The sequence below is a fragment of the Megalobrama amblycephala genome, linkage group LG14, assembly GCF_018812025.1.
Source record: "Megalobrama amblycephala isolate DHTTF-2021 linkage group LG14, ASM1881202v1, whole genome shotgun sequence".
In the NCBI taxonomy this organism is placed as follows: domain Eukaryota; kingdom Metazoa; phylum Chordata; class Actinopteri; order Cypriniformes; family Xenocyprididae; genus Megalobrama; species Megalobrama amblycephala.
This window is the reverse complement of record NC_063057.1, coordinates 8,981,671-9,125,849: the sequence shown is the minus strand read 5'-3', so window position 1 is coordinate 9,125,849 and position 144,179 is coordinate 8,981,671. Positions and strand designations below refer to the sequence as shown.

The 144,179-nt window shown below is 38.6% G+C and overlaps 5 protein-coding genes, 1 long non-coding RNA gene and 1 pseudogene across 9 annotated transcripts; all 7 read left to right on the top strand.

Annotated features, from left to right (window-relative positions):
• The first annotated feature begins 19,657 nt into the window (after positions 1-19,657).
• On the top strand, positions 19,658-50,893 carry LOC125245584 (annotated as a pseudogene).
• LOC125245477 lies at positions 33,070-34,003 on the top strand. Its single transcript, XR_007179552.1, has 3 exons — positions 33,070-33,134; positions 33,320-33,381; positions 33,509-34,003. It is a non-coding gene; the product is annotated as an uncharacterized LOC125245477 (long non-coding RNA).
• A 15,650-nt stretch (positions 50,894-66,543) lies between the features above and the next one.
• LOC125245583 (scavenger receptor cysteine-rich type 1 protein M130-like) lies at positions 66,544-103,119 on the top strand. The gene is made up of 31 exons (XM_048156246.1): positions 66,544-66,558; positions 71,997-72,033; positions 72,418-72,732; positions 73,153-73,266; positions 75,288-75,602; positions 75,731-76,045; positions 76,156-76,470; positions 76,561-77,100; positions 77,177-77,494; positions 77,715-78,017; positions 78,102-78,173; positions 78,313-78,669; positions 78,756-78,950; positions 79,031-79,123; positions 79,436-79,495; positions 80,208-80,258; positions 82,447-82,509; positions 82,840-82,914; positions 83,027-83,080; positions 83,207-83,269; positions 83,433-83,489; positions 87,169-87,447; positions 87,639-87,779; positions 87,885-87,959; positions 88,069-88,251; positions 91,921-92,031; positions 95,687-96,001; positions 96,482-96,784; positions 100,571-100,942; positions 102,127-102,429; positions 102,583-103,119. The coding sequence occupies exons 1-31, from the start codon at positions 66,544-66,546 to the stop codon at positions 102,927-102,929; spliced, it is 6,156 nt and encodes a 2,051-aa protein (XP_048012203.1). The 3' UTR covers positions 102,930-103,119.
• Positions 103,120-106,021: 2,902 nt separating this feature from the next.
• Positions 106,022-120,332, top strand: LOC125245422 (scavenger receptor cysteine-rich type 1 protein M130-like). Of its 4 annotated transcripts, XR_007179526.1 has the most exons (17): positions 106,025-106,386; positions 106,497-106,802; positions 108,481-108,795; positions 108,905-109,219; positions 109,431-109,754; positions 109,831-110,148; positions 114,773-115,069; positions 115,200-115,277; positions 115,405-115,719; positions 115,819-116,025; positions 116,124-116,219; positions 117,827-117,901; positions 118,010-118,060; positions 118,215-118,277; positions 118,462-118,524; positions 118,609-119,794; positions 120,184-120,332. XR_007179526.1 is itself a non-coding variant. In XM_048156005.1 (16 exons), exons 1-16 carry the CDS (start codon positions 106,149-106,151, stop codon positions 118,656-118,658), a joined length of 3,111 nt encoding a protein of 1,036 aa, XP_048011962.1. In that variant the 5' UTR covers positions 106,025-106,148; the 3' UTR covers positions 118,659-120,332. The 4 variants fall into 4 exon arrangements, 3 of the variants coding, with proteins under 3 accessions (XP_048011964.1, XP_048011962.1, XP_048011963.1); XM_048156005.1 differs by having other exon boundaries at positions 118,609-120,332; XM_048156006.1 differs by having other exon boundaries at positions 106,035-106,386; positions 115,828-116,025; positions 118,609-120,332.
• A 5,127-nt stretch (positions 120,333-125,459) lies between these two features.
• Positions 125,460-133,191, top strand: LOC125245582 (deleted in malignant brain tumors 1 protein-like). The gene is made up of 9 exons (XM_048156245.1): positions 125,460-125,493; positions 126,891-127,205; positions 127,485-127,787; positions 127,870-128,184; positions 128,652-128,954; positions 129,115-129,130; positions 131,867-132,165; positions 132,309-132,623; positions 132,726-133,191. The coding sequence occupies exons 1-9, from the start codon at positions 125,460-125,462 to the stop codon at positions 133,052-133,054; spliced, it is 2,229 nt and encodes a 742-aa protein (XP_048012202.1). The 3' UTR covers positions 133,055-133,191.
• On the top strand, positions 133,149-134,384 carry LOC125245580 (antigen WC1.1-like; the record flags this gene model as incomplete). The annotated part of the gene is made up of 3 exons (XM_048156239.1): positions 133,149-133,491; positions 133,568-133,885; positions 134,026-134,384. Coding segments are annotated over 3 exons (1,005 nt in total), but the record flags the coding sequence as incomplete, so codon positions are not given.
• A 3,716-nt stretch (positions 134,385-138,100) lies between these two features.
• Positions 138,101-142,209, top strand: LOC125245578 (antigen WC1.1-like). The gene is made up of 10 exons (XM_048156237.1): positions 138,101-138,155; positions 138,251-138,322; positions 138,511-138,825; positions 138,896-139,093; positions 139,193-139,288; positions 139,519-139,578; positions 139,916-139,981; positions 141,078-141,140; positions 141,268-141,345; positions 141,522-142,209. Exons 1-10 carry the CDS (start codon positions 138,101-138,103, stop codon positions 141,569-141,571), a joined length of 1,053 nt encoding a protein of 350 aa, XP_048012194.1. The 3' UTR covers positions 141,572-142,209.
• Positions 142,210-144,179: the final 1,970 nt, after the last annotated feature.

The window sequence follows — 144,179 nt, the reverse complement described above, 5'->3', positions numbered from 1 at the left end:
CTCTCTCTCTACAGACAGTGGGAATATGAGGTTGGTTAATGGTCACAGTCGCTGTGCTGGTAGAGTGGAGGTTTTTCATAGAGGTCAGTGGGGAACAGTGTGTGATGCTAATTGGGATTTAAATGATGCTGCAGTGGTGTGTAGAGAGCTGGACTGTGGAGAACCTGTAGATCAGGGGTCATCAACTATATTTGTCCAAGGGCCAGAATTTTTCTCTGCAGACACTGTAAGGGCCAGATACTCGTAATATAAAATAAAATTCGAATTGTATCCTAATATGTTATTATTTGATATACTAATTCTAATTCCAAATGTATTTTATTTTTTACATATTACCTGTACTGCAGCAAGCCACCAGGGGGCGATAGCGATATTTTAGGCTTCATTTTTGTGAGGCTGTCAAGCTGTCCATCACTGTCACGCAATTGTGCGCTAATCCCAGGCAAGGAAAATTTTGACATTTGTGAAAAAATGAGCACGTGAAACAATAAAAGATGTTCAATGAGAGAACGCGTTTATCGTCATTCTTGCCTGAAGGCAGGCTATGGCACAAGCTACTTTTCAGAAGGGTTTTTTTTCCCGTTAGATTTAAAAATAAACAAATATGGAACGGACCCGAATATTCAAATATTCGTTCGGTGGGTTGGTATTCGATTTGAAAATTTGACATTCGAATATTTTTTATTTTTTATTTTTTGCACACCTGGGATCCCCCGCGAAACGATTCTCATTCCCCCTTGAATAAGGCTGGCGACACACTGGCTGCGTGAGCGTCTCAGCTGCGTGGCGTGTCCGTTTTTATTTCGGCTCCCATATTTAACAGGTTGGAGTTTGCACACTGAGACACGCGTCTCAGGCGCGCTCGAGCCACGCGGAAAACGCGTGCATGCTAGAAATAGAACTTTGAGAATTGAATTGTTCCAGCAACGGGAGTGTTCAGAACAGCGGAGTTTGTATGGACCGAAGTGCATGTCTGAGCTTGTGTTTTGTTGCTTTGACACTGTGGAAAATACAATAATAGAAACAAAATGTATTAGCATTTTTACCCGTTATTATCAATCTAAATTAATCTCGTTTTTAATTTAACTTAATTTCGTTTTTCTTTACTTAAATTTCATTTTTCTTTATTTAAATTTCGTTTTTTCTTTATTTAAATTTCGTTTTTGTTTATATAAATTTCGTTTTTCTTTATTTAAATTTCGTTTTTTCTTTATTTAAATTTCGTTTTTCTTTATTTAAATCTACCCTTACTGTGCCAATTTGTTAGTCAGAAAAATATTAGACTACCTTAAAAGTATTGCTTAATTTAACAGACCTGTGTGTGTGCGTTTTATATCACTAGTGCAGTGTCCGTTCTCGGTAGATCATGCAACGTCAACTGGCGGCCCGCGGGCCAAATCCGGCCCGCCAGAGATTTCCATCCGGCCCCCAGAATAATACTGAATTCAGGAATAGCCTTGTAAGAGGAAAAAAGTTTAGGGCTGGTCCGAATACCATTTTTTGAGCTTCGAAGCTTCGGTAGTAATGAACATCGACTCTTCGGAGAGAGGGGCTGAACATATTTTTCTCTCTAATAAAGGCAGGAATCTGTGTCTGTATGTCCGTTTGCATTTTTATTATTTCGAGAACCGTTCATCCAATCGACTTCACAAGGCAGTGCAGTGTCGCATTTGGTGCAAGATGGACACGCGAGACGCGACACATTCAGAATTAATAAACTTTTAGTAAACTACAGTCAGAACAGCGCGAGCGGGAAGCGGCGCACCTCACGCGGGCAGGGCTTATGCTCCGAGAACGGACACTGCACTAGTGATATAAAACGCACACACACACAGGTCTGTTAAATTAAGCAATACTTTTAAGGTAGTCTAATATTTTTCTGACTAACAAATTGGCACAGTAAGGGTAGATTTAAATAAAGAAAAACGAAATTTAAATAAAGAAAAAACGAAATTTAAATAAAGAAAAAACGAAATTTATATAAACAAAAACGAAATTTAAATAAAGAAAAAACGAAATTTAAATAAAGAAAAATGAAATTTAAGTAAAGAAAAACGAAATTAAGTTAAATTAAAAACGAGATTAATTTAGATTGATAATAACGGGTAAAAATGCTAATACATTTTGTTTCTATTATTGTATTTTCCACAGTGTCAAAGCAACAAAACACAAGCTCAGACATGCACTTCGGTCCATACAAACTCCGCTGTTCTGAACACTCCCGTTGCTGGAACAATTCAATTCTCAAAGTTCTATTTCTAGCATGCACGCGTTTTCCGCGTGGCTCGAGCGCGCCTGAGACGCGTGTCTCAGTGTGCAAACTCCAACCTGTTAAATATGGGAGCCGAAATAAAAACGGACACGCCACGCAGCTGAGACGCTCACGCAGCCAGTGTGTCGCCGGCCTTATTCAAGGGGGAATGAGAATCGTTTTGCGGGGGATCCCAGGTGTGCAAAAAATAAAAATAAAAAAATATTCGAATGTCAAATTTTCAAATCGAATACCAACCCACCGAACGAATATTTGAATATTCGGGTCCGTTCCATATTTGTTTATTTTTAAAGTTTTAAAAAAAACCCTTCTGAAAAGTAGCTTGTGCCATAGCCTGCCTTCAGTCAAGAATGACGATAAACGCGTTCTCTCATTGAACATCTTTTATTGTTTCACGTGCTCATTTTTTCACAAATGTCAAAATTTTCCTTGCCTGGGATTAGCGCACAATTGCGTGACAGTGATGGACAGCTTGACAGCCTCACAAATATGAAGCCTAAAATATCGCTATCGCCCCCTGGTGGCTTGCTGCAGTACAGGTAATATGTAAAAAATAAAATACATTTGGAATTAGAATTAGTATATCAAATAATAACATATTAGGATACAATTCGAATTTTATTTTATATTACGAGTATCTGGCCCTTACAGTGTCTGCAGAGAAAAATTCTGGCCCTTGGACAAATATAGTTGATGACCCCTGCTGTAGATGCTCTTTCTAATGCACACTTTGGACAAGGATCAGGACGAATCTGGAGGAGTTATGTCAGATGTGTTGGTTCAGAATCCTCCCTGAAGGACTGTGAGTCAGCAGGATGGGGTAAAGCTTACTGTGATCATACTAAAGATGCTGGGGTCATCTGCTCAGGTATACTTTCCCAAACCCTGTCACACAGAACATGTTTCTCTGTACCAAAAACAATGTGTTTCATTGAATCCTCTTACCTATTTTTTTTTTTTTTTTAATTATACTTAATTATGACTAATAATAGGCTTAACTGCAGGTATTGTATACGCTTCAAGTTAGTAAAAATAAAAGTGGTGGGTTGAAGTTGAACAATATTTATTCTTATGCTATTAAAAGCCCTACATGCCTTGTTGGTCAGATCTTTTAACGCCATGTCAGATTGTCCAGATGCCGAGATTGTCAGACCCAAATAATTATAACAGATGACATGATTAATTTAGTGGTTCTTAATTCCGATCCTAGCACATATACATTGCCACACAGTGGCTCTAGGAAAAAAAATTACGTTGCGCACGTGCATTGGGTAAATATAAGAAGACGATTTCAAAGTTTGTTGCACAGTATGTTCTACACTTCCCGTAGCGCTATGACTGTGACCCACAATAGCACCCATAATCTTTCGACTTTTAGGAACACATGAGCTTGCATTATAAAGCGTTCCCAGATGATTTATTTTTTGTCCTAAAATCCTTTTTGTGTTCATCTTAAGAAGGAAAGTCGTATACATCTCAGATGGCATGAGGGTAAAAGATGAGTAAACGGTGAGCACATTTCCGGGTGTACTGTATTTTCTTATAATACAGAATAGCAAATGGGATTCCCTCTTAAGATTCATCAGTGGAAAGAAAGAAAAAGAGGAACAAGAGGAGGAGGAAGCCAAGCAAGAGAAACAAATAAGAAGTGTTGCAACTTTAAATCTGTTTTGAAATAAGTTGTTTTTTCAAATAAAGTTTTCCAAGTGATATGACTGTTTGCGTTTTATTTATTTATTATTAATTACTTACCCTGTAACTACATGAAATAAGAGGGTAACAAGCTCCACTTTAATTTACGGCCTGTAATGTCATATTTACCCTGTAACTACATGAAATAAGAGGGTAACAAAGTCCACTTTAATTTACGGCCCGTAATGTCATATTTACCCTGTAACTAAATGAAATAAGAGGGTAACAAACTCCACTTTAATTTACGGCTTGTAATGTCATACTTACCCCTTAGTTATAAAATATTTACAGTATAAATAATTTGTTATTTTTCTGGTTGTTACCCCTTTATTCCCAATACTTTACATATTGTTCCCCTATACTTACACATACTTACTGTATAGTTACACTATAATTATTGAAAGTTATGCTGTAAATTTGTTGTAATTACGCAGTACTTTCCGGGCTGTAATCTAAAGTGTTACCAAAAATCACAATAGTGTATTACTGATGTATTTATCATTGAATAAAACGTGAAAATATCTTGAGCTTGTGTTAACCACAGAGCATATTTCAAACATTTAATCAAAAACCCATTCAAAAACCCTACAGGGCAAGAGAACCGGAAGTGCTAAAGTGCTAACATTCTTCCGGGTTTTGGCCTACAAAAATGCATCATCCCTGCACCCCTCTACACAAGCGAGCTTTAGCAGAAATGCAGCACACCCGCTCAGTTTCATTTAGCCAATTATGGTTTTTGTGGGCCATTTGAAACTAAGCACTTTTGTGCAAAATAAGTACATTTCACATTAGTCACATGAATTATTAAGAGACAGTGTTGAAATGTTTCACAAAATTAAATTTACGTTATAACTTTTTTAAAATTGCTATTTTGCAGAAGTGTTTATTTTAAAGAGTTTATTATGTGTCATGCTAACACATTTGTAAATAAACTGGAGAGTTTCCTGTCTGTGAGGTAAAGACGACATCTCCCATAATTCTGCTCCATCTCGGCGTCATCAAGCTACTACCCTTTGTTTTGAATAGGCGACCTCTAGTGGTGAAAATGTACATATTGTTCCTTTAAATCTGTTCATCATGTAAAGTGATCGAGTCTCTTCAGAAAATTTGGACCAAACCACTCAATTTATATGGATTAGTTTTACAATCTCTTTATGAACTTTTTGAAGTGTCAAAGTGTCAGTTGCGTAGCTGTTCATGGAGGGACAAAAAGCTCTCAGATTTCATCCAAAAGATCTTTATTTGTGTTCTGAAAATGAATGAAAATTTGGAATGACATGAGGGTGAGTAATTAATGACAGAATTTTACTTTTTGGGTGAACTATGCCTTCAAGTGAAAATTGCCCATTACTGCCATATATTTTCAGTTGAAAGTCTTGTAATATGGCCTTGTAATATTTTATTTTATTTTTTATTTTATTTATGTGACCTGAAAGTAAGGTAGGAGGGACATTTTTTACTTACCATTTTAAGAAAATTCACTTAAAAAGCTCTCGTCCACACTGTAAAATACTCAAAGTGTGAAGGTGCAGTATAGGTTGCTTTGGCAGATACTGAAGGACTGGCTCTCTCTGCTGGTCACAAGGTGAACAACATGCTTATCTTCACTGAATGAGGGTTATGGCTTTTGTGGGCCACCTGAAACCAGTTAGGTCAGTTTTACATTAGTCAAAGCAATTATTTGACACACATGAAAGGAATAATTTTGTGATGTTTTCCACCCCATGGTGTAATTAGGGCTAATTTGGGCACTGTGCTCTTGCAAACGTTTATTAACTTAATTTTTAAACGCCATTTTACAATAGCATTCATTTTACAGAGTTGATTTTATTGCATGATATTGTCATGCTAACATATGTGTACACTAATACACAGTGTAGGACATTTACAGTTAGTTATCAGTGCTTTTTTCTCTTCTCTGCAGGTGTTGGGCTTTGATGCTGTAAATAAACTGGAGAGTTTCCTGTCTCCTGTAAGTCAAATATATGTGTGTGTGTGTGTGTGTGTGTCTTGATGTGTGTAGAGGAGGAGTTCATCAACGCTGACAGTTAGATATATATGGAGAAAGTCATAAAAGCCTCCTCTGATTTGTCACTGAAGTTGTTTGATGATTTCCTCTGTTGTGTCTAATAAGGTAACAGCGAGTGTGATTGGAGGGTGTTGGACCTCTTTCTCTCTCATTAAGGGGTGTGAGAGGATGCCTGTACTTCTGTATCATCAGTGCGGAGAAGCTTCACTGGATGTTGAATTAATCAAGCAGAGAGAGATGGAGAGATGCCTGACACTCATTTTACTGACTACAGTTGTAAAACTCATCACAGCTGGTAAGTACACATGAAACTAAAGATATTAAGTTATTTTTAGGAATGAAGGTGTCAGACTGTTATTTAATCACTTAAAATTAAAAAATACTGTAATGTGTTTTTTGTGTCTGTGTAATCACATTGTCACAATATTTTAAATGTGCTCCTGTGTTTAACAGGCAATTTTTTTCTTTCTTTCTCTTTCGCTCTGTCTTTCTCTCTCTGTTTCTCCCATTTATAAAGAGCTATTAATAAGTTTTACATGATGGTCTTCTTTTTATTAATTATAATATATCATTATCAAAATAATGTTATTATTTGTTATTTACAGAAACCCTAAAGGCCATTTGTTATTATTGTGTTTTTGCCTTGTTGTCTTGTGATCGCAATAATTTTGTACGTGATATCAACATCGTAAATTTTGTCTCAATCTTCTGTTATCTCAAAAAAAAGAAAAAAGAAAAAAAAAAAGAATCATGTCATGTCATGTTTCAAACATCATTCTATAATCATAAAATAAAATACCAATAAGAAAAATAAAATAGAGGACTCAACATGGCGGCGCGTTGATCACACCCGTTTACTCACGCTCCTACAACATTCGACAATTTCTCTGTCTAACAGCCTTAGTATCGTTCTATAACTTAACAAATATATAAATCACTGTAAACAATATAACAACACAATGACTTCGCGTACTACAAAGAAAAAACATGGAAACCAAGACGACTCCAACGCTGAGGCTAATCATCAAGCTAGCATGACAATCGAGGGTAATGTTAAAGAAGCCCACGCAAATACAGACAAAAACCAAGACAGCAACATTATGAGCGCAATCGCAAGCATGAGAGAAGACTTTTCAGTCAAATTCACAGGAATCCTCTCAGCCATACAGGAGGTTAAACAAGACGTCAAAGAATTTTCTAACAGATTGTCTACGGCGGAACAACGTATTAGCGACACAGAGGATCAAGTATCCGAACTGCAAAACACCGTAGATACCCTTCAGCAACAGGTGAAACTTCTTGGCGTTAAACTGGAAGACCAGGAAAATCGAAGTCGGCGCAATAATGTGCGCCTCGTCGGCCTACCTGAAGGCGCCGAGGGCTCGGATACGGTGGGTTTCCTTGAGAGATGGCTGCCTGAGGTACTGGGACCGGAATCTTTTACCAACCCGATAACCATCGAACGAGCTCATCGTTTACAGGAACGTCGAGATCGAAACACTCCCAGAACACTTATATACAGAGAAACACATCTGAAAAGACGGAAATACTACGAAGTGAAGCAACAGCTCAAGGCCATGGACATTCGTTACGGAGTAATATTTCCAGCGAAATTGCGCATCACTCACGCAGGACGAGACCGCACATTTGAGAGCCCAGTTGAGGTGGAGAATTTTATTCGCAACCTTAAGGATGCACACTGATAATCCTTCAGGCAGGAAGGCCGAATACAGAAGAATGGAGCCGTCTCTCTTTTCTTACGAGACTGGTAACGTATTTAGAGTAAAATAGGATTGATTGACTTTTCAAAGACACCTGACGGATGATATTTAGTACAGTTGTGATCAGTGACTTCTACAACTATCTATATTGTTTTTCAGTTATTTTCATTATAATTTGTTGTATATTCAGAAGTTGATTGATTGTGGTTACTTCAGTTGTTATTATAGGCTGTTGTTCAGTTTCTAATATGACCAGCCGTTTGTTGATGGGAGCGTGTAATGAACGAACATGCTCTTGATCCGCGTTATGCTGCTCCTAGCAATAGGATCGGTGACACAAAGTGTTGATTCTTTAGATTTTGTGTTAGGGGTAAAGTGCTGGCGAGTTCAGGGTGCCAGTACTAGTAAAAGCATCCTGTGTATGTTTTACTTTTTTTCAGTCATGGGGCAAATTGCATTTTATTGTAAACAAGCTAAGGGACAAGATTGTAATATTATGCAATTCTCAATCTATGCACTAATACTGTAATGGGTTCCATTTCAGAGTTAAAAATAACATATTGGAATGTGAGAGGCTTGGGGAAATTAACTAAAATTAAGCAAGTAATGACCAGAATTAAACAACTTAATCCATCAATTGTATTTTTGCAAGAATGCCATATTTCTTCAAATAACATAACACCAATACAAAGGCGGTGGAAAGGCCAAATTTACTCAGCTTTATTTTCTCCTAATTCTAGGGGGGTAATGATTTTAATACACAAGTCAGTTCCATTTCAAATATCCAAGGTTTTACAGGACACAGCAGGTCGTTACATAATTATACAAGGCTCTATTCTAAATGAAAACATTATTTTGGCAAATGTATATGGCCCTAATACAGATTGTCCGATTTTTTTTGAAAAATTATTTCTTTTACTGTCTTCTTTACCAGGAAAATTGCTAATTGCTGGAGACTTTAATTGCACAATATCTCCTAGTCTTGACCGCTCAACAGGTTTAGATACAACACACACACAGTCTAGGAAAAAGATATGGGACTACATAAAAGAACTCAATCTGTGTGACCCATGGCGTAGGTTATACCCCAGTAAAAGAACATATTCTTGTTGTTCTACTGTGACGAAGGGTCATTCTCGTATTGACTATTTTTTAATCTCCAATAACCTTTTTCCAAGAGTAACATTGTGTCAGTATGATTCTATTGTTATCTCAGATCATGGTCCAGTTTCTTTAGTTTACAAACCAGTAAGTGATATGAATGAAACTCGTCGCTGGCGCCTTCATCCAAAATGGTTACATGATCCGGATTTTATAAAATTTATTGGAGTACAGATAGATATTTTTTTTAAAGAGAATAAAAATGAAACTTCAGCTGCTATAAGGTGGGAAGCATTCAAGGCATATATTTGAGGTCAGATAATTTGTTATACAAGCTCAAAAACTAATAAAGTTAAATTGGAATTAGATTTATTGGAAAAAGAAATTAAACTTGCAGAGGAAAAAGCTTATTTAGACACTTCAAATACTATAGATCACAAACTTCTTAAACTTAGGGCTCAATACAACACCCTTTCCATAACAAAAGCTGAAAATAGCTTAATAAGACTGAAACAATCTTTCTATGAGCATGGAGAAAAGGCAGGAAAATTATTAGCATGGCAGATAAAAAAAATGGACACAGAAAAAGCCATTAATAGTATTGAAACTCTGAATGGGGAAACAACATCTAATCATTTAGAGATAAATAATGCTTTTGTTTCGTTTTATAAAGATTTATATAATTCTGAGTCAGCCCATTTTATTGAAGATCAAGCTCGATTTCTCAATGATCTTCAGTTCCCACTCATATCAGAAGAAGATAAAACATATTTAGATCGTACATTAGAAGAAAGTGAAATCTTGGAATCTATATCAAAGCTGAAGAATGGTAAATCTGCTGGCCCTGATGGTCTACCAATCGACATATATAAGCTTTTTAAAAACAAACTGATTGGTCCTCTAAAGGAAATGTACGCAGAATCATTTCAAAATGGCTATCTACCACCTACGCTGAGGAGTGCCTTAATTACTTTAATTTTGAAACCTGATAAGTCTGCTACTAAATGTGAGTCGTACAGACCTATCTCTCTACTTAATACAGATGTAAAGATCATTGCCAAAATCTTGGCATCAAGATTAGAAAAATGCCTACCATCTGTAATAGGTATAGACCAAAATGGATTCATCAAGAATGGTCAGGCTAGTCATAATATTAGGCGGGTCTTAAACATTTTGTATGAAAAAAGAGAAGCCTCAGACACATGTATTCTATCACTTGACGCAGAAAAAGCGTTTGATAGAGTGGAGTGGCTGTATATGAACGATGTATTAACTCGTTTTGGTTTTGGAGACTCATTTCTACGTTGGGTCAAAATTTTATACTTTAAACCAATAGCTGAAGTTAGGACTAATAATACGACGTCAAAACCTTTTAATATATATAGAGGAACACGGCAAGGATGTCCTCTGTCACCATTGCTCTTTATTTTAGCACTGGAGCCCTTAGCAATTGCAATTAGAAGCAACTCTATCATTAAGGGCATTAAAATTAAAGATCGTGATCATCGAATAGCGTTATATGCAGATGACACCATTCTTTTTCTGACAAGGCTTGAAAGATCCGTTCCAGCGTTGCTCGAACTGATTGACAGATTTGGAAAGTTCTCCGGCTATAAAATTAATAATACCAAATCATCAATACTCTTTTTAAATACCCATGAAAGACGTCAACCACCAATTGGGCATCCATTTATAAATGCAGTCGATGGCTTCAGATATTTAGGCATAATCATAACACCTACAGTTGACAGGTTAGTCCCTGCCAATTATAATCCAGTCATAGCCAAAGTCAATGAATCTGTTGACCGATGGTCCTCCCTACCAGTCTCATTGATTGGCCGTATAAACATTATTAAGATGAATATTCTACCAAAATTTCTGTATTTATTTCGCTCTATTCCACTTTCCCCTCCATTGGGTTTTTTCTCTAGTATGAAAAAAAAAATAACCAAATTCATTTGGAATAATAGACGTGCAAGGCTTCGCCTAACATTGCTATATCTTCCTTATGACAGAGGAGGCTTACGTTTACCCAATTTGCAGTGGTACTACTGGTCTGCCCAGATGGCTAATGCCACCTATTGGTTTTCCTCAAAGCCACAGTTACCCTGGGTAGAGATAGAATCGAAAGTTGTAAACGAAATGAGTATGGACCTGTATTTATACTCTGACTTGTATAAGAATCTAAAAAAGGCTACCAAAAATCCATTTGTTAAAAATACTTTAATAGTATGGAATGATGTTCAGCACATACTAGGAGAAGTTCCAACTCTCTCTTACTTTTCTCCTATTTGGGGAAACAGGGACTTCAGACCAGGGAATAATGACTCTGGCTTCAAACAGTGGGCATTAAAGGGTATCCGTAAGGTTGGAGATTTATTTGAGGGAGACACATTGATGACCTTTAGAGATCTTAATGAAAAATTTTGAATCCCAGTGACACACTTTTTTAAATATTTACAAATTCGCAGCTATATCAGTGTTAAGCAAAATTATTCCCTATCTAGACCATTACCAACAGAACTAGAAAAAGCTATGTTTTTTGAGGATCTTAGTACAAACCAAATTTCACAGTTTTATTGCAAATTTGTTAATAGCTCTAAAGAATCATCTGAATCCAAGAGAGTTGCTTGGGGTACAGATCTACAGTATGACCTTTCAGATTTAGAATGGAGCCAGATATGTATCAGAGCCCAAAATTTGTCAATTAATACTAGATTTAAGCTGATTCAATTTAATTGGGTAATGCGTACTTATGTAACCCCTGAAAAGTTAAATAAGTATAACCCAAATATTCCAGACATCTGTTTTAAATGCCAAAAACATAAGGGAACATTCTTTCATTGTATCTGGGAATGTGAGGTGATTAAGACGTTCTGGCAAAAAGTGACAACAGTGATTTCCTCAATAATCTCAAAACCATTTCCAGTGACTCCTGAAATATGTGCTTTGGGTTTAATTCCTGTAAATTTATCACTATCAGGTTATCATACTAAAATGATTGACATTTGTCTAGTTCTTGCAAGACGTTTGGTAGCATTTTACTGGAAGAACATAGAAGGTCCATCTATTGATCATTGGTTGAAGGATCTGGCACATTTTATTGCAATTGAAAGAATAACTTACAATATAAAGGGCAAACTAAAGGATTACCATAAAATTTGGGATCTTTTTATAAATTTCCTGGAAAATAACCAAATATCAACACAGGCAAGGTTAGATACCTCTCACTCTACTGATTGATACATGTTGTGCTTTTGTATTTGAGATATGTGGATATGTCTGTCTTAGCCTTTGTATAATAACTTTACCCATGTAATTGAATTTTTGGATGCTTTGGGGGTTGGGGGTTGGGGTGGGGGGTGGGGGTTGGGTGGTGGGGAGGGGGGTTGTGGGAAGGTGGTTAAAATATTTTAAAATGTATTTTCTTGGCTTATTTTCTTGTCATTTTACATGCTTAATGTTCAATAAAAATATGTTTAAAAAAATAAATAAATAAATAAAAATAAAATAAAAAAACATTTACAATGGAAGATAATGTGTGAATCTGTGAACTTACTCATCATCTCAATAATTTAGAAACAAGACGTAAACAATATATGTGTGTTAACATGATTTTAGTGTGGAAAAAATTACTAACCTTTTCTGTCAAATGTATCCACTTTTTTTCCATGACAATGTAATGGTATAAACCCTATAACAATGTTTTACAAAATTTTAGGATAAGTGATTTAAGTGCTATTATAAAATTATAAGCTTCACATTTCTCTCTTTAAACCCTAATTTTTTTAATAAAAAAGAGGGAGTATTGAAGTCTGAATATTCTTTTAAATATTCAGACATATGTGTCCCTTTTACAGTTGTCCCACTTAGTAATACTATGAATTAAACTCTTATCCCTTCATCTCTCTCATTGTTACTGATTAATATTTAGACGGTGTGAATGTGAGGTTGGTTGGTGGTAACAGTCGCTGTGCTGGTAGAGTGGAGGTTCTTCATAGAGGTCAGTGGGGAACAGTGTGTGGTGTTGGCTGGGATTTGGCTGATGCTGCAGTGGTGTGTAGAGAGCTGGACTGTGGAGAACCTGTAGATGTTCTGAGTGATGCTCATTTTGAACCAGGATCAGGACCAATCTGGATGAGTTTTGTTTTATGTGCTGGATCAGAGTCAACACTGAAGAACTGTGGGTCATTAGGATGGGCTAATGTGATCAACTGTGATCATAATAATGATGCTGGAGTCATATGCTCAGGTAAAGTATTTTACATATTCAAATTCATATCTTTGTAAGAGTTTTTTGTGCTTCCATATTGGCTTCTAATTTTTAAAGAATTTGATTTTAAAATGTTGACTTCAATAACAGATTTCATATTTATATTAGTTATGTGTGTGTGTGTGTGTGTGTGTATTTTACATCATTTATTAATTAAAAGACAAACAATGTAATGGCTTTTATGTACAAATCATTATCCTGAAGCCCCATAAATAAGCCGTGATTTTGTTGATCTATGTTGTCTTATTCAGAAGTCAGGCTGGTTGGAGGTTCTCGCTGCTCTGGGAGGTTGGAAATACTTGATAATCAGTCGTGGGTTTCAGTGTGTGCTGCTGCCTTTGACCAGCAGGATGCAGAGGTTGTGTGTAGAGAGCTGGACTGTGGGGCTCCTGTACAGGTGCTGGGAGAAGATGCTTTTGGAAAAGGAGACGCTCAGATGTGGACACAAGAGATTCAGTGCAGAGGAAATGAGTCTCAGATTCACCTCTGTTCAAATTCACCATCACTTAAAAAGAACTGTTCACATAAGCACAACACTGGTTTGCTGTGTACTGGTAAGAGTTTAAACAAAGCACATTAATTTCATTTATTATAACATTTTAAGTTCAAACTTGCTTTTTCTCGTACTTTCACAGACACATTGAATGTGAGGTTGGTTGGTGGTCACAGTCGCTGTGCTGGTAGAGTGGAGGTTCATCATAGAGGTCAGTGGGGAACAGTGTGTGGTGTTGGCTGGGATATGGCTGATGCTGCAGTGGTGTGTAGAGAGCTGGACTGTGGAGAACCTGTAGATGCTCTGGGTGATGTTCATTTTGGACTGGGATCAAAACTGTTTTGGATGAATAATGCAATGTGTACTGGTTCAGAGTCTACACTTAAGAAATGTGGATTCATGCAATCAATTGATCCTGATGTGTGTCTTGATAAGAGCGCTCAAGTCATTTGTTCAGGTAAGCTAAAGCTAAAAATTCAGTCCTAATGTACAAAACAATTGAACCAAAAGCAGTCATAATTTCATTTTTTGTGAGCATTTTCCATCTTCTTTTTACCACACAAACTGTTAAATTAGGCTGTAATAATCAGGAAACTTGTTAAAAATAAACTTTAGAAGCTTGTTTCTAACTCTACATTTTAATGTAATGATCTGTAAGGATTCATTCATAGACACTGTTGACATGAAAATGTGGGCAGATTTTACAGTAACTATAATAACTATTATAACTTTTTTTCTATATGAGCCATTTTTATATCTTACTATGAATGGCTTTTTGGACTGGAAAAAGTTTTGTTGACATGTAATATGTTTTCAAGTAAATATCTTTTATTTCAGAAGTTAAAGGAAAATATGATTTCTCATTATATTACTAATATATTGATTATATGACTGACTCATTATTGAAGTTCTATAACTAGAAATTTTGTTCTTTCCTGTGTTGTTCTTTCAGAAGTCAGGCTGGTTGGAGGTTCTCGCTGCTTTGGGAGGTTAGAGATACTTGATGATCAGACGTGGGTTTCAGTGTGTGCTGCTGCCTTTGACCAGCAGGATGCAGAGGTTGTGTGTAGAGAGCTGGACTGTGGGGCTCCTGTACAGGTGCTGGGAGAAGATGCTTTTGGAAAAGGAGATGCTCAGATGTGGACACAAGAGATTCAGTGCAGAGGAGATGAGTCTCAGATTCACCTCTGCCCAACATCACCATCTCATAAAAACAATGGTTCACATGTAAATTATGTTGGCTTGGTTTGTGCAGGTTTGAGCATTTTTCTAATAAACTGAAATCAGTTAATGTTCCCAGAAACTACACTAAATATTCATTAATTTCATTCTCTTTGTGTGATACTTTTCCCTCATTCTTGCCCTTTGTCCATATGTCTTTACTCCCTCTTTATTCATTATATAGACAACATGAGAGTGAGATTGATTGGTGGTCACAGTCGCTGTGCTGGTAGAGTGGAGGTTCATCATAGAGGTCAGTGGGGAACAGTGTGTGATGTTGGTTGGGATATGACTGATGCTGCAGTGGTGTGTAGAGAGCTGGACTGTGGAGAACCTGTAGATGCTGTAGGAGGTGCTCACTTTGGACCAGGATCAGGACCAATCTGGACAAATCAAAAGTTATGTTTTGGATCAGAATCTACACTGAAGGACTGTAGATCAATAAATTGGGGTGATTATGACTGTGATCATAAAAACGATGCAGGAGTCATCTGCTCAGGTAAACTGCTCTAAACCCTGCCCTGTTTTTATATCACTGATAAACCACCTGCTGCACAGGGATAGTTCACCAAAAAAATGAAAATTCAGGCATCATTTAGTGTGTTTTCAAACCTATATAACGTTGTTCTGTGGAGCACAACATTTATTTATTTATTTATTTATTATTTTACTTTCGTAATATTGAATTCTGTAAAATTCCCTTTTATGTTCCATGAAAGAATGAAAGCTAAAGATGATTAAATACAACAAATAATTTGATTATTTTACTTCTTTCACATTAACAAGTGGTGCTTTGTGGGAGACCAATAATGACAAGAATTACACAGATAGCAAACAGAACTGAAACGTTTCTTATCTCTTGCTACTTCAGGTGTCAGGCTTATTGGAAACTCCAGTTGTTCTGGGAGAATTGAAGTTCTTCACGATCAGTCGTGGGTTTCAGTGTGTGCTGCTGCCTTTGACCAGCAGGATGCAGAGGTTGTGTGTAGAGAGCTGGACTGTGGGGCTCCTGTACAGGTGCTGGGAGAAGATGCTTTTGGAAAAGGAGATGCTCAGATGTGGACACAAGAGATTCAGTGCAGAGGAAATGAGTCTCAGATTCACCTCTGTCCAACATCCTTACACAAAAACAGATGTTCACATGATAATTACCAGAGGCTGTTCTGTGCTGGTGAGTTAAAATAATATGAGAGTAATATCATACCTTTTACTCATAGGGTGTGTCTCAGTCAGCTCCCTAGTTCAGTAGTCAGAGCACTGAGCAGGGCGCCAGCCTTTTTAAGGGCTGTCTCATTCACAAAAACGTTTGAGTAAACTGGAATGTTCGCTCCCTAAAAATCCCACAATGCACTCCAAAAACAAGATGCTCACTATGTTCCCTTAATGGAAATTCTTAAGTGCAAAACAAATTGCAGGAGCCAACACAATGTCAGCACAATATCATGACATGTGATGGAAGATTTGAAAAGACCATTATTTAACTGTCAGCATAAACATCAGTAGATAGGTAGTGATCAGTCTAGTTAATATTTATAACAAAAAAATGGCTAAAATGTTGCATACATATAACAACCATCAAAGTGTATTTCATGACATACTTTAAACAGCATAAAAAATGTCATAAACATATTGGTCCTGTGTGTTTTTAAGAAATACCAGGGGTGAAGACACAAGCACCCAGTCATGTCACCAGAAACTGAGCATTCAGTGTCTGAATGTGTAGTGACCCAGTGTGCTTTACCAGTGCCCAAATTCGTGTTCACAATTATACGTGAACTAGTGTGCTTATGGAGATGTGCCCATAGTCTTTATCTGTATTTTTCTGTCACTTAGATAAAAAGAATGTGAGGTTGGTTGGTGGTCACAGTCGCTGTGCTGGTAGAGTGGAGGTTCATCATAGAGGTCAGTGGGGAACAGTGTGTGGTGAATCCTGGGATTCGGCTGATGCTGCAGTGGTGTGTAGAGAGCTGGACTGTGGAGAACCTGTAGATGCTCTGAGTTATGCTCAGTTTGGACCAGGATCAGGACCAATCTGGATGAGTGGTTTGTTATGTATTGGATCAGAGTCAACACTGAAGAACTGTAGGTTTGCAGGATGGAGCATACATGCCTGTACTCACAGTTATGATGCCAGTGTCATCTGTTCAGGTGAGTATTTAACTGATTGTCCATGAATTTGTTATGGGATGTAACGATATTATCAATATCGTGGTATAGGATTAGGGTTAGGGTGATAGCAAAATTGTATCAGTATTATCGTGGTCACATGACTGTATGAAACAATATGTCTTCCGTGCAAAAAGTGTAATTTTTTTCAGCCCGGTTGCGAAAACCATTCTAGGGTGCATTTCCTAAAGCGAACTATGGTCATTAGTTCCGTCGTTACCAATAAACTTCAATGGGACTTACGACCATAGTTGGCTAACAATGCTTTCTATAATGACCTGAGGACACAATAAGAATGAGAATCAGTAACACGGGTGGCCATTAAAGCAACACAAACCTTCCCAACTTCAAAAGTATTTTTCTCCACCATTCTACCCAGATCAGACTTCCATCCTCACGCCATACAAAGAGACAGTGTTCATAAAGACAGTGTTCATATGTTTGCTAAAACCCTCAAAGATGTGGCCCTGGGCTGAACCCCTGGCAGCGTCCCAAAGAACGCCAGAGCAGCCACTACCCCTCAGCACAACGAGACACTTTCTTCATGCAGCGCCACAAAACATTGTCTCTTCACATTCACCTGAGCCTCACTCTACAGCCCTTTCCCAGAGGCCTGCACCCTATCGCCAATTCACTGTACCCCCACCACCCCGCCACCCACATCCTGCCCCCTTGCATCTGTATCCTGGACCCCACCGCCCATGGCCTGGACCTCCACACCCTGCTGTCTACCATCAGCCTACATCACAGCAGTAACACCCTGCACCACAGGACCAGCAGCATCTCAGCAGAACAGCGGCCCGGTCCACAACCACACCAGCCTGAGCAACAGGAGCACCCCTGAAAGGACCGAGCCACACCGACCTTGTAGAAATTAAGGACCTTCTCAAACGTATATGCACATGCTGGAACAGAAGTCGTGAGTAAAAGAGATAAATACAATATATTAAAAAAAATAATAAAAATTACACGTATATATTGATACTATGTTATACTAGGTTTGTATTACTGTAGAACAGTGGTTCCCAAAGTTGGGGTCGCGAGAAATAGCATATTTTATGAATAACTGTAACTAAAAATATTAGTTAAATTAAAAACAAAAACCATGCAAAACAAAAACAAACAAACAAAAACAATCAACCTTTCTATTTTCCTTCCCCTCGATCATAACTCCTGAGGTGATTATGACAGATAACGACATATTAGCAACAGCATCAGTTGCAGCAGGTCAGTTTACAGCACCATGTTAAACATTCAGACATGCACGTAGGTAATTCTTTAGGTTTTAAGCTTTGGGTATTATTTTTGTCAAAATGAAACGTTGGTTAATATCGTCCAAAGACAATGCAGGGAGGCCAGCAGAGGAGAGCAGAGAAGAACCACCGTCAGGAGACATAATGGATAGCACTTGTCTCTTCATGAAGGTGGAAAAACACAAGTTCTTTAAGACCTGAAGGGTTTCTTGTAAGAAGATTTAAAAGGAAATATGACGAGAGTCGCCTGTTTTTTGTCTATTTTAAGTAAAAATGTTTGTGATTTTAACATAAAGCTTATGTTTAAATGTTTTGCCACTTGTGTGAGCAAGTATATAAAATATATAAATCAAAAGTATTACTTAATATAAATATAAAGGAATGAATTGAATAAAACAAATGTAGTGAGTTTAAACGTGACATCTATGAAATCCAATGTATACAAAGCGAATCGCAATGCTGACAAGCCATGTTCAGCAACAACTTGGATTTGAAATAAAAATAAGTAAATGTTGTGTTTGTGATAAACAGCCACAGATCAGTTGCGCGCTGCAAACGCAGCATATGCGAAAGTACAAAAGCACGTGCTGCATATGTACTGCAAAGGCATGTTCACCTAAATGCCAGGTAAGGTGCCATTTTCCTTGCTTTACCCGAGGCAGAAAAGCCATGTGTTGTCTGTGTAACAGAGACTTTAAATTATATGCATCTATGGTGAAATTACTAGTTCTCTTTCTAACAATCGCTCGGTATCTCACAACGGGAAACGCCACCAGGCGTGTTAGCCTATGGAAGCACCAATTACACCATGTCTGTCCGAAGGACGGACCAATCACAGCTCATTACAAGGAGCCCACCCCCTTCCTATATACATGGCAGTGATCAACGAAAACGGCATTCTTGTTCTCTTCCCTGTGAAGACTTTCCTTCAGCACCTGTTCTGCTTCAGTTCACAAACGTACCATCAAGGTTGATGTTGCCGAACGCAGTGCAGTTAAAATCTGTTGTGGATTCTCTGTTCGTTACTGAGTTTTTCTACTCTGCTTTTGTTAGCAGTGTCCCTTATTCTAGCTAACGTGTTAAGGCGAGCTAAGATTACAGGATATTCTACTCATCATGTCGAGGTACAAGGTCACGGTGGAGAAAAGGAAAGAAGCTTCTTCGCGCTCGTGTCCGGCAGCTTGTGGATTTATGATGTCGGGCAGGGATTCGCATCCGATGTGTATCGTGTGCATGGGTGTTAAGCACGCTCAGGCCACGCTGGCGGATGTGGAGAGTTGCGCGCACTGTTGTGTAATGCCGGCCAGGATCTTAGAAAGAAGACTTCGGGTAGCTGCTTCTTCTAGAGAGGATCCGGTTCTCTCTTCTGTCCCTCCTTCGACAAAGGGGGTCCAGCCCTCTCCCCCACGAGATCTTTCTTTGTGGGTTGGGATATTATGGATTCAGAGTCACCTGAGTTTACCCCGCTTTTTGACCAGCAGCTACTTGCGGAAGGTGACGAGGTGGAGGGAGATGAGGAGGAGGATGAGGAGATGTTAACTCGCCTCCTCCGAGATGAGCCAGATGATGAGGAGAATGACGCTATCCTGTCTGCAGCACCAGGCTCAATGCACGGAGAAAATGACAACAAACTCCCAAGCACAAGGGAGAAATGCGAAAGAATATTTAATAGGGCTAATAATAGGCTACTTTGATTATGTTTATGAGCACTGCACTCAAAATCAGTCTTTTGTCTATTAGAAAAATCGTGCCGTCACGTTTAGATAGGCTACACCACTGTATCAGTGTCCAGTTTGCACATATAATTCATTTGAAGAAGACTTGATGAAATATGTGTGCATAACTACACCGTGCTGGTTAATGTTTGGTGCAGGAGAATGTGTGAAATAAAAACTTTAAACACGGATACTTTATTCTGTATGAGCTATGATCCACGTGGCTAGTGTTATTAAACTCATCGCGGAGCTCCGCGCTGAAACCGATCATATGTGCGCTCCGCATGTACAGTCGTATTTTTCATGTGTTCGTATTCAAACTCCAGTTCTGACCGCATCGCGAGTAAAATACAAACAACACACGTGCTGCTGTGCTGAAGGAAACAGCCTACGGCTCGCGTGTTTGAACGCAGCTAGAACAGGCAGAGGTGAATGAGCCGCACTTTTGTGACATTTGAATTCTCCGCTGTAATGCGATCTCATGCAAACATATTTTCCATTTGTGCTGGTAGATTACAGCAAAACAATCCACATGCACACAAACCTCTGCTCTGGTCGCGTCTCAGGAAAACACATTGTGTTATGGCACTGAGGAAACAAACACCAAAGATATGTCTCTGAATGACAACAGACCGAGGCGAGAGAAGTAAGACTTCCTCATGCATAATACCGCAATTATAATCTTATGCATACTACAGCGCAGTGATTGGATTAAATGAGCTTTATTTCATGAATGTATGTTGAGAATTGCTTGAAACGGTCTACGTCAGCATGTTCGACCATGCCCATACTTGGGCCAAAGTACACGATTACGTCAGATTTTGTGACGCTGCTCCGGCTTTTCAAACCGGAAGACAGAAATCGATCTGAAAAACAAAAACAAAACTATTTTTCACTTATGAATAACATTAATGAGTACCTTTAGTGTTTTCAATGATGTGCAACCTATACATATCTGTTTACATCTCAAAAAAAGTGTTTTGGGGTTTCATGACACTTTAAAGCTGCAAGCAGCATTTACCGGAGTTCAATCCTTTAAGGCCTTTAATAAACACATATGCATAAAAAGATATTAAGCTTTATTTAGCAAGCATGTCACCACTTAAATCACAGATGAACAGCTATGATATATGCTAAATGCTAAACCAAACACAGAGGAAGAGAAAGAAAAGGCTTAAACAATAATACGCATGCTTACACACACACACACACACACACACCACTTATTGGCTCACTTTCATTCTGTGTCAAAACAGTATCTGTTTTGTGTTTCAAGTACATTTTCCATGTTCACTACATTAATTAAACGTGCTTACACACACATTTTGTTGCAGATGTGGATATTTGAAATCATCGATGAGATAAGAAAATGCTTATTCCAGGTTTCCCCTTTAAAAATCATCATTTTCAGGTCTCAGTGTAATTGTAATGTTATATTATTGCAAAAAACATACGTCAAATGAACAAATGAAGAGGTAAACCTTGACAAAATGTGATCTGTAATGATATTATAAGGATTTATATAGTTTAAAAGGGATATTAAATTACAAAACATTGACGACCTTGAAAACTTGAACTATATTAGTGGCCTTCTACTGCCATCTGGTGGCAAATGACAAGTTTTAAGAGAATTGCCTTTACAAACATAAGAACATTGTCATTCAACACATTTTTAACTGTTAGAGGTAGCTATTGTCCCAATCCCCATGAAATTGCTTGTTTAGAGTCATGTCACACTTCCTTGCTTATTTTCAGAAAGATCTGAGCATTCCTTGGAGAGATATATGGCTTTCAGGGACACTTGGTGAGAAATAATTGTACTCCAGAGAATTGTACTGCAGTCCAGAGAATTGTACTGCATTGGTTTTATTCAGATTGAGCAAAAAAACCTAGGACTAGTATGCAGTAGGTTTTTAATATATTCTTCAATGAACGATTTGATTGACAAAATAAATGATGGGTAAGGAAATGTTTACTGCAAGTCTCCTTAAAGTTTCACATTACTCATACTATGGCACAATTGTCATTAATACTTCAACAGAAATTAAGTGATGCATTTTGACAAAATGTGATTGTAATCATTATAATAGTGATTTTATCAAGTCTAAATATGCATTATAGAACAATATGACAAAATGACTACTTTAACCAGCAGGTGGCAGCAAAGGACCAGTCATTAGCCTACTTTCATTTTAAAAATGGTCTGTTTTTGGTTTTGTACATTTTCCATGACTGAATTAAACATGCTTACACACAATGTAATACAGAAAGAAAATGCTTAGTGCAAGTCTCGTCTTTCTAACACCAGAATAATGAATGAATGAATGAATAATGAATGGGAATTTGGTTTTTCACTTATATCTCGGGAAAAGGACATCAAGAACGCCCTGGCCAAATCGCACCAATCTCAAATCGAGATTGTCGGGAAAAAAGGCCTTTCCAACGAGCCCTTCCCCGAGGTCCTAGGAGGTAGGGCTCGGGATTTCGGCCGTTTAACTAGCAACTAGCAATCTGTGGGGGAGCGTTCTCGAGGCCTGTGACGGATATGGCCGCTCAAGGGCCCAGAGGGGACCTTGTCATCCGAGTTTCAGCTTGCGGGGACTTTCGGTTCCTGAGTTAGAAGCAAATATGTAACGAGACCGAGATTGTGACATTCAGAATATGTGTGCTACCCAAATAATGACTAAAAGTAATCCGCCATTTTGTCCGACAAAGCAGTCAGGAGTTAGAAGATTAACCTCGGTGGAGTTAAACTTGAAAAATTGTGTATATTGACATCTTTCCGCGTTTGAAACAACATTGATTCTCATGTTCATTCATGTTTATTTGATGCTATAAATGGACTGGTAGTAAGAGATGATCGGTTTACGAGCCTTTTGAGCTGAGGCGCTACAGCAATCTGTCACGACCATGGTCACGACACATTAAAGAGCAACAAAAACGTTTTTATTGTTTGAATTTCTTAAAAAAAAACTACACAGCTGGGACTTTGTTTAATATCATAAGTAACCTGCTCTGTCTTGTCTGTCGACGTGTTGTCAGTATCCTCTTTGCTCCGCGATGTATTGTTCCCTCTGTGTGGCGTGACAGCGCCATGGCTTGTCGGATAAAGCAACAGTAACTAAGGGGGGCGGGTCTTTGCGAAGGGTCAATTCGGCTAGGTATACCATCCGCGCTAAAATATCAAGGTGAAAGTCATCATAGCTTGCGTAGTATAGACCCAGCTCCCAACCCAACTTTGAGAATAGATTAAAGGCGATATTTTTTTTATCGCCCGATAAGAGTCGCACGTTAACGCCGATAACGGCCTACCATTTACATATATATGTGTATGATACACACACACACACACACTATAATAAACAGATCTTGCCATAGGCTACTAGTAGGTGGTGTTATTATAGTTTTCATTAATATTTTTAATTCAATCTGATTTCATTTTAATTTTAAAAGTTTTAGTAATTTTGTTGTTATGCCATTTTTATTTTATTTTTTTGTTTTTGTTTTTAAACATCTGTTTAGTTCTTTATAATAACGACTGTGTCAATTACACTGTTACACCACTAGGTGGCAACAAATTACTGTTAAAAATGTATTTATCATTGAATCATTCTTTTAGAAACAAGTGAAGTCTTTATGAATCTTACAAAAATATTCTGCTTCACCTGTCTGGATCTTACATGTGTGTTCAAGCATCTTATTTGTGGTAACACTTTACAATAAGGTTCATTTGTTAACATTAGTTAATGCATTAACTAACATGAACTAACCATGAGCAATACATTTGTTACTGTATTTATTCATCTTTGTTAACCTTAATTAATAAAAATACAGCTGTTCATAGTTTGTTCATTTTACTTCACAAGTGCATTCATTAATGTTAACAAGTTCAACTCTTGAGAATGTTAGAAAAAATAATAGATGTTACCTTTGTCAAGGTCCATCTGGTGCAATTATTTTATTTTATAAAGGGGAGCTTTAGGTCATTTGACCCATCTCATACTATACCTCATACCTCTAAGCGTCAGTTATGATTAGAGGATAAAGAAAAAAGGACAGAATATGACATGGTTAATTTGTACATCATTGTAATGTTCAATCATTGTTTAACACTCATGGTACTTTTTTCTGTAAGAAATGATGAGGACATTGAAGATCTCGATGAAGAAGTTTATTGCAGCGTAGCAGTGACAAAGTACACGTAGCACCTTGGGTTCATCAGAGTCGGAATGAACCCAGAACATCCAAATCTCAAACCTTTTATCCTGTTTACAGTTCACCACTCTTCATGTAAATGTAGTTTCTCATGTTTTACCTGTTGTGGTCTGTATGTTAATGAAGTTGTGACACCTCATTGTCTGAGATGGTTCTCTGTGTCCCACACCCATTCCCATTCTACAATTGATTACCATTTGCTCAGGACTTGATCAACCAAATGGTACATAAACAATATATCAGTTGACTTTCTTCTTCTCTATGATAATTAAGCCATTTTGGGGATAAGCTGATTCTAAAATATACTTTGGAGTGGAATCTGGGTCGAGGCAGACTACAATTTCTTACATTTCCAAGACCTAATATCTTTTCTTTCTTTTTTAATATCACAATAAATATCGTATTGTGGACTTATATCGAGGTATTATCGTATTGTGAGATTTTGATATCGTTACATCCCTAGTTGTGACAAAAAGAATATTTTGTTTGGAAAACTCTAAATGTTTGTATGGTTATTGTATGTAACTATTAAGCATGTTTGTATTTGTCTACTGTGCACTGTCATTAATGTAATATGAACAGGTCATAAAGCTTCCAGACTGGTTAATGGATCTCACCTCTGCTCTGGGAGGTTAGAGATACTTCATAATCAGACGTGGGTGTCAGTGTGTGCTGCTGCCTTTGACCAGCAGGATGCAGAGGTTGTGTGTAGAGAGCTGGACTGTGGGGCTCCTGTACAGGTGCTGGGAGAAGATGCTTTTGGCAAAGGAGACGCTCAGATGTGGACACAAGAGATTCAGTGCAGAGGAAATGAATCTTATATTTCATTTTGCTCAACGTCATCACACAAACACCGCTGCATCAGTGACAATAATGTGGGCCTGTTATGCTCTGGTAAAGTATAAAGATTCAGTGTCTCTTCATTTGCCTTTGATACAGTATATCTTCTCTGTCAGCTGCATTATACTTTATTTTAACTTCTCTGTTCTTTATTCAGGTTACACAGAAGCCAAACTGATGAACGGTTCAGACTCTTGTTCTGGAAGAGCGAAGCTTCGGTTTCTCAATGAGTGGGGCACAGTGTGTGATGCATGCTGGGATATGAGAGCTGCCAGTGTCCTCTGTAGACAGCTGAATTGTGGGATTGCTGTGTCTGTTGTGGGATCAGACTGGTTTGGTGAGGGAAGTGGTGAAATCTGGGCTGATGTGTTTGATTGTGACGGGAATGAAACAAAACTCTCAGAATGTTCCATCTCTTCATGGAGTCGAGCTGAATGTTCTCATAGACGAGATGTTGGAGTCATCTGCTCTGGTAAACTTATTTGACACACAGAGCATTATGCTGCTGAAAAACTCTATAATATATTAACATTTTTTCACTGTGTTCTAACACAATTCGTACTTTAGTAAAATAAGAATTGCTCCTCAGATTCCTCTCTGGCTGTTCATGATGGTCTGGTGCGGTTGTCTGGAGAGAGACAGCGTGAGGGGGAGGTGGAAGTTTCCATCCATCAGGTCTGGAGGAGAGTTCTGCTGGACTCCTGGAGTCTCACTGAATCCTCTGTGGTCTGCAGACAGCTGGGCTGTGGCTCTGTGCTGAACTTCTCCGGCTCCTCTTCATCCAGTCCTGAACACAGTCATGAGTGTGTGACGGGCTTCCAGTGCTCTGGGAGTGAAGCTCATCTGGGGAACTGCAGCTCTCCACAAACTCTCAACTGCAGCTCCACACAACAGCTGTCAATCTCCTGCCTTGGTGAGAAGAGCAACATCTGGGCAGATTCTTCAGTTGTTAGTGATCACTAATGTGTTTCTCTTTCTCTGAATATCAGGTCGCGGGTCCATCAGGCTGGTGGGTTCTGGGGGAGACTGTGCAGGGAGGCTGGAGGTTTTTCACAGCGGCTCATGGGGGACGGTGTGTGATGACTCCTGGGATATTAAAGATGCCCATGTGGTGTGCAGACAGCTGCAGTGTGGAGTGGCCCTCAGTAACCAGCAGGTACCAGCCTGGTTTGGTCCTGGTTCTGGACCCATATGGCTGGATGAGGTGGAGTGTGAGGGGAATGAGACGTCCCTGTGGAGCTGCTCTTCTCCAGGCTGGGGAAAACATGACTGTCAACACAAGGAGGATGTAGGAGTCGTGTGCTCAGGTAAATGGTAGGCTACTCAAAAAACTGTTATTCAGTAACATTAATTTTTTATTATTATTATTTAATTTAATCTTTGTTGGTTATTTTATTTCATTTGTACAGTATATATGTACCATCCAGTGGTTGAAATCAATGGGGTTGGATGAGAGCTGATATATCATTCATGTTTCCATCTAGAGTTTAAAGAGATCAGGTTAACTGAGGGCTGTGAAGGGAATGTGGAGGTTTTCTACAATGGATCCTGGGGTAATGTGTGCTGGAACCAGATGGACAGAGACACAGTGAGTCTGATCTGTCAAGAGCTGAACTGTGGAAGATCTGGTGTTTTGTCTGCTTCTATACCAAGACTGGAATCAGCTTGTAACTGGCTGGATAAAGTGAAATGTCGACCACATGATTCAAATCTGTGGCAGTGTCCATCTTCACCCTGGGAACAGAATGACTGTGGTGAAGATGAAGTGGCCAAAATTACCTGCTTGGGTAAGACTGATGTATTTTCCATCTGTTACGGACCATGACCAAAATAACAGCTAATGAACTTGAGTAAATCAAATAATGGACATGGACCGAACACATGAAAGAGTCACAGACACTTGTTGCAGGTTTTTAAGACGCCAGTCGCCTTCATTTACTTATAGCAAACAAAACTCAAACAATCAAACAATAGAACTAAAGAACTAATCACAAATAAAAGCACATTTAAAATAGATCAACGAAAGCACCAAAAAGACAAATTAAACTGATAACAAAATAAGGACTAAATTGCTCCAGAGAAGCAACGAGAGCGGCGGGCGAACGAACAAAGGGAGACGAGGAGAGAGATCCATTGTTGCCGCCAATGCCTATTTATGCGGAAATCCCCGATGACGTCTCTCTGCTTCCACAGATTGAGGATTCCCCACAACGCCACCTAAAGGCTTAAAAAAAAAAAGTACGCAGATATACGTAACACCCTCACCCTTAAGTGAATAAATTGTAGAAATGCAAATAATCTCACCTTCTTTATTTAAAAGGAAAAATACAATTTATTCCACTCAAATGCAGGATAAAGCGTCAGCAATGATGTTATCCTTACCGCAAATGTGTTGAATGTCCAACTCAAGAGTCTGTAAGAACAAACTCCGGCGCATCAGACGCTGGTTGTTATTCTTCATTCGATTTAAAAAGACTAAGGGATTATAATCTGCGTAAACAATCAAAGGATATGAAACAGAACCAATATAAACATCGAAATGTCAGACATCCCAACCTGCAAAAAGTCATTTCAGGGAGGTATCACCCCCCCTGAAGGAGCTATAAGCTATAGGCATATCCAATTATTTGTTAATTATGTTTAAATATGTAGATTACTTTTACTATTTATATAAGCTGCTTATACTATTTATGTAAACTGCTTTTATTTATTTTCCATTGCAACTTTAAACAGGTCTAAGGAGTTTGTTGTTTTCATGTAGCCTTGGCAACTAGCCTGAATAATATGCACATGAAATGAAACTTGTCAACTCACCTCACTGATAATTGATTGGTTGATTTGCCGAAAAAGGCCATTCGGGATGCTCTCTGTCTTACATGCGCTTCGCACACTAGCACACACACACACACACACACACACACACACGCAAGGTCTCTTTCGCTCCCTCTCCCTCTCTGCCGTGCGCGTGCTGGTTTGAAACACTCCCTGCATCCCAATGTGCATACTATCCACCCTATCCGCCCTAAATAGTATTGAATATTACTAGTGTTACATACTATTTAGGATGGATAGTATGCACATTGAGATGCAGGCACAGTCTCTATGCGCGCTCTTGCTCGCTCGCTCTAGATTCCGGGAGATTTTAACTAATTTGCGGGCATCAGGGAGCCGCTATCAATATGCGGGAGACTCCCGGAACTTCCGGGAGACTTGGGATGTCTGAAATGTTGAAGTGCAAGGATAAGCGCGAGCGCCTCCTTCTCAATGGTGGAGTAGGCTAATTCTGTTGATGTCTGTTAAATTTACGTGAAAAATAACAAACGGGATGCTCAACACCAACTTGATCACGTTGAAGGAGAACAGCTCCTGCACATCACTTGCATCAACAGCAAGTAGAAACTGGGACGAAAAATCAGGAGCAGCAAGAACAGGAAAATTAGTCAAAAGCGCTTTGATTTTCTCGAAACTCGTTTGACACGTTTCAGTCCACTTGTATGGTACTTTGGGACTAAGAAGATCCGTTAATGGAGAGGCCACAGCAGAAAAGTTTTTGCAAAAACTCCTGTAATACCTAACCATACCAATGAATCGACGAAGCTCTTGGCGCAGAATAGCCTCAACCTTAGACTCGACAGGACGAACTTCTCCGCCACCAACAATCTTTCCCAAATACGTTACCTTTGCTCGCCCAAATTCGCACTTGGCTAAATTAACCGTGAGGTTAGCAAGAGACAGACGACGGAACAATAAATCAAGTTGTTCTAAATGCTCTGACCAAGACGCGCTGTAAACAACCAAATCATCCAAATACTCTTCAACATTATGCATGCCATCAATAACACGATTTACTAATCGTTGGAAGGTTGCCGGTGCGTTTCGTAAACCGAAAGCCATTACGGTGTAATGTAGGAAATGGTCTGGTGTTACGAATGCACTGATCTCTTTCGCATGATCTGACAAAGAGCTCTCCTCAGACAATGGCAATATTCCTTCCAGAATAAAGCTTTGAGCAGCTCCTGTATCACGAAGTATCTTAACTGGTTTACGCGAGCTAACATTACCTGTTAGTGACACAAATCCGTCCATTGTGAACGGCGCATACCCCTGATCTTACACACGTCAGCTTGAGAAGCTAACAACTCCAGTCCTTCAAACTGTGGCGAGGACGTCATCAATAAACCCAATGGTTTAGGGACACTATTTTTCTTTTTAAGTACTGGGCACTCAGAAATAATGTGTCCACGTTTCCTACAATAGAAACAAACGGGTGAGGAGACTTAACAAAACTCTCATTGACTTTGACATCAGACGGAGCGCGATCAGAATTACGCTTAGAACGCTGACTATTGCCAACAGATGGAAATTTCTGTGCAATGTTGAACACATGCATGTGTAAGCATATATTCATCAGCCAGAACAGCTGCAGCAGAACATTTCAGAACTTTTTGCTCATTTAAATATGTTGCGACACGTTCAGGCAGGCAGTTTTTGAATTCTTCTAATAAAATCAGTTCACGGAGCTCTTCAAAAGATTGCACTTTCATAGAAGCACACCACCGAACAAACATCGATTCCTTCTCTCGAATAAATTCAACGTAAGTCTCATCAGTTTTTCGATGGTTACGGAATTTTTTGCGATACGCCTAAGGAACCAGTTCATAAACTATAAGAACGTCTGTTTTCACTTGATCATAATCAAGAGACTCTTCCACTGACAACGAAGAATATGCCTCCAGGGAATTAACTACCAAAAAAACACACTGCAGCAACATAGGTCAAAATGTTTTCGGCCACTTAAGATTGGTAGCAACACGTTCGAAAAGCGCAAAAAAAATGTTTACCTCCTGCTCTCGAAAAGGAGGGACAATGCGAATGTTACGACTCACATCAAACTCAGAGCTATCTGTTACACCTCTTTCACGAGCTTTCAACTCCATTTCTTTGAGGCGGCACGCTTGTTCCATTTCAAGCTTTTTCAACTAAAGTTCATGTCTCTCTCTCTCTCTCTCTCTCTCTCTCTCTCTCTCTCTCTCACTTTCCCATTCCTCCCTTTCTCTTAACAAACCTCTTTCGTGCTCGTTAGCTTGCAACTCCAACTTTTTAACTTGCAGCGCAAGATCCTCTGAACTACCCTCAACTGATTCGGGATAGTCTACCAGCCTTTCCTCATCACCAAAGACGCCTTGTTTATGTAACGAATCAACAAGCAAAATCTGCAGTTCGCGTTTAGATGCAGTATTGCGAAAATACATGTAATTGTATTTTATATAATATATATACATGTAATTGTCACAGTTCCCTTGTCTCCCGGACTCCATTTCCCAAGATCCTCCTGTCTCCACACCTGCACTCACTTCCCTCGTCATCTCCCCATCAGCACTCATCACCTGCACCTGGACTTCATCATCAGCACTCCCTTTATAATGGACTCACTCCCTTCACTCCCTGTCCAATCTTGTTGTTGTTTTGTATGTGTAATGCTTGTTTCTCCTGCGCTAATCATTAAATACCCTTTATGTGGATCTCTGTTTACGTCTCATCTCTACAGCACTAGCACACGTAACAGTAATATAATTAGGGCTGATAAATGTAACACGTTAACTCATGCTATTAATTTTAACATGTTTAAGTTTAACATGTTAAAAATATTTAATGCAGCATAAATATTTTACCATCATCTATTAGCTAGCATTACATTATATGATCACACTCTCATGCAAATGCTTTTAAACCATTCAAGTGTGACAAAAGAGAACTCAGTGCGGTACTGGCACGCTGTCTGTGAATCTCCTGTCTGTGTGACACACACGTGACTCACAAGACAGAAATTTACTGAATTTACTTCTTTACTACTTTTGCACTTGAATGGATAAAAACACAAAATTATGCCAAATGCCTGATAAACCTGCTGCTGTTTGTCATTAATGTTAATCAAAGAACTGCTCTTGACTGAATAACTTTTATTCCTTTAATAAGGATTAATCTATATTTAATTTATAATTTATTCAGTGAAGAATGTGACGTTTTTGATAGAACTTCAATTTCTGTATATTTCCTACCTATTAGATCAAATGTTTAAAATATACTGTTTATGTAAAAACTTTAATGTTAGGTGCGCTTAATCATGATTAATTACAAAAAAATATATATATAGATTTAATCGATTGACAGCACTAAATATAATATAGAATTAATTTGCGATTACAGAACAGGAGAGTCAAGAGTCCCCTAGAAGCTCTTTGTCATGCTCCACATCTCCACATTAGAGACAGTGTTCAGGTAAATTCATTTGATGTAGAAGAACATAAAAATCAGTCATTTGTCATGTGTGCATGTAATTTTGTTCTGGAGAAGTAAGAGGATTTAATCTCACACACCACTTTAGGTGTCGCTGTTCTGACAGAACTGTGTTGGCCAATAATGTGTCTACTTGTCTGTGGATTTCAGAGCATGTTCCTCTCAGACTGAGTGGAGGGGAGGGCCGGTGCTCTGGGAGGCTGGAGGTGTATCATAACGCTGTGTGGGGCTCAGTCTGTGATGATCTGTGGGACATCAGCGATGCTCAGGTGGTCTGCAGACAGCTGGGTTGTGGAGCAGCACTGAGGGCTGATGGGAATTCAGTCTTTGGTGCTGGTGAAGGTGTTGTGTGGCTGAACAGAGTCGAGTGCAGAGGGAATGAGATTCACCTGTGGGACTGTCCTCTCTCCCTGAAGAACCACACTGACTGCTCCAACAAAGATCACGCTGGACTCACCTGTGCAGGTCTCAGCAATAAACTGATGAATAGTGTATATATATATATATTTTTTTTTAAATAATTTTAGTTCTAGTAGTATTTGTGTATTAGCATATTGAATATGTTTGTGTCTGTTTTGTCAGATTTGTCAGTGTCCTCTACTCCTGCCACAACAACATCATCTTCTCCTCCAGTTTCTCAGACAGTGAGCTCAACATCAGTCACTCGTTCACAAACTCCTCCGTCTCTCTCTGTGCTTGTGATTGTACTGGGAGTTGTGCTCTTACTGCTCTTAGTGCCACTGCTTATACTGATTCAGCAGAACAGAGTGATGAGGAGAGGTAGGAGAGATCCAGAGACTGTCATATTGTGTCTTATTCAGTGTGTGATCAGTCATGTGTTGTGAACTGACAGCAGGTTTGTCTCTCTACACTCACAGCTCTCTCTAAGAACACTGAGGCCGTTTATGAGGAGATTCACAGACCCACTAATAGACACCATCTCTTCACTCATAGGGGTGAGTAAGTGTCTGAGTGTCTGATTTAGGAGATCAACAGGGTAATCACTGTACTCAGGGGAGTGAGTGGAGTAAATTGCATAGATTTATATGTGGGACCTTTTTTGTGTCATTTGATGTCAAATGATGTAATGTTAGTGCTAAATGATCCAAAAGAAGTTGGGATTTTAGCTGGTTTGTGATTGTAAACATATTTTTTATGGTTCTACTCCTTTATAACAGGAAGTGTCCTTTCTGAAGAACAGTATTCTGGGTATGGAGATGCTGATAATTTTCTTTCAGGTTAGAGGACTGAAATATAATAATATTACATGCTACATAGAAACATGTGAAATGAATCAAAATCTTCCACTTACCAAGTTAACATTACTGAATGTTAAATATCTTAAATAAATAAAAATCCGATATAACATAATCCATATTTAATTTTTACACAAAGTAATTATTTAAAATTCACTGTAAAACAGACTGGAGCACAGTGTTAATTATTTTTTTATGAAAATGATTATTGCACATTTTTAATATCAGAATCTGCAGTAGGAGTCACACCTGACTACTATAATGATGTCACCACCATTATAGGTCCAACAGGTCAGTGATTGATTACAAAATTTCACTTCAAGTTAAACTTATTGGGCCTGTAAACTGTGAAATCAGTTTGTTTTTCCTCTTTCTTTTAACTTATTTAGAAGAACAACAATTTAAAACAGAGAATTATGATGATGTGATCAGTGTTGGATTGAGACATCGTACTACAGGTTTATTTCTTTAATTATTAATATTATTTGAATATGCATGGTCATTTGATTAGGCCTATCACATTTAATTTTTCATTATTTTATTGCAGATGCCATATCAGAAAGCTATGATGATGTTGTCATCATAAGACGGTGGGTTTCATTTTACTCTTTTAGAATATAAATAGTCTGATACAGTGATTTTTCTTTCCAAATTATATTATTATATAAATTATACTTTATACTTATTTTATTATAATTTTTATATATTGTAGTGTGTTTTCAAGTGCAGTGTGAAATTGTGTTAATGTATTTAATGATTGATACATTTATATCAGTATGCAGTCTGAAGGAGTAGATGATGAGAGAAATATCAGTGAAGATGCGAGAGACTTGTTAGGTAAGATATTGTGACCCGTTTATCTCACACAATATGTTTAGATTTTATAACTAGAAATTGCAATGCAAATGTTGATTTGCACATTAAGCGTGTACTGATACAAGAATTTGTTCTTGTTTTCTAACAGCAGGCTATGATTATTTGAAGGAGGAGCCAAGAAAACAGGGAGGGGCTATGTTCAGTTTGTGACCACACCCACCACCACCACAGTCTTATACAGCTTTTAATTGTCTCAACAATGATTTTAAATGATACATACTATTAAGCTTTAGTTTCAGTCCACCATTGTTACAGTTGAAGCATTAATAGAAAACATGGACTTCAATTCAAAACATGCAGCAAACAAACTGGAAATATAGAACAGATAAATAGACGGTATTTTATTATCTTGTATTTTATTATCTTGTATTATTATTGTATTATGATTATTTAAAAAAAGCTCTATCATATCATCATCAGTAATGTTTCAAGCTCTGCACATGCATCAAGTTTCTGAGGGTCAGAAGCCCATACAAGACAAAATGACCAACATGTACTTCTGCTCAATGAAAACATTTATTTTATTGAAAGGAAAGATTATTGCACATGTTTTTTTTGTAAATGTATTCTGAACTTATAAGTGTTTTTAGCAAATAAATGAATAAAAGTGATTTTATCTTTTCTGAAGTTAGGAGTTCAATTATTTAACATTTTATTTAGAAAAAAATAATATGAAGGGTAAAAAGCATTTATCAGTCTTAGCTGTTAATTTTGACATTTATTTATAAATTTTCAAATTTAAAATTTGTATGTTATTTAGTATGATCTATTATTATAACTATGATATCCATTATTTAATGGACCTGAGCTAACATGAATTAAACAAACAGTTGTATTGTTATGAACTAAAATTAACAAAGATGAATAAATACTGTAATGTATTTTGTGTAATTTTGTAATTGTGTAATTAATGCATTAATGTTAACTAATGGGAAGTGTTACCAAAATATTTAATATTAGTAGTGTAATATTTAACAAAAGGAGATTCCTGTGTGTGCCATAAATGATTTTATATTTATATAATTTTATTTTCTTCCATCTTATTTTTGATTATATTTCTCCACTGATATTTATTTGTTTGTTTTGTTTTTTTCTGAAAATCTAAAAAATTATGCAAAAAAAGTGCAACATTTTAGTCCTATGATTTGTCACCATTTTATTTCACCAGCAAAACTTTTTAATATTATTTTCTTTCTTTCGCTCTTTCTTTTTCAAAAGACTTGGCTTAAGCCTCTCAATTCATATTGATTCATTTTGTGTTGCATTTATGACCTTTTTGATTGTTTTGTTTATGTGTACTTTTAATTGAGGAACAGACAGTTTCTAAGATGAATCAAAGATTTATGGGTATTCCAATAATAAAGCAATATAATGTTACAAAAATTATATAGACATTTTTACTACTTTTTACTACTACATTTTTACTATTGCACACAGTTCATTTTTGTATATGTATTTTAAAAAGATAATATTACTCTCTGGATTTGACATTCTTTTAAAGATCTTCATTGACATAGTCCAAGTAAATTCATGCGTCTTCTTTGAAACACAATAATAATCTTAAAGTTAATCCTGTCTCCTGGTGGTTTGGTTTAAACCTCAATTTAGTCGTGGAGTAGTTCGGATCTTCCTCCAGGAAATCAGTTTATTAAACTCTGGCCTGTGTAACCCGTGCGGCTCACTTATGCCCAGCGTGATGTGCGGCCAGCGACACCGGGTATTAAAACTTGGTCTGCGTTGTGTTACGTTGTGTGATGCAAAGACAGACACGGGACAGCAGGCAGCCGATTCACTGGATCTTTTTACTGAATAAAACAGAGACAAATAAACAGCCTCAGATTGAGTGGCCCTTATAATACTCTCTTCCATTGAATCACATTTCAAAAGGGAAGAAAACCTGAACATAAGAAAATATACAGAAAACATACCTGAATAAAAGAGACAAATAAGCAGCCTCAGATTGAGTGGCCCTTATAACACTCTATAAAACAAATGATGCACCTCCATGTGCTGGTCTCACATAAAAGACAGAAATATACCTCAAAGAATGTAAAATAACAAAAATAATCCAAAGGATAGATAAAATAGTACTTTACACATAAGTTTGGGTGGAAATATAGATATAAAAGATATAATTAAAATAAGGATTAAATAAAATTAACAGGATGACAAAAGAAACCTACCTCTTCCATTGAATCACATTTCAAAAGGGAAGAGGAGGAGACAGGACAGGAAATTAGGTCATACTGTGACCACGCAACACTTAAAGGAGAAGCACACCTTTAGATCAGGTATCATAAAAGATATAAGAGAACAATTTTGTGTGAATTATAACAATATTTAGCCGTATACTTTGTATACCTGTTACACCTGGACTAAGTCACTTGGGTAAAGTTGGTTTTATATTCGCACATTCGGACATCCGTATTCAATAGCCTTGTTAATCACACTACATTGGACATTCGGTGGACATTCACAAGTAAATATGCCATTAAAACAATACTTGCCTATTTTGATCGACTGTGAAAAATGTTGTAAGTTGACAATCGTTGGTTGTCAATATCATATCACTGCTTAAAATTCGCAAAAATTAATTTATTGCACATTTATTGGAAAGTCTGAATTTATCAGAAGTCTGTGCGAATATAAAACCAACTTTACCTAAGTGACTAAGTCTAGTACTATTTAAAACCATGACAGAGAAAGCATGTAAAAGGCCATTTTAGTCTAGGACTAGGCTTAATCTCTGTCCAGGAAACTGCCCTATAATGTAAGTTTGTCAAACATTGTATTTGTACTTTATTCTCTCAAGTAGACAGGTTAAAGGGCAAAAGATCTGTTCCACATTGCCAAACATTTTGGACAAGAACCACTAAAATGTAGACAGAAATATACCGTAAACCAACAACCATCTTCATGCCGTTATGTTTCACTGCTCACTGTTATCAATGTGTGAAATAACTAATGTTATCAAAAATCAAGATTTATCTCATATTCAAATCTGCAGAGGTATTGAGTATTGTTCAACTTTACAGTGTTACTTTGTCAGTACTCTTGAAGAAGTAATGGGCAACTCTTGAAGAAGTATTAATGGGCAATAGAGTGCAATAATGAATAATCATTTTGTATGCCAACCCGGAAGTTAGTATCACCCTGGTTCCCTCAACAAAAACCCAATAGGATTTTTCCGTTGGATTTTAGTAGATAATTCCAGAAAATAGGGTCTGTGACTAACAACATTTTTTTATGCGTGATGTCACCATCACTAAGCTTTTAACAACTCTTTCAGTCTTTGTTTTTGCTTGAGTGCAATTATAAACACAACAAGGCCGTGAAAGCCATCTAGTGAGTAGAGGAGTTTACCTGTTCGCTGATGATGTTTAATGTCCCCGACAACCTCTGTAGTCCTATATAGACACTTGTTAGCAACAAGACAAGACAAGTAAAAGGTTTTTAAAAAATCACAATAGCGTATTACTGATGTATTTATCATTGAATAAAACGTGAAAATATCTTGAGCTTGTGTTAACCACAGAGCTTATTTCAAACATTTAATCAAAAACCCCACTGATTACAGGGCGATAGAACCGGAAGTGCTAAAGTGCTAACATGTTTCCGGGTTTTGGCCTACAAAAATGCATCATCCCTGCATCCCTCTACACAAGGGAGCTTTAGCAGAAATGTAGCACACCGGCTCTCTCTGCTGGACACAAGGTGAACAACAAGCTCAGTTTCACTTTGACAATTATGGTTTTTGTGGGCCATTTGAAACAAACCACTTTTGTGCAAAATGAGTATATTTCACATTAGTCACATGAATTATTAAGAGACAGTGTTGAAATGTTTCACTAAATTAAATTTACTTTATAACTTTTTTAAAATTTGCTATTTTGCAGTAGTATTTATTTTTAAAGAGTTTATTATGTGTCATGCTAACAAATATGTAAATAAACTGGAGAGTTTCCTGTCTGTGAGGTAAAGACGACATCTCCCATGATTCTGCTCAATCTCGGCGTCATCAAGCTACTACGCTTTGTTTTGAATAGGCGACCTCTAGCGGCAAAAAATTACATATTGTGCCCTTAAATCTGTTCATCATGTCAAGTGATCGAGTCTCTTCAGAAAATTTGGACCAAACCACTCAATTTATATGAATTAGTTTTACAATCTCTTTATGAACTTTTTGAAGTGTCAAAGTGTCAATTGCGTAGCTGTTCATGGAGGGAGAAAAAGCTCTCAGATTTCATCCAAAAGATCTTCATTTGTGTTCCGAAAATGAACGAAAGTCTTATGGATTTGGAATGACATGAGGGTGAGTAATTAATGACAGAATTTTAATTTTTGGGTGAACTATCCCTTCAAGTGAAAATTGCCCATTACTGCCACATATTTTCAGTTGAAAGTCTTGTAATATGGCCTTGTAATATTTTATTTTATTTTTTATTTTATTTATGTGACCTGAAAGTAAGGTAGAGGGACATTTTTTTACTTGCCATTTTTAGAAAAATCACTTAAAAAGCTCTCGTCCACACTGTAAAATACTCAAAGTGTGAAGGTGCAGTATAGGTTGCTTTGGTAGATACTGAAGGACTGGCTCTCTCTGCTGGTCACAAGGTGAACAACATGCTTATCTTCACTGAATGAGGGTTATGGCTTTTGTGGGCCACCTGAAACCAGTTAGGTCAGTTTTACATTAGTCAAAGCAATGATCTGACACACATGAAAGGAATAATTTTGTTATGTTTTCCACCCCTTGGTGTAAATAGGGCTAATTTGATCACTGTGCTCTTGCAAACGTTTACTAACGTAATTTTTTAAACACCATTTTACAATAGCATTCATTTTACAGAGTTGATTTTATTGCATGATATTGTCATGCTAACATATGTGTACACTAATACACAGTGTAGGACATTTACAGTTAGTTATCAATGCTTTTATCTCTTCTCTGCATGTGTTGGGCTTTGATGCTGTAAATAAACTGGAGAGTTTCCTGTCTCCTGTAAGTCAAATGTGTGTGTGTGTGTGTGTGTGTGTGTGTGTTTGTGTCTTGATGGGTGTGGAGGAGGAGTTCATCAGCGCTGACAGTTAGATATATATGGATAAAGTCATAAAAGCCATCTCTGATTTGTCACTGAAGCTGTTTGATGGTTTCCTCTGTTGTGTCTAATAAGGTAACAGCGAGTGTGATTGGAGGGAGTTGGACCTCTTTCTCTCTCATTAAGGGGTGTGAGAGGATGCCTGTACTTCTGTATCATCAGTGCGGAGAAGCTTGAACTGGATGTTGAATTAATCAAGCAGAGAGAGATGGAGAGATGCCTGACACTCATTTTACTGACTACAGTTGTAAAACTCATCACAGCTGGTAAGAAATGAAGCATTGATCTTTTCAGCAATTATTTAAAAAGGTTTATGACATATCATGACAGTATAGTCATTTACTGTATTAAGTCATATATGCCTCCCTGTGATTTTCTTTGTTTAATATTTAGACGGTGTGAATGTGAGGTTGGTTGGTGGTCACAGTCGCTGTGCTGGTACAGTGGAGGTTCTTCATAGAGGTCAGTGGGGAACAGTGTGTGATATTTTCTGGGATTTGGCTGATGCTGCAGTGGTGTGTAGAGAGCTGGACTGTGGAGAACCTATAGATGCTCTTTCTAAGGCACACTTTGGACCAGGTTCAGGAAAAATCTGGAGGAGTCATGTCAAATGTGTTGGTTCAGAATCCACTCTGAAGGATTGTGCATCAGCAGGATGGGGTAAAGTTTACTGTGATCATACTAGCGATGCTGGAGTCATCTGTTCAGGTAAACTGTCCCAAACCCTGTCATTACTAAAATTATGTTTGTCTTTACTAAATACATAGAGGCAGTTTCCCGGACAGGGTTTAAATTAAGCCAGGAGTAGGCCTTAATCTAGAATAGTTAATTGTGGCTTAAAAAATGGCTTTCTGAAACACAAATTAAGTACAGATTACTAAAACCTGGACTATTATTTTAAAACCAACTATGCTAATCTGAATAAGCATGAGAGAGGTTGCATATAAAACATGGAATGAACCAAGAAAAACTTAAAATTGCATGGAACTGAGAAGCAAATCCAAGGAAAACAATGGCAGCAGAAAAAGACTGCTATCAAAAAAAAATAAATAAATAAATACAAATGAATAAATAAAATAAATAAAAGAAACAGTTATTTTAAAGCAAAAGCAAAATACATCAGCTGTGAAAAGAGAAAAATGCCTGTAAATCTGTCTGTAATGAATTCTATATAAATAGATAAATGAATATATATACAGCTATGGAAAAAATTAAGAGACCACTTAACATTGATTTAACACTTAACATGAGTGGTCTCTTATTTTTTTCCATAGCTGTATATATACAGTATAATAAAATCCTATGATTATTAATGTTTCTTGTTTTGTCCTGTTGTCCTGTGATTTACATAGCAACAAACTAAACATTACTTTTTTACACATGTGATGTTCAGTGTTGGCAGTCTAGAATGACTGGGGATGTCAGGAGAGAACAGTAACAGAAACTTTTAAATGCCAACATAATGGAACATTATACAATAAGAAGTCTCTCCATTTTCTCATCTTGCTAAAAATGCATGAAATAGCACTTTATTTCAACATTTACTCTCCCATTTCAGCCCGGTGCAAAACATGATGGGAAGTAAAAGTCCTGTTTGATTGGGTTACTTGATTGAAACATGTTATTTCAAAATGAAAACATCAAGTGAAGTTAAATAGTAACCATTTCAAGTCAATTTAATATGAAGGAATCGCATCTGAACCAGAAACAATGGTGTTAAATCAAAATGAATTGTTTAAATAAAGTGAACAGCATCAAAAAAAAAAAAAAAAATAATAATACATTCCTCCTGGTAGGTTTAATTTAAGGCTCAGTTTAGTGCTGGAGTAGCTCTAGTCTACTAGCTCTAACTCTAGACAGTTGTTCACATGACAATGATGTTGGACTAGTGTGTGCAGGTGATTTTAGAGTGATAGAGTGGATTTCTTTTACTTTTATAAAATCTAATGTCAAAACTTTTGACTCTATGTTTTTTTTTTGTCTCTCTTTTCATGTGATTCTTTTAACTGTTCATTATTTTCTCTCCCTCCTTTATTTATTTTTTTAAATATACAGTCACTGTGAATGTGAGGTTGGTAAATGGTCACAGTCGCTGTGCTGGTAGAGTGGAGGTTCTTCATAGAGGTCAGTGGGGAACAGTGTGTGATGTTGGCTGGGATATGACTGATGCTGCAGTGGTGTGTAGAGAGCTGGACTGTGGAGAACCTGTAGATGCTGTGGGTGATGCTTATTTTGGACCAGGAACAGGACCCATCTGGACAAATTTTGTCATGTGTAAGGGATCAGAGTCTACACTGAAAGACTGTGGGTCAATGAAAGGGATTGATTATGACTGTGATCATAATACAGATGCTGGCGTCATCTGCTCAGGTGAGCTGCTACAAAACTGAACATATTGCATTAGTAATGATCCACATGTCTCATATTTACTTTTATCATCAATAAGTGGTAATTTAATTTTTACCATTGAACTCTGGACAGCACGACTTTTGTCTCCTGGCATAAATATTTGTGCTTTTTGACTTCTGGAAGTTTCTTAAAGCCTGTCAATCAGATATGAGCTTGCCGTTTTGGCCATTTATTTGTATTAAAAATGTCAGTAAGTGGACCATTGGCAGTCCGTGGATGGCATTTAAGACTAAGACCACCTATACGGCACTGTTACTATATGCTTCATTATGTCTGTAAAAAACATTTTACAATGTTTAACACCGAACAGTAGTAGTGCATTGTTAATCCTTTTGATCTTTAATTCATAAAATCAGCAAAAATCGAACCTTTCATTTAAGTAAAAGAATTGAAAGTGGGGGGAAATCACATTGAAATGTTTTTCTCCAAAACGCATTGGCCACAATTATTGGCACCCTTTTCTTACAAGACTTTTTGCAACCTCCTTTTCCCAAGATAACAGCTCTGAGTCTTCTTCTATAATGCCTGATGAGTTTGGAGAACACCTGACAAGAGATCAGAGACCATTCCTTCATGCAGAATCTCTCCAGATCCTTCAGATTCCCAGCTCCATGTTGGTGCTTCTTCTCTTCAGTTCACTCCACTCATTTTCTTTAGGGTTGAGGTCAGGGGACTGGGATGGCCATAGCAGAAGCTTCATTTTGTGCTCAGTTACACATTTTTGTGTTGATTTTGATGTTTGTTTTGGATCATTGTTCTGATAGAAGATCCAACCACAACCAACTATTGGATTTCTAGCAGAAGCGGTCAGGTTTTGATTTTTTTATCTGTTGGTATTTTATAGAATCCATCATACCATGTATCTGAACAAGATGTCCCAGGACCTTCAGCAGAAAAAATAGGCCCACAACATTAAAGATCCAGCAGTATATTTAACTGTGGGCATGGGGTACTTTTTATCCATGTGTGCACCAAACCCATCTGGTGGGTTTGCTGCCAAAAAGCTCATTTTTTAGTTTCATCTGACCATAGAAGCCGGTCCCGTTTGAAGTTCCAGTCTTGTCTGACAACTGAATATGCTGGAGATTGTTTCTGGATGAGAGCGGAGGATTTTTCTTGTTCTTGTTTTCTAGGTGCTGTTTGATCTTTTTTTTTAGGCTTTCTGAGACTCAACTAATCTCTGCAATTCTCCAGCTGTGATCCTTGGAGAGTCTTTGGCCACTCAAACTTTCCTCCTCACTTCACATTAGGACGATTTAGACACACGTCCTCTTCCAGGCAGATTTGTAACATGTTTAGTTGATTGGAACTTCTTAATTATTGCCCTGATAGTAAAATTGGGGATTTTCAATGCTTTAGCTATTTTCTTACAGCCACTTTCTATGTTGTGAAGCTTCAATGATCTTTTGCTGCACATCAGAATGATTTTCTTTGGTTTTACTCATTGTGATGAATGATTAAGAGAATTTGGCCTTTGTGTTTCCTCATGTTTATACTCCGGTGGAACAGGAAGTCATGGCTGGACAATTTCATGTTCATGATCACCCTGGTGTGCTAAAATAAATGTAAATATGAATAGGAATATACTTCAGAGATATTTTACTCATAAAAAACTCTAGGGATGTTAATAATTGTGGCCAACGTATTTTGGGGAAAAACATTTATTTCTTAATGTGATTTTCCCTACACTTTCAATTATTTTCCTTCAATGAAAGGTTAGATTTTTGCTAATTTTATGAATTAAAGATCAAAAGGATTAACAATGCAGATTTATTTTTATAGTCATCTTTGATCATATTTACCAATGGTGCAAATAATTCTGACCACAACTGTATGTGTATGTGTATATATCGATGTTTCATAACATTTCTAATACTTTACAATAAGGTTCATTTGTTAACATTAGTTAATGTGTTATTAACTAACATGAGCATTAACTAGCATGAGCAATACATTTGTTACGTTAGTTAATACAAAAACAGCTGTTCATAGTTTGTTGATGTTACTTCACAGTGCATTAACTAATGTTAACAAATACAACTAATGAACCTTGATATAAAGTGTTGCCAAATAATTATCTGTCATTATATGATGCAATAATTTTTTGTAAATGTGGAAAAAAGCGAAAGTGACATGTGAAAGCCAAGTATGGTAACCCATACTCGGAATTTGTCATCTGCATTTAACCCATCCAAGTTAGTATACAAACATTAGGAGTAAACGTGCACTGCAAACCGTTGACACACACACCCAGAGAGGTAGGCAGCCATTTTGCTGTGGCTTCCGGGGAGTGATTGGGGGTTATGTGCCTTGCTCAAGGGCACCTCAGTCATTCCAGTATTGAGAATTGAACCTACAACCTTCGGGTTACCAGTCTGACTCTATAACCATGACTACCCCCAATAAATATTGCTCATCGAAAGGCTTATAAAGGCTTTATGGGCAACATTTATAAAGTCTTCTCTTTTGTTTTATTCTGGATAGCTGCAGCAGTTTAGAAGTTTATGATGACATTTATTTAATTATTATTATTATTATTTTTTTTTTTTGTAATTTCTTACATTTATTTTCTCTTGTTACTGCAGGTGCCAGGCTGGTTGGAGGTTCTCGCTGCTCTGGGAAGTTAGAGATACTTGATGATCAGACGTGGGTTTCAGTGTGTGCTGCTGCCTTTGACCAGCAGGATGCAGAGGTTGTGTGTAGAGAGCTGGACTGTGGGGCTCCTGTACAGGTGTTGGGAGAAGATGCTTTTGGAAAAGGAGACACTCAGATGTGGACACAAGAGATTCAGTGCAGAGGAAATGAGTCTCAGATTCAACTCTGTGCAAAATCATCACAGGAACACAACTGCTCCCATGATGATCACCAGGGGCTTCAGTGTGCTGGTAAGAGTTAGATATATAAGAGAGCATCCAGCAGTATAACTACGATCATATGAGGCCCATTGCAAAAACATTTGGTGTTTTTGTCTTGTTTTTCTGTTGCTGCTGTAACACCTTATTTTCCCCTCGGGATCAGTAAAGGAATTCTAAGTCTAAGTTGATGGGTCACCCCCACAATTTAAATGAATTAACTAAAATACTTGAAAATATAACACCGTAATTCTGCGTTAACAGTTAAGTTGTTTCTTTCAAAGCATCTTTTCACAAACTGTGAATTGTTCATGTGTGTGTTTAGTATTATCATTAAGGGAATTTGACAAAATAATAGTATTTATTTATTTACTCCAAAAACTTTTGTGTTGGGTTTATCATTATTAAGTATTTACCATTATTTAGTGGTCCATATACTCACATAGCCCATTGTTAGACTAACAGTAAAAACTTGTAAATGTATGATGTTATTTTTATGCTTTTTCTTTTCATTTATTATCTCTTTCTATGTATTCCTTTCCCTCTTAGATGTTATGAATGTGAGGTTGGTTGATGGTCCCAGTCGCTGTGCTGGTAGAGTGGAGGTTCTTCATAGAGGTCAGTGGGGAACAGTGTGTGATGATTTCTGGGATATGACTGATGCTGCAGTGGTGTGTAGAGAGCTGGACTGTGGAGAACCTGTAGATGTTCTGGTTGATGCTCATTTTGGACAAGGATCAGGACCAGTCTGGATGAGTGTTGTATTATGTAATGGAACAGAATCTACATTGAAAAACTGTGGATCAGCAGGGTGGAAAAAACCTGTCTGTTCTCATATTAATGATGCTGGAATAATTTGCTCAGGTGAATAATACTAAACCTCAAAGCATTTCACACTTTCTAAACCTTAATTCATGATATGCATGTATGTATGTGTATATGTGTATAAAATGATATATATATATATATATATAATTTTTTTATTTATTTATTTTAATAATGTGAAGAAGTACATCTTGGACATTCTGCAAAATATCTCCTTTTGTGTTCAGCAGAAGAAAAAAATCATACTGGTTTCATTTTCAGGGTTTTTAATTAACAGTCATTTCAAACAACAGTAATACTTTAAAGATGTAAATATAAAAGAAAACACTTTGATGAGTGTCAAATGTAATCATATGTAAAAGTACTACTTTTATGCAATACAAACAGGTCATAAACGCTCCAGGCTTGCTGCTGGATCTCACCTCTGCTCTGGAAGGTTAGAGATACTTAATGGTCAGACTTGGGTTTCAGTGTGTGCTGCTGCCTTTGACCAGCAGGATGCAGAGGTTGTGTGTAGATAGCTGGACTGTGGGGCTCCTGTACAGGTGCTGGGAGAAGATGCTTTTGGAAAAGGAGAAGCTCAGATGTGGACACAAGAGATTCAGTGCAGAGGAGATGAGTCTCAGATTTCATTCTGTTCAATATCATCATCGTACAAACACAACTGCACCAGTGACAATAATGTGGGACTGATCTGTTCTGGTAAATTATAAATATTCAGTGTCTCATCATTGATTTTCTGTCATATCATATGCAAGATATACAGTAATCTTAAATGTATTACAAAACTTTCTTTTCCTAAGTTTTCTTTTTTTTTTTTTTTTTTTTTTTTTTGCACTGCATTGTTACTGAGTGGCTAAGTATCACGATATGTTGTCTGATAGATGTTGTTCATAATGAGCCTCATAATGACAAAAGTTCTTTGCACAGGTTACACAGATCTTAGACTGGTCAATGGTTCAGACTCTTGTTCTGGAAGAGTGGAGCTTCGGTTCCTCAATGATTGGGGCACAGTGTGTGATGCATGCTGGGATATGAGAGCTGCCAGTGTCCTCTGTAGACACTGTAGACACTGTAGACATTGCTGTGTCTGTTGTGGGATCAGACTGGTTTGGAGAGGGAAGTGGTGAAATCTGGGCTGATGTGTTTGATTGTGACGGGAATGAAACAAAACTCTCAGAATGTTCCATCTCTTCATGGAGTCGAGCTGAATGTTCTCATAGACGAGATGTTGGAGTCATCTGCTCTGGTAAACTTATTTGACTCACTGCTGAAAAACTTTATGAATGTATAAACACTATTTCATCATGTTTTAACACAATTCTTATTTTAGTAAAACATAACATCTTCTCCACAGATTCCTCTCTAGCTGTTCATGATGGTCTGGTGCGGTTGTCTGGAGAGAGACAGTGTGAGGGGGAGGTGGAAGTTTCCATCCATCTGGTCTGGAGGAGAGTTCTGCTGGACTCCTGGAGTCTCACTGAATCCTCTGTGGTCTGCAGACAGCTGGGCTGTGGCTCTGTGCTGAACTTCTCCGGCTCCTCTTCATCCAGTCCTGAACACAGTCATGAGTGTGTGACGGGCTTCCAGTGCTCTGGGAGTGAAGCTCATCTGGGGAACTGCAGCTCTCCACAAACTCTCAACTGCAGCTCCACACAACAGCTGTCAATCACCTGCCTTGGTGAGAAGAGCAACATCTGGGCAGATTCTTCAGTTGTTAGTGATCACTAATGTGTTTCTCTTTCTCTGAATATCAGGTCGCGGGTCCATCAGGCTGGTGGGTTCTGGGGGAGACTGTGCAGGGAGGCTGGAGGTTTTTCACAGAGGCTCATGGGGTACAGTGTGTGATGACTCCTGGGATATTAAAGATGCCCATGTGGTGTGCAGACAGCTGCAGTGTGGAGTGGCCCTCAGTAACCAGCAGGTACCAGCCTGGTTTGGTCCTGGTTCTGGACCCATATGGCTGGATGAGGTGGAGTGTGAGGGGAATGAGACATCCCTGTGGAGCTGCTCTTCTCCAGGCTGGGGAAAACATGACTGTCAACACAAGGAGGATGTAGGAGTAATGTGCTCAGGTAAACAGTTCAGTGTTGTGGAAAACTGTTATTCACATTGATAAACTAAATCTAAAATATTTTTAGAAAATCTAAGATATATTTTCATATGTACACAGTTATATATATTATATTATACAGTGTTGAAATGAATGTAGTTGGATGAAAGCTGAGGTTGTGCTTATGTTTCCATCTAGAGTTTAAAGAGATCAGGTTAACTGAGGGTTGTGAAGGGAATGTGGAGGTTTTCTACAATGGATCCTGGGGTAATGCGTGCTGGAACCAGATGGACAGAGATACAGCGAGTCTTATCTGTCAAGAGCTGAACTGTGGAAGATCTGGTGCTTTTTCCAATTCTATACCAAGACTAGAATCAGCTCCTAACTGGCTGGATGAAGTGAAATGTCGACCACATGATTCAAATCTGTGGCAGTGTCCATCGTTACCCTGGGGACAGAATGACTGCAATAGAGATGAAGTGGCCAAAGTCACCTGCTCAGGTAAAACTGATGCATTTTCCTACACCAATTAATATGAGTAGGAATGCTTTGAATATATGCATAAAATGTATATAATATTATACAAAATAATGTAATATAATTAACTTGTGATTAGAACTGGAGAGTCATGAGTCCTCATCTCCCCACCAGAGATATTCAGGTAAGTTTATTTGATGGAGAAGAACATAAAGACCATTAACATTAACATTTAAAGGATTTAAAGGGGTCATGAATCGAAAATTTGAATTTTACTTAATCTTTTGACATAAGAGTTCAGTGTTAAAAAAAATCCTTTCAATTTCAGAACTCAAAATTTTCTTGTTAGTCCAAAAACAGTTTTATTGAAACCAAGCTGCCGAAATCACTCTTTTGGATTTTGTCACATTATTACATCACAGTGCGAGGAAAGACTGCCACTGCAGAAGAAAATCAAAATCTTCTGAAGAGAGAGTGCTGGATGTCATGGGTGAGGGCAGAGAAAAGGCCGAGCACATCTCTGGTCCCTTCATGACATTTATTTGCAAGCCCTGTGATTTTTGTGAACCACTACACTGCCTCGGCAGCCGCAGGGCCAGAACTGCAGGGAATGCGAACCTGATCACCCTCTTAGAAGACAGGCGGGAGCGAAGCATGCAATTCAGCGGTGCTTAGCTCCCAAACAAACAACAAATAGGTCGCATGTATCCCCACCCATAAGTTTATCGAGGGCGGAGAGTAGCACGTGATTCAAATTGCTGTTTGCTTGCCATATCTCCTGTCTAAAATGTATATGCTTTTGACAAACAAACAATAAATAGACAGAAACAATTTCACATAGAAAACACATTGTTTGGTCTCAGGGTGCTTTGTACCCTCCTGGTCATGATGTCACCAATCTATGACATTCCATCACGCCATTAGAATGATTTCACATGTGCCTCGCAACGCAATCACACAGAGGCATTAGGCCAGCGATTGTATATTATAGGGAGATGAGAGGGTCTGTATCTCTTACCATTGGAGAAAGCGTAATGGCTAACTTAATCATGTGTAGCACCTCTCAGCATATTGTGTAATGGCAGTGACATCAGTGCCCGCCGTTCAAAACTTAGCCTTAGCATTAGCCATTATGCTCTTTTGGCTAAAGGTTGCAAGCTTGCCTTCTAGTGGCTTTGATTATGTTTGTTTGAGATGTATCAGTGCTGTGCAGACTGATCATCGTATGACATCAAAGTACTGTGAGATCGATTCAAAAGCATAAGCATTCAGTGTCATACGTCGATCGGTCTGCGCAGTGCCGATGCATCTCGAACAAGCCTACTCCCACAGTGTCGAAGACTCTGACGCAGAGTGAGGTCCCTCAAAAGGGAAATACAGTTTTGTATTTTAAAAAAAATGTACAAATTTTGATTATAGTGTAAGGGGACCTCATAGAATATTATAAAATGAGAAAAAAAATGCAGTTCATGACCCCTTTAACATTGCACCACGCACATACTCCACTGTAGGTAACATTGTGCTTATAGCACTGTGCATTGTTTGCAATTGTCTATATCTCTGTGATTGTGTGATTTAGATCATGTTTCTCTCAGACTGAGTGGAGGGGAGGGTCGGTGCTCTGGGAGGCTGGGGGTGTATCATAACGCTGTGTGGGGCTCAGTCTGTGATGACCTGTGGGACATCAGCGATGCTCAGGTGGTCTGCAGGCAGCTGGGTTGTGGAGCAGCACTGAGGGCTGATGGGAATTCAGTCTTTGGTGCTGGTGAAGGTGTTGTGTGGCTGAACAGAGTCGAGTGCAGAGGGAATGAGATTCACCTGTGGGACTGTCCTCTCTCCCTGAAGAACCACACTGACTGCTCCAACAAAGAGCACGCTGGACTCACAGGTCACAGCAAAACTCTGACCAATATTAGTCATTTTATTGCTAATAATATATTTTTTTAAATGGTTGTGTCTGTTTTGACAGATTTGTCAGTGTCCTCTACTCCTGCCACAACAACATCATCTTCTCCTCCAGTTTCTCAGACAGTGAGCTCAACATCAGTCTCTCGTCCACAAACTCCTCCGTCTCTCTCTGTGCTTGTGATTGTACTGGGAGTTGTGCTCTTACTGCTCTTAGTGCCACTGCTTATACTGATTCAGCAGAACAGAGTGATGAGGAGAGGTAGGAGAGATCCAGAGACTGTCATATTGTGTCTTATTCAGTGTGTGATCAGTCATGTGTTGTGAACTGACAGCAGGTTTGTCTCTCTACACTCACAGCTCTAAGAGGAGACACAGGAGCACGACTGAAGCTGTTTATGAGGAGCTTCATCACAGACACGATCACTTCACTCAGAGGGGTGAGTAAATGTCATAGTGCCTTATGTGGAGATCAAAAGGGTACAAGGGGGGTACAAGACGGGTGAGTGGATTAAATTGCATGTTTTTTTTTTTATTCAGTTAAAATCCAGCCTCGCAGCCAATTTCTTTGGATAATGAGTGTGGGGTAGGATTAGGGTTAGAATTTGTTGAAGCATTGTGTAGACAATCAGCACTCTGATTGACACAATCAATAAAATCTTTAGTATTGATTGCCAGGAGGAGTTTCCGCTGTTTGGGATCAATCATGAGAGTAAAGTAAATTGATTCATTTGTGGGACCTTTTGTGTCAAATGATAAAGGATTAGTGTTACATGAACTAAAGGAAGTGGGGATTTTGACTGGTTTGACTGTTTTTTTTCCCGATACATGAAGTGTCCTAGAATGAAGTACAATGTTCATTGTTTTTTTGTTTTGTTTTGTTTTTTGCGTTTTTTTTAAATATCAGAATCTGCAGTAAGATCCAAACCTGACTACTATAATGATGTCACCACCACTAAAGACTCAACAGGTCAGTAACTGATCACAGGATTTCACTTAAACTTAAACCTATTGGGCCTGTAAACAGTAAAATCAGTTTGTTTTTCCTCTTTGCTTTCAACTCCTTTAGAAGAGCAACAACTTAATACAGAGCAATTATGATGATGTAATCACTGTTGGATTGAGACAGCATGCTATAGGTTTGTTTCTTCAATTATTAATATTATTTGAATATGCATGTATATTTTATGTGTATTTTAATTCTATTTTAATTTGTGTATATTATGTGTATTTAAATTATAAGTAATTTGATTGTCGCATTTCAATTTTTTTTTATTTTGTTGCAGAAGACAAATCAGAAAGCTATGATGATGTTGTCATTTTAAGACAGTTCTCCAAAAATAAAGCAGGTGTGGGTTTCTTTTAGATAGTCTTGCACATTTTTTTTTTTTTTTTTTTTTTTTTTTGATTTAAACTGTAATGTAACTGCCGTAGCCAAAAGTATTGGCAGTGACATACATTTTGTGCTTCACAAAGTTTGCTGCTTCAGTTGTTGTGATGTTGACTTTGGATCAGTGGCCAGGTAACTCTTAATCCCATAGAGAACCTGTGGTCAATCCTCAAAAGGCGAGTGGACAAGCAGAAGTCCACAAATTGTAATCAACTCTGGGCACTAATAAGGCAATAATAGTTCACCATCAGTCAAGATTTGGCATAGAAGCTAATATTCATGCCAGAGCTTATGAGGAATAAGGGTCAACACTGTAAATATTGACACTTTGCATAGGCCTATATTTAATGTTTTTGCCAATAAAAGCCCTCATAAATGTAAGACATACTTATCATTTTGTTTATGTGATTAATGATTGACACATTTATGTCAGAGGGAGGCCTGGAGGAGTATGATGATGTGGAAAATGTCAGTGAAGACGTGAGAGACCTTGGTAGGTTATTGTCTTATTTCACACTGAATATGCCTAGTTTTTATTACTAGAAATTATAATGCATTGCAAATAATGTGCTTATTGTGTTACTTTTTTAAGCATGAAAACAGAAGAGAAAACAGTTTCTGAGGGCCAGAAGCTACAGGGGGAAAAAGACCAACATCCTGTTCTGCTGAAAATGCATTTTGAAATTATAAGAGTATTTGAGGGTTTTTTTTTTTTTTTTAAATCAAAATGTTTAACATTTTTTATATATACAACAATAATGTATGAAGACAAACTTCCTGAAAATGTATCTTATTAATGAAGTTTGATGTATGATGTATTAAATAATAAAATAAATCTGGTATAATGTTTAAGATCAGTGATATTCCCTCATCTAAACTTCCTAGTTGTGAGAAACCACTTAAATAACCGTTTTGTCTTTTAAAATGTTTCCATATTTTATCTATTCATATATTATCACTTTTATTAAATGTATTGTAACAACATTAATGTTTAGAATTCACAATTGGTTGATTTAATTTAATTCCAAATGCATCAATATATTCTGTTTTTTTTTTTTTATGGTTGCATCAAAGTGAGGAAACCAGAAAATTCTCATCTGGATTTGACGGCCTTTTATTGCAATCTTGTGGATAAAGATGAGTTGCAGTCAGAAATTTCCACTTGAGGAACCTCCATATCCCGACTGGCTATTTGCCATACCAAGTGTTTAATTGTCTACTACTGCCTGTAAACTGTTAGTGTCTTAATAACTGTTCCACAGGTGCATGTGCAAATATTGCATTGAAAAAGAGACTGAGAGAGAGCACTTAAGCATTTGAAGTTCCAATTATTTGACTGACAGACGGCAGCGGTTGGAGTTAAAAATCATCATTTGTGTTCTACTGAAGAAACAAAGTCACCTACATCTTGGATGCGCTGGGGGTAAGCAGTTAAACATCAAATTTTCATTTTTGGGTGAACTATCCCTTTAAGGACTACAACAATGGGCTGGTAGGAACTACAACAAGCTTCTTCCTGGGTTCAATAACCCTAAAATTTACATAAACCCTGCCCACGAGAACAGGCAACAAAGGGAACAAGGCCATGTTGGGCCGCTTTAGAGAAGAGGAAGAGTTGTTCTAGTAGAGTGTTGTTGCCATGCCGTCATTTTACATCGGACTGCTTCACAAACAAGGGTCAATTCAACACTGGATTTGCACAAAAGCTTAACATGACAGCACATGCTAGTCAATGAGTTGAATCAACTCCACAGCAACTACATCAATTTATCCAAAATTCAAATTCAAAATTGCTTTATTGGCATGACTGTAAATCATACAATATTGCCAAAGCATACATAAAACAATAATAAAAACATCTTTATAACAATTTATCCACTAACCATTCAGAAATGTCCAGTTGCATTCTAAAACGTGTAACACTTTGGAAAAAGGTCATTGACTCCATTACAATCAAACTACCCATATATAATATTTCCCCTGTGTTTCATGTTGTTACGGTACACAGGAGGCAGACACAGATGTAAACAGGTATTGGTAGTTTTATTGACCACAGTAGAGCAAGAGATATCAACAGGTGAGTAGAATGGATGCAGATGGTGTTCAGAAGGTGATATATGGAATAGTTACTGTCCTTTTCGTTGCAGGGAGATATACATTGGAGCTTGGAGATCGCTGGAGACACCCACACAGTAGACGAGGCACACAGAGGGAAGGAGACACGCTGGAGACAGGTGAGTATACGAAGAGGAGTCCTTGAGGTAAGCATAACAGGAAGTATATGCGAACGAGACCGGACATAGAGTGCTGTGTGCGTGTGCTATGGGGAAGCTGATGAGTGAGGTGATGAGGTGCAGGTGGTGGTGATCAGTACTCTGGAGATGGTGCGCGCTGTGATTGGGTGAGGTTGGAACCTGACGTGTCTGTGACACATGTGTGTCTTTGTTATATTGATCTAATTATGATTCTTTAGTTATGTCAGGGTAACTTCAAGTTGCGAAGCCGTCCTAAACATGGGCCCCTGGTTGCAATGTGTTCATTGTCAAACTCCAAAATAATTCTAAACACCATTATTTTATTTGAAAAAGTGAATAATTTTATTTTATAGTCAAAATATTTTAGTTTGTCTTGTATATATTTTTTCTTTAGATCCGATTCTTTAGAACATTTTAAGCTGTCATATGCTCATGTTACAATGTGCCCCTCAGATGTTACAATGTGCTCCACCTATGGGACATGTTGTCACATTTCTCTTCCATTCTTTTGGGGTAAAAACATTAATTATGAAACAAAACCACATATTTGTACTAGACATGTGATTTTTTTTTTTTTTTTTTTTTAAGGGCTTACTTGTGCACTGTGCTCTTGGTAAATGCTTTTAAAATTATTAATTTTACAAAGTTCAGTTTATTAAATGTTAATATCATGCTAACATATGTATACACTAATAGACAGTGTTTAGGACATTCACAGTTAGTTATCAGTGCTTTTATCTCTTCTCTGCAGGTGTTGGGCTTTGATTCTGTAAATAAACTGGAGAATTTCCTGTTTCTTGTAAATCAAATGTGTGTGTGTGTGTGTGTGTGTGTGTGTGTGTGTGTGTGTGTGTGTGTGTGTGTGTGTGTGTTTCTGCATCCCCTCAGTGAGGCGTCTTGATGGGTGGGGAGGAGGAGTTCATCAGCACTGACAGTTTTGATATTTATGGAGAAAATCAAAAAAGCCTCTTCTGATTTGTCACTGAAGTTGTTTGATGGTTTCCTCTGTTGTGTCTAATAAGGTAACAGCGAGTGTGATTGGAGGGTGTTGGACCTCTTTCTCTCTCATTAAGGGGTGTGAGAGGATGCCTTTACTTCTGTATCATCAGTGCGGAGAAGCTTGAACTGGATGTTGAATTAATCAAGCAGAGAGAGATGGAGAGATGCCTGATGCTCATTTTACTGTCTTCAGTTATACTCATCACAGCTGGTAAGTACATAGGAAATGGAAGAGATTAAGTTATTTTCAGAAATGAAGGGGTCAGAATATGTTCTGTTTTTTCGCTTACATTTTATGTCTCACTGTAACCAAGATTTTTATTTGTAAATAATGATATTATTATTATTTTTTTTCAAAACAACATTACTACTGTTGATTGAGTATTGATTTACAATGTACAATTTTGAATAGTTTTCCTTGAATCATGTTTGTTTATTATACAAGGCAATGATGACATCAGCACAGAACTGCTTTAATTTTTCTTCAGGTAGAGTAAAGGTATATTTAACTACGGAAGAGTAATAAAATAAGAACAGTGTTAAGAATTAGATGCTTGAAGTTTTTCAGGTCTAACCGTAGAGCCTAATTCAGGTACAGAAATTGAATAATCAAATGTAAAATACCATTACATAATCTTCGCTGTATTCTTTAAATATAGATTAATCCTTAAAGCTACAAAAGTTATTCAGTCAAGATCAGTGAGTGATTTTCTTTTTCCTTTTGTTCTTTGATTAATGGCACAGGTTGCAGCAGGTAGGCTGCTATCACTTTAAAGTCCAAATTCCATAAGCACAGACTTAAATACACAGAAAGAAAAATATTGAAAAATGTCTATATACACTCTTCCAGCCAAGGGTGAAGTCATTTTGTAGATGTGTGAAGCACTGTGGCACGGCAGGATTTTGAACAGCTCGTGCACCCTCCTTTATTCATAATCATATGTGTTTTGCAACTAACCTTAATGTTATTTTAATATTCAATGTTAATACATTAACAATGTTTTGGGCTGCTGCATGTCAACTTTAACGATGTTGATCTCAAAATTGTTCATTCTCAAAACATAATGTGTTTATTCTCAGCAAATTATTTAGCCTTTAATATTAATTACAATCCGTTGTAATCAATTCACAATATATGTGCATAATTCCCTCTTTGGGCGATCTATATTATAATTAGTCATAACGTGTTATGATTTATTATATTCATATATTTCACCCATGATTTGAGCTAATTGATTAAATATCTGTAAATTCATTACAAAAGCCTAAAATATAGCTTGACTAAGTGATCTAACTCTGTCATGTCTTCTATCAGCAATGAACACTGATCGAATGCGTGTTTTTTCTCAACATTTTATTTAGACTTTTTTTTCTCAAAATTGAATACGTTTTTTTTTTTGTTCTCAAAACTACAGAAGAGGATTGTAGTTAGGCCAGGTAATAATTAAAAAAATAAAACCATCTCTAGATTAAAGTCATTATAATGCAAGATTAAACACATTAAATTTCTAGAAAAAAAGTAGAATTAAAATTTTGAGAAAAGAGTTGTGTTTTGTGAAAAAAAAAGTCTAAATAAAATATTGAGAATAAACACGCATTCGATCAGTGTTCATTGCTGATAGAAGACATGACAGAGTTAGATCACTTAGTCAAGCTATATTTTAGGCTTTTGTAATGAATTTACAGATATTTAATCAATTAGCTCAAATCATGGGTGAAATATATGAATATAATAAATCATAACACGTTATGACTAATTATAATATAGATCGCCCAAAGAGGGAATTATGCACATATATTGTGAATTGATTACAACGGATTGTAATTAATATGATTAGTTCTAGTTTAATAGTTGTTTAGAAAAACTATCCTAGCTTGTACAGCAAACTATGGGTTTTAGACTATTATGAAAGAAATTTTGTTCTCTGGACATGAGAATAAATTCCTATTATAGCATCAAAGCGTAAAGCAATGTTGCAGAAACGAAACGTAGAAGTGACTTGGATTTCTGAATGAGCAGCAGAACAATCGAGCACGAATAATGTAGCCTATTTCATATATGAAACTACTAATACAGAGGTTATACATCTAAATATGCACAGAGGATATACATAGGCTATATACAAAAGCAAAAGTAAAGACAGGAAAAGAGAAAAGACAATTAGCAAAACTTTCAGACAGTCCTTGAGAGCCAGCAAAGAATCAGTATCACTTTGTTAGGTCGTATGACTTATCGCATCTAAGATAGAAAGAAGCGGTAGGCCTACTTGCAACCCAATCTCATGGCAATTCGTACATATTTTACGAGGTGGCTAATTTGTATGAATTCATATGACCTCACTCGTACGAATTCATACATTTTTTGCTAAATAATACGTATTTTACGAGTTGACAAATTCAAATGAATTCAAATGACCTACTCCAAACCCCGCCCCTAAACCTAGTTAGCTAACCGTCACTGGGGTTTAGACAAATGTGTGAATGAGTCGTATAAATTCATAGGAATCAGCCACCTCGTGAAATAAGTAAGATTTGGTCATGAGATAGTGTTGGTACTTGCGTGCTGAGTTTCAAAAGATACACGTGACGGCTGCAGTTCGTTGGCTTCTTCCTTTTCCGCAGGAATATTTGAACTGAGAGGAGCGCGTGATGGAAGCGCTGTCGCCGAGACGTCCGGGAGAGACGTGCCCGAGATGAAAACTAACACAACTACAGTCATAGCTAAACTTATACACTAGGGGTACATACATGCAATTTGAAAGACGATGACGGGTATGCTTTGGCACAGTCATATTTTGAGAATAACTGTACATACATCTAAGCGTGTTTGTGTGTGTCTCTGTTGTCTGTGTGTGTGTGTGTGTGTGTGTGTGTGTGTGTGTGTGTGTATTGGGTTTTGGCTAGTCTGGAATGTGGCCGCATGGCCCTTAACCCACATGGGGTGATTCTTTTGATGTCCCCAGAGCTGAGGACAGGGGCCTTCTGCGTAGCTTTCAGATGGGCCACAAATCACGATTCGTGATTTACATGCACAGTTCAAGAGGCTAAAAGCATTCTGAAAATTCTAAAGTTGGTAGGCTAGCACTGATCTTATCCAGACATTACACTTTCCTTCAATAACGATTCTCGATTCTAACTTTTGCCATACTTTTATATTTTTTCACTTTCTGTGTGTGCGCTAGCCGAAGCTCCAGGGTGGCAGTGCAAAACAGTGAATCTAATCACCATACAAACAAAAAGGACACTTCTATGGAGTCAAATTAATGCCTTAAAGTTTTGCACAAAAATAAAGTTTTGCAAAACAAAACAAAAAAAAGAATTGAGCAATAAAAAAAATGTTTTGCAAACAAAAATAAAGAATTGCAAAGGGAAAATAAAGTATTGAGCAGAAAAAAATAAGTTTTGCAAACAAAAATAATAAATTGCAAAATAAAATAACGTAGTGCAAAAATAAAAATATAATCAATTACAAAAATCAATGAAAGCTGTTATTTAAATAACATATGCTTATGTTGAACTTTATTCTTGTAAAAACAGACGCTGTAAGCAGTACATAAAGTTTTTAATGAAAAGGTCTCTGAAACATCAGTGTATTAGTCAAATATTGCATTTATTTCACTTCAGCTGTGATAAAGTATGCAAACCGATGCAAACGCAGCGCGAGCGTCACTACGGGAAGCAGAAAGTGTCCGACTTCACGTCTCCGTTTTCAGCTCCTCCCCGCCTGCACGCGGCTAATCTCGCCGATCGGTTACATCCAGCCGCAGCCGATGTCGAACACACCTTTTCTTGACTCCACCCCCACGTCAAACCAGTGCCATAAAGAGAACCGCACAGAAAAGTGCAGCGCAAAGAATAAAAGAATATGTGGCAAAGATAAAATATGATTACAGCTGTCATTGATTTTTATAATTGATTATATTTTTATTTTTGCACTACTTTTATTTTGCAATGTATTATTTTTGTTTGCAAAACTTATTTTTTTCCTGCTCAATACTTTATTTATCCTTTGCAATTCTTTATTTTTATTTTATTTTATTTTTTATTGATCAATTCTTTTTTTTGTTTTGTTTTGCAAAACTTTATTTTTGTGCAAAACATTAAGGCATTAATATGACATACACTTCAGGAATGCAAAAAGTGGCGTCTGTGTTTTACTGTAAATGTGCAAACGGAAACAGAAAGGACAATCTATAAATATATCTCTATAAGCACTAGGGATGGGTACCGAAACCCGGTATTAAATTGACCCCGGGGTTAAATTAAAGACCGGTGTATCGATAAGCTCTGACGTTAACGGTTCTGCTATTGGTACTGGAGAAATTATGAAGAGAATACACGTGCATTTATTATTGCTATATAGACATTATCTTGCAGATTCTATCTCGCCAGAGTCGCCAGCTGTTTCTATATGCAATAATATTACGACATTTGTCTATGATGCATTTCGCAAGAAGAGAGATCGCGCTCACGCAGAGGAGCTACAGCGCGCGCAGCCGCTCACATGGAAGCCTGTTTAAAGGGATAGTTCACCCAAAAATGAAAATTTGATGTTTATCTGCTTACCCCCAGCGCATCCAAGATGTAGGTGTCTTTGTTTCCTCAGTAGAACACAAATGATGATTTTTAACTGCAACCGCTACCGTCTGTCAGTGGTATAATGCATGTCAGCGGGAACTTGGACTATAAGAGTAAATAAAACACGACAGACAAATCCAAATTAAACCCTGCGGCTCGTGACGACACTTTGATGTCTTAAGACACGAAACGATCGTTTTTTGCGAGAAACCGAACAGTATTTATATCATTTTTTACCTCTAATACACCACTATGTCCAACTGCATTCATCACTCGATTCGTTTGGTCTGATCGCGCTCTGACAGCGGCAGTGATGTCTCGCTCTCATTGAAGTATATGCGCGAGACATCACTGCCGTTGTCAGAGCGCGATCAGACCAAACGAATCGAGTGATGAATGCCGTTGGACATAGTGGTGTATTAGAGGTAAAAAATTATATAAATTAAAATTATATAATTATATTTCTCACACAAACCGATCGTTTCTTGTCTTAGGACATCAATGTGTCATCATGAGCTGCAGGGTTTAATTTGGACTTGTCTAAGCAAGTTTTATTTACTCTTATTGTAGAAGTTCCCATCCACTAGCATTATTTGACTGACAGACGGCAACGGTTGGAGTTAAAAATCATCATTTGTGTTCTACTGAAGAAACAAAGTCACCTACATCTTGGATGCGCTGGGGGTAAGCAGATAAACATCAAATTTTCATTTTTGGGTGAACTATCCCTTTAATGGTGACGATTGAGGAGAGAACTAAAAAAAACTAAACGTCTGCATACAATTTAGGCCTGTGCTTTGATATTAAGCTAATTTTATTTTTGATTTTGATGTTGGCTTTCAAGGATCATCAGAAAGAAGATATCTGAGGTAAAACTATTAAAAACTAGCCGCGTTTCGTCTAGCACGCCTTCATTCTCTTCACAGTTGCGCGAGTTCGTTCCTCCCTAAACTCAAACTTAACGTAAGAATGAACACAGTCGGTGATTGTTGTAAAATGCAGTCTTTACTGTTGCTAAATTGCAGTAAATGTTTGAAAATTATTATCAACGTTTAAAACGTTGAAAGCACTATAATCCGCGCAAGAGACGCTGTTCCTCAGGCTGAATTGCGGCGCGCGCTTCAAAACGGATCGCAAACAAATTACACATTGGGCTTCAGGTGCACGTCCAAAATATCAAATACACACAATAGTATGTTTAAATGACCGGATTGGAGTGTGTTTAGCTACTTAAATGCAGTTTATATCGTAAGTGTACATGAACAGCTGGGAGAAAATCCGATGTGTGTTAATATCTATTGTCTTAAAGTGACAGCAGTCACCTTCTGACGATTATGCCATCAGTGTTAATCAAACAACAAAATGCAAAGAGAAAATCACTCACAGCACTTCTTCTGAATATAGTTAGCTTTAATAAGAGTTAATCTATTAATTTATACTGTGAAAACCATGCAGTGTTATTTTACATTTCGTTACTTAGATTTCTTTTATAGGCTAGGCCTATATTACTTACATGAACACAAGAACAAATGAAAGCACTTTATTTCATTTGTGTTTTTGTTTTATTGTATTTGGCAGTTTGTTTCTTTGTTCATGTTCTTACTGTATCTTATATAAAACACCAAAAATGCCAGACACTATATAACATAAAGCAAAGTTAATTCAGCTATATATATAAAAACAAAAAGTACCGATAAGAATACCGTTAAAGTACCGGATCGATAAGCAGTATCAGTAAGAGTAGTAATACCGTTAAATCCTTAACGATACCCATCCCTAATAAGCACAGACTTTATTAAATAGCCTACACAGAAAGATAAATGTCTATACACACTTGCCCAGCCTAGGGTGAAGTTATCATGCTTATCTGCACATAGTATGCTTTATTAATAAGGTTTGTAGAGAATTTGATCTTTTAATAGCATTTTTGAATCTCCCGTTTTCTTGCGAGTACATTGCGCCAATTGTAGCCTACTGTTTTTTTCTTCTAAAAAGACCTAGCTGCTTACAAATTCTCTTTAAAGTTCATATGCTACTTATTATTCGGTTATAAGCTGTATTTATTAAAAAAAGCTTAAAATATAGGCATAGCTTGACACCTGTCATGTACTCTATCAGTATGCAATAAATATGACACTGATTGAATGTGTTTATTCTCAAATTTTTCTCTATATTCTCTATATCCAGTTTTACAACTTTGTTTTCATTACAATATAACAGTATCCTTTAATGCCACAAAAATTATGATTTATAACTACTTTACAGCTAATAAATAATACATGCATTTTAAGATAATTGATTTAAGTGCTTTTATAAAATTAGAAACTTCACATCTCTGTCCTTAAACCTTCACTTTTAATAAAAAAGGGTGGAGTCAACTTACAAAATAAGTTTATTGAGCCCAACTTGTACTGAACTCTGAATATTCCAATAAATATTCAGATGTATGTGCACCACATTGCCACTTGTCCCACTTTGTTATGCCGAATTAAATTCTCTCTCATTCCTTCATTTCTCTCATTGTTACTTAATATTTAGACCGTTTTAATGTGAGGCTGGTTGGTGGTCACAGTCGCTGTGCTGGTAGAGTGGAGGTTCTTCATAGAGGTCAGTGGGGAAGAGTCTGTAATCGTTACTGGGATTTGGCTGAAGCTGCAGTGGTGTGTAGAGAGCTGGACTGTGGAGAACCTGTAGATGCTCTGTATGATGCTGATTTTGGAACAGGATCAGGACCAGTCTGGATTACTTATGTCTTATGTACTGGATCTGAATCTACACTGAAGAACTGTGGGTCATCAGGATGGGGTAAAGGCAATTGTGATCATAGTAAAGATGCTGGAGTCATCTGCTCAGGTAAAGTATATTACATATAAAAGTATATTACATATTCAAATTCACAACTTTGCAATATTGACTTTAAATATTGTAATATTGACTTGTACATTTTAAAGAAGTTGATTCAATGTTGACCTTATTAATAAATAAATTGCATATTTATGTTTTTTTTTTTTTTGTTCTTTTCTTTTTTGTTTACATTATTTATTCGTTATATGACTAAAATAAATTGGCTTCTATGCATACATATTTATCTTGAAGCCCCATAAATGTTTAATGTTTTATTTCTTCTTCTTCTTCTTCTTCTTCTTCTTCTTCTTCTTCTCATCATTATTTATGTAAGCCATGATTTTGATGATCTGTGTTGTTTTATTTAGAAGTCAGGCTGGTTGGAGGTTCTCGCTGCTCTGGGAGGTTAGAGATACTTCACGATCAGTCGTGGGTTTCAGTGTGTGCTGCTGCCTTTGACCAGCAGGATGCAGAGGTTGTGTGTAGAGAGCTGGACTGTGGGGCTCCTGTACAGGTGCTGGGAGAAGATGCTTTTGGTAAAGGAGATGCTCAGATGTGGACACAAGAGATTCAGTGCAGAGGAAATGAGTCTCAGATTCACCTCTGTCCAACATCACCATTAGATGAAAACAGCTGTTCACAAGAACACAACATTGGTTTGCTGTGTACTGGTAGGAGTTCAAAGTATACCAAAGCTGTCATGATTATGTTCTGTTCAGTTCTGTTTTTGTATTCCCTGAATTCCCACCTGTGTTCCCTTATTCATTAGTTTCCATGGTTTGTTAATTAGCCCTGCACGAGCTCCCTTTCAGTTAATTAGTTCCTGTGTATTTATAGCCCTGTGTTCCCTTAGTTCATTGTCTGTTATTGTCAAAGTCCTATACACTATTGTGGGTTCTATTAAAAGTCTGTTTTTAAACTTACACTTAAACTTAAACTTGCTTTTTCTATTGTTCTCTTATATTCACAGACAGTGTGAATGTGAGGTTGGTTAATGGTACCAGTCGCTGTGCTGGTAGAGTGGAGGTTCTTCATAGAGGTCAGTGGGGAACAGTGTGTGGTGCTGGTTGGGATTTGGCTGATGCTGCAGTGGTGTGTAGAGAGCTGGACTGTGGAGAACCTGTAGATGCTCTGACTGATATTCAGTTTGAACTGGGATCAAAACCGATTTGGATGAATAATGCAATGTGTACCGGCTCAGAATCTTCACTGAAGAAATGTGGATTCTTGCAATTAATGGATAATGAAGTGTGTCTTGATAAGAGCGCTCAAGTCATTTGTTCAGGTAAGCTAAAGCTAAAAAAAATGTCTTATTGTACTAAACAATTCCACCAAAAGCAGTTATAAGTTCATATTCCTTCACCATTTCCCACCTTCTCCACTTTCTTTGCTAAAAATAAACCCTTAGAAACTTGTTTATAACTCTACTTTCTAATGTAATGCCCTCAAATGATTAATTCATAGACAATGTTGACATGAAAATCGTCTCGGGTTACTGATGTAACCCTTGTTCCCTGAGTAAGGGAACGAGACGCTACGACAATGACGTGATGGGAACCCTCTGTATGATGTGTTCGTGAAGCACCTCTGTATCCAACCAATGAGGAAACGAGACGTCAGGGGCGTGTGACGTCACGGACCAGGAAACTATAAAGCATACCCAGAACAAAGAACGCTAGCTTCTGGAATATGTCTGAAGCAAGACGCTCACAGGTATGCAGGGGGTATGGCAACGTGACGTAGTGTCTTACTCAGTGAACAAGGGTTACATCAGTAACCCGAGACGTTCCCTTTCGTGGGAACTATCAACGCTACGTCAGTGACGTGATGGGAACGCTATCCCAACTACACCATATCACCAAGTACCTGTCTGTTATCTTGAAGACAGAACTGAGGACCCCGGAGAGGAGCCTACATCCAGGTTGTAAAACCTAATAAATGTGTGCTGGGATGACCATCCAGCAGAACCACATATGTCATTAATGGATACTCCTGACATTAAGGCCTTTGAGGCTGCCATACCCCTAGTAGAGTGAACACGGACAGCTAATGGAGATGGCTGTCCGGCCACCTCATAAACAAGTGAGATAGCCTCGACCACCCACTTGCTCATTCTCTGCTTAGATGCTAGGCCTCCTTTCTTATGAGACCCGTAACACACAAACAATTGATCCATTTTGTTCCCCAGGGCAGCTCTGTGGACATATGCATCTAAAGCCCTCACTGGGCAGAGCAGATTGAGTTTCTCCTGATCCGAAGTTGTAAATGGAGGAAGATAGAAGGCCTGAAGTACGATGGGACCTGGGACGTTGGTGGGGGCCTTAGGTATATAGCCTGGTCTAGTGTGCAGGAACGCTTTGACCATTCCAGGTGCGAATTCCAAACACAAAGAAGCAACTGAAAGTGCTTGAAGATCTCCTATTCTTTTAGGAGATGAAATAGCCAGTAGAAATATGGTCTTTAAGGGTGAGGAATTTCTCTGAAACTTCCTCTAGTGGTTCGAAGGGAGCCTCAGCTAACCCTTCTAATACCACGGCCAAGTCCCAGGCCGGAGTCCTTGTACGTACTGAAGGCCTCAGCCTCAGAGTACCACGGAGGAAGCGTATAAAAGGGGGTCTCGATCTACCGAGGAATCCCACAGAGGAGCATGGCCGAAATGGCCGCATACACTTTCTCGTGGAGGGAGATCTGGAGTGGAGTATGGTCTCCACAACCTCAGTTGGGAGAGCAGCATCTATGAGCCTGGCCCCCTCAGAGGCCAGGCCCACAGTCTCCGTAGTTCTGGGCGTGGATGAATTATCATGCCGCCCGCTTGCGACAGGAGGTCCTGCCTGAGAGGAAGTTCCATCAGGGAGCCATCTAGAAGTGACACTAAGTCTGAGAACCATATTTTGGTTGGCCAGTACAGGGCTATCAATATTAGACTGACCCCTTCCTGGCGTACTTTCTCCAGAACTCCCGGGAGCAGAGTGAACGGGGAAAGGCATACAGACGCAGCCTCGGCCACGTCTGTACCATGGCATCCAGACCCAATGGTGCTGAATGAGATAGGGAAAACCACAGTGGACACTGGGTTGATTCCCCTGAAGCAAATAGGTCGACCGAAGTTTTCCAAAGTGAGCTCCACACCTCGGAGCGGAGACTCCATTCCCCGGGCCTCTGCCCCTGCCTCGACAGGGCGTCTGCTCCCACATTTTAATGCCCTCAGGTCTGGGAGGAAGTATTTTACTGCAAGAAATACCGCCATCATTTCCAGCTGATTTATGTGCCAGGAACTCTGATGGTCCTCCCAGAGACCCTGGGCTGAGCGACCACGCATGATCGCCCCCCAGCCTGTGAGGGAAGCATCCGTCGTAAGCATTACGTGACAACGAGAAATCCCCAACATGGGTCCTGGGACAGGAACCAAGGTTTTTTCCACATGACCAGAGCACGAAGGCATCGCCGCTTGACTTTGATCATGCGAAAAGGATTTCCCCTCGGAGAAAACCCCTTGGTCCTGAGCCACCACTATAAGGGTCTCATGTGCAGAAGGCCAAAAGTTATCACATTGGACGCAGCTGCCATAAGACCCAACAGTCTCTGAAACTGTTTTACAGTGAGTGACTGGCCTAACTTCACCCCTTTCACGGCCCCGAGAATGGAACTCACACGAGCAGGGGATAAATATGCATGGTGGAGTCCCAAACTACCCCTAAGTAGTTGGTAATTTGACTCGGAACCAGCCCACTTTTCTTGGCATTGAGCCTCAGCCCAAGCTTCTTCATGTGCGACAGAACAACATCTCAGTGTTGAACTGCCAACTGTTCTGTTTGAGCTAGTATCAACCAGTCATCGATATAGTTCAGTACGGAGCCAGAGCTGCATCCACGCACTTTGTGAACATGTGGGGTGATAGAGATAGGCCGAAGGGAAGAACCCTGTACAGGTAAGCTTTGCCCCGAAAGCAAACCTGAGGAACTTCCTGTGTTTAGGATGGATGGATACATGAAAGTAAGCATCTTTCAGGTCTATCACAACAAACCAGTCCCCGGACCTAATCTGTGGGATAACCCTCCATCCTTCTTTGGAACAATGAAGCATTGGTTGTAAAACCCTGACAGCTTGCAGGGAGGAGAACCCCTTCTATAGCTCCTTTTTGCAAGAGCGTCATAACCTCCTGTTCCATTACCAGAGACTGCTCGGTGGCCACCACTGTGGGAAGGACCCCATTAAACTGGGGCGGGCGAGACCCGAATTTGTAACCCTTTTCTATTGTGAGCAGCACCCATTTTGAAATATTTGGGAGAAGTTTCCATTCTGCTTTATTTACTAAGGGAACCAGTCTCTCGAGACTGGCTTCTGGCATTTTTTGAGCACTTGACTCGGCGCCCTGAAGCGCGAACCGCCAAGGAATAGCCGAATCAAGTGATGACCGGCCCTCCTCGGAGGGTCGGTGGAGACCGCTGCGCCCTGAAGCACACTGGGTGGCAGGGTTAGCAGAACGGCCCCCTGAGGGCGCCAAAGAGGGATGGGTACCAAGTATTTTAATACCCAACCCTCTCTGGAGAGGGGCTGCCCTCCAATGCTGAAGACAACAGAAGCTAGTGTTCTTTGTTCTGGGTATGCTTTATAGTTTCCTGGTCCGTGACGTCACCCGCCTCTGACATCTCGTTTCCTCATTGGTTGGATACAGAGGTGCTTCACGAACACATCATACAGAGGGTTCCCATCACGTCATTGATGTAGCATCGATAGTTCCCATGAAAGGGAACTGGGTGGTCATGTAACAATGTAGCGGTTCGTACAGTTATTAATCAATTTATGGGTGGAATATGAATATAATAATTCATAAAGCTTTATGAATAATTATTATGCACATACCGACCCAAGGGGGAATTAAACATATATGGTTAATTAATTACAATGAATTATAATCAATTATATATATGATTAGTTCTGGTTTAATAATTATTTAGAGAAACTGTTCGTTTGTCCAGCAAACTAAGCCCCTCACAGAATATTATAAACGGATTTATTCTTTGGCCACAAGAATAAATTCCTATTATAGCATCAACGCATAAAGTGATCGAAAAACGTTAAAGTGACTTGGTCTTCGGTTGAAAGAACAAACAGAACAATCGAGCATGAATAACGTGTTTAATATATACAACCTGCGACTACAGAGATTATACGTCTAAAATATATACAGAAGGTATACACATATGTACAAGAGTGGAAGTAGAGAAGGAAAGAGAGAAGGCAAGTAGCAAAACTTACAAAACAGTCCTTGGAGCCAGCATGGAAATCAGTTTCATTATCTAAGATTGAGAAACGGCAGTATACTTGCATTGGTTGTGCATGTCGAATTTCAGTTTAGCGCTGGTGCAGTTCGTTGGCTTCTTCCGTTCCGCGGAAAGGTTTGAACTGAGGACTTGAAAGTTAGTTTTGCTGGAAGATGGTGGTCCCGAAGGTGAGCGCGATGGCAGCGCGGTCGCCGTGACGTCCGGGAGAGACGTGCGTGAGTGATTCAGGGCCGTCGGGAGAACACACAGAAGAATCCTGGTGCCCCTTTTTATGATAGTCAAGTCAAGTCAAGTCAAATTTATTTATATAGCGCTTTTACAATTGGTAATTGTTTCAAAGCAGCTTTACATATTAGAAGCACAGAAAAAAGGGAAGTGGTTAAAAATAAGCTGTACAAACAAGCGTGGTAATATGTAACATATACAAGATGGTGCTACATTAAGCCAATGTCGGCTGACTCCCAGGGGTGGAAAAAACCCCCTAGGAGAAAAACCCAGCGTGCTAACACTGGGAAAAAAGTCCTAGGAGGGAAAAAAACCCTTGGAAGATATATATAATATATGTAAATGGATATGGAGATCAAAATCTGAATTATACATTTGTATTATAGAGATTAAAAATAGATTATATATAAATATATGTAAGCGGATACGGGGATTAAAAATCTGAATTATAGATGCAGCCAGAACTGGATCTGTAGGCCCATTGTCTCCTGGGCTACGTTGTAGTCAGGTCCAGACACAGGTTCTCCATCTGATCTGGATACGGCCTGGATCCAGCACCCGGAAAACCTCAGGATAAGCAGAGACAGATATTAGCGTAGATGCCATTCTTATTCTGATGTACAGGTATATCTAGAGTTATAGGAAATGTTCTCAGTTCCGGCCGACCTAATTATAGCAGCGTAACAATCCTTTAACAGATTTGAAAAATGTTAATGTATTGATAATGTGTTATGTGTATGCAAGAGCAAAGAGATGTGTTTTTAGTCTAGATTTAAACTGACAGAGTGTGTCTGCTTCCCGAACAATGCTAGGAAGATTGTTCCAGAGTTTAGGTGCTAAATAGGAAAAGGATCTGCCGCCTTCAGTTGATTTTGATATTCTGGGTATTATCAACTGGCCTGAATTCTGAGATCGCAATAAACGTGAAGGACTATAATGCATTAAGAGCTCACTTAGGTACTGGGGAGCTAAACCATTTAGAGCTTTATAAGTAAGTAGCAAGATTTTAAAATCTATACGATGTTTAATAGGGAGCCAATGTAATGTTGACAGAACTGGGCTAATATGGTCATACTTTCTGGTTCTAGTAAGAACTCTAGCTGCCGCATTTTGGACCAACTGTAGTCTGTTTAAAAGCCGAGCAGAACAACCACCCAGTAGAGCGTTACAATAATCTAGTCTTGAGGTCATGAATGCATGAACCAACTGTTCCGCATTTGTCATTGAGAGCATATGTCGTAATTTAGATATATTTTTTAGATGGAAGAAGGCGGTTTTACAGATACTAGAAACATGACTTTCAAATGAAAGATTGGTATCGAAGAGCACACCCAAGTTTTTAACTGAGGACGAAGGTTTAATGGAGCACCCGTCAAGTGTTAGAGAGTATTCAAGGTTTTTTCGTGAGGAAGTTTTTGGTCTAAAGATTAGGATATCAGTTTTTTCTGAATTTAAAAATAAGAAATTTCTTGTCATCCAGTTTTTAATGTCAGCTATGCATTCTGTTAGTTTTGTGAATTTGTAGGTTTCGTCAGGGCGCGAGGAAATATAGAGCTGAGTATCGTCAGCGTAGCAGTGAAAACTAACACCATGCTTCCTAATTATCTCTCCTAAGGGCAGCATGTACAGAGTGAAAAGCAACGGTCCTAGTACTGAGCCTTGTGGTACTCCATATTGAACCTGTGATCGATACGACATCTCTTCATTAACTACTACAGACTGATAACGGTCAGATAAGTACGATTTGAACCATGCCAAAGCAATTCCACTAATGCCAATATAGTTTTCAAGTCTTTTTAAAAGAATGTTGTGATCGATAGTGTCAAAAGCAGCACTGAGATCTAATAACACTAATAGAGAAATACAGCCACGATCGGATGATAGGAGTAGATCGTTTGTAACTCTAACGAGAGCAGTCTCAGTACTATGGTATGGTCTAAATCCTGACTGGAAATCCTCACAGATTCCATTTCTTTCTAAAAAGGAGCACAGTTGTGTTGAAACTGCCTTTTCTAGTATCTTTGACAGAAAAGGTAGATTCGAGATTGGCCTGTAATTTACTAAATCTCTCTGATCTAGTTGAGGTTTTTTAATAAGAGGTTTAATAATAGCCTGCTTAAAGGTTTTTGGCACGTATCCTAGTGTTAAGGATGAATTAATTATATCAAGTAGTGGACCTACGACCTCTGGAAGCATTTCTTTCAGTAGTTTAGTCGGCATTGGGTCTAACATACATGTTGTTGATTTTGATGATTTGATAAGTTTAGATAATTCTTCCTCTCCTATAGCGGCAAATGATTCTAGTTTTACCTCAGGGACACTACAGTGCACTGTCTGAAGCGAAACTGTAGACGGTTGCATGTTTTTAATTTTCTCTCTAATATTATCAATCTTGCAAGTAAAGAAGTTCATAAAGTCATTACTGCTGTGCTCTATGGAAACGTCAGCAGTTGAATCTCTGTTTCTAGTTAATTTAGCCACTGTGTCAAATAAATACCTAGGATTATGTTTGTTTTCTATTAAGAGATTTGAAAAATAAGTAGATCTAGCATTTCTTATAGCCGTTCTGTACTCAATCATTTTTTCTCTCCACGAAAGGCGAAAAACTTCTAGTTTTGTTTTCTTCCAACTACGTTCAGCTTTTCTAACAGCTCGTTTTAGAGCCCGAGTGTGCTCATCATACCACAGCGTTGGATTAGTTTCCTTAATCTTCTTTAGACATAAAGGAGCGACTGCATCTAATGTGCTGGAAAAGAGAGAGCCAATAGTTTCTGTTGCAGCATCGAGTTCTTCTAAGTTGTCAGGTATACTAAGGCGATGAAACTGCTCGGGGAGATTATTTATAAAGCAATCTTTAGTGGTAGACGTGATGGTTCTACAATATTTATGGCTGGGTGGTGGTTTTGTAGCCTTGGCTAATTGTATTATACACAAGACTAAATAATGATCTGATATATCATCGCTCTGCTGTAGAATTTCAACAGCATCAATATCAATTCCATGCGACAGTATTAGATCTAGGGTATGATTACGACAATGAGTGGGTCCTGACACGTGTTGTCTAACTCCAATAGAGTTTCAAATGTCTGCAAATGCCAATCCAAATGCATCTTTATTATTATCTACATGGATATTAAAATCACCAACAACAAGGACTTTATCTGCAGCCAGTACTAACTTTGATAGAAAATCAGCAAATTCTTTGATAAAGTCATTATGGTGCCCTGGTGGCCTGTATACAGTAGCCAGCACAAATGTCAACTTACATAATGTTACATAAAGCACCATCACTTCAAAGGAATTATATTTGAAATTCTTTTGAATGATTCTGAATATATTACTATAAATTACAGCAACACCTCCCCCTTTGCCTTTCTGTCGAGGATTGTGTCGATAATCATAACCTTGAGGACTAGATTCATTTAAAGTAATGTAATCGTCTGGTTTTAGTCAGGTTTCTGTCAAACACAGCAAGTCTAGTTTATTGTCTGTGATAATTTCATTTACAATAAGTGCTTTTGAAGAAATAGATCTAATATTCAGTAACCCAAGCTTTATCATTTGTTTATCTGATTTATCTGTGATTTTCATTTTTTGAACATCAATTAAATTTTTACCCTTAAAAGGTTTCGGAAGTTTTTTGTATTTACTAGTTCGAGGTACAGACACAGTCTCTATGTGATAATATCTAGGTGAAAGAGTTTCTATGTGCTGTGAATTATTTGAGTTCTGTGACGTGAGGCGGCTAGCAGACGGTCGGTTTAGCCAGTTTGTCTGCGTCCTGATCTGGGCCCTGGTTTGTCATGTTTCAGCTCTAAGACTATTTGCCAAATTTCTAGATAGAAGAGCAGCACCATCCCAGGAGGGATGAATACCATCTCTTTTCAACAGATCAGGTCTGCCCCAAAAGCTTTTCCAATTGTCTATGAAACCTATATTATTCTGCGGACACCACTTAGACAGCCAGCCATTGAGTGATGATAACCTGCTAACTATCTCATCACTCCGACGAACAGGAAGAGGGCCAGAACAAATTACTTCTGCTGACATTGAATTTGCGAGTTCACACACCTCTTTAATGTTAATTTTAGTGATCTCCGACTGGCGAAGTCGAACATCATTTGTGCCGACGTGGATAATGATTTTAGAATATTTACGTTTAGCATTAGCCAGTACTTTTAAATTTGCTGATGATAGATAAGCCAACACACCTCCTTGAGGTGGAATAGCCAATGACATTGCTGCAAAGTTGGCGGGCAAGTTATTTCTTTGATTTCGAGATGGAGTGCTTTCTTCACAGTATCATTAAACACATAGAAAAATGCATTTGTCAGCTATGTGACATATCTCAGTGAATAGCTCGAGTCCGGAGCTTTACGGAGAGATCAAACTCGATAGATCAGAAATGCATATAACAGAAGTTATGGTTTACAGACAAAATTCCATCATTAAAATGCACACTAGCACAAATACCCTCATTTAAACACTAGGAAACATGCATACGCTTCAGAATACAGGATGGGTATATTTTGGCATAGTTGTATTTTACATATACAGTCAAAAATGTATGTTTGTGTGTTTCTGTATGTGTCTTTGTGTGTGCCTGTGTGTGTGGGTGTTGGAATGTGGATCTGGCCCGTAGTCCACATGAGGGGCCCCTTTGATGTCCTCAGAGCAAGGAAATTGGGCCTCCTGTTTTACCTCGGAGGGTAACAAAGGTGTCAAGTGGGCTCATCTTTTGCAGACCGGTCGGAGCCGATTTAGTGATTTACAAACACAGTTCATCAGGTTAAAAGCGTTCTGAAAACTCCAAAGTTTATTGATTATCCTGATACGTGTGCATATGCTACAGTCATGTAATGTAGTTTTACAGTAGCAATACACTGTAATTCCCACTTTTGGACACTTTTGCTTTAAAGGACATTAGACAGCACTGCAAAATCAAGCTGTTACACAAACACACACACACACACACACAATCAATCTCTTCACAGAGGGTGCGAGTTCTCTTTCGTATCAATGCCCGGGTGATGACGGCGTAAATGACACATACATCGACTGAAATATACATTAGTCGAATCAGTCTGTTTGATTTGCACATTTTTTTTCAGCCAACCATATTATAGATGTGTCGTCAGATTTGCCATGAACTGCGGTGCAAGCGCAGACCGAACCGTCTGTGAAGAACCAAACGTTTCGGTTTTTTTACAGTGAACCGTCCCACCCCTACTATCTATCTGTCTGTCTGTCTAAACTAAAATAAACTTTCATGATTATAAAACTACTTAACGTTTTGGACCGGCTTTTTCAAGCCAATTTAAAATTTGTCTGGACTAACTTTTTTGTTTAAATTTTGTTCTTTCCTGTGTTGTTCTTTCAGGAGTCAGGCTGGTTGGAGGTTCTCGCTGCTCTGGGAGGTTAGAGATACTTGATAATCAGACGTGGGTTTCAGTGTGTGCTGCTGCCTTTGACCAGCAGGATGCAGAGGTTGTGTGTAGAGAGCTGGACTGTGGGGCTCCTGTACAGGTGCTGGGAGAAGATGCTTTTGGAAAAGGAGACACTCAGATGTGGACACAAGAGATTCAGTGCAGAGGAAATGAGTCTCAGATTCACCTCTGTCCAACATCACCATCACATGAAAACACCTGTTTACATGAAAATGTTGTTGGACTTGTGTGTGCAGGTTTGACCCTTTAAAAAAATTAATGTTAAGTTTAGAATGATCTTTTTATGTGATAGTTTCCCCCTCATTCTTTCCCTTTGTCCATATGTTTTTTACTCTCTCTTTATTTATTATATAGACATTATGAGAGTGAGGTTGGTTGGTGGTCACAGTCGCTGTGCTGGTAGAGTGGAGGTTCTTCATAGAGGTCAGTGGGGAACAATGTGTGGTGTTGGCTGGGATATGGCTGAAGCAGCAGTGGTGTGTAGAGAGCTGGACTGTGGAGAACCTGTAGATGCTCTGTTTAATGCTCATTTTGGACTGGGATCAGGACCAATCTGGACAAAACGCAAGTTATGTACTGGATCAGAATCTACATTGAAGAACTGTGGAATGATAGATTGGTATGTTTATAACTGTGATCATGCAAAAGATGCAGGAGTCATCTGCTCAGGTAAACTGCTCCATCCCTGCTCAATTTTTACATTACTGATAAACCACCTGCTTAAAAGGGATGGTTCACCAAAAAAAAAGAAAAAAAAAAAAAAGAAAAAAAAATTATCATTTACTTAATGTATTTTCAAACCTCTATGACTTTGTTCTGTAGAGTACTTTTTTACATATTATTTTATTTTCATTATATTGAAAAGAGTACTTGGATGTTCTGTAACATTCTCCTTTTGTGTTCCATGAAAGAAAGAAATTCAAAAGTGTTTGAAATGACATGAGATTGAGTAATTTGGATATTCTTTGGATATTCTTGGATATTCTTTGCTATATTTACCAATGATGATAAGAATTACACATTTAGATAACAAACAACGTTATCAACATTTTTTGTTTGTTTGTTTCTTTCTTTCTTTTGCTACTTCAGATGTCAGGCTTATCGGAAACTCCAGTTGTTCTGGGAGGTTAGAGATACTTGATAACCAGACGTGGGTTTCAGTGAGTGCTGCTGCCTTTGATCAGCAGGATGCAGAGGTTGTGTGTAGAGAGCTGGACTGTGGGGCTCCTGTACAGGTGCTGGGAGAAGATGCTTTTGGAAAAGGAGATGCTCAGATGTGGACACAAGAGATTCAGTGCAGAGGAAATGAGTCTCAGATTCACCTCTGTCCAACATCCTCAATCAAAAACAGCTCTTCACATGATAATTACCAGGGGCTGTTCTGTGCTGGTGAGTTAAAATAATATGAGAGTAATATCATACCTTTTACTCATACACAATATCAACACAATATCATGATATGTGATTGAAGATTTGAAAAGAAGGACTGTTATTTAATTGTGTCAACATAAACACATCATTATAGGTAGTGAAAATAATCTAGTTAATATTTGCATAAAATGTTGCAGTGATATGTAACAACAATCAAAGTATATTTAATAACATACTTTAAACAGCATATGAAAATGTCAGAAAAATATCAGTCCTGTGTTTTGTTGTAAAATACCAGTGGTGACATTTTACAACACAAGAACATAGTCATGTCACCAGAAATTGTGTAAACAGTTGAGGCAGTTTAACTTACCTCACACAAGGCACGAATTATGTAGTTTCTCACATGTAGCACCAAATATGTTTTGTGTTTTGGTCACACGTTGCCTAAGGCAGTGGTTCTCAACTCAGTCAAAGATTGTTAAACAAGTCAAAATCATGTATATTGAAACGAGTTTGTCATCTGACCACTCAAAGGATTTGTGAGATATCTGTTATCTTGTAGAGCCTGTTTTATCAGCGCAAGGATCACACAAGTGTAATAAAAAAAATTCTTATTAACAAAAAGATACACAAGAGTAAATCAACACAACTACTAAATGAATGATAAATGAATAAAGTACATTTGATGCATAAAATACAAGTGATTAAGTTGGATGTGGCTATGGCAGAGTTACATCATCTTATGTAAAGAGAAATTGTTGTTTCTCTGAAGCTAATTAGGTAAAGAAACCTATTATGCATCAAACAAATTAATGAAAGATTGTTTGTTATTAACTGGTAATAACTATAAAACATATAATGGTCCTAATAATCTGGAACACTCAGACAAATGTACCTTGAAGTGAAGGTTTGCTCTCCTGAGCTTAACCTTGTTGCAAATGTGCCTGTATGTCTTCTTCCTCTCTGGGCCAGAGACTTTGGTCAATCTGCTTTTGTCTCTCTGGCATAAAGACTTGGAACGAGCTGCATCTGTTGTTGTTTTGCTGGATGAAGACTGTGAACGTAGTGTGTCTGTTAATGCCTTCTACCTTTGCCGCCTGGAGACTCAGAATTTGTATTTGTTACTGTCTCGCCAGACAGGAAACTCAGAACTCAGAACTAACTCTGTTTGCCAGACAAAGACTTAACGCGTGTTCACACCGCCGCTGGCAAGAGCGCCAAAGTGACAGGAAGTCATTCATTTTCAATGTGAGCCGAAGTCAGGTCAACTTTATGGCTATGACACGGTTCGGCGGCAACCAATTGGAATGTAGAGGTCCTCACTTGAGAGGATTCGGATTGGTTGCCACAACTTGTCATTTACTTTTTACCGCAGCGGTTTGAACACACAGTACAGCATTGTTGTCAGGTTTTAATGAATGTATGGACTTGGATGAATTCTTGTGGCCTCTCTTACTTTCACCCACCACTGCCATAACCAAAAGGTCCTAAAGAATTTTTATGGCAGTCCAGATGTGAGAAAAGCAGAAACCGCATGTGGACCAATGGTATTATGGGTCTTCTTCCCTCTAAGAGGTGTCTTGCAGTTGTCCTAGCATCCTTATCTAATGGTGTTAGACAGCTGTTTGTGCTAGTCCACCAAGATCCAATCAAAATGTAGCAAACCAGAGAGTGGGCCCCACCATAAAGCTGGGCCCTGGAATGTGCTGTTCACTACACAGTGTCTTGATGTGTAGTGAGCCAGTGTGCTTTACCAGTGCCAGAATTTGTGTACACAATATACCGATCCATGAGCTAGAGAACTTGTGAAGACAACCCACAGTCTTTCTTTCTATTCTTCTGCCACTTAGATAAAAAGAATGTAAGGTTGGTTGGTGGTAAGAGTCGCTGTGCTGGTAGAGTGGAGGTTCTTCATAGAGGTCGTTGGGGAACAGTGTGTGGTGTTGGCTGGGATTCGGCTGATGCTGCAGTGGTGTGTAGAGAGCTGGACTGTGGAGAACCTGTAGATGCTCTGGGTGGTGCTCATTTTGGACCAGGATCAGGACCAATCTGGATGTATATTGTGTTGTGTACTGGATCAGAGTCTACACTGAAGAACTGTGGGTCAGCAGGATGGGGTATTCATGCATGTACTCACAATTCTGATGCCAGTGTCATCTGCTCGGGTGAGTAATTTGGTTGCCCATGGATTTGTTGTGACAAAGAATATTTTGTATAGGAAAACTTTAAATGTTTGTATGGTTATACATTTGTTTTTGTCTACTGTGCACTGTCATTCATGTAACATAAACAGGTCATAAAGCTTCTAGACTCGTTAATGGATCACACCTCTGCTCTGGGAGGTTAGAGGTGGTTCATGGGAACACCTGGGGTTCAGTGTGTGCTGCTGACTTTGACCAGCAGGATGCAGAGGTTGTGTGTAGAGAGCTGGACTGTGGGGCTCCTGTACAGGTGCTGGGAGAAGCTGCTTTTGGCAAAGGAGATGGTCAGATGTGGACACAAGAGATTCAGTGCAGAGGAAATGAGTCTCAGATTTCAGGTTGCTCAATATCATCTTCACACAAACACAACTGCACTAGTGACAATAATGTGGGTCTGATCTGTTCAGGTAAATTATAAATATTCAGTGTCCCTTCATTTGTATCTGAAACAGTATGTGTTCTCTGTCAGCTGCATTTGACTTTTCACTTTATTTTAACTTCTCTGCTCTTTATTCAGGTTACACAGAGGCCAAACTCATGAATGGTTCAGACTCTTGTTCTGGAAGAGTGGAGCTTAGGTTTCTCAATGATTGGGGCACAGTGTGTGATGCATGCTGGGATATGAGAGCTGCCAGTGTCCTCTGTAGACAGCTGAATTGTGGGATTGCTGTGTCTGTTGTGGGATCAGACTGGTTTGGAGAGGGAAGTGGAGAAATCTGGGCTGATGTGTTTGATTGTGACGGGAATGAAACAAAACTCTCAGAATGTTCTATCTCTTCATGGAGTCGAGCTGAATGTTCTCATAGACGAGATGTTGGAGTCATCTGCTCTGGTAAACTTGTTTGACATTATGCTACTGAAAAACTGTCTTTAATATATAACAAAATTCTTATTTTAGTACAACATAAGATCTTTTCCTCAGATTCCTCTCTGGCTGTTCATGATGGTTTGGTGCGGTTGTCTGGAAAGAGACAGTGTGAGGGGGAGATGGAAGCTTCCATCCATCAGGTCTGGAGGAGAGTTCTGCTGGACTCCTGGAGTCTCACTGAATCCTCTGTGGTCTGCAGACAGCTGGGCTGTGGCTCTGTGCTGAACTTCTCCGGCTCCTCTTCATCCAGTCCTGAACACAGTCATGAGGGTGTGACAGGCTTCCAGTGCTCTGGGAGTGAAGCTCATCTGGGGAACTGCAGCTCTCCACAAACTCTCAACTGCAGCTCTCCACAAACTCTCAACTGCAGTTCTCCACCAACTCTCAAATGCACCTCTCCACAAACTCTCAACTGCAGCTCTCCACAAACTCTCAACTGCAGTTCTCCACAAACTCTCAACTGCAGTTCTCCACAAACTCTCAACTGCAGCTCTCCACAAACTCTCAACTGCAGTTCTCCACAAACTCTCAACTGCAGCTCTCCACAAACTCTCAACTGCAGCTCCACGCAACAGCTGTCAATCACCTGCCTTGGTGAGAAGAGCAACATCTGGGCAGATTCTTCAGTTGTTAGTGATCACTAATGTGTTTCTCTTTCTCTGAATATCAGGTCACGGGTCCATCAGGCTGGTGGGTTCTGGGGGAGACTGTGCAGGGAGGCTGGAGGTTTTTCACAGCGGCTCATGGGGGACAGTGTGTGATGACTCCTGGGATATTAAAGATGCCCATGTGGTGTGCAGACAGCTGCAGTGTGGAGTGGCCCTCAGTAACCAGCAGGTACCAGCCTGGTTTGGTCCTGGTTCTGGACCCATATGGCTGGATGAGGTGGAGTGTGAGGGGAATGAGACGTCCCTGTGGAGCTGCTCTTCTCCAGGCTGGGGAAAACATGACTGTCAACACAAGGAGGATGTAGGAGTCGTGTGCTCAGGTACACTAGCAGAAATGTTTGCCATAGATGTATTTTTATAAAAAAAAAAAAAAAAAAAAAAAAAAACTACATTTGAACAACATTTTAACATATTATTTGGCTGATGTAATATTTTAGACTGCATGGATTACCCTTATATTAACCAGTTATTTTGGTGATATTTTAGATTGAGCATAACCAGAATTGCTCTTGTTTAAGGCACATCTTTTTTTCCATCTAGAGTTTAAAGAGATCAGGTTAACTGAGGGCTGTGAAGGGAATGTTGAGGTTTTCTACAATGGATCCTGGGGTAATGTGTGTCACCATAAGATGGACAGAGATACAGCGAGTCTGATCTGTCAAGAGCTGAACTGTGGAAGATCTGGTGCTTTTTCCAATTCTATACCAAGACTGGAATCAGCTCCTAACTGGCTGGATAAAGTGAAATGTCGACCACATGATTCAAATTTGTGGCAGTGTCCATCTTTACCCTGGGGACAGAATGACTGTGACAGAGATGAAGTGGCCAAAATCATCTGCTCAGGTAAGAATAAAGTAGTAATCCGTTATCATTATTGAGTGTATGAACAAAATGTATTTATAATATTGATTTAACTTGTGATTACAGAACAGGAGAGTCATGAGTCACCTAGAAGCTCTTTGTCATGCTCCACATCTCCACATCAGAGACAGTGTTCAGGTAAGTTCATTTGATGTTGAAGAACATAAAAATCATAACAGCCATATGTGATGTGTATGTAATTTTGAGCTTGGGGCACCAAGTGGGTTTAATCTCACACCACAGACATACCAAACTGTAGGTGTCGCTGTTCTGACAGAACTCTATTGGCCAATAATATGTCTACTTGTCTGTGATTTAGATCATGTTCCTCTCAGACTGAGTGGAGGGGAGGGTCGGTGCTCTGGGAGGCTGGAGGTGTATCATAACGCTGTGTGGGGCTCAGTCTGTGATGATCTGTGGGACATCAGCGATGCTCAGGTGGTCTGCAGGCAGCTGGGTTGTGGAGCAGCACTGAGGGCTGATGGGAATTCAGTCTTTGGTGCTGGTGAAGGTGTTGTGTGGCTGAACAGAGTCGAGTGCAGAGGGAATGAGATTCACCTGTGGGACTGTCCTCTCTCCCTGAAGAACCACACTGACTGCTCCAACAAAGATCACGCTGGACTCACCTGTGCAGGTCACAGAAAATCAATAGATAATTTAAGAGTGAATAAATTTTGTGAATTTCCATGATTTTTAATATGTTTGTGTCTGTTTTGTCAGATTTGTCACTGTCTACTCCTGCCACAACAACATCATCTTCTCTTCCAGTTTCTCAGACAGTGAGCTCAACATCATTCTCTCGTTCACAAACTCCTCCGTCTCTCTCTGTGCTTGTGATTGTACTGGGAGTTGTGCTCTTACTGCTCTTAGTGACACTACTTATACTGATTCAGCAGAACAGAGTGATGAGGAAAGGTAGGAGAGATCCAGAGACTGTCATATTTTGTCTTATTCAGTCAGTGTGTGATCAGTCATGAGTCTCTCTACACTCACAGCTCTCTCTGACTGGTACACAGGAATACACAGGGCTCCAAGTGAAGGAGGTTATGAGGAAATTCATCACAGACGCAATAATTTCACTCATACAGGTGAGGCATAATCAGAGATTGTTAAAAACTTTATCTGCTGTGTTCTGATCAAAGGGTCCATACAAAGTGTTCACTTCTCCTCTTGCATTGTAACTTTTGCCTCTTGTGCACATTGTACCCATGAACAATCATGTAAAAACCACACCTGCAAGTAATTACATTGATTAAAAAGCCTCACCTCCTTTCCCTGGTATTTATTTCATTCAAACTTCTTTATGTACTGGGGTGATGCAAAATGACAGCTGGGTAAATTTCCCTCTCCACTTACCATGAAGAGATGTGTTGATGAACCGTTCTGCTCTTCTTTAACAGGAGAAAGTTTCATCTCTGAAGAACTGCATTCTAGGTGTGAAGATGATTTGCTTCTCTCAGGTTAGAGAGGTGATTTGCAAACTTGGTTAAAAAAAAAAAATGTAAACAGTGAAATTCACAAATTCCAGGAAATGTATGGCCTGTAAATGTACACACCACAGTATACATTACTAATATAATAGAGTCTGATGTTAAGAATAGCATTGATTGATTTGAATGGCCATCTCACTCATTTTGACATTGACGAGCGCTGTGAAGACTATTGAGACAGCAACCAAAAAACGTTTAAAACTTTTTGTCATCTAAATAACAAACAGAGCTGCATGTAATGAAGTGCAACAGAGCAGCATCAAGAATACAAATAAATGTATTTTTTATTTTATTCATAGCTCCCACAAAATCATAAATGTCTCTTGTCCCCCACTCCCTGTACCCCAAACTCCGCCTATGCTTGTAAACTGGTCAAGTGATTTCATTATGCGATGATTAAAATAATAAAGACCTTACTGCCTGCATTTTATTTCTGCAAAATCTTTATTTTATATATTTTTTTTACATTAATAATTTGTTCTGATGTTGAAGAAAGGTGGAATGCATTAACATCAGGATACTATGAGGAAATCATCATTGATGGACCAAAACCAGATAACAAAACAGGTGTCTGTACTGCAGTTGTAGTTCTGTCTCTGTAATTCCGCAATCTCTACATGTTAATATATACTTTCAAGTTTGTTTTGAGCTTGATGGCATTGATTTCATGTTAAATTTGTAGATGACACTCCAGAGGGCTATGATGACGTCATTACCACTGGACAGACCTATGGTACTGAATTTACTGAATTTAATATATATATATATATATATATATAAAATGTGTGTGTGTGTGTGTGTGTGTATATGTATATATATACACACAAACATTCCTTTTGCCATTAATTGTAATAATCCATACTGAATTCACTGAATTTATTACTGAATTTACTGAAACTGAGAAAATGCATCATTTTAAGGGAAAAATAAGTTGATTTTAAATTTCATGGCATCAACACATCTCAAAAAAGTTGGGACAAGGCCATGTTTACCACTGTGTGGCATCCCCTCTTCTTTTTTATAACAGTCTGCAAACATCTGGGGACTGAGGAGACAAGTTGCTCAAGTTTAGGAATAGGAATGTTGTCCCATTCTTGTCTAATACAGGCTTCTAGTTGCTCAACTGTCTTAGGTCTTCTTTGTCGCATCTTCCTCTTTATGATGTGCCAAATGTTTTCTATGGGTGAAAGATCTGGACTGCAGGCTGGCCATTTCAGTACCCGGATCCTTCTTCTACGCAGCCAGGATGTTGTAATTGATGCAGTATGTGGTCTGGCATTGTCATGTTGGAAAATGCAAGGTCTTCCCTGAAAGAGACGATGGGATGGGAGCATATGTTGTTCTAGAACTTGGATATACCTTTCAGCATTGATGGTGCCTTTCCAGATGTGTATGCTGCCCATACCACACGCACTCATGCAACCCCATACCATCAGAGATGCAGGCTTCTGAACTGAGCGCTGATAACAACTTGGGTTGTCCATGTCCTCTTTAGTCCGGATGACATGGCGTCCCAGTTTTCCAAAAAGAACTTCAAATTTTGATTCGTCTGACCACAGAACAGTTTTCCACTTTGCCACAGTCCATTTTAAATGAGCCTTGACCCAGAGAAAACGCCTACGCTTCTGGATCATGTTTAGATATGGCTTCTTTTTTGACCTATAGAGTTTTAGCCGGCAACGGTGAATGGCACGGTGGATTGTGTTCACCGACAATGTTTTCTGGAAGTATTCCTGAGCCCATGTTGTGATTTCCATTACAGTAGCATTCCTGTATGTGATGCAGTGCCGTCTAAGGGCCCGACGATCACGGGCATCCTGTATGGTTTTCCGGCCTTGACCCTTACACACAGAGATTGTTCCAGATTCTCTGAATCTTTGGATAATATTATGCACTGTAGTTGATGATAACTTCAAACTCTTTGCAATTTTTCTCTGAGAAACTCCTTTCTGATATTGCTCCACTATTTTTCACCGCAGCATTGGGAGAATTGGTGATCCAATTCTGAATTGACCTAATAAGTTGCAAATTGGTCCTCCAGCTGGTCCTTATATGTACATTTAACTTTTATGGCCTCTTTTTGCTACCTGTCCCAACTTTTTTGGAATGTGTAGCTCTCATGAAATCCAAAATAAACCAATATTTGGCATGACATATCAAAATGTCTCACTTTCAACATTTGATGTTATCTATATTCTATTGTGAATAAAATATAAATATGAGATTTTTTTATTATTGCATTCCTTTTTTATTCACAATTTGTACAGTGTCCCAACTTTTTTGGAATCGAGTTTGTGTGTATATATACAAAATTCAGTCATGAAACTCTAACCGAGTGCTGATTGGTTCTTTCTATGCCGTGGCATCAGCCAATCAGATGTAATTCCATATCCACGCAACTATATATATCGTACCCTAGCCTGCGATCGACAAGCTGCGCAATGTGAATCGCTGTTATCCCTCCTCCTCCCCAGCGCCACCTGTAGAGATCTGCTACGGGGGTTCTACCATTCTTGCAGCAGCCTTTTCCTTGTTGTTTTATTTGACTAAGCTGAACAATTTGTATTTGCTCAGCAGCAACAGCAGCAGCAGCAGCAGTAGCAGCAGCAACAGCAGCAGCGTAGCAGATCTCGTACGCCAAAATCAAGCCATGTATACGTCATACCCCATGCCAATAAATGCTGGTTGAATTTAATCCACTCCGAGAGTTGTCATGATTGAAATATATATATATATATATATATATATATATATATATATATATATATATGTATATAATATTATTGCATGTCTACCATTATTGAATCATCATGTCTTTATCAGGTGTAAATCCTAATAGCCTCAGATAGCCATGAGGGCAATGAGATCAGTGACACAAGCTGTATTAAAGGAGCTTTTTTTTTTTTTTTTTCCCTGTAAAGAGGGAGATCAGGAGGAGTATGATGATGTGTGGAATATCACTGAAGATTTGAGAAACCTGTTAGGTAAGCTTTCTGTCTTATGATTGTCTAGAATTAATAAGTATATATATACATGCACACACACACACAAACAAACAAACAAGCATGACACACACATATGTATGTATGTTTTGGGAGCTAAGGGTTCATATATTTGTAATATTTGGTAGGGGTTCATATATCTATGCTTCTGTGTGTATTTGCATTCAAAATCCTTTCACAGATCTTGCATTATAGACCTACTCTTGTCTTGTAAACTGATCACATCGTTCATTGAATGATCAAAATCGTAATGGCCTCATGGCCAACAAGAGCATTTCATTCCTAAAAATAATCTGTTTTAAATTTTTGTAGACCGGGCGAATGACATCGCACTGGGTTACTATGATGATGTCATCACTGATGGACTGAAGCCAGAACGTGAAACAGGTGCTGTTCTGTACTATGTTTGTAATTCTCTCTGTTATTCTATAAATTAAGAAAATATACATATATAAGTTAGTTTTAAATGTGATGGCATCTGATTCATGTAAATTTGTAGAAGACACACATGCGAGCTATGATGATGTCATCACCATCAGTGAACAGAACTCTGGTATTAAAGAATATGTTTGTTTGTTTGTTTTTTTCATTTATTTTTTGTGTATGTATTCTAACACACTCCCTGTAAATTGATGCTCAGTACCTATAAAATTGTGTTTGTGTGTGTGTGTGTGTGTAGTGGACACACCAGAGAATTATGATGATGTCATCATTAATGGACAGGACACTGAAGGTATAACTGGTGAGTTACAGAACAATATATTGAACATATTGAATTATCATGACTTCATCAGGAGTAAATCTAATGGTCTCACAGTTATGAGGAGAAATAGATCAATGACATCATCAATGACACAAGCTGTATTCAAATCACAATGTGAGGTTTTATTTCACATGTGTATCAGAGGGAGATCAGGAGGAGTATGATGATGTGAAGAACAGTGATGAAGATGACCTGTTGGGTAAATTTTTGTATTTTTTTTTATCTTTAGTTTTAGATATAAATACAACATTAAACATTATATATTTGCTTTTGTTTTTAATAACAGACTATGATGATGTGGGGGAGGAGTCAAAAAATGAGCACATGACTGTATGACTCAATGGCCACACCCACTGCATCCATTCATGAAGTTTTACAGCTTCTAGAGTTGGGCTGAATTGATCTTACATAGCTTTAGGTTTTAAATGAGTTTTTATTGATGAGCCTGCATTTTGTAAAATGGATTTCTCTGAAATTTTGAGGTATAACTTTGATTATTTTTTTCTTTTTTTTAAACAAACATTTTAACAATCACAAAGAACAATAAAAAAAAAAAAAACAGTCAGTATCTGGTGTAACCACCATTTGCCTCATGCAGTGCAACACATCTCCTTCGCATAGAGTTGATCAGGTTGTTGACTGTGGCCTTTTGGAATGTTGGTCCACTTCTCTTCAATGGCTGTGTGAAGTTGCTGGATATTGGCAGGAACTTGAACATGCTGTCGTATATATATGCCAATCTAGAGCATCTCAAACATGCTCAATGAGTGACGTGTCGGTGAGTATGCTCGCCATGCAAGAACTGGGATGTTTTCGTGGATGAATGGCATAACAATGGGCCTCAGGATCTAGTCACGGTATCTCTGTGCAATGCCATCAATAAAATGCACCTGTGTGTATGTGTTCGTTGTCCATAACATACGCCTGCCCATAACATAACCCCACCACCACCACCATGGGCCACTCAATCCACAATGTTGACATCAGCAAACCAATCACCCACACGACGCCATACACACTGTCTGCCATCTGCCCTGTACAGTGAAAACCGGGATTCATCCGTGAAGAGAACACCTCTCCAAAGTGCCAGATGCCATCGAATGTGAGCATTTGCCCACTCAAGTCGGTTATGACAACGAACTGCACTCAGGTCAAGACGGTTTCTGACAGTTTGTGCAGAAATTCTTTGGTTATGCAAACCGATTGTTGCAGCAGCTGTCCGTGTGGCTGGTCTCAGACGATCTTGAAGGTGAAGATGCTGGATGTGGAGGTCCTGGGCTGGTGTGGTTACATGTTGTCTGCGGTTGTGAGGCCGGTTGGATGTACTGCCAAATTCTCTGAAACGCCTTTGGAGACGGCTTATGGTAGAGAAATGAACATTCAATTCATGGGCAACAACTCTGGTGGACATTCCTGAAGTCAGCATGCCAATTGAACTCTCCCTCAAAACTTGCAACATCTGTGGCATTGTGCTGTGTGATAAAACTGCACATTTTAGAGTGGCCTTTTATTGTGGACACCTTTTCAATAATCATGCTGTCTAATCAGCATAGGTGGATGGATTATCCCGGCAAAGGAGAACATTTTACATAAATATTTTACATTTTACACATTACATGTATGCATTTGGCAGACACTTTTATCCAAAGCGACTTACATTGCATTATACTATATATTTGTATCTGAGTATGTGCAATCCCTGGGATTGAACCCATGACCTTGGCATTGCTAGTGCCATGCTCTAACCACCGAGCTACAGGAAAGCATAGTGCTCACTAACACAGATTTGTGAACAATATTTGAGAGAAATAGGCCTTTTGTGTACATAGAAAAAGTCTTAGATCTTTAAGTTCAGCTCATGAAAAATAGGGGCAAAAACAAAAGTGTTGTGTTTATAAATTTGTTCAGTGTAATGTCTTTGAACTTCTGTTTTTACGATAACTCTGTATATTTCTATGTCATCGCTGTTGAAGAGTAATTAGGTAATGAAGTGGATTTACATATTATAGAGTTAACGAAAGTTATCATGGACATTGTAACATTTGAAGTGGATGTCATAACAAATGCCAGTAGAGAATTTAAAATGACAGCTCATTCATAAATCTGTAAGATCTTACTTTCATGCTGGGTCTATTAGTCCACAAAACAAAATAATAGAGAGAACAACTGAGGGACTCATTTACAACTAAAAGGTGAAAACATGAAAACAAGAAGGCAACATGATGCATTTAAAGGTGGGGTTGTAAACTATTTGAATTGTACAATCAGAGTAAATTGTACTTTTGTCTCTGGGAAACATGTAAGTATCTCTTATACAGTTTCTGGACACATGCAGTACTAAATGAAAAAAATCTATACATCTTTGAACAAAATACGAAAAACTTACACATTATCATCCTGTTCAGAAGTTTACACACCCCAGCTCTTAATGCTTTCCTTCTGGAGAATCAGTGAATGTTTGCAGCTTTAGTAATGGTTGTGAATGGGTCCCTCAACTCTCCTCAGTGTGAAAAGATGGATCACAAAATTATACAGCCACAGCTGGAAAGGATTCAAATATGCAGTTGATGCTGGAAAAGTAAAGAATTTGCAGGACCTGAAGGATTTTTCTGAAGAGCAGTGTACAGTTTAATTGCTCAGGACAAACAAGGGACTCCCACAACCATCAAAAAACAAACAAACTAAAAAAAAAAAAAAGTTGTGGATCACCCGGGTAACAACACAGTATTAAGATTCAAGAGTATTTAAAGTTTTGAATGAGGACATTTTATTAGATTCCATTATTATTTTGTGGGCTATATGTAAATGTCTGTTATTTGAAATAGCATTAAATTTATAGCATTAAAAAAAAAATAGCATTAAAAAAATAACATTAAATTTTTATGATCCCTCTTATTTTGTATCTAATTAAAACAGTTATAAATTGGTCTTATTTAATGCTTCTTTAACATGTATAGTTTGTGTGTGTGTGTGTGTGTGTGTGTGTGTGTGTTATGGTTAAGAATCAATAAATTGTATCAACCCAAAACAGGATGCTTGTGTAAGTTTTGAGTGGCTGTGTTGTGCAAGGCTATTAATAAATTAATATGGACACAATTGCATTACATAGCTGGTAGAATATGTATTGCATGTCTTATCCAAAAGATACTGAATGTGAACCACATATTTATGTTTCAAAACTTTCAGTTGTTTGATTTCAGGCAGCTGTTGGGCATTGTAGTTTTTTAAATGCCCTCCATTTGTGGTTCCTCTACTGTTTAAATGATACATTCAGTAATTCCAAAAGGGCTAAATTGTTTTTTACCATCTCCCGACTATGTGTCTAAATAAGATGTTTCTGAGGATGTATGAGATGAGATGTTTTTGTTTGTTTGTTTGTTTGTTTTTAATCAGACAATTTTTATTCAAATTGATAAAATTATTGAGATTACGGTTTAAAGGTTCTAAAACATACAATTAATATGAAATTTGAATTTAGGGGTCCATGTGTTCTTTCAGAAGTCCGTCTGGTTGGAGGTTCTCGCTTCTCTGGGAGGTTAGAGATACTTGATAATCAGACGTGGGTTTCAGTGTGTGCTGCTGCCTTTGACCAGCAGGATGCAGAGGTTGTGTGTAGAGAGCTGGACTGTGGGGATCCTGTACAGGTGCTGGGAGAAGATGCTTTTGGAAAAGGAGACGCTCAGATGTGGACACGAGATTCAGTGCAGAGGAGAAGAGTCTCAGATTCACCTCTGTCCAACATCACCATCACACAAACAAAACTGTTCATATGATAATGACCAGGGGCTGCTGTGTGCTAGTAAGAGTTAAAATAATATTAAAAATTATATATTTTGGGTATGTTATTATTAACTCATAAATTATCTCTTGTCACTTAGATAAAAAGAATGTGAGGTTGGTTGGTGGTCACAATCGCTGTGCTGGTAGAGTGGAGGTTCATCATAGAGGTCAGTGGGGAAAAGTTTGTGGTGGTTTCTGGGATTTGGCTGATGCTGCAGTGGTGTGTAGAGAGCTGGACTGTGGAGAACCTGTAGATGCTCTGGGTGATGCTCATTTTGGACCAGGATCAGGACCAATCTGGATGACTGTTGTGTTATGTACTGGATCAGAGACTACACTAAAGAACTGTGGGTCATTAGGATGGGGCATACATGACTGTACTCACAATTATGATGCCAGTGTCATCTGTTCAGGAAAATCATTTAACTTGTTTTCCATGGATATTTGGTGACACAGAGAATTATTTTGTTGTGTTTGCATTCCTTTTTGTTTACTGTTTTACATGTACATAAAAACAGGTCATAAACCTTCCAGACTGGTTAATGGATCTCACCTCTGCTCTGGGAAGATGCTTTTGACAAAGGAGACGCCCAGATGTGGACACAAGAGATTCAGTGCAGAGGAAATGAGTCTCAAATTTCATTTTGCTTAATATCATCACACAAATACAACTGCACCAGTGACAATATTGTGGGACTGATCTGTTCAGGTAAATTATCAATATTCAGTATCTTTTTATTTGTTCTGAATAAAGTATAAATTCCTATTTGTCAGCTGCATTATACTGTTTCTAACCTCTCTTTTTTAATTTCAGAGGATCAGGCTCTTGAGTCACCTCAGAGAGGCTCTTGTTTTACCTTACCATCTCCTCACCAGAGACAGTGTTCAAGCAAGTTTATTATTATCACAGTTTTAAATAGTTATAAAATGTGATGTTATTGTATTACTTTACATGGTGTGCAGAAGCTGGTCAGTGATGTTGATGTCTGTGATTTTAGAGCATGTTCCTCTCAGACTGAGTGGAGGGGAGGGCCGGTGCTCTGGGAGGCTGGAGGTGTATCATAACGCTGTGTGGGGCTCAGTCTGTGATGATCTGTGGGACATCAGCGATGCTCAGGTGGTCTGCAGGCAGCTGGGTTGTGGAGCAGCACTGAGGGCTGATGGGAATTCAGTGATTCAATGTGTGTCAATGTAATTCAACGTGTCTGATGGATCTACTCCTCCATAACAGGAAGTGTCATTTCTGAAGAACAGCATTTTGGGATGAAGATGCTGATAAGCTTCTCTCAGGTTAGAGGACTAAAAATAACAATCTTATCTGCTACATACAAAAAATAATGGAAGTTCAGTTAATTAAAAAGATTCACCCTCATGTTGTTGCTAACCCATAATACTTTCGTTCATCTTCAGAACACTAATGAAGATATTTTTGATGAAATTTCAGAGCTTTCTGTCCCTAAACAGCTACACAACTACCACTTTGATGCATCAAAAAGTTCAGAAAGAGATTGCAAAACTAAACCATATGGATTGAGTGGTTTAATCCAAATTTTCTGAAGAGACACAATAGCTTTACATGATGAAAATATTGAATTTAGGCTTTTATTCATATATAAACACTCATCAACTCACACACCAGTTGTAGTAAATGGAAGCTCAAGCATGTTTGCTTGATGTTCAAGAACCAATGAGGTTCATTCTCGTGTGTTATGCAGCACGTTTGGGCTTCCAGAAGAGGTTTGTTCTCGAGCATCATACAGATTCAGTTGAGCTTTTGTTAATGTTTGCTGATCAATATTTATATGTCAATAAAAACCTAAATTAAATATGTTCATTATATAAAGCGATTAAGTCTCTTCAGAAAATTTAGACTATATCGCTCAATTTGTGTGGTTTAGTTTTACAATCTATTTATGAACTTTTTGAAGCGTCAAAGTGTCAGTTGTGTAGCTGTCTATGGAGGGACAGAAAGCTCTCAGATTTCATCAAAAAGATCTTCATTTGTGTGTATCTTCAAAGATGAACCAAAGTCTTACAGGTTTTGAATGACATGAGGGTGAGTAATTAATAACTAACCCTTTAACTGAGATTAAATTATATAAAGCATTCAGCATGTAATAATTTAGATAAGGGTGTAATGAATCTTTTAACTTGAACTGATTTCACTAAATTAAAATATCTATTGGACCTCAGTAGTAGTAAAATCAGTTTTTGTTTATTTCCTCTTTTCTATTAACTCATTTAGAAGAGCAGCAAGTCACACCTGAGAATTATGATGATGTAATCACTGTTGGACTGAGACCTCATGATACAGGTTTAACAATATAGATTTATATGCACTTTAATTATACATATGCACTGTTTTAAAATAAAAAATGTTGTTAATGGATGCATTTAATTTTTCATTATGTTGTTGTAGATGACTTACCAGAAAACTATGATGTTGTCGTCATTGTACGACAATTCTCCAATGATAAAACACGTGGGTTTTTTTCTTTCTTTCTTTCTTAAAAAAAAAAAAAAAAAATCCTTCAAATTATAGTGTCATAAACGCATGTAATTAATAATAGAAACATTTATATTAGAGGGTGTTCAGGAGGATTATGAAGATCTGAGGAACGTCAGGGAATATATAAGTGACATGTTTGGTATGTTATTGACAACCTTTTTACCTTTTTATTTTCGTTTTTTTTTTTTTATATAATCACTTTACAATTTCTGTGGTCATTGTCTCATTTAACTTGACTGTCAGTAGTCATGTATGTGTTCATTATACTTTTTAAAAGCATATATTGATGCATGAATTTGCTCTTGTTTTCTCATAACAGGCTATGATGACGTAGAGAAGCCAGAAAAACAGGGCGAGACTGTATAACTCAAACCACACCCACTGCCTCAAATCCTTTCAAAGCTTTTAAGTGGTCTGCAGAGTTTAAGTCTCTTATACATAAAGTTCATTTCCAGTTTTATGTAACATTCTGTAATTAAATCAATTATTGTTTTTTTTTTCTATCATGTAGGTGTAGCAATTTAATAGCAAAAACTATTTTCCTAACATTATATTAATTTGCATATAATTGTGTTATGATTTCAGATGCTTTATGATTTACAGTAATTTCTACTGCTTCAGTTTTTAACATTCCTTGAACATTAACTTATAAAAATATATTTCTATTGATCGTAGACCCACTGATAGTGTACACAATATTTTACTAAAGATCATTGGAATGTACTTTGGGAAACAAGTTTACAAACAGCAGCTGTGGTCAAGGATCTTTACTTCAGAAGAATGTAAAGACACTGAACAAAAGAGCATGTTGTTCACTTTATGTCCTGCAGAGGGTTTTGTGACAGTCAGACATACACGGCATGCATGTTTGTTTTATCTTGAATGTGTTATCGGTGTTTATGGTCAGCAGTTAGTTATCAGTGCTTGTATCTCTACTCTGCAGGTGTCAGACTTTAGTGCTTCATGTACACTGAAGTGATTCCCACATTCTCTCATGACAGCTGGGTGACTGTCAGCACTTTATCATGTGCCTCAGCAAAGTGTCTCTGTAAGGTAGAGGAGGAGTCCCGTTCATAATCAGTGGTGTTCTCTTGACTTGAGGTGAAGTGCGCACTGCAGTACCATTTTCACCACAGATTTACAGTGAAGAATTGTGGGACGCTGTAGAGCTAGGGAGGACTCAGGCACCTGCTGCCCCACTTAGTATCATAATACATGCCTGCCAAAGCCATGCACAAGTTTTAATATGCCCTGCTCACTTTACATCTTAAAATATTCTGGAAAATCTGAAAATATTTGTTATAGAATGTTGAACACAATTTATTATTAATGCAGTTTATATAGAGGTCTATGTTTTGGATTAATATTTTGGTGAGGCCCCACCTGCCCTTACAGACGAGCAGCAGCTGGAGAGTAATAAGTGCTAAACATGGGTTTATTTGGTGCATTTGTAGAGCTGGAAGAGATAAAAAGCTTAGCCTCTCAAACCCAATTAATTTTCAGAAAAGTTAAAATATGATATGAATGATCATATCAAATCTTTGAATCAATGATAGTTTATTGAAACCAGTCCTCCTACTGACCAGAACAGGGACTATTCAATGCTCAAAAAAAGGCTGGTCACATAAATGATGGCTTTAAAGATTAGTTTCAAACAGTTGGCTATTGACAGATGTGGACCAACGGAACAGCAACATACTTCAGTACATACTGGATCAGTGTGTTACCCATGTCACTATCTGATGTCGCTGGTCAGCTTTTTTTCCACAGACTGATCTGCATTTATTACATGCAGATCAGTCTGTGGAATGTTGGAATGTCTGAAAAAAAATTCTTAAGTAATCAAGTAACCTGATTATTGTCTCTGAAAATGCAGTGAACTGAATGAACAGGGCTGTTCACACAGAATGTATTTATGCATTTAAAAAAGCAAGATGCAGACCAGAAAAATGAAAGACTGTACAAAGTTTATACAATATAAAAATAATTGTCTATTGAAAATCCTCAAAAAAAATGTTTAAGTGAAACCTTTGACTTTTTTTTTTCTTTTCTTTTTTTTCCTATTTCTGCAACAGATTTTCATTTGAATTAAGTCTTGTAATGTGGCTTTGGTACACTCTCAATGTACAATTTATGTAAGTTAAAACTAAAAGAAACATCCCACAGTGAAGCAGCAGAGGTTTATTGTGCCTCGTGTCCTCCTTCATCCTCCACTCTCGCTCTCTTTGCTTTAGTGTCTCTGTGTTTTTTGCTGCTTGTTCTACATAATTATCTGATCTTTGACTCTTCAGCCTATGGTCTTCTGGCCTGCTGTGTGATGATCTCTCTTTCTCTCTCTCAGGTCAGTTTCTGTTGGGAGAGTCTCGTCTGGGAGAGGCAGCAGTAATGGCTCAGAAAGCTGCAGAGCTGGACAGTTCTGAGTTTGACGTGGTGTTCAGCGCTGCTCAGGGACGTGCACGGGGGGTTGCTCAGGTTGCCCGGGCAACTGCCCATATGCCCTTCTCGACTCACGTTGCCCTTCCGAGGTGGAAAAAAATAAATTAAAAAATCGTACAATGGATGCAGAATTTCACGTAGGCCTAGATAAAAATAAAAAATAAAAATAAAAAATCGCAAAGCCTCATTCACTTCCATATTCGGGCACCCGTCCGAAAGTGAAAGTCAGTAGGGGAAGGGCAAACTCTGTTTACGTGGCTGCAGCGCTGCACGCGACCGGCACCTGAGCTGTGCCTGCATGAGCGGCACTAGAAGGAGATTGTCGCGGTTGTCGGGAGAGACGACTTAACGTTGTCGGAAAGGTGATTAAGGTTATAATCGTTAACGAAAACGAACGAAAAAACGAAAACTAGGTGGGAAAAAACAACGTCGTTAACTGAAATAAAAATAAAAACGAGGCATTACAAAAAACGATAACTAACCAAAACTGTGATGTGTGTTTGGCAAAACTAACTAACTAATTATAGATTAAATGTCCTTAGTTTTCGTCTTTGTCAATGTCTTTCATAGAGCAAACGTTCAGCTGCATTTCATTTCCCTGCGTCTCTCACTCACGCGTCTCTCTCTCACATACTCGCGCGCGCACAGCCCCTCCCTCCGTGCACACCGCGCCTCCATGAGAACAAGTGTTGGAAGCAAGTTCGCGAAAGGTTGGTATCTCGTGAAAACCTTTACACAATCACACATTAAAAAGTGGTATAAAAATATTTTTAATTCTGAATATAATTTTGTCAGTGTGTTAATGTCGACCCGAGAAGCGAAAGAAAGTTAACTAGACGCAGGTAAAATGCAAGGGTTGTCGATGTCAAAACACTATTTAAGCTGTGATTCAAGTAAGGAATAATTGACACGGCCGTTGAATTATTAGAAAAATAATGCACACCTGAGGTCGTGATTCGGTCACGACTCGAAGCGGAGTCAATTATTCCGCTTATACCGCGGTTATTCTCAGTCCTTCATATAGCCCATGAGGTTTTTTTTTTTTTGGTCAGAGCAACTGCCCCTCAAAATTCCTGTGCACGTCCCTGGCGCTGCTCATATGCTCAGGTGTGTGTGTGTCTGTCAAACATTCACATCGCTACATCTGCACACTTTTGCATCAGGTGGATTGCAGGTGGACTCTACTTGATCACTCTCTGGGGGTTTATTTTGCAATAATGACCACCTGAATGAACATTTCTGCTTATTCCACATTCTGCTTATTCCACAGCTATCTGGCAAATAAATTCATGGACACATTGATTGTTGTTTAAAAAAATTTAAAAGCAACCTAATTCATTATTCTAACGAGGCAGCAGAGTCTTATGAGAGAAATTAACAGTTTTTATTACAAAAATAATGGCTGTTAACCAGAAATCAGTCTTTCTGTATTTTTATTATAAGAAAGAACCAAACACTTTCTGTTCCAGTAAGCGTTTAACACAGTCTTACCTGTTGTAAAACCTCAAGGCCTGGTTCCACAGACAGGGTTCAGATTAAGCCAGGATTAGGCCTTAGTTCAATTAAGGCATTTAAGTAGCTTTTATCAGGTCAAACAGCTCAAACATGCATTTTGGTCTGGGACTAGACTTAAACCTTGTCTGTGAAACTGGCCCTGGTTTCACAGACAAGGCTTAAAGCAGAACTAAGTAACTGTTTTTACCTTCATAAATAGTTTTCTAAGTCCTTACGATGGTTAATTGACTTGTGTATTTGAGGCGAGCACTAACACCCTCTGGCACGTCTACGCCAGAATACAGCACTTGCAACTCGAGCTGCACCGACCCGAAACAATCTCGCCTCATGTTCACGTTCACGCGAGAGTGACAAAATGCTTTACAGTAATTCAAAAACAATGTATATATTATGACTTTATTAGACAATTTCGAAAAATACCCACCTCCATCGAGTGTACTGTATTTGCAAATTACCCACCTCCTCTTTCTTGTACTGTATTTGCAAAACTACTGCGCTGGTGAGCGTTGTAGTCGTTGTAGTCCAGAGCTGCGCTTGGAGTATTTATGACAGTGTCATTCACTGAAGGAAACTGTAGGGGGAGCTTCGCAAATCTTACTGAGTTCCGCTTTAAGATAGTCCCAGACTAAAAATACATGTTTGAGCTGTTTTAACTGAAAGCAACTTGCACTGATATATCTTAAAATATTTCAGGTAATATTTCACACCAGTAATGTCTCTCTCTCTCTCTCTCTCTCTCTCTCTCTCTCTCTCTCTCTAAGGCATGTTTATAAAAACTACTTAAATGTCCTAATTGAACTTTGGCCTAATCCTGGTTTAATCTAAGCCAAAGTCCCTGTCTAAACCCTGTCTGTGAAACCGGGCCTTACTGTATCATCTCGTTTCTAGATTAAGTGTTTTACTGCCCTCTAGCAGGAAGACTAACGCATTACAGTAAGAAATGGGCTTTAGAATAAGTAGTGTTTTGCTGCCATCTCGTGGATGAGTAACGCATTGCCACCTTTAACACAGATGCCCATGGCTGCTAATTTGCTGTGTACTTGCTATAGTGAATGACATATATGTCATAGTGAACATTTTATTTACAAATTAAACTTGTGATTTAACTTTTTACTAACAATAAACTTTATTATTTAATGAAGAATTTATAAAAGTAAAAAAACAAAATATTAAAAAAATAGCTTATAGTTATAGTCACACAATGATGTTATGTTATTTATAAAGATTTCTATTCCTGTAATTTGAGCAGTTATCAGTGTATCAGCAGGTGTTTGATGCTGTAAATATCCTGGGTGCTTCCTCTCTCTGAAATCTTTAATGTCTCCAGTGTGACTATTTTTTGCCTCTGGCAGGTGTTTGTGTGTGTGTGTGTGTGTGTGTGTGTGTGTGTGTGTGTGTGTGTGTGTGTGTGTGTGTGCATCCTCACTGAAGTGTCTCGACATGGAGGAGGAGTTCTTTTCTCTGCTGACGTGCTTTTGATAAATATGGAGAAAATCATAAATGCCTCCTCTGATTTGTCACTGAAGCTTTGGTGGTTTCCTCTGTTGTGTCTAATAAGGTAATGATGAACTTGATTGGAAAGTTTTGGGGCTTGCTCTCTCTCTTTAGGGGATGACAGCACCCAGTTTCTTCAGTGTGTTTGAGGGAGCAGAGGAGAAACTTGTGCGTTCTGAGCCGATGAAATAAGCTGAAGGAGATGATGGGGAGATGCTTGATGCTGATGTTACTGATCAAAATCATCACTGCAGGTACTGTAGATATAAATATATATATATTTTTTGGCTAACTGCCTCTATATCTTGTGAATTTATTAAATTGTTTGAGTTTTGTGATGTTGCTTTTTTGCCTCTCTGTTTTACTGTTTTTGTTGTCTTTCCCTTTTGCGTTATTCTGTATCAAATCAAACTAATTTCTGTAATATCCTTACATTTATTAAAATGTTTATTTGAGTTTGATGCTGTTTCCTAGCTTTTTTTCTCTCTCTCACTGTTCTTTTTTTTTTAAATCGCTTTTTCTTTTGGGTCATTCCGTGTCAAATCAAACAAATTTCTGTAACACCCTTGATTAAAATGTTTGATCTTATTCACATTTTTTATCAATTTAATCACATTTTTTCAATGTTTCTTCATGTCTCATTCTCTCTGTTCAATATATAGACAGTGTGAATGTGAGACTGGTAAATGGCACCAGTCGCTGTGCTGGTAGAGTGGAGGTTCTTCATAGAGGTCAGTGGGGAACAGTGTGTGGTGATCTCTGGGATTTGGCTGATGCTGCAGTGGTGTGTAGAGAGCTGGACTGTGGAGAACCTGTAGATGCTGTGGGAGGTGCTCATTTTGGACCAGGATCAGGACCAATCTGGATGAGTAATGTCTGGTGTGCTGGATCAGAGTCTAAACTTAAAAACTGTGGGGCATTAGGATGGGGTAAACATGAATGTGGTCACAGTGAAGATGTTGGAGTCATCTGCTCAGGTAAGTTGCTCCAAATCTGAGTTCATTATTGCATGACTGAGCATTGTTCACGTTTGCTGTTTATTCTTTATTTACCTCTCTTTTATCTTGTATCTTGTGTATCTTATCTTTTATCTTGTTTATATTTTATCTTTATTTACCTCTCTTTTATTTTGTTTTTTATTTGTTTGTTTGTTTGTTTATTTATTGGAAGTTGGTTGACTTTAAAATACAAACACAAAAGCCCAGTGCCCAGTGTTTTCGTTCCTCAGTGCATTTTTATTTGACAAATACCAAACAGTGAAACAAAAACATACCATCACACTAATGTGGATGTGTGACAAACTTAATTTTCAGCTTTTATTATATTGCCAATAAACATTTGCTAAAAAAAGTTTCAAAAATTCACAAAATAAAACGCTATATGAAATTATCTTAAGAATGTCTATATATCAAGTGTTATTAGCCACTTTACCATTTAAGTGATCTGTGTTCTTTCAGGAGTCAGGCTGGTTGGAGGTTCTCGCTGCTCTGGGAGGTTAGAGATACGTGATGATCAGACGTGGGTTTCAATGTGTGCTGCTGCCTTTGACCAGCAGGATGCAGAGGTTGTGTGTAGAGAGCTGGACTGTGGGGCTCCTGTACAGGTGCTGGGAGAAGATGCTTTTGGCAAAGGAGATGCTCAGATGTGGACACATGAGATTCAATGCAGAGGAAATGAGTCTCAGATTCACCTCTGTCCAACATCACCATCACATGAAAACAACTGTTCACATGAAGATAGTGTTGGGTTGGTGTGTGCAGGTTAGAACTCATTCCACTTCAGATTCAAATCTCCAGGTTAAAACCTATTTATAGGTTTTAATAGGTTCTAACCTATTATTTCAAAATGTAATTTCCTCTTAGTCTTTCAATTTCACAATTTTATAATAGGCTATTGACAAAAATATAAACTTTAATTAAAACATTTGAAATACAAAAATTACTAAAACATTTTTTTCTCTTTTTCTCTTTATATGTGTGCCACAAATACAGTATTGTCTCCCCTTTCTTTGTGGAACCTGCTTTTGCCAAAATAGCAGCTCTGAATCTTCTGTAATAATGCATAGTAAGGGTGGGGAACACGTGGCATGGGATCTGAGAGCATTCCTGCATCTAAAAATATCTACAGATCCTTCAGATTCCTACAGAGCCCCACACATGACATGTAAGAAAAAAATTAAATCATGCACATGATTTAGGCTACAATTTTTAGTAACACTTTAGAATAATGGTCCGTCATTAATAAGTAAATATGCAGGAAGTAATGCAGGACTAATGAGTAGTTCTACATTAACACTTCAGCTACTTCTATTAACTAATATAGAAACAAGCTTAACTAATCAGTAAGTAATATTACATTTAGAAGATAGTTCCTTATTAGCTAATCAATAATGAGATTACCATCATTAATAACTATTAACTAATGGACAAATTGTAAAGAACATTATCGTGTGTCTGAGACGTAATCAGTCATCGTTTTTACTCTGAATATAGTCATACAATGCATCACTAATTACTCAAGTGTTACCTAGTCACTATGCAGGAACTACTAGTGATCAGGACCATTATTTTAAAGTGAAAAAGATGTTTTATAGTAGTTCTTGTAGTTCTTGAAGAATGACTAGGTACTTGAGTAATTAGTGATGCATTTTATGACCACTTTGAGAGTAAAAAAAAGGACAATCTTCAAGAACTACTAGTGATCTGGACAATTATTTTAAAGTGAAAAAGATGTTTTTCACTTTAAAATAATGGTCCTGATCACTAGTACTTCCTGCATAGTGACTAGGTAACACGTGAGTAATTAATGATGCATTTTATGACCACGTTGAGAGTAAAAAAAGACAATTGCTCACATCTCAGACACTTTAGTGTTATGATTAGTAATTAATTAGTAATTCTTTATAATTTGTAGATACCTATTAGTTCTTAATAATGCCAATCTCATTCAGTAATTATTGATTACCTATAATAAGGAACTATCTTAGTCCTAAATTTGATATTATTTACTGATTAGTTAAGCTTGTTTCTATATTAGTTAATAGTAGTAGCTGAAGAGTTAATGTAGTACTACTCATTAGTCCTGTGTTTAATCTAAACAATGGCAAACTGCATGTCTGTGGCTCCTTGCATCATGTTTTAAATTGCTCAATGCTGCATGTTGTAAATAGAAACCTTTGGCGCTCTTAAGAGCACAAACACAAATTCACACCAGAGCATTCGCCAAATCTGTTTCACCAATATTCTATTATTACAGTTTCAGCTGAGGGTGCTCTTGCTTTTGTTTGGTCCCTCTATCACCCTCATAGAACCAGGCATCCCCATCTCATTTGTCCACGCAGTCTGTATGATGTCATTTTGTCATCAGGAGGGTCCCCAGATGTCCGCACACCCTGTCCACAATTTTTTGAGAACCAAAGCACTACTTTACAAACCAATGCACGAGCAATTCATACTGCGTGATTGTATAAAGGCTTCAGTATCAGAGAAAAAGGAGTTTTCCCCATAGCGTCTTGTCTTATTAAAGGATTAGTTCACTTTCAAATTAAAATTTCCTGATAATTTTCTCAGCCCCATGTCATCCAAGATGTTCATGTCTGTCTTTCTTCAGTAGAAAAGAAATTAAGGTTTTTGATGAAAACATTCCACATTCCATTTTCTCCATATAGTGGACTTTAATGGCCTCCAAACTGTTGAAGGTCCAAATTGCAGTTTCAGTGCAGCTTCAAAAGGCTTTAAACGATCCCAGACAAGGAAAAAGGGTCTTATCTAGAGAAACCATCGCTCATTTTCTATTTTTTTTTTTTAAATTGTATACGTTTTAACCATAAATGCATATCTTGAACTAGCTCTCTTCTTCTTCTCTATTTAAATTTAAATAAGTGTATTACTGCCCTCCACAGGTTAAAGTTTGAATTAAATTTTCATATACAATATTCTATTGCAAGTATATAACTTATATATTAAGTTAGTTCAAACTTTAACCTGTGGAGGGCAATAACACACTTAGCAGTGTCTACACTGCCGGAAGACGAAAGCTAGTATAAGATATGCACTTATGGTTAAAACATATATAATTTGTTTTTTAGTTGTTGTTTTTTTAGAAAATGACAGATCGTTTTACTAGATAAGACCCTTATTCCTTGTCTGGTATCCTTTAAAGCCCTTTGAAGCTGCAATGAAACTGACATTTGGACCTTCAACCGTTTGGCCTCCATTGAAGTCCACTATAAGGAGAAAAATCCTGAAATGTTTTAATCAAAAAACCTTAATTTCTTTTTGACTGAAGAAAGGAGGACATGGACATCTTGATGACATGGGGGTGAGTAAATTATCAGGAAATTTTGATTTTAAAGTGAACTAATCCTTTAATAATCTATATTATTTAATAAGACAGTATCACAAGAGAACTGCACTAGATAGTGCACACGCGCCGAAAGGAAAGGCACCTCAACTGTGCGCGAGATAGAGTTTAACGCGGAAAATGAAGTAGGCCTATAGCCGGGCCTTAAAAAGTCTCTTCTAACTAGCTGCAGTCCCACTAAAAACTTCAGTGATGTCTGGTGTTATGTATGAATAAAATAATAATTGTAACTTTAATACGTAGCCTAAGTAATGGGTGGAGTCACGTAGCGATGACGAAGTGATTTGCTCTGAGAATACAAGTGCAATGTGAGCATTAAAGACGCAAGTTCTTTTGTTCCTGAATTGTTATTTTGACTATTCTTTAGTTTCCTCTGTCTTAAGTAAAAAGGGAAAGACATGACATCTGGCAAACTGTATGTTCTTATAGTTTTGATGACATCTAAGGCATTTTATGGTAATCCTTCAAATGTGGCCATATAGGTCACATCTGATCAAATTTTGGAGACTTTTCATTATCGCAAGACCTGTAACAAGGCATTTCTCCAACTATGATCTTTGGAGATTCTTTTTGGCCACACAAACTCTCCTCCTTACTGTGATTGTTAACATCTATAGTTGATTTAAACTTCTTATTTTTTGCCGTCATCATGGGAATTCTCAACCATTTTCTTAGGGCCACTTCCTGATTTGTGCAGCTCAACAGTTTTTTTTCCCCCCACACATCATTACTGTATTCTCAGATATTCCCAATGTGATTGGTGAGTGTAGGATAGCCTACTGCTGTGTTTCACCTCAAATTTAGAGTCCAGTGAAAGAGGTCATGTACACTTCAGAAAGTCATGTACCACTTCAGTTTCACTAATCACTCAGGTGGACTTAAAAAAAAGTACAACATGAATAGTTTTACTCATAATAATAAGAATGTCTAGAGGTGCTTATAACTGTGGCAGGCATGTTTTGTGCCTACTACTACAATTTTACTGTTATTCATTTTGTTATTTTCATTATTTTTTTCTATAAATTTACTTATAAATATTAGCAAAACATCTAAACTGCATTTGACGATAAGACCAATATAATAAACAACAACATTTTTCACAGCTTATCAGGGGTCCTATTTCTATTAAAGCTGCTATACTGTAAGTGTTTTTTTGTTTTTTTTTATGTGATTTGTTTATCTTATTTACTTCCTTTTTCTCAATGTTTCTTCATGTCTCATTTTCTCTGTTCAATATACAGAACATGCAAATGTGAGATTGGTAAATGGCACCAGTCACTGTGCTGGTAGAGTGGAGATTCATCATAGAGGTCAGTGGGGAACAGTGTGTGGTGAATTCTGGGATTTGGCTGATGCTGCAGTGGTGTGTAGAGAGCTGGACTGTGGAGAACCTGTAGATGTTCTGGGTGATGCTCGTTTTGGACCAGGATCAGGACCAATCTGGATGAGTTTTGTCATGTGTACTGGATCAGAGTCTACACTGAAGAACTGTGGGGCATCAGGATGGGGTAAACATAGATGTGATCACAGTAAAGATGTTGGAGTCATCTGCTCAGGTAAGTTGCTACAAATCTGAGTTCATTATTACATCACTGAACATTGTTCACATTTCCCTAATTTTAACAGAATCACTCTTTAAACTTTCACTGTTTCTCAATGGAATAATGATGGAATAATTCTATCAACTCTGCCTGCTGAGTCCATTAACTGTATATGTAAAGAAACTTACAAGCACTTCTCTTGCATGAGTAATGAACTTTATGGTTTAAACATTTTCGCAAGTTTTTCACTGCCTCAGACAGCAGCATCTGCTATGACTGAATAAACGAGAACATTATTTGTTCTGTATAAACACTTTTGCTGTTTATTCTTTGTTTACCTCTTTTTTTATCTTGTAGGTTGTTGTTTATTTATTTGCTTATTTATTATAAGTTGGTTGACTTTAAAATACAAACACAAAACGTGTAGCCCAGTTTTTTTGTTCCTCAGTGCATTTTTATTTGACAATACCAAACAGTGAAACAAAAACATACAAACACTAATGTGGATGTGTGTCAAACTACATTTATTATATTGCCAATAAACATTTGCTAAAAAGTTGCTTAAAGCCAGGTGTACATTGTGCGATTTATAATAGTCCTATAAGATTGTTGCTTGTCAGACTGTACGTTCATGATCCTCATGTCACACTGATCTCAGCTGGCATTTATGACTGTACGACAGTCAAGACGCGTTAAAACCAGACGCGCACATGAAAACTTGTCTGGAGTTTTACATCATCAACCCATACACGTTCGGTGACTGTGAGCTGCACGTGGGACTGAAATGGTGACTAACAAAGATATCTCTACCGTTAATTTTGATAACGGCTTGTCTTGAAAAATGAAGACAATTTGACATTCGCCGTAGGAGAAGTCACACTGCAGGACTGTGTGCCAAATCTTCTGACACTGCCAGAATTTCATCAGAAGTAAAATTCGATGGCAACGATCATTAATCGGTTGTCTGTGAACATGTCAAACTAGAGATCAAAGACTACAGATTTTAGCCTAGGATTATAGGAATCTTTTAGGATTTGCAAAAATTGTCTCAGACGACCAAATCGTAGACAAAATCGCACAGTGTGCACCTGCCTTAAGAAATTCAAAAAATAAAACACCATATGAAATTATCTTAAGAATCTATTTCCTAAACATCAAGTGTTATTACTTTACCATTTAAATGATCCGTGTTCTTTCAGGAGCCAGACTGGTTGGAGGTTCTCTCTGCTCTGGGAGGTTAGAGATACTTGATAATCAGTCGTGGGTTTCAGTGTGTGCTGCTGCCTTTGACCAGCAGGATGCAGAGGTTGTGTGTAGAGAGCTGGACTGTGGGGCTCCTGTACAGGTGCTGGGAGAAGATGCTTTTGGAAAAGGAGACGTTCAGATGTGGACAAAAGAGACTCAGTGCAGAGGAAATGAGTCTCAGATTCACCTCTGTCCAACATCATCATCACATGAAAACAACTGTTCAGATGACAGTGATGTTGGGCTGGTGTGTGCAGGTTTGAACAAATTTCCTTTAAGCAAAAATAATAATATGAACAATAAAGTTGTTTTTTTCATTGTTTTGTGCCTGTGTGATTTTACCCCATTTCAATCATTATTTTTCTCTGTCTTTCACTGTCTCTTTGTCTCTCATTCTCTCTGTTCTATAGACAGTGTCAATGTGAGGTTGGTTAATGGTACCAGTCGCTGTTCTGGTAGAGTGGAGGTTCTTCATAGAGGTCAGTGGGGAACAGTGTGTGGTGATTTCTGGGATTTGGCTGATGCTGCAGTGGTGTGTAGAGAGCTGGACTGTGGAGAACCTGTAGATGCTCTGAGTGATGCTGCTTTTAGACCAGAACCAACATGGTCATGGAGTACTCTGATGTGTGCTGGATCAGAGTCTACACTGAAGAACTGTGGAGCATCATTAGGGGATAGACGTGGCTGTGGTCCTAATGGAATAGCTGGAGTCATCTGCTCAGGTAAACTGTTTCCCCAGATAGCATGTAATCATTGAAACAATGTTGAGTCAGTGTTGATGCGTTAATGCTAATTGCATTGAATTAACATTACAAAGTGATATTTTTTTCAACATCACATTTGCACCCTCAGTTACTGTTGAAACCATGTTGAGATTTCAACCACAAATCAATCAATGATAATTTCATTGAATCAACATTATGAAGTTATGATGGTTCAATATCACATTTGCACCCACATGTAAAGTTGAAACAATGGTGAACAAAAAATCAATGGTATAATGCTACTGAAATTAACAAAAATAATCAATGGTAATATTGTTGAATCGGCTTTACACTATGATTGATTCTCCATCACTGATGATGTTGAAGAAATACTGAAAATTACCAGAAGCAGGTCATTAGGGTCAATGAAAACTCCTCATGAAGAGGAATAAACACCTCTGAACTATGGCCATGACATTAATCTCAGTTCACATAGCATTCAAGTAACAAGTTTATCTTCAAGAATAAAAGAGCTTAGTTTTTTTATTTATTATGAAAATGTATTTAAAGCTGCAGATTCACCTTATGTAGACCTTACTCTGTTTAAATATCACAAAATAGCCATGTAAGTCACTTTCTCAAACACAAGGTGTAGTTTTTTTGTGATTGTGTTTCAGTGGGAACAGGCTTGGAGATTAGTTACATTCCTCAAATTTAACACAGATTCAGGAATATGAATGATGATTAAGCATAAATCACGGAGTAGGTGATAAGGCACAGGATAGCATCAAGTCCCAGGTCAGGATATAATGCTATCGACTACAACTCAATGTATAATCAATGTCATAGCAAAACAAAGTTTTAAGTTTATGTATTAATAAAGAACCGCTGTTAATAGAATCAGAATAGGCATACAGTTGATCTGTTCTGTGTTTTCAGTATGCCACAAGAGAGGAAATACACTTTTACAAAAGTTCAGAGATTATTAAATTTTAGTGTTGATTTTGATTTAAAAAAAATATTTTGTAGTTCGAATGTATTGTAATAATTTACCAACACCTGGTTGTTACTTGAAAATGTCTTGTTTCCTTTTAGCCTTTGTCTTTATACAGCCTATTTACAACAGCCAAAAAACGAGTTCACGAGTAAAATGAATACATTTTGAAAGTGTGTCACGGAATCACCAGGCTCCACCTTCACTTCATCATGCCGTGCACCCTCTCCAGAATATTAATCATGAACACCTGAACTTCATTCAATCATTTCATCACAATTCCTGCATTTAAGCAATTGCAGCCTCATCGTTTCATTACAGAGAGTAAAAATAGCATTTATTATTTCTCTTCTAACTGGAAAGGCATTACAATGGGCAGAATCCATTTGACAACATTCAGGTCCTGTCTCCCAATCATTGGACCAATTTATTGCCCATTTCAAAGAAGTTTTTGGCAAACCCCCTGGTGATACATCTACCAATGATCAGTTATACCATCTACACCAAGGTAATATGACAATTACAGATTATGCTCTAAAATTTTGAACACTGGCAGCAGCAGTGGATGGAATGAAAGTGCCCTACTAACCACTTTTCGTCAAGGACTCACACCCCAACTTAGGCTGCATCTCGCTGCATAGGATGACAGCATCGGCCTGGAGAGATTCATTCAACTAGCCATTCGAGTCTCGAGAATGGTGTTCAACTACCATTGAAAGTCCCATTGAAAAACGATCCATAGATATTCCTGAAGAGTATATCCCCTTCAGTGACGTATTCTGCCCCAAGAGAGCCTCGCAACCTCCACCTCATCGGCCATGGGACTGCGCTATATCTCCTTCCTGATGAATCAATGCCCCGAGGTAAAATGTATCCACTCTCCATTCCAGAACAGAAGGCCCTGGAGGAGTACATCCAGGGGGCGTTGCAACAAGGCTACATTCGTCCATCTAACTCCCCTCCCAATTGTTGAAGCTATTAATGTGTGCTGACCCAAAAATCTTTTACAAACATGGGCCAAGTTTAAACCAGTAACCAGGCATCACAGCTGGCAAAGGGGCATGTCTGACTTTGACATGTATATATTACAATAATTTACAATGCAAAAACAAGGCCGCCTATCTGTTTCAATTAAAAATATGTAAACATATAGGCTATGTTTACAGGCAAAATTGCATACATTTGATTTGTTTAAAACAATTAAAAATACTATTTGGCCAGTGGAAAAGAATGAGAATAACTCTTCACTGAAAACATGCTGAACAGTATTTTATACAAATTAGATTTTTTTTTTTTTTTTCTAAAACAAGACAAGGATAGTAAATGATTTTTTTTAGCAATGTAATGTGATGTCATTTAGTCATATTTTCCTAAAGTCTTGTACCATTAAAAATGGTGTCACGTGGATGAAAATATGCGTGGAAATGATATGCCGATGACGTAATGCCTAGTTAAAATAAGTGTTGTAAGCTCCATGGTTATTTCACTGAGGAGATGGGGCGGAGATTCATGTACGCACAAATTTCAGCTGACTGGGTTTTATGAAAGAAATATTGCACAGATTCTGGTGTACCCATGGTTTAATGATTCTGAAAACGTTGGTGTGTACGCACACTTTTAGGTTGAAATCTATGGAATTTTTTATAAATGAGGCCCCTGATCTAAAAAACAAACAAAAAGACAGAATTACATGACATACATTTAATGTTTTATAACACTCAACACTGAGGTTAAATTTGCTAACATTAATGCATCAGGTTTAATGAACTAACAAAGAACTATACAGCATTAATCTAGGTTTATGTTATTTTCTATGCAAAGACACCTACTGGCCCAGAGATGGATTTTATGAGTAGCTGGTCTCAGATCATGTGCCTGCTGCTGCTTCTTTCATTCATCAGTCTCAGTTATGCATTTATCCTGGTCAGACAATTGTTGTAACAATCAGACTCTTCACAGTTTACTGGAAATAATGATTTTTGTGGAACTCTAAGAAGAAATCAATTATTATTTCTAGTAAATTGAAGAGTCTGATTGTGATTCTGATTGCCTGAACAAGATTAGAGCATTACTGAGGCTCATGAATGAGTGAAGTAGTTTATTGTAAACTGCTTATTGTGAACAGTCAACCCAGAGATAATCAACACAAAACATCAAATTCTCAACTATAAAGCTTAAAGGTTTTTTAAGAATTTTTATACTCTCTTCTTCAGGAGTCAGGCTGGTTGGAGGTTCTCGCTGCTCTGGGAGGTTAGAGATACTTCATAATCAGACGTGGATGTTAGTGTGTGCTGCTGCCTTTGACCAGCAGGATGCAGAGGTTGTGTGTAGAGAGGTGGACTGTGGGGCTCCTGTACAGGTGCTGGGAGAAGATGCTTTTGGAAAAGGAGACGTTCAGATGTGGACACAAGAGATTCAGTGCAGAGGAAATGAGTCTCAGATTCACCTCTGTCCAACATCACCATCATATAAAAACAACTGTTCACATGAAGATAGTGTTGGGCTCATGTGTGCAGGTTGGACAAGATTTCCATTAATTGATCAAAATAATTTGAAGTATTCTTTTTTTTCCTCATTGTCAATATTTCCACATTTATTCATCTCTCATTCTCTGTTTAATATATAGACAGTGTGAATGTGAGGTTGGTTGGTGGTCACAGTCGCTGTGCTGGTAGAGTGGAGGTTCTTCATAGAGGTCAGTGGAGAACAGTGTGTGGTGATTTCTGGGATTTGGCTGATGCTGCAGTGGTGTGTAGAGAGCTGGACTGTGGAGAACCTGTAGATGCTCTGGGTGATATTCCTTTTGAACCAGGATCAGGACAAATCTGGATGGGTTTGTTCATGTGTTCTGGATCAGAGTCTACACTGAAGAACTGTGGGTCATTAAGACGTCCATGTGAAAATAGAAATATTTCTGGAGTCATCTGCTCAGGTCAATGAGATTGATATTTAAAACACTTTAAGGTGAATTCACTAAACAGTTGCAGCACATTTGCATGTGCTATCAGTGCAAAAAGCTGCGACTTATTTGCTAAAACATCTACAAACAAATTAAACAGGCACATTCAGCACTATGTTTTTGCTTGTTTAAAGGCATAATATGTAAGATTTTTTAGATTGAAATATCCCAAAAACACTCGAACAATGTAATATATTTGTTGACTTTTGTTGACTTACATTATCCCAAATATTTCCAAGAATGTTTAAAGAGAAATAAGCAATTTTAACCAAGACACAAACCGTGTCCCTGTGTCACCTATGCATGACATCATACCAGCGTTACCCACAATTTACCTTTTTAATAGACAGGTGAATCATTATTATATAGCTCAACACAGTAAGTCTTATTGTTTAAATTTCGTTTTCTTAATTTACAGCGAGTACCATGTTTTACCATGCCTAATATCGACCTAGCTTACTGCAGTGTGCAACAAGTGTCTAATAGTAGCCACCAAACAAACACAGAGTAACATTATGACAACTTTCAACAAACAAATCAAATGTATCTAATATGATAAACAGCACTGCATCACCCCACATACGCATGACTTGAAGAAAAGGATGTGCTTGTCTGCAGCATAATAAAAGCTTGACTGATCTCGAGCTGCATGTTGTGCTTGTCTCTCATTAGCAATCACTCCAGCAGCCTTGTTCAGCTCCAATGGCTTTCAGCCATACCCTGCTTCATACTACAGTAATGTTAATAAATCTTGAATACATTAGCTAATCCATGAATAAGATTTCTTTCTGAGTCCCGTCAGATTCCTTTTCACCAGCTTTAGACGTGAAGACAACACCTCTCATGATTCTGCAAAATCAAGGTGTCATCAAGCTACGTCTTTGATTTGAATAAGCAACCTCTAGCTGTGAAAAATTACATATTGTGCCTTTAATTGAGTCGTTGTTCTTTTCTGAGCAAACATTCCTCCATTCTGTCTAAATAAGGCTCATTACTGATGGCTTTTGACAAAACTGTGCTGTTGTGCAGTTTTATTCACACTATTATTATTAAGACGGTAAATTAATCTTAATATAAAAGGGATATTTGTGTTAAAGGGGTCATAAACTGCATTTTGTTTTAAAATTTTATAATGGTCCACTTACAATGTAATCAAGATAACATTATTTTACATAAAAATTATCTTAATTTAGAAGCAATCAGCAATTTTATATGCTGTTTTTGACCCTCTCTTTTGAACACTCAAATAAACACCCACTGCTATTTAGTATAATCAGAATTATGAATTAATGTATCATTGTTTGTCACACTGCCGTTCTAATATTCTATCAGACCCAAACTGTACTGTGCACTGATTTTGTGCATGTTTTTGTGTCGTTGTGCTAATCGGCTAACCTGCACAAACAAATGTGCGCAGTTGATTCTAAGTGAATTCCACTCTTTTTATTTTGGTAATTGGATGTATTTTGCAATATGTTATTGGGTGAAAATCTAACCTGATATGATATTTATTTTGCTATTTTCCTACTAATTGGCAAATATACATGTTATTTAGTTATCTAAATAACATTTAAATTTTAAGAGTTTTAAACATACTCTTAAAACTGAGACTCTGAATTCATCTATTTTGTATCTTTTTTAATATAAACAGATAATAAACATTCCAGACTTGTTAATGGATCTCACCTGTGCTCTGGGAGATTAGAGATGATTCATGGGAACACCTGGGGTTCAGTGTGTGCTGCTGCCTTTGACCAGCAGGATGCAGAGGTTGTGTGTAGAGAGCTGGACTGTGGGGCTCCTGTCCAGGTGCTGGGAGAAGATGCTTTTGGAAAAGGAGATGCTCAGATGTGGACACAAGAGATTCAGTGCAGAGGAAATGAGTCTCAGATTCAACTCTGCCCAACACTGACATCACACAAACACAACTGCAGCAGCGACAATAATGTGGGACTGGTCTGTTCTGGTAAATTATAAATATTCAGTGTCTCTTCATTTGTATTTGATAAATTATATATTATCTGTCAGTTACATTACACAGTATTTTAATACACTATTCTCTGTTCTTTATTCAGGTTACTCAGAGGCCAAACTGATGAATGGTTCAGACTCTTGTTCTGGAAGAGTGGAGCTTCGGTTCATCAGTAAATGGGGCACAGTTTGTGATGCATGCTGGGATATGAGAGCTGCCAGTGTCCTCTGTAGACAGCTGAATTGTGGGATTGCTGTGTCTGTTGTGGGATCAGACTGGTTTGGAGAGGGAAGTGGTGAAATCTGGGCTGATGTCTTTGATTGTGACGGGAATGAAACAAAACTCTCAGAATGTTCCATCTCTTCATGGAGTCGAGCTGAATGTTCTCATAGACGAGATGTTGGAGTCATCTGCTCTGGTGAGTCCTTATTAGTGTGAGCAACTGAAATATAAATACAACACTTCATCTCACTACATGTGCAATATGTTCATGTAATATGTAATATGTTCATTTTAAACTGACGGAAAGCATTCTTGCCATTTAGTTAAAATGTAAAGTGAAATATATTATTTATGTAAATATTATCAAGCTTGCAATATTTTAGTAAAACATCAGATTTTCTCTCCAGGCTCCTCTCTAGCTGTTCATGATGGTCTGGTGCGGTTGTCTGGAGAGAGACAGTGTGAGGGGGAGGTGGAAGTTTCCATCCATCAGGTCTGGAGGAGAGTTCTGCTGGACTCCTGGAGTCTCACTGAATCTTCTGTGGTCTGCAGACAGCTGGGCTGTGGCTCTGTGCTGAACTTCTCCGGCTCCTCTTCATCCAGTCCTGAACACAGTCATGAGTGCGTGACGGGCTTCCAGTGCTCTGGGAGTGAAGCTCATCTGGGGAACTGCAGCTCTCCACAAACTCTCAACTGCAGCTCCACACAACAGCTGTCAATCACCTGCCTTGGTGAGAAGAGCAACATCTGGGCAGATTCTTCAGTTGTTAGTGATCACTTATGTGTTTCTCTTTCTCTGAATATCAGGTCGTGGGTCCATCAGGCTGGTGGGTTCTGGGGGAGACTGTGCAGGGAGGCTGGAGGTTTTTCACAGCGGCTCATGGGGGACAGTGTGTGATGACTCCTGGGATATTAAAGATGCCCATGTGGTGTGCAGACAGCTGCAGTGTGGAGTAGCCCTCAGTAACCAGCAGGTACCAGCCTGGTTTGGTCCTGGTTCTGGACCCATATGGCTGGATGAGGTGGAGTGTGAGGGGAATGAGACGTCCCTGTGGAGCTGCTCTTCTCCAGGCTGGGGAAAACATGACTGTCAACACAAGGAGGATGTAGGAGTCGTGTGTTCAGGTAAATGTATAGTGTAAAAAACGTCTCAGGTTACGTATGTAACCATGGTTCCCTGAGAACAGGGAACGAGACTCTGCGCTGACTGCGCTAGGGGAACGTCCTCCGTGACCCGTGCTCGAAATGCCAAAAATCACCACACTCCAATCCTATTGGCCGGCGACAGCCTATCACGTCAAACGGCGCGAACCGTGACGTATAAAGGGAGTGCCTGGGGAAACAGTCAACATCTTTTTGTCTTTGAGCGACTGTAGCAGGCATCCCGCAGCATGGCATGAAAGCGCAGAGTCTCGTTCCCTGTTCTCAGGGAACCATGGTTACATACGTAACCTGAGACGTTCCCTTTCGAAAGGGAACTTCTACTCTGCACTGACTGCGCTAGGGGAACGATATACCCACGCCGCCATGCTAGAGGAGAATGCCAGTCCAAATGTCTGGACACACATCCGGCAGTTCCAGGGAAAAACCGGGGGCAGAACTCCAAGGCTGTCAGTGACAGCATTCCCTACGGCCAACAGCCCAAGCTGAGCCTAAAAGAGGCCATCCGAAAAAAGCCTACCAAGGCTGCTCGAGCATCTGGAACCAACACCCCGAGAGGGGGTGGTCCCTTTAAGGGAATGTGGCCAAGGAACCAAAGGAACCTCGGCCAGTCACTCGGGGGGAAAATCCATCCCGCTGCCACCAAGGAGGCCTAGCCAGATCCAGCGAAGCTAAATCTGGCCAAGCCAACCTTGTCTGATATACAGAATCTCCAAGCGCAAACTCCAAAGAGGAGAGCAGGAAAGAGCGACTGCAAAAGGCAGTAAGCAACTCAAACCCACACGCAGAGACGGGCATCCTGGAGAGCGGAACTCAGCTAAACGCTATGGACCCTCGTATGAGGGGAGTACAACCACTCATCCAAGGATCTACTCAGCCGTTAACAAGGTGCTGAGGAGGCTGTGCGCTAAAGACCCCTGACCCAGGGGAGCACAAACCAGCCTGGGGGCCGGTCTAACGGGAGACTTCATAGAAGTCTACAACCAAACCAGCTTAGGGAGCTAAGCACAATTATGCAGTTAACCCCGAAGGGAAGTACAAAGCTCAACCTAACAGACAGACCGTAAAGCGGGCACATAGTCATGGAGGCCGGGAAAAAGGGCCTGCAACATAACCAGAGTCCACCAGAGAACTGAATGCAGACGGCGGTAGCCCAGGATGGCCTGTAGGGCCACACCCTATTGCATAACAAGGTGGAGCAAACACCAAGACATAACAGCTGCAAGTGCCCACGAGACAGCCCGTCCAACACAAACCAACGAGCAGTGCACTCGGTGAAGTACCTTTCTACTCTTTAAGCAAGAGGAGTACAACATACGCCATCATGCGCTAAGGAAAGGCCCCGTGGGCCTATAATCCCAGCAGGCACGTGGCATCAGCTCGTGGCAGTGTTATCAGGGTTCAGGCTAAACAGACCGACTACACAGGAGGTCATAGCTGCAAGTGCCCACAAGACAGCCAGTCCAACACAATCCAACAAGCAGTGCACTCGGTGAAGTACCTTTCTACTCTTTAAGCAAGAGGAGTACAACATACGCCATCATGCGCTAAGGAAAGGCCCCGTGGGCCTATAATCCCAGCAGGCACGTGGCATCAGCTCGTGGCAGTGTTATCAGGGTTCAGGCTAAACAGACCGACTACACAGAAGGTCATAGTCAACTCAAGACCCGGCCAGCCAGCGAAACCATCCCTTTTGCTGTCGAAGGTCAGCACGCTCCACAGGAGGCCTTTGCGGCCTACGCGACATCAGCCACTAAAGTTCTAGGAGCAAAAATAGAACCCTTTAATTTAGACAGGGAAAATATTTTAGCTCGACTAGAGCTAAAGGGAATAAACGCACGCACAAAATACTCAGTAAAAACATCTTTTACTCTCAGCGAGAGGAGTACCAAGCTAAACTCCGACATGCTAGCAAAGGAAGGCCTGAAACGGCCTGTAACCTTAAAAATGCGCGGCGATAGCTAGTGCGTTAATACAACACCCAAGGGGTATGAGACATACAGAAACCCATACAAGCAGTGCCAACATGCTAGATAAAACATGAAAGGAGGCCCCAACGGGGGCCAACAACTTCCATAAACACCTGGCAACAACAGAGTGACGTATGACTCATCATGGAATGATGCCCGTACATGACCAGCGTAGCTGGGCCAACAGGAAGCTAAAAAAGAGGCCTGGAGAGGCCTGCTATTTAAAGAACCATGTGGCACTAGCCCGTGGTCATGACAGGGCCCTAGCTACAAGGAAGGGCCAGTATAACCTAAAATGACAAATTTAAGGGAACTAGCTACACAGCCTGAGCCTAGGCATACACATTCCAAATTCCCTACACTCATCCTGAGTGTGCGATCCAACAGGTGATGCACTCAGTGAAACACAAACCCTAACCGGGGAGTACAACAACAACACCGTATTCATATATAGAGGCCGGATAAAGCCTGCTATCATAAAAAACAGGTGTAACCTGTGGCAGCACAAGCACGCTCACATAACACGCCTGCATAAACATATGAAGGGGAAATATGGGCAGAAAAACGGCCAGCAACTTCCTCAGAAGGAGGCCAGAACTAGGAACTATACAACCGCAGGGGGATAGTCATAACAGGGGGATGTAAACAAACACACACCTAACCTAGTTCTAGCCTAGCCACTAGCTAAGGACTGTATGTAGACCAAGCTACACTCGGGCTACAAATTCCCAAACACACGGAGAAAGCAGCGCGAGCGACAGCATTAGGTGGCCGAAAAACCGGCCAACACATAACTGACGATAGCGAAAGCTAGTTCTAGCTATACACAGTATCAGCCGAGAAGCTATACCAACGCTAAACAACAAAGCGGCCATAAAGAGCCTGCCTGTAACAGTCAGCCTAACATACAGTTATTTGCCCAAATAACCCCTTAAAAACATGAACAGATGACAACTATATGCACGGGAAGCTATACAGAAAAAGCAAGGTCTATATTGAGAATGAAAAATGGACCTGGCTTACCTCCTGCAGCTCGTAGAACGCAGATTCCTCCCCGATTCGTCACACGGAGGGGAAAATCCAAAGTCCCATAAGCCTAAAAGCACTTTCACTATCAAGCCAGACGGCGGGCCGTCAGGAATATATTCATCATAGGCCCGCAACATCAGCCCGACTGTAAAGCCCGCAGCATATAGATGTCACAAACGCTACCGGGAGGCGAAGGAAGAGCGAGGGCAAGAAAAAGCCCTCGCGAGAGAGGGGATCGATTACCGGCGCAGCTGGCGCCGCTCCTCGATCACCTCCCTCAGGTGTTGCTTCTTCCTTCTAGCGTCTCGCCGTCTCTGCGACTTACTCCAAGGAGGAGGAGGCGCACAAGCGGCGACACTTTCCCTCTGAGCCCGCCTCTGAGCCTCGGCTCGAGACGGCCCGGGATCTCCCAGCTGTCTGGGCCCAGAGCTGGATCTGAGCGGGATGCAAGATCTAGCGCGTCTTCGCCTCCCTGATCAAGATCCGTAAGCAGATCAGGCTGGTACGCCAGAAGCACCGTCATAGTGTGCAACGCCGCACCAGCCTGACCTGCAGCGGCGTAAGCCCTGCCATTCAAACGTGACGTCACCTTCAACGCTTTGGATGGCAGGGCCCTCACCGGAGTTGCCGGGCCATGGGTAGAGAGAAAACGATCGTCTAGCCTGCTGCGAGCGGGTTCCCTCCTCACGCGCTCCCAGGGCAGCTGCAGTCTGCTCGAGGCGCGTTCCATAACCTCCAGCAGCTCCGAAAAACGCCGCGCAGGGAGGCCGAGCGGGAGCCGCGGGCTCGCCCGCTTCCCCCACCTCGGCCATCTTCTGCTCTCCGGGGCTTTGGACCAAGAGAGCACTCGCTCCTGGGGCCGAGGATGTTAAAGATAAACATCGTCGTCATCCACCAGAAGCGCGTCCTCGTCAGTCGCTTCAGCTTGAGAAAGACAGACACCCCTCTCAAATCCTTCAGCGAGTTCCACCTGCGAGCCCCATGATTTCAATCACCGCTGAGCCTCAGCACAAGCGGGGCCGCAACCACCAGGCAGCGGTGGTGGCACTTCTCCCCTCGAGAAGAGGGCCAAACGAGAACGGAGCATTTTCATAGGAAAACGCTCACAGTTAGCACAGGCAGCACCCTCGAGTACTGATCGTGCGTGCTCCTCGCCCAGACAGAAAACGCACAAGTCGTGTGCGTCCTCCGGTGTCAGAAAACCTGGGACAAGGATCAGCACACTTCCTGAACGATTTAGCAGACATATTTTCTTTTGGCAGAGTGAAAAAAGGCACGAGCAAAAGCAGTCGCGAAAAGACAAAAGGATGTTGACTGTTTCCCCAGGCACTCCCTTTATACGTCACGGTTCGCGCCGTTTGACGTGATAGGCTGTCGCCGGCCAATAGGATTGGAGTGTGGTGATTTTTGCCATTTCGAGCACGGGTCACGGAGGACGTTCCCCTAGCGCAGTCAGCGCAGAGTAGAAGTTCCCTTTCGAAAGGGAAACTGTTATTTTTTCCATAAATTGCAATCACCCATATGTAACATTCAATGTTTGAAATGTTTTGGGGTTGGATTAGAGTTGATTCTCCTCTTTTTCCATCTAGAGTTTAAAGAGATCAGGTTAACTGAGGGCTGTGAAGGGAATGTGGAGGTTTTCTACAATGGATCCTGGGGAAATGTGTGCTGGAACCAGATGGACAGAGACACAGCGAGTCTGATCTGTCAAGAGCTGAACTGTGGAAAATCTGCCAGTGAACCCAGTAATTCAGAGGGACTGAAGTCTCATAATTGGCTTGATTATTTTAAATGTCGACGTCATGATTCCACTCTATGGCAGTGTCCATCTTCACCCTGGAGACAGAATGACTGTGATAATGAAGTGGCCAATATCACCTGCTCAGGTAAGATAATATATAACTGATTTAATATAGTTTGAAGTGGATGTGTTTTATTTAAATATGATTATTTTTTACTTTTAATGAAATTTCTCTTTGGTGGTGAATTAAATGTTTTAAAATGTTTTAATCTCAGAGGAGCAGACTAGTGAGTCTCCTCAGAGTCATTTGACATGTTTTACCTCACAATCTCCTCACCAGAGACAGTGTTCAAGTAAGTTTGAGTTGATAATTATCACAAATTTAAGTATTATATAAATAATACTTTAAATGTGTTGTAAAGGTGTTTTTGTAAATGGTGTGCAGAAGCTGGTCAGTGATGGTTGATGTCTGTGATTTAGATCATGTTCCTCTCAGACTGAGTGGAGGGGAGGGCCGGTGCTCTGGGAGGCTGGAGGTGTATCATAACACTGTGTGGGGCTCAGTCTGTGATGATCTGTGGGACATCAGCGATGCTCAGGTGGTCTGCAGGCAGCTGGGTTGTGGAGCAGCACTGAGGGCTAATGGGAATTTAGTCTTTGGTGCTGGTGAAGGTGTTGTGTGGCTGAACAGAGTCGAGTGCAGAGGGAATGAGATTCACCTGTGGGACTGTCCTCTCTCCCTGAAGAACCACACTGACTGCTCCAACAAAGATCACGCTGGACTCACCTGTGCAGGTCACTGGAAACACTAAACAATCTTATTCATTTTTACATAATTTTAGTGATAATAATAATTGTGTATTTGCATGATTTGTAATGTGTCTGTTTTGCCAGATTTGGCAGATTTGTCAGTGTCCACTACTCCTGCCACACCATCATCATCTTCTCCCCCAGTTTCTCAGACAGTGAGCTCAACATCAGTCTCTCGTCCACAAACTCCTCCGTCTCTCTCTGTGCTTGTGATTGTACTGGGAGTTGTGCTCTTACTGCTCTTAGTGCCACTGCTTATACTGATTCAGCAGAACAGAGTGATGAGGAGAGGTAGGAGAGATCCAGAGACTGTCATATTGTGTCTTATTCAGTGTGTGATCAGTCTTGTGTTGTGAACTGACAGCAGGTTTGTCTCTCTACACTCACAGCTCTCTCTAAGAGGAGACACGGGAGCACGACTGAGGCCGTTTATGAGGAGATTCATCACAGACCCTCTAACAGACACAGTCTCTTCACTCAGAGGGGTGAGTGTCATTGTTTCTGATTTGTGGAGACACAATCACTCTCACACACACACACACACACACACACACACACACACACACACTGGTTTGTTTTTGTGAATTGTGGGGACATTCCATAGGTGTAATGTGTCATACCCATGTCATTATACAAATTTGTCTCCTGATATGCACATTTAAATTAGGTCAATGATATTTTCTATCACATAACCCAACCCTTACTCCTAAACCTACCCACAGCGTGTGAGGGGCCCTCAACAATCATAAAATTATTAATTATTATTATACAATTGTGCGCATATACACTGTGTCTGCGCTATTTCTTTGTTCGCAAGCTTTAGCACAAGTTTGTGTAGGCTCCTCCTACAAGCACAGCATGCACGCACTTCATATGATTGATTGGTTGTCTAGGAACGTTGCAAAGTGCTAAATGGGACGCGCCGGACTCCGGAGTGTGGTGATCTTCAAATCGCGCGGCCACCGCGCCGTTCATGCTAAATTCAGGCAAAAAGTAAACAGTAAGGGAAAACAATTCCTCCTAAATTTCTTTCCAAAGAGACCATGTAAGAAACTATATTGTTCGAGCCAGGCGACGGCGATCTAAATGCCGCTGCTTACATTGTGTAAATAATAGATGCTTGCTAAATGGGAGTCTGCATTTTCCTACATAATGAGAAACAACTTGTTTCGGTTATAAACACTCTTATCATACTCTAAACACCGAAGTAACATGAAAATCATGTGACAAATTATTAGAGATAATTTGTAAATATGGAAAACAGTATGTAAACGATGTTTGTTTGGATCTTGCATTATATTAATATGAGCAAACATGGTCATATAATTTTAAGAGAGTGTGATGATAAACTAAAAAAATGTATATCAAAAACTGTTAAAAACATTAAACACTCACAAAATTCATTACAAGATCCAGGCAGCTATTGTTTACAAATCCAACACACATTTTACAGAATGACAAAAAATATTTGAAATATATAAAAATCGGCCATCTCAGTAACAGTCATGAAAGATTAAAGTAATATCACATGTGTCATTATTTCTACCATGTATACTATTCAGCAACTTAAACTATACACATATTATTTGATAGCATAATATCAGATATGTAGCCTAATATATGGCTCAGGATAATATCAATGCTGTGTTCATCATGCTTGTAGAGGTACCTACAATGTTAAATAGTTTAAAACATAAGATAAAAATATGATACTATTTATATAATATATTAAGGGGCCCCCACACACTCTCTTTGCGTAGGGCTCAGGAATTGGTACTACACCCCTGTGTGTATGTGTGTTTGTGTGTGTGTGTGTGTGTGTGTGTGTGTGTGTGTGTGTGTGTGTGTGTGTGTGTGTGTGTGTGTGTGTGTGTGTGTGTGTGTTGGGAGGTAGGGGTTCATTATATTATAGGTATACATATAGGTATGTTTCTGTGTTTATTTGCCTCTAAAAATCCTTTGATCTTACATTATAGGCCTACTCTTGTCTTGTAAACTGGTCACATTATTTAAGGATTGATCAAAATGGTAGTGGCCTCATGGCCAACAAGAACATTTCATTCCTAAAAATATTTTGTTTTGTTTTTTGAAGACAGGGCGAATGAAATCACACCAGAATACTATGATGATGTCATCACTGATGGACTGAAGCCAGAACGTGAAACAGGTGCTGTTCTGAACTATATTTGTAATTCTCTCTGTTATTCTATAAATTAGGAAATTATACAACTTTGTTGTATGGTGTGATGCCATCTGATTCATGTTTAATTTGTAGAAGACACACTTGGGAGCTATGATGATGTCACCACCAATGAACAGAACTCTGGTATTAAAGCTGTTTTTACTTTTTTATTGTTGTTTTTTATTTGTATTTTTTCATGTTTTATGTGTTTGTTTATTTTAACACAATCCCTTTAAATTGATGCTCAGTACAGATGAAATGCAACATTTGTTCTATGCTTCTCTCTCTCTCTCTGTAGTGGACATGCCAGAGAATTATGATGATGTCATCATTAATGGACAGGACTCTCAAGGTGTAACGGGTGAGTTAAAGAACAATATATAGAATGTGCATTTATAGTCTACCATTAATGAATTATCATGACTTCATCAGGAGTAAATCTAATAGTCTCAGACAGTCATGAGGAGAAAAAGATCAATGACATCATCAATGACACAAGCTGTATTAAAATCACAATGTGAGGTTTTATTTCACATGTGTATCAGAGGGAGATCAGGAGGAGTATGATGATGTGAAGAACATCAGTGAAGATGAGAGAAACCTGTTGGGTAAGTTTTTGTCTCTTTTTTTAGGCTCAGTTTTAGATTTAAAAACAACATTGAACATGATATATTTGCTTTTGTTTTTAATAGATTATGATGATGTGGGGGAGGAGTCAAAAAACGAGGACGTGTCTGTATGACTCAATGGCCACACCCACTGCCTCGGTTTATGAAATTTTACAGCTTCTAGAGTTGGGTTGAATTGATCTTACATAACTACTTTGTTTTAATATTAATTTTTATTGATGTGCCTGCATTTTGTAAAATTAATTGCTTTGAAATTTATAGCCCTGTAACTTTGATTATTTTTTGCTTTTTTTTAACAAGCACATTTTAATGATCATAAAAACAATGAAAAACACGATACAAAAATCAATAAAAATCACATTATTTTTTATATAGTAAGATTTTATGTAGTATTTTGCAGGGGGTATGTAAACTTTTGAGCACCACTATCTAATTAAAACAACTAAAGAAATAAATTGGTCTTATTTATTTATTTATTTATTTATTTTAAGCCATAATCATTTGGTTTATTAATAATCAAAACATTGTGTCCAACCTGACACAGGATAATTGCGCAAGTATTAAGTAAGAGACGCTGTTATGCAAGTATAGGCTATTAATAAATTAATATGGAAACAGTTGCATTACATGTCTGATTGAAGAGAAGTATTGCATGTCTAACCCAAAAGATACAAGTCACAGTGTGTACTTTGAATACTTATTGAACGCGAACCATATATTTATATTTCAGCACATTTTAGTTGTGATTTCAGGCAGCTGCTGGGAAGAAAGTGAACAACAGCTGTTTTACAGCTAATAGAAAAGTTAGGGACATTGTAGCAACACTCGTTATTATGTCCAAATAAATAGGCTATAACATGTAAAAGTAAATGTTTTGTACATGTGTTTAGCACTAATATGAAAACAGTCCCCACCCTGTAGAAATTGTTCATTTTATATGTCAATCTAAGAAATTTGCTGGGAAAAAAAAAAAGTAGTTGAAAGAGGAAGGATGTTTCTCTTTTTTGCTGAGCATAGTCTAAAAAAAGATGGTTCCTTAAAGGTTCTTTACATGTAGCAACAGTTCTATTAAGAACCGTATCGTCCTGGAAAAAAAACCTTAAATGCTGAAATAGTTCTTTGTGTTGGAGTTTAGGGTTCTTTATCCCTGCCTTTTTGTTTTTCAAAACTGTAACTGTCAAAACCACCTCATTTCTGATTTTCTGGAGCTCAACCATTCAATTACACAGACTGTCAACACACTCAAAAGGTAAAGGATTTCCTTCTTAAAATCTATACATTTTAACATTTGTAACTGGTTTCGTACCAATCATATCTTTTTCTCTTTTTAGTTTAATAGAACATGTAAGAATAAGTAGCTTTGTTCAGTTAAGGATATTTATCTTCTTTTTTCACAAAGTTATAGAGATATTGATTTTATGGTCAATATTGTTAGATTTTATTTTAAATTATTACTTTATGCATAAACATACAGTCACAAAAAAACATTAAAGCTAAATCACTTTTTCCTTTTAACATTGTGAGAGGTTCACATACTGTCAATTTTTGCTCTTTTTGGCCTTAATAAACATAATTGTTTTTACATAAACAAATGGAAGAGACACACTTTATAACTCTAAACTCAATTGTGTATTTCAGGTGCTGTCACATCAATCTTCCTTCCACAATCTAGCCTTCCTGATAATGTTCGGGGCTCAGACTCGCTCACCCAGTTTAAATCTAGATTAAAGATGCATCTCTTTAGCCAAGCATTCATAAAATGCATCTCATATCAGATCAATTGCACATGACTATCTTTGCTTAATGTTATGAACAGCATCTACGCTAATTATTCTCCATTTGCTTTTCTGTTTTATCTCAGGACGCCCGTCCCGAGGTGACTAGAGAGGACATCCGCTTCAGTTTGGATCCAGCCTCTTAAGAAGACCTCAGATGACCAACACCTATGAAGAGACGGCGCCAACTCCTGCTACGACTTCAGATGACGCAACATCTGGATCATCATGCACATTCCCACATTTCTATATATCTTAATTATTGTTAATATGTAATTTATTATTTCCAGGAGCTCATTGCTTCTACCTTCAGTTAAACTGCTAACAGTGATTGTAAATTAATTGCCTAAATATCATTATTCGCTAAATGCATTCTCTAAATTGTAACATTGACATGCATTCTCTGTAAAGCTGCTTTGAAACGATATGTATTGTGAAAAGAGCTATACATATAAATGTGAATTGAATTGAATTGAATTGAATTGTATCTCATCATCTGCAGAGAGAAACTCACACTCAGAATAAACACATAATGAAGGACGTAAAGACATTATAGAGGACTTTAACTGCAAAAATGGCAATAATGATATTAAAAATTATTAAATAATGTTTGATTAGTAATAGAAACATTTGCTAATTTAATTATGGAACAAAATGGGTAAATTATTCAAAGAGGCCATCTTACTATAGTGTGAATTGGCCCCTTATTTGGGGTTAGAAGTCCACCCTGGCTAATTTTTTTTTTAGAATGTATAAATGACTTTTGATATAATTCTTATTAATATTTATATCATTTTTAAAGTGTCATTAATGTAAAAATACTATATCAACTATTCTATTTAAAATTGAATTTTGACAATTTATTTGAATAATTGAATGAACCATGTCAGATGACAAAGCAGAATCCCAGTAAAAGAGATTCATCTGAAAGTTAACATTATTTTGTTACTTATATAGACATATGAATATTTACATATTTAAATACGTATATTTTAATTGAAGATATGTCATAATAGCCACACCACGAATGCAAATTTAATGATTTCACTCAACTAACCTATAGGTTTCAATGAAAGCAAAGATCTCTGAAATGATAATGGAGAAATCTGTCTGAAATGTACATGTTGGCTAATTCATGGAAATACTGAATAATAACCCCATTAATTACAAAGAAAAAGATAGCAAGACGTGGTGTGAAGCTGTATATATCATGTATATGTATATTACAATTACTTTCGATTTTACGAGTTACTTTGGGGAGATTTATTATGGAAAAAAAATAATGCGTTAAAATGATTAAAGGGGACCTATTGTGCAAAATTCACTTTTACATGGTTTGAACATAAATGTGTCGACAGTGTGTGTATACAACCACCCTATAATGGTAAAAAATCCAGCCACTCCTCTTTTTTTAATCCCCATAAATTATAAGCAGTGTCTCAGAACAAGCATTTGCAGATTGTAGCTTTTGTGACATCACAAATGCTTAGGCCCCACCCACAACTGCTGATGCACTCTGCCCTATTAGCATAGACCCTGTCCTGAGTGAGCTGTATGAATTATTCAAGAACAGTAAGTGATTTTCTGTCTTTCTTTTGTTTGATTCATATTAACAGCATAGCAGTAGGACTGTATATTATGCTGCTTTCATTTTAATACACAAATCTAATATGCACATGAAATTACTTGATTTTGACATAATCTTGTGTGTATTTGACAGTGTTAGCGCAATAACACGTGAAAGACAACTTAGTTTAATACTCACGGGACACACCATCTGACATCCAGCTTTCTGTTCTTCGGTTGTGTGCACTCAGAAAACAATATCAGAAGTCTAGACTAATATGGCTTTAAAACCCTTGCATATAATGAACTTTCATGATGATGACAAACTGCAATGTCATATGAGCGTGACCATGATAGAGATGATAATCAAAACCTAACAGATGTTTTGTCAGAGTATCCAAGGCACAAGTTATAGTCCATGCCTCGACGGGTCAGGGCTGTTTTGACAGCAAAAGGGGGACCAACACAATGGCTGGTCCTCACCATCCACTTTAATCAGATTTTACAACCTGGACATCCCTGCTCTTCAGTACTGGTGTTGTCAGTCTGAAACACTATGTAGCAGGTTCTGACCAGGGTCTGAGCCTATCTTTATGCAGCTGATTGAGGGGCGGCCCGCTATTGGATTAAGTTAAGTTCCTCAAACGATGGAAGTGAACTGCATCAAAAGGGAACGCTATGGTTCTGGTTCCCTGAGATAAATGGAACGAGCATTGCGTAGCTTGCCGTGTTACTATGCTGTGTTGTGAGTGATGCTAGCCACTCCTCAGTTGAAAGATTCCAAATTAGACAGCATTTCTGCGTGACTTATATGGGCAGTCAACCCTGCCCTTTTTGGCAGGCTGAAATGCCATTTGTAAGTGCAGTGGCACAAACGTAAACCAATCAGGCTTCAGGATTCAGAGAAAACAGGAGTTTTCCCCATAAGTGTCAGCAAAACTGACACAATGCTCATTCCCCTTATCTCAGAGAACCAGGGTTACATGAGTAACCATAACGTTCTTACTCATATTTGAACAGCAATCTACATTTTTATTATTCTGTGGTGAATGTGTTATCCATCTGTTTGTGTTTATGAGGCAAAACATTGATGTTTTTAGTTTACATGCGCTTTTAGTGAAAGTACATAAAAACATACAATTGTAAATCAGTTGTATTACAAGTAAAGCAGTAGAAATTACTACTGAGACCTACACGTGGGTGTAAATGATCCTTGTCTCCCTTGTCCGCCTGTCTTTAAAATAAGTAGTGTTTTGCTGCCGTCTTGTGGATGAGTAACACATTGCTACCTTACACACAGATGCCTATGGTTGTTAATATGCTGTATACTTGCTATAGCGAACGATTTTTCTTACAATAAACATTCTATTAAATTGAGGATTTCTAAAATTAATAACAAAAATAATAAAAGCTCTGCCAGAATGGGCAAAATGGTTGAAAATTGAGCTTAAATTTGTCAGAATTTGTTTTCTAGTCATTTATAAAGATATGTATTCCTGTAAATTAAGTAAAGAAAAATTTTAATATAATAACTTCTACATAATTTATGTCATTTAATAACAAGTTTTTTAATTTTTGAACTTGAATGAATGCTGTCAATACTACATACTGGGGAAATGGAATGAGATTATGCACTTATCTTCTTGCCATGCTGTAGAAAGAATTTACATGATGTTATTTCTTGTGTACATTTCAATTTTAAGGAATGTTCCTTAAGAAATTAGAATTGTTGCATTAGTTTGGATAGCTGGAAACTTCATGTGTTTTAAAGTTTGAATTTTGTTTTCTTCATTCCTAAAGAGTTATAAGTAGTTATCAGTCTCTGTATATCAGCAGGTGTTTAGGTTTGATGCTGTAAATATCCTGGGCTGCTTCCTCTCTTCAATTTTTTGAAGTCTCCTGTATGATGTGTGACTATTTTTACCTCTCGCAGGTGTGTGTGTGTGTGTGTGTGTGTGTGTGTGTGTGTGTGTGTGTGTGTGAGAGAGAGGAATTGGAAGCAAACAGAATAATGAATTAAATATGAAGTATTTTTTCAGGATTCTTTGAAAAGAAAGTTTAAAGTGTTTATTTGAAACAAAATATTTTTTAACATTATAAATGACTTTACTGTCATTTTAAACAATGTGTCCTTGCTGAGTAAAATAAATTTTGTTTCAAATAAAGTCTTACTGACCTCAAATCAAGACGGTTCAAGTTTAAACCACTCATTCACTGTTGTTTCTCTGTATCTCACTTAAACATGTATGCTAAATAAATAAATGAGAATATACTTATGTACATGTTTCTTTAACATATTTGCTTCTGTTTTTTCCCCTTAATTTTTCTCACTGTATTTAAGATATATATAACATGTAGTAGAGAAATCTAAAATGTTATTTTTATTTATCAAGTGTACAGGACAGGGTTTAACCTAAGCCAGGATTAAGCCTTAGTTCAAATAGGATATTTCAGTAGCTTTTATAAACATACACTAGAAAAAAAAAAACATTCCTGGCGTGCATCTTCAGACAAAACAATGACACTGGCATATTTTGAGATATGTTGCTTTCAGTTAAAACAGCTCAAACATGCATTTTAGTCTAGGACTAGCTTAAACCTTGTCTGTGAAACTGGGGGATAGTGTCACATTCTGGACAAGAACCACTAAAGTGTAGACAGGAAGAGACCAGCTTCAACCCTAATCAAACACACCTGAACAAGCTAATCAAGGTCTGAAGGTTGCTAAAAAGCTACAGGAAGTGAGTTTTTATCAGGGTTGAAGCTAAACTGCAGGACTGAGTCTCTTGGGCCGACATTATATATATAGTTTAGGAGAGGGTTTATTTGAAATATGTTATGCCATTTTCTCATAAGTTATGCCATCTTCATTTTCATCGTTATATAGTGTCTGTTTCACTGTTCACTATTTGTGAAATGATGCTATCAAAGCTATATTTTCTATCATTGTAATGGAGGTTCATTTTTTAATTGTTAAAATATACTGTGTTAGTTAGCCTGTAGAAGTATGAATGTGCAAAACAAGGTGCTTTAGCAGAAATGTAGTTCACTGGCTCTATCTGCTGGTCACAAAGTGAACAACAAGCTCATCTTCACTGAAAATTGTGTTTGTTTGTTTTTTGTCACCTGAAAGAAAATACTTTTGTGCAATTAAGTAAATTTCACATTAGTTACAGGAATTATTTTGAGATATAGATAAAATGTTTCACAAAATGATTTTTTCCCCTGCCTGTCAGTATAATAAGGGCTTACTTGTGCGTTGTGTGCTCTTGGTAAACATTTGCTTAAATAGTTTTGTAAAAGAGTATTCTTTTTACAGAATTGAGTTTATTATATGTTACTATCATGCTAACATATGTATACACTAATAGACAGTGTTTAGGACATTCACAGTTAGTTATCAGTGCTTTTATCTCTTCTCTGCAGGTGTTGTGCTTTGATGCAGTAAATAAACTGTAGAGTTTCCTGTCTCCTGTAAGTCAAATATATATATGTGTGTGTGTGTGTGTGTGTGTGTGTGTGTGTGTGTGTGTGTGTGTGTGTGTGTGTGTGTGTGTGTGTGTGTGTGTCTTGATGGGTGGGGAGGAGGAGTTCATCAGCGCTGACAGTTAGATATTTATGGAGAAAGTCATAAAAGCCTCATCTGATTTGTCACTGAAGTTGTTTGATGGTTTCCTCTGTTGTGTCTAATAAGGTAACAGCGAGTGTGATTGGAGGGTGTTGGACCTCTTTCTCTCTCATTAAGGGGTGTGAGAGGATGCCTGTACTTCTGTATCATCAGTGCGGAGAAGCTTGAACTGGATGTTGAGTTAATGAAGCAGAAAGAGATGGAGAGATGCCTGACACTCATTTTACTGACTACAGTTATAAAACTCATCACAGCTGGTAAGTACATTAAAAGATATTATTTTTAGAAATTAAGGTGTCAGACTGTTATTTAATCACTTAAAATTAAACTATACTGTAATAGTATTTTTCCTTTCTTTTTCCTTTCTCTCTGTTTCTCCCATTTATAAAGAGCTTTAGTAAGTTTTACATGATTGTCTTCAAAATAATGTTATTATTTGTTATTTACAGAAACTCTAAAAGGCCATTTATTATTATTGTGTTTTTGCCTTGTTGTCTTGTGATTGCAATAATTTTGCATGTGATACCGACATCGTAAATTTTGTCTCAAAAAAAACAAACAAAACAAAACAAAAAAAAAAAAGAATCATATATTGCTCACCTTTTCTCTGTTTGCAAATTCATCATGTGTCAAACATCATTCTATAATCATGCAGGTATCTCAGTCCCCCAAGCTGGGTGGCAGTAAAATTAATCATATATCTGGAGTTCTGATTTGATAAACATTCATTTGGAAATATTAGTGGCAGACATGTTAGCTTCAGTGAGTCCTATGAACATAAAAAAAACAAGGAAAAAAACAAACAAACAAACAATGTAAATTTAATATAGATATAAACCAGATTTAATAGTTTAAGCTCAATTAACATAATTTGTGGCATAACTTTGTTTACCACAAAAAAGTACTTGTCCTTCCATTATGGAGAAAAAAAAAAAAAAAAAAAAAAAAAAAAAAACATTTACAGTGGAAGAGAATGGGGCCAATCTGTAAACTTTAAAATACTCACCATCTCAATAATATAGAAACAAGACATAAACAATATGTGTGTTAACAGTATTTGAGTATGGAAAAAATTACTAACCTAGTTAGAAGTTTTTACAACTTTGTTTCCATGAAAATGTAATAGTATAAACTCTGTGAAAATGATTTACAAAATTTTAGGATAATTGATTTAAGTACTATTATAAAATTATAAGCTTCACATTTCTGTCTTTAAACCCTCTTTTTTTTAATAAAAAAGAGGGAGAATTGAAGTCTAAATATTCTTTTAAATATTCAGATGTATGTGTCCCATTTTACCAGCTGTTTCACTTTGTAATGATATGAATTAAACTCTCATACCTTCATCTCTCTCATTATTACTGCTTAATATTTAGACGGTGTGAATGTGAGGTTGGTTGGTGGTCACAGTCGCTGTGCTGGTAGAGTGGAGGTTCATCATAGAGGTCAGTGGGGAACAGTGTGTGATGATTTCTGGGATTTGGCTGATGCTGCAGTGGTGTGTAGAGAGCTGGACTGTGGAGAACCTGTAGATGCTCTGGATGATGCTCATTTTGGAACAGGATCAGGACCAATCTGGATGAGTTTTGTCATGTGTACTGGATCAGAATCTACACTGAAGAACTGTGGGTCAGGAGGATGGGGTCAAAGCACCTGTGATCATAATAAAGATGCTGGAGTCATCTGCTCAGGTAAACTGTTTTACATATTCAAATTCATATAATATTATATCCAAAATCATATCCATATTGGCTTCTAATTTTTAAGAAGCTGATTTTAAAATGTTGACTTCAATAATAGATTTCATATTTATATATGTTTTTTTGTGTGTTTTTACATCATTTATTGATTTATAGACTAACAATATGTTATTATTATTATTATTATTATTATTATTTTTATGTACAAATCATTATCTTGAAGCCCCATAAATAAGCCATGCTTTTGTTGATCTATATTGTCTTATTTAGGAGTCAGGCTGGTTGGAGGTTCTCGCTGCTCTGGGAGGTTAGAGATACTTGATGATCAGGCGTGGGTTTCAGTGTGTGCTGCTGCCTTTGACCAGCAGGATGCAGAGGTTGTGTGTAGAGAGCTGGACTGTGGGGCTCCTGTACAGGTGCTGGGAGAAGATGCTTTTGGAAAAGGAGACGCTCAGATGTGGACACAAGAGATTCAGTGCAGAGGAAATGAGTCTCAGATTCACCTCTGTCCAACATCACCATCACATGAAAACAACTGTTCACATGAACACAACATTGGTTTGCAGTGTACTGGTAAGAGTTTAAAGTACAACAAAACACATTCATTTCATTTAACATTTTAAATTTACAATAGCTTTTTCTCTTACATTCACAGACATAATAAATGTGAGGTTGATTGGTGGTCACAGTCGCTGTGCTGGTAGAGTGGAGGTTCTTCATAGAGGTCAGTGGGGAACAGTGTGTGATGCTGGTTGGGATTTGGCTGATGCTGCAGTGGTGTGTAGAGAGCTGGACTGTGGAGAACCTGTAGATGCTCTGGGGGATGTTCATTTTGGACTGGGATCAAAGCTGATTTGGAAGAAAAATGCAATGTGTACTGGCTCAGAGTCTACACTTAAGAATTGTGGATTCATTCAATCAACTGATCCTGATGCGTGTCTTGATAATGTAGCCCAAGTCATTTGTTCAGGTAAGCTAAAACTAAAAATCCAGTCCTAATGTACAAAACAATTGCACTAAAATCAGTCATAATTTAATTTTTCATTACCATTTCCCACCTTATTTTTGACCACACAGACTGTTAAATTAGGCTGTAATAATCATGGACCTTGTTAAAAATAAACTTTAGAAGCTTGTTTCTAACAATATATTTTAATGTAATGCCCTGAAAGGATTCATTCATAGATCTTGTTAACATGAAAATGTGGGCAGATTTTTACATAAACTATAACTGATCATTTTTGTTTTCTATAATATGAGCCCTTTTTGACTGGAAAAGTTTTGTTGACATGTATAATATGTTTTTATAGTAAATATCTTTTATTTCAGAAGATAAAGGAAAAAGTGATTTCTCATTATATGACTGATATATTGATTACTGACTCATTATTGAAGTTTAAACTTCAAATTTTGTTCTTTCCTGTGTTGTTCTTTCAGGAGTCAGGCTGGTTGGAGGTTCTCGCTGCTCTGGGAGGTTAGAGATACTTAATAATCAGACGTGGGTTTCAGTGTGTGCTGCTGCCTTTGACCAGCAGGATGCAGAGGTTGTGTGTAGAGAGCTGGACTGTGGGGCTCCTGTACAGGTGCTGGGAGAAGATGCTTTTGGAAAAGGAGATGCTCAGATGTGGACACAAGAGATTCAGTGCAGAGGAAATGAATCTCAGATTCACCTCTGTCCAACACCACCATCACATAAAAACACCTGTTCACATGAAAATGATGCTGGCTTGGTGTGTGCAGGTTTGAGCATTTTTTTTTTTTTTTTTTTATAAACTGAAATCAAATGTTAATATTCCCAAAATACACTAAATATTCATTAATTTCATTATATTTGGGTAATACTTTTTTTCCCTCATTCTTTCCTTTTATCCATATGCCTTCCTCTTCATTCATTTTATAGACATTATGAGAGTGAGGTTGGTTGGTGGTAACAGTCCTTGTGCTGGTAGAGTGGAGGTTCATCATAGAGGTCAGTGGGGAACAGTGTGTGATCTTTTCTGGGATTTGGCTGATGCTGCAGTGGTGTGTAGAGAGCTGGGCTGTGGAGAACCAGTAGATGCTCTGGGTGATGCTCATTTTGGACCAGGATCAGGACCAATCTGGACAAACCGCATGTTATGTACTGATCAGAATCTACATTGAAGAAATGTGGATCAGTAAATTGGGGTGTTTATGACTGTGATCATACAAAAGATGCAGGAGTCATCTGCTCAGGTAAATTGCTCCAAATCCTGACCTATTTTATATCACTGATAACCAACTGCTTCAAAGGGATAGTTCACCAAATATGAAAACTCAGGCATCATTTACTTTGTGTCTTTTTAAACCTACATGACATTGTTTTGTGGAGCACAACATTTATATATTTATTTCTTATTTTACTTTCATTATATTGAAAACACCAGGATAGTCTGTAAAATCCCCTTATGTTATATGAAAGAATGAAAGATGAGTTTGGATTGACATTAGATTAAGTAATTTGATTATTTCACTCCTTTCACATTAATTTACATTTACATTTACATTTAGTCATTTAGCAGACGCTTTTATCCAAAGCGACTTACAAATGAGAATAGTAGAATCAATCAAATCAAAATGAGAACAACAGTAGTTTACATAAGTGCTGAGTGAAGTCACAGTTATGACAGTAAAGTGCTCGTAGCAAGGAATTTTTTTTTTTTTTTTTTTTTTTTTTTAAATCACAATACACAAATAGATGGAAGGAACATAGAAATCAAGGTAAGTGCTACTATTACTGGGTCATGTGCTGGCGAAAAAGATACGTCTTTAGCATTTTTTTTTTTTTGAAAATGGCTAAAGATTCAGCTGCTCGGATAGAGCGTGGTAGGTCATTCCACCAGCCAGGAACAGACCCGGAAAAGGTCCGTGAGAGTGATTTTGTGCCCCTTTGTGATGGTACCACAATGCGCCGTTCACTTGCAGAACGCAAGTTTCTGGAGGGCGCATAAGTCTGAAGTAGTGAGTTAAGATATAGCGGTGCAGAGCCAGCGGTCGCTCTGTAGGCAAACATCAGAGCATTAATAAGTGATGCTTTGTGGTAGACCAATAATAATTCAGTGGCGTAACTTTGTTTTAAAAAGTGGGTGGGACAGGAATGTGTATGTGCCATTAGTCCCGAGAGTATGTATATTAGTTAATAAATACGAGGATCTGAAGTTGATATCAGATGGACGGGTGGCGGCATTTTCGTTTAGCATGCAAGAGATTCTGGGTTGTAACCCCAACCATGTATGATTCTTTTTTTTTTTTTTTTTCTCATTAAAACCAAAGATGTTCATTAAGATTGTATATCAAGAGCAGGGATACGTTTATGTGTAGCTATTTTGTTTTGTGATTTCAACCTAACAAATAGAGAGTCTCTGCAACAGAGCGATAGATTGAAGCGCTCGTCCGGCTTAGTGTGCACGAGCGCCAAGAGAACACTGTTGCGCCTCTGATAGCAGCGACAACGAGCACTCAACATTTAAAAAACAACACATTCCAGCGCCAGATCGCCTCGGGACATGTCCCACCCGTCCCACCCGTAAATTACGCCTATCCCAGACAGCAACATAGTGTCGGCCCACATCTGGTCCATGTGTAATCCACATTTACCAGATGTGGGCCGGATCTGGGCCACACTACGTTGCTGTCTGGGATGCAATAATTACACCGCTAACAAACTAATTACAGCTAATTACATAGCTAACAAACAAAACTGGAAAGTTTCTTATCTCTTGCTACTTCAGGTGTCAGGCTTATTGGAAACTCCAGCTGCTCGGGGAGAATTGAAGTTCTTGATGATCAGACATGGATGTCAGTGTGTGACGCTGCCTTTGACCAGCAGGATGCAGAGGTTGTGTGTAGAGAGCTGGACTGTGGGGCTCCTGTACAGGTGCTGGGAGTAGATGCTTTTGGAAAAGGAGACGCTCAGATGTGGACACAAGAGATTCAGTGCAGAGGAAATGAGTCTCAGATTCAACTCTGTTCAACATCCTCACACAAAACCAGCTGTTCACATGATAACTACCAGAGGCTGTTCTGTGCTGGTGAGTAAAAATAATATGATAGTAATATACCTTTTACTCATAGGGTGCATCTCAGTCAGCTCTCTAGTTCAGAAGTCAGAAGACTGATCAGGTCACCAGCCATTTTAAGGGCTGTCTCAGTCACCAATCCTTTGAGTGCACTGGAATGTTCGCTGCCTAGAAATCCCACAATGCACTCCAAAAACCAGATGCTCACTATGTTCCCTTAATGGAAATTCTTAAGCGCAAAACAAATCGCATGAACCAACACAATATCAACAAAATATTAATATGACATGCAATAGAAGATTTGAAAAGTCAAACCATTGAAATGTTACATATATATATATAACAGCCATCAAAGTATATTTCATGACATACTTTAAACAGCATAAAATACAGAAAGATATTGGTCCTGTGTGTTGTTAATAAACACCAGGGGTGACAACACAAGCACCAAGTCATGTCACCAGAAATTGAGTAATCAGTGTCCGAATGTTTAGTGAGCCAGTGCTTTACCATTGCCCAAATTTGTGTACACAATGTACTGAAATGTGAATTAGTATGAAGATCCACGCATAGTCTATCTGTATTTTTCTGTCACTTAGATAAAAAGAATGTGAGGTTGGTTGGTGGTCACAGTCGCTGTGCTGGTAGAGTGGAGGTTCATCATAGAGGTCAGTGGGGAACAGTGTGTGGTTCTGGTTGGGATTTGGCTGATGCTGCAGTGGTGTGTAGAGAGCTGGACTGTGGAGAACCTGTAGATGCTCTGGGTGATGCTCATTTTGGACCAGGATCAGGACCAATGTTGATGGGTGGTACATTTTGTGCTGGATCAGAGTCTACACTGAAGAACTGTGGGTCAGAAGGATGGGGTAAACATGCATGTACTTACAATTCTGATGCTGGTGTCATCTGTTCGGGTGAGTAATTTAACTGATTGTCCATGAATTTGAACATAAATAATATTTGGTTTGTAAAACTGTAAATGTTTATGGTTATTGTATGTAACTATCAAGCATTTGTTTTTGTCTACTGTGCTCTGTCATTCATGTAATATGAACAGGTCATAAAGCTTCCAGACTCGTTAATGGATCTCATCTCTGCTCTGGGAGGTTAGAGATACTTGATGATCAGACGTGGGTTTCAGTGTGTGCTGCTGCCTTTGACCAGCAGGATGCAGAGGTTGTGTGTCGAGAGCTGGACTGTGGGGCTCCTGTACAGGTGCTGGGAGAAGATGCTTTTGGAAAAGGAGACGCTCAGATGTGGACACAAGAGATTCAGTGCAGAGGAAATGAGTCTTATATTTCATTTTGCTCAATATCATCATCACATAAACACAACTGCACCAGTGACAATAATGTGGGCCTGATCTGTTCTGGTAAATTATAAATATTCAGTGTCTCTTCATTTGTATTTTATACAGTATGTCGTCTCTGTCAGTTGCATTATACTTATTTTAACTTCTCTGTCCTTTATTCAGGTTACACAGAGGCCAAACTGATGAATGGTTCAGACTCTTGTTCTGGAAGGGTGGAGCTTCGGTTCCTCAATAAGTGGGGCACAGTGTGTGATGCATGCTGGGATATGAGAGCTGCCAGTGTCCTCTGTAGACAGCTGAATTGTGGGATTGCTGTGTCTGTTGTGGGATCAGACTGGTTTGGCGAAGGAAGTGATGAAATCTGGGCTGATGTGTTTGATTGTGACGGAAAAGAAAAAAAACTCTCAGAATGTTCCATCTCTTCATGGAGTCGAGCTGAATGTTCTCATAGACGAGATGTTGGAGTTGTCTGCTCTGGTAAACTTGTTTGACATTATACTGAAAAACTCTCTATATAACATATAAGCCATTTTTTATAATGTTGTAGCACAATTCTTGTTTTAGTAATAAAATGATAAATTAAAAATAAAGATCTTCCCTCCAGGCTCCTCTCTGGCTGTTCATGACGGTCTGGTGCGGTTGTCTGGAGAGAGACAGTGTGAGGGGGAGGTGGAAGTTTCCATCCATCAGGTCTGGAGGAGAGTTCTGCTGGACTCCTGGAGTCTCACTGAATCCTCTGTGGTCTGTAGACAGCTGGGCTGTGGCTCTGTGCTGAACTTCTCCGGCTCCTCTTCATCCAGTCCTGAACACAGTCATGAGTGTGTGACGGGCTTCCAGTGCTCTGGGAGTGAAGCTCATCTGGGGAACTGCAGCTCTCCACAAACTCTCAACTGCAGCTCCACACAACAGCTGTCAATCACCTGCCTTGGTGAGAAGAGCAACATCTGGGCAGATTCTTCAGATGTTAGTGATCACTAATGTGTTTCTCTTTCTCTGAATATCAGGTCGTGGGTCCATCAGGCTGGTGGGTTCTGGGGGAGACTGTGCAGGGAGGCTGGAGGTTTTTCACAGCGGCTCATGGGGGACAGTGTGTGATGACTCCTGGGATATTAAAGATGCCCATGTGGTGTGCAGACAGCTGCAGTGTGGAGTGGCCCTCAGTAACCAGCAGGTACCAGCCTGGTTTGGTCCTGGTTCTGGACCCATATGGCTGGATGAGGTGGAGTGTGAGGGGAATGAGACATCCCTGTGGAGCTGCTCTTCTCCAGGCTGGGGAAAACATGACTGTCAACACAAGGAGGATGTAGGAGTCGTGTGCTCAGGTAAACAGTACTCAGTTGTGAAAAAGAATGTTATTCAGTAACATTTAAAATTTAAAATATATACACATCGACATCGAGTGGTTGAAATGAATCAGGTTGGATGAGAGCTGATATAGTACGTGTTCATGTTTTTCATCTAGAGTTTAAAGAGATCAGGTTAACTAAGGGCTGTGAAGGGAATGTGGAGGTTTTCTACAATGGATCCTGGGGTAATGTGTGCTGGAACCAGATGGACAGAGACACAGTGAGTCTGATCTGTCAAGAGCTGAACTGTGGAAGATCTGGAGTTTTTTCCAGTTCTATACCAAGACTGGAATCAGCTCGTAACTGGTTGGATGAAGTGAAATGTCGACCACATGATTCAAATCTGTGGCAGTGTCCATCTTCACCCTGGGGACAGAATAACTTTGGTGAAGATGAAGTGACCAAAATCACCTGTTTGGGTAAGACTGGTTTATTGTCCATTTCCATTTTCCATCTCTAAAAATATAACTAATCTGTAAACATTACTGAGGATATACAGTATATAGCCTATATATATGTAATGTAATACAATGTAATATATAATGTAATACAAACTGACTCGTTTGTATTACATTGCAAAGAGCTCCATTATTGCTGCACCACAGTAGAAAACGAAACCATATCCATACCGGCCGGCTCAGCATTAAAATGCAATGGTTAAACAAACAGCTTGGCCGATGGAAAAGCGGCTTCACCAGTCTTGGGAAACTCGAAGGCTGTTAAAGTGCTCGCGCCTGATTTCTGTTGATATGCGCACTTCATTGTTGTTCATACTGGTTAAATGTTACAGGACACTAATAAAAGAAACTAGGTATAATGGCGTGTGTAATAGTGTAGTAGTGGTGTCCCATTTCTTAGGGGAATATTTTCACCCCTACACCTTGCCACTCTGTATCAAGGGGCAAGGGGAAGGGTGAAGGGTTAGGCGAAGGGTTATAAAATAGAATTGGAATTGGGCCCAAGTTCTCTTTCATACTTGAATGGACAAAAACACACAAAATTATGCCAAAATGCCTAATTAACCTGCTGATGTCTGTCATTAATGTTAATCAAAGAACAAAAGAAAAAGAGGAAATCAGTCATTGCTCTTGACTGAATAACTTTTATAAGGATTACTCCATATTTGATTTTTAATTTTTATATATTTGATTTATAATTTATGCAGTGAGTGGCAAAAGAACCTGCTGCATAACTGGATTTAATAGGAGAAACTGCGAAAACGCGAGTAAAACAAACGATTACACTAAAGGTTGGACTCGAAAGTGTTCCTTACAACTTGCCAAATAAACCTAATCCATGGATATTGACATGCAGCCAGGAATCATGTTTCCTGACATTTATATGTGCCTGATTTCGACACCGGGGAAATACATAAAGCAAATCTGCCTGTGAATATTTTATATAACTACAGTATAGGTAGCTTTAAATCCGAGTAATCACTTATATAAATGTTATATCGTCATATTGTTCAGCTTTAAAACTTGTATAGTTTTTGTCAGTGTTTATTTAAAAACACCCAATTATGCAGAATATAAGATGGTAAATATTTAATTGATGAGTTGTCAACACAATATATATCAATGCAGTATATATGGTATGATTTTACCTCAAGATCCAACAATTTGACACAAAATGATTCTGCAAATCCATGTTTCTCTGCCTGGAGTCCAGTTGTTTCTGTGAATTGCAGTGATCCATTTGCTTTTTTTTTTTTTTTGCTTTTTTTTTCTGTAGCATTTGGCAGTCTGTAAATATACCTCAGGTTTTGTGTCAAAGCTATTTGTACAGTCAATCACAATGCTTTCCTGTTTTGGAGGCGTTTTCGCGGCATTCACTCTGAAAACCAATGCTGCTGCTCAGTCTTTGTGCCACTCAGTGGGCGTGGCCGCAGTAATAATGGTCGACGGTGACGTCACTTGCATACCCTCTATTCAGTAGAAAAGTCGCTCCTCTTCATAACATAAGGATCATATCCAACATGTGTTGTGATTTTCTGTTTATACCTTTCTAAACCAGCACAGTACGGACTTTTCACAATCTCTTCCATTCTAATTTTCTAGAATGCTTGCCCTCCACATTAATTTCGTGCTTCACCATAACCATGTGATTGCGAACAAGCTATTAAAAAAATACAGAGAGTGAGAGAGATAAAAAAAAGCTGTACAGTCCTTTGAGAGACAATGGCAAATAAAGAGTCAAACAAGTCGTCTTTATTTTTGGCAGAACACAAAGAAAGGTAACTTTTAGCTGTTCTGAAACTCTGTTAGGTGAAAACGTACTCTGTTACAAACGTAACCTCGGTTTCCTGAGATACGGAACAAGTACTGCGTATGGGGAAAAACCTTTTTTCCTTGATGCTGAAGCCTTTTTCAATAACGCAGTGTAACTGCATGGCCATTGGTTCAAACTGGAAAACTTTTTGAACCAATGGCGGCGCGACGGAGCTGCGCTAGCCTATGGCGATGCAGCGTGCCAAAGCCCGCCAAAATGGGCAGGGCAACTGGCTATATAAGCAAGCATTTCGCCATAGGATTTCACGTCAATCGACTGAAGCGACGACACTGAAGCCTGGAGCCCCATGGCACTACATCTAACGCAGTACTCGTTCCATATCTCAGTGAACCGAGGTTACGTTCGTAACTGAGTACATTCCCTTTCGATACTTCACTTGTACTGCACATGGGGAACAAATTCAACTGCGCCGTGCCATGGGAGGGAACGACTGAACCTATCTTGGACACCAGAGGGGTCCAGAGGATAAGTGAGGAGGCCGAAGCCGTCGAACCCTTTGTTACACTTGCTAAGAGGGAGCTAGCTCCCTAAGAGTGGTATGATGATGGAGCTCGACAGAGGCCATTGTATCATACTAAGAGGACCTGAGCATGCAAGGTTGGAGCGTCCAGGTTATAAAATCTGACAAAGTGGACGGCGAGGACCAGCCGACCGCCTCACAGATGTCTTTGATAGAGACGCCACTAGACCAGGCCCACAAGGAGGCCATGCCTCTAGTGGAGTGGGCTCTTAGTCTTATGGGGCAATCTAGGTCCATAGATGAGTAACATAGAGCAATAGCGTCAACTATCCAATGCGAGAGCCATTGCTTTGAGACCGGAAGCCCTTTGGTGCAGCCACCAAAGCAGACGAAGAGCTGGTCAGACTGCCGAAATGGCTGTGACCGCATCCGACCGCATCCTCGTCCAACGAGGGAGGCAGCGCTGAGAGGGAAATGAACTGTGCTCTGAACGGGGTCAAAAGCATCTAAGGGACGTAGCCATGCCTGGTCTTTAGAATGACCTTTGAGTCGTTAGGCCCAAACTCAAGGCACGCAGGGCTCATGGAGAGGGCCTGCCATTCGCCTACACGCTTGACCGATGCTATAGCAAGTAGTAGAGTATGTGGGATGCTCTCAGCGATCGCAGCCTGGGCAGGGCCCATTCCAGGAGCTGCTTTGCCAGTGCACAGAGGTGACTGGAGAAAGACCACCCTGGTGATTTATGTAGGACACCACCGTCATGCTATCCGACCGGACCAAGACGTGGCATCCCGTCAGGACCGTCTGAAAAGAGTGAAGGGTTCAACACACTGCTAGCATTTCTCGACAGTTGATTTGTAGATGGTTTTCGTTGCTCGACCATGAGCCGAAGGCCGGTCTGCCCACACACAAAGCGCCCCAACCCCAGTTGGACGCATCTGTCGTGACCACCATCCTTCTGGAAACCGCCTCCAAGGGAACCCCACAGCTGAACCACAGATGGCTCTTCCAGGGTTTCAGGGCTACTATACAGGCCTGATTTACCCTGACAGAAAAGCGGCCGTACCATCAAGTGTGAGGTGAGACCCGAAGGTTTAACCAGTATTGCAGAGCCGCATTAACAGGAGGCCGAACTGCAAAACCTTGGAGGTGGAAGCCATCAGCCCTAGCATCCTCTGGAAAAACTTCAGAGGGAGACTGGTTTTGATCCTGATTGAAGCCATGAGCTGCTGAATGGCCAGAGTGAGCTCTGGCAAGACTGTAGCCCTCATATGGGCTAAGTCGAGGACTGCACCCAGGAATGATATACGTTGGCTGGGGTGCAGTGAGATCTTGTCGAAATTGACCCCGAGTCCTAGGCACTCCAAGTGGCTGAGGAGCACGGATCTGTGACGCTCTACCTCGGTCCGTGACTGGGCCAATATGGGCCAATTCAAGACATGGTTCCCCATCTGTCTCAGAGGGGGAAGCGCCACGTCCATGCACTTCATAAAAGTGTGAGGAGCTAGGGACAGCCCGAAGGACTGTATATTAGTAAGCCACTCCCTGGAATGCACTAAATATAATATTGAATTAACTTGTGATTACAGAACAGGAGAGTCATGAGTCCCCTAGAAGCTATTTGTCATGTTCCACATCTCCACATCAGAGACAGTGTTTAGGTAGGTTTTTTTTTGTTTTTTGTTTTTTTTTGATGTAGAAGAACATAAAAATCATAACAGCCATTTGTGATGAATGCTTGTAATTTTGTTTGGGTAATATCACACCACACACATACCCCACTGTAGGTGGCGCTGTTCTGACAAAACTCTGTTGGCCAATAATAATGTCTACTTGTCTGTGATTTTAGATCATGTTCCTCTCAGACTGAGTGGAGGGGAGGGCCGGTGCTCTGGGAGGCTGGAGGTGTATCATAACGCTGTGTGGGGCTCAGTCTGTGATGATCTGTGGGACATCAGCGATGCTCAGGTGGTCTGCAGGCAGCTGGGTTGTGGAGCAGCACTGAGGGCTGATGGGAATTCAACCTTTGGTCCTGGTAAAGGTGTTGTGTGGCTGAACAAAGTCGAGTGCAGAGGGAATGAGATTCACCTGTGGGACTGTCCTCTCTCCCTGAAGAACCACACTGACTGCTCCAACAAAGAGCATGCTGGACTCACCTGTGCAGGTCACAGCAAAACAATTTTAGATAATTGTAGATTGTAGAGTATTTGCATGATATTGAGTGTGTTTGCCAGATTTGTCAGTGTCCACTACTCCTGCCACAACAACATCATCTTCTCCTCCAGTTTCTCAGACAGTGAGCTCAACATCAGTCTCTCGTTCACAAACTCCTCCGTCTCTCTCTGTGCTTGTGATTGTACTGGGAGTTGTGCTCTTACTGCTCTTAGTGCCACTGCTTATACTGATTCAGCAGAACAGAGTGATGAGGAGAGGTAGGAGAGATCCAGAGACTGTCATATTGTGTCTTATTCAGTGTGTGATCAGTCATGTGTTGTGAACTGACAGCAGGTTTGTCTCTCTAACACTCACAGCTCTCTCTAAGAGGAGACACAGGAGCACGACTGAGGCTGTTTATGAGGAGATTCATCACAGACCTACAAACAGACACAGTCTCTTCACTCAGAGGGGTGAGTAAGTGTCATAATGTCTGATTTGTGGAGATCAACAGGGTAATCAGTTTATTCAGAGGGTGAGTAGAGTATATCACATTAATTTGTACCTTGTTTGAGTCACTTGTACTGATTTAGGGATAGTGCTATATGCTATATAGTTTTATGTGCTATATTATCTAAATGATTATTGGGATTTTGGCTGATTTGTGATTGTGAACATGTCTGATGGTTTTACTCCATAACAGGAAGTGTCCTTTCTACTGAACAGCATTCTGTGTATGAAGATGCTGATGAGCTTCTTTCAGGTTAGAGGACTGAAATAGAATGATGTTACCTACTACATACAGAAAAGTATGTGTGTTAAATAATTAAAAACATTCACTTATGTTATCTTAGTAGCTTTCCTGTAGCTCAGTGGTTAGAGCATGGCACTAGCAATGCCAAAGGTCATGGGTTCGATCCCAGGGATCGCACATACTCAGATACAAATGTATAGTATAATGCAATGTAAGTCGCTTTGGATGAAATCGTCTGCCAAATGCTTAAATGTAGAAGAGTATAAATTATATAAATCATTCAGCATATAATTCGGATAATGTTTTGTTAATAATAATAATATGCATGTATTTTCTATTTCAAAAGCAAATTCTGCAGTAGGATCTGCACCTGACTACTATGATGACGTCACCACCACTGAAGGACCAATAGGTCAGTGATTTTAACTGATCACAGAAATTCACTTAATTTAAATACCTGTTTGACCTGTGAATTAGTTTCTGTTTATTCTTTTTTTCCTGTTAAATAATTTAGTAGAGCAATAATAAAGCAATAAAGCAAGATACAGGTTTATCTTTTAATTATTTTGACAGGTTTTATCTATCTATCTATATCTATCTATCTATCTATCTATCTATATATATATATGTATATATATATATATATATATATATTATACACACACACACACACATAGCTTGCCCCCTTCCTGTTTTTTTTATTATTATTATTATTATTATTTAAATATGAATCAAAGACAACACAAGTAAACACAACATGCAGTTTTTAAATGAAGGTTTTTATTATGAAGGAAAAAAAAATCGAAACCCACATGGCCTTGTGTGAAAAAGTGCTTGCCCCCTAAACCTAATAACTGGCCACCCTTAGCAGCAACAATTGCAATCAGGAGTTTGCGATAACTTGCAATGGAGGAGGAATTTTGGCCCACTCATCTTTGCAGAATTGTTATAATTCAGCCACATTGGATGGTTTTCGAGTGTGAACCACCTTTTTAAGGTCATGCCACAGCATCTCAATAAGATTTAGGTTAGGACTTTGACTAGGCCACTCCAAAGTCTTTATTTTGTTTTTGTTCAGCCATTCAGAGGTGGACTTGCTAGTGTATTTTGGATGATTGTCCTGCTGCAGAACTCAAGTTCGCTTCAGCTTGAAGTCACAATCAGATGGCCGGAAATTGTCCTTCAGGATTTTTTGGTAGACAGCAGATTTCATGGTTCCATTTATCACAGCATTTTTTTCACATAGGGCCATGTGGGTTTGATTTTCCCTTCATAATAAAAACCTTCATTTAAAAACTGTATGTTGTGTTTACTTGTGTTATCTTTGATTCATATTTAAATTAGTTTGATGATCTGAAACAATAAAGTGTGACAAACATGCAAAAAAATTAAAAATCAAGAAGGGGCAAGAACTTTTTCACACCACTGTACATATGTACAGTTTCAAAATCTAAAATTTTGTCCATTAATGGATGCATTTAATTTTTCATTATTTTATTGTACTGTAGATGACTTCGCAGAAAACAATGATGATGTCGTCATCGTACGGCAGTTCTCCAATGATAAAAAAGGTTTGGGTTTCAAATTAAACACTTCTATATTAGAACAGGGTTTTTTTTTTTTTTTCTTATTTTTCATCAAATTATAGTAACATATACTGTAAAGTATGAAGACTTTTTTCCATGTAATTAATACTAGACACATTTATATCAGAGGGCGTTCAGGAGGAGTATGATGATGTGAAGAATGTTGGGGAATATATGAGTGACATGTTTGGTATGTTATTGACACCTTTTAATGAATAATTTTTGTTTAGCCTTTTATAATAGCTTTATATTTATCAATTTATCTTATCAACTTCTGTTGTCACAATAGCTAATTTAAATAGACTGAAAATTATAATAATTTTTAAAGCATGTTGATACATAAATTTGCTCGTTTTCTAATAACAGACTATGACGATGTGGAGGAAGATCCAGGAAAACATGGAAGGACTGTATAACTCAAACCACACACACCACCTCAAATCAAAGTGTTTAAGTGGTCTGAAAAGTGTTTAAGATCATCCTATATACTGTATGTTTTACTTGCAGTCCAGTGTGTTTTATGTTGCATTTTGTATTGAAATCTAATTCAGCTACAATTTCAGAGAGAAAAAAAAAAAAAATATATTGCTTTAAAAATCTTTAGAACATTTTTGTACAGATGTTTTTGCAGATTATGCTTTTTTTTACTTTACATTTCTATCATGTATCCTTAAAAATTTGAGAGAACACACACACACACACACACACACACACACACACACACACACACACACACACACACACTTTACTTATAAGCCGCTATAACCACAGTCTTTAACATTTCACAGCACCTTCATCTTATAAAAATATAATTCCTTTTAAATGTAGACCCCCTGCTGATTGACTTTTATATTTTGCTAAAAAATTGTTGGAATTTGCTTTAGGAAACAAGTTTACAAACAGCAGCTGTGAGCAATTATCAGAAAAGCATGTTCACTTTATATCCTGCAAAAGGAGTTTCTGACTGTCAGAAACACGTGACATGCACTGTGAGCTGAAACCTTCAGTGTTTATAACAGAGCTTTTTTAAAGTAGAGACCCTGTTTATTTCATCTATTTGTTTTAGATTTTTTTTCCAATTTAATTGTTGTTTTGAATTGATGTCCATGTTTTTTATTAAAGAGTTAAAATCAGACTGACTATGTGCATGGAAATATGAATTTTTGAGGGTAAATTGGGAAGGCTGAAGCATTGTATTTCAACACATTGTTTTTTTTTTTGTTTTTTTTTTAAATGTGTACACGAAAAGCAAAATCAGTTTATGAGAATTGTCCTTTATGTCTCTCTTTCTTAGCAAATTAACACCCAGTGTTCCTCAAGCCAGGGTCATTGGACACTCATGCAATGTAAGCAATGGCGTACATCTGAGTCAACGAGACTCAGTCTCAACGAGAGTTAGTGAGGGAAGGTCATAAAAAACAAACTGGAACGCAGCCAGTGTGGGTTAAGTGTGCATTAACACTTGGGGTGTGTCTCAATCAGTTCCCTAGCTCCCGAGCTCGTGAATCAGTATATCGTGTACACGAATTCGGGCACTGATAAGGACAGTAAAAGATGTTGGTTCACTACACATTGGGACACTTATGACTCTATTTCCGGCGACGTGACAACGTCCTCATTGTACAACATCACTACTGGTATTTATGAACAACAACAGAGCTAATATTTTCTGACATTACTTGTAATGTTATTTAAAGTAGCCTACATTATGATTAATTATTTGCTTGTTACTTATACATGCAACATTTCAGCCGTGAATAAATTATAAATGTTAGCTAGATTATGTTCATTACCTGTCTAGCGATGTATGTTTATGCTGAAATATAATAAAATAACGGTTTGTATTTTTAAAAACATCTATCGCGTATCGTTATCATGATCGTTACGTGTAGTGAGTTGGCTCACGTGATTCAAGTTTCGCGCTTCAGAACTTCCGTTAAGGGAGCATAGTGAGCATCGATGCTCCCTGGTTTTCACGGTGCATTGTGGGACTTTTCAGGGAGCGAACGTTTCAGTGCCCTGGAAGGATTCTGCGATTGAGACAGCCCTTAAAATGGCTGACTCCCTGGTCAGTGCCCTGACTACTGAACTAGGGAGCTGATTGAGACACAGGGTTGGGCATTTTTAAGACATGGGACAGTCTTGCGCACTTACTTCCTGCCGCGTGCATGCGCTCTCAAGTGCCCAAGACTGCAAGTGTGTGTATTTGGACAGGGCAATTGGCTGAATCCCAAATGGCACTTCTATGCACTTTCGTTCTTGTGGACTTACAATGACAGCATTCTATTTGTATATAGGTGTGCTTGGGTTATATATATATATATATATATATATATATATATAATATTTTATCAAAGAGTTGTCTGTCTTGGGGTAAATTAAACGTGATTTGTGGTGACATCACGATCATGTTGCATTGTGGTATATGGAGCCGCCTGAAGTGTAGGCTACATATGAAGTAGACTCGCTCCCTCTGTCAAAATCAAGGGAGTGAGGGTCTATCCAAATAAACTTCCCTTGTCCACTTCACGAATTGGAACACATTTCAAAATGGTGGCAGGGATTCCCCCACGGGGAAGTGCTTAGGGAAGTTTGCGAGTGCGTATCTAAAGGTGGAGTGGAACGCAACCTCAGAGGAAGACTTTGAGGGTTTAGGGTGCCATTTGGGGCCTGGCCTCAGTCAGCTGCTTTCGAATAGCTCTTGCAGTACTTTGAAGCCATTTGTGACAGTCACATGGCATCTGCGCTGTCTCAAGTCAGACAGAATTTCTTACTGGCATGCACAAGCCTCGAACAAGCCTTTTATGTTTCTCACATTCACTTTTATGACACCTGGGTGACTTTGTCAGCACTTTAAAGGGACCTATTATGCAAAATTCCCTTTTACATGGTGTTTAAACATAAATGTGTGTTGTGTGTTGTGTTGGCAGTGTGTGTACACAACCAGGGATGGGCAGTATTTATGATACATGTATTTCAAATACATATTTCAAATACAAAATAGTATTTTGTAATTTGTATTTG

Coding starts and splice junctions, on each gene's coding strand:
- LOC125245583 (XM_048156246.1), top strand. Junction 83,270..83,432: donor GGACACTGAAGGTATAACTG/GTGAGTTACAGA, acceptor CATGTGTATCAG/AGGGAGATCAGGAGGAGTAT. Junction 87,448..87,638: donor AGGATGGGGCATACATGACT/GTACTCACAATT, acceptor TGCTCTGGGAAG/ATGCTTTTGACAAAGGAGAC.
- LOC125245422 (XM_048156005.1), top strand. CDS start 106,149: ATGTTAGTGTGTGCTGCTGCCTTTGACCAGCAGGATGCAGAGGTTGTG. Junction 106,387..106,496: donor TGTTGGGCTCATGTGTGCAG/GTTGGACAAGAT, acceptor TTTAATATATAG/ACAGTGTGAATGTGAGGTTG. Junction 116,220..117,826: donor CAGTCTCTTCACTCAGAGGG/GTGAGTGTCATT, acceptor TGTTTTTTGAAG/ACAGGGCGAATGAAATCACA.
- LOC125245582 (XM_048156245.1), top strand. CDS start 125,460: ATGGGTGGGGAGGAGGAGTTCATCAGCGCTGACA. Junction 127,206..127,484: donor TGCTGGAGTCATCTGCTCAG/GTAAACTGTTTT, acceptor TGTCTTATTTAG/GAGTCAGGCTGGTTGGAGGT. Junction 127,788..127,869: donor CATTGGTTTGCAGTGTACTG/GTAAGAGTTTAA, acceptor TTACATTCACAG/ACATAATAAATGTGAGGTTG.
- LOC125245578 (XM_048156237.1), top strand. CDS start 138,101: ATGGTTCCCCATCTGTCTCAGAGGGGGAAGCGCCACGTCCATGCACTT. Junction 138,826..138,895: donor TGCTGGACTCACCTGTGCAG/GTCACAGCAAAA, acceptor TGTGTTTGCCAG/ATTTGTCAGTGTCCACTACT. Junction 139,982..141,077: donor CACCACTGAAGGACCAATAG/GTCAGTGATTTT, acceptor ATTGTACTGTAG/ATGACTTCGCAGAAAACAAT.